Here is a 144,179-nt window from a genome sequence, read left to right as displayed (position 1 = left end):
GTGAATATAAAAATTAGTTCTTAAAAAGAGATTTTAAAAATCCACAAGTCTTTAGCTAGACTGAACAAAAAATGAATTATTAATATTAGGAATTAATTAACATTATTATTTCTAATGTTACTGGAGAGCTTTATAAGAAAACTATGAGCTATTTGCATGCTAAACATTAGATAATTTAGAAAAAATGGACTTTTTTTGAAAGATGTAAACTACTGAAACTGGCTCTAGAAATTCTGGACAGCAGTGTAACAAGTATAGAGATTTAATTAGTAATCATCATCATCATCATCATCATCATCATCATCATAATCATCATCTATCCACAAAGAAAAGCTTAGGTCCAGATAGCTTTACTGGTGACTTCTAGGAAACATTTTAAGAAGATTTTATATCAATTCTTCTCACACTCTTCCAAAAAATAGAAAAGGAGTAACACTGCTTGAATCATCTACTCTTATCCTAATATCAAAACTAGACAAAAAATAAGAAAATAAAAAGCTTCTGACAAATATTCCTCAGGAATATAGAAAAATCATCAACAAAATACTAGCAAACCAAATCTAGTGACATATAAAAAGGGATTATTGACTATGACCAATTAGGATTTATTCCTGAATTGCACAGTTGGTTCAACATGAAAATTAATGAATGTAATATACCATTTTATTATAACAAAGGGAAAAACATCATCTCAATATACACAGTAAAAACAGTTGGCAAAATCCTTTAGTAGTAAACGACGACAACAAAAATCCTCAGCAAACCATGAGCAGAGTGGGATTTCTTCAACCTGATAGCACGTATCAAAACAAACAAACAAACAAACCTAAAGGTAGCATCATATTTAAAAGTCAATGACTGAATGCTTTCCAAATAAGATTAGGAAAAAGTTGTTTGGTTTGTTTGGTATGGTAAAGCATACGGTAATCCCTGCTACTTAAGGAGGCTGAGGCAGGAGGACTGCAAATTCAAGGACAGCCTTACAAATATTTTTCGGCCCTCTCTCAAAAATAAAAATTTTGAGAAATTGCTGGTGATGTAGTTCAATAAATCAAAGCACAGGCCTAGCCTTCATGAGGCCCTGGGTTCAATCCTCAGCACTAAAAAGAAAATAAAGATCAGGAGCAAGGGATGTATATTCTCACTATTTTAATGAATATTGTATTGAAGGGTGTAGCTAGGGCAATTAAGGACACTGAAATGAAAGTAAACTAAGATTGAAACAAACAAGTAAAACTACCTCTATTGGCAAATTAGGTGTTTTTTATATATAAAAGCTCCTAACTATCAAGTAAAACAGTATTTCAGGTTATAAATAATTTTCTCAAGCTTCCTGGATACAAGAACAAATTTAAAAAATCAATTTTATTTGTATATGCTGGCAATGAAAAAATTCCAAAAAAGGAAATTCAGAAAATAATTCCATGTACAATAGTTTCAAAAATAGTCAAATACTTAAAAATACATTTACCAAGGAACATACAAGATATGTTGAGTATAATATGCAAATATGGTAGAAATACGTTAAAGGAGACTTACAAAAATGGAAAAACAATACATGCTCATCAATTGGAAGAATTAATAATGTCAAGATGGTCATACTCCCCTAAGTAAATCTACAAGTTAAATACAATGCCTATTTCAATGCCCAGCTTACTCCCCAACCAGGAAACTCAAAAGTTGATTTTAAAATTCATATGAAAATTCAAGGAAGCCAGAATAGTCAAAAAATCTTGAAAAATAAAATTGGAGTACTCATACTTTCTGTTTTCAAAACTTACTACAAAAGTACAGGAATAAAGATAATGGTCTGCTGGCATAAGAAGAGACATACAGATCAATGGGACAGAACTGAGAGTCCCTATGAACTCATATATTTTTGGTTCGCTGATTTTCAACAAGGACCGTCAAAGAATTAAATGGACAAATGAATAGCCTTTTACCAAATTGTGCTGGGACAAATATTGGTATATGGTACAGTGAAGATGAAACTTGAAAGCTTGTGAAGTAAACATAGTCAAACACAAAAGCAATGCATTTGGGCTAAAATGTCCAGAATAAACAAATCTGTAGAGACCAAAAGTGTTGCCAGATGCTGGGGGTGGTGGTGGGGGTATGTGGCATGACTGCTGTTGGTATCATGTTTCTTTTGGGGATAATGAAAATGTTCTTGAATTAGGTTTAGCAATGATTTACAACACCGTGAATACACTAAAATCAACTGAATTTAACACTTCAAATGGTAGAATTGTATGATATGAGAATTGCATAACCAATGAAGGAAAACATTTTTTACACAATTGATTCTTTTAAGAACACTTGAGGAAATCCTATACTCTGGAGCTCATTTGAACATATGCAAGGAGAACAAGGACACAGATCCCAACTGAACAAATATTTTCTTATATACACATTATACATGCTCATATATGCCAGAAATCCTCTAGGGATATACTTGAGGAATGGGTAATAGTAGTTGTATTTGGAGAGGGGAGCTGGGATAATAAGGGCTAGAAAAATAATAGAAGGTTTAGTAATCATTGTATGCACTTCTGAACTATTTAAATATTTTACCATATTTATGAATTTTTTAAAAGGGTTTCTATCAAATTAGTTTGAGATATTAGTTAATGTGTGTGTGTGTGTGTGTGTGTGTGTGTGTGTGTGTGTGTGTGTATGGAAAGCAGTTTAAAATTCAGTTCTGATGACAGGTCAGGGCTGGGGCCTATAACATTGGCTTTTGAATATGCTTTCAGGTGATTTTGATGCAGGTTGTCCTGAGTCTACACTCGGAGAGTCACTTTTGTAAGGAATGCCCCCCAGATAAGAGAGACTTTGCCCTCAAAGCACAGGGCAGAATGACAAGGCACAAAATGATTCCAAATTAGCTGTTAATTTTAGAGAAATCTCTTTTTGTTTTATTGAGGTGTACATTGTGTTTCCTTCGAATTTTCTTTCTATGTTCACAAAGAACAAAAAAACACTTGGTAAAAGCATCTGAAATGCCAAAAGGTTAACAGTGGCTGTACCAGGGTAATATGGATTAGTTTTCTCTTTTTAGATTCCATAATGCTGTATTATTACTTTCACAATAATAATTCATTTATAAGAAGAAGAATCACACACACACACACACACACACACACACACACACACACTTGAAACAACAAATCTAACTAATTTACCCTGAGCCCCAGAGAGAAAAGATGACTTGAAATTCAGAAATTCAAACTGTTCCAAGAAATGATGTATTTAAAACAGTGGATTGACCTTCTAGCCACCCACACACACCCTCAGTTGCTCTCCTGCTCCACACACTCAGGGCAGCTGATATGTTCATTCAGTTGTAAGAGCATTTTAATTAGCAACAGCAGCAGGCTTGACTCATTCTATTAAGAAATAAATTTATGAGGGGGAAGGCTGAATGAGGGCAGTTTCAGTGTGGCAATAACCAGATAGCTTCCTCGTGATTCTAGAAGTGCTACTTAGCATACAAATAAGACCATCTTACTTTTCGATTCTGCATTATTTTTCAGAGTGCTTTTAAATTCTCATCCATTTTTTCTTGTAGCCTTCCCAGTTACTATGTAAGACGAGAAAACTGAGGCCTGAAGAGACTGAAAGACCTGACTAAAATCATATAACCAGCTCACATCAGACTAATAAATGCTCTGTTGTTTGCATCTATGAAAAGGATGAGACACAGGAGAACTCATGCTTGTTGTGTACACACTATTGCATGCACTTTGTATACATAATGTCATCGGTTTTTAAAAGCAATTCTAGGATGTAGGTATAATTGCTGTCTTCACATTGCAGGTTGGGAGAGGGAAAGCGAATTACCCAAGGCCACAGAGCCAATAAATGACAGAGCTGGAATTCCAATTGTCATCAATGTTTCCAAAGCAGGGTTGTTACTTTTATGTTATTTTCTAGAAGCAAATAGTTTAAAGGATGAAGACTTGTGTCCCAACAATTTGGGAAGGAACAGATTGATTTAATGTGATTGATAGCGTGCCTTTGTGAAGAGACAGTGGTGCCCATGAAACAGTGGTCTACGGTTAGGCCAGTACTCCAATTGGATTGATTTGTTGTCATTTATCCTAAATATTTTTGACAACTGTGGCTTGTTATAGATGTATTTTGCTATTTGTACCCAGGGGATGCATATACTATTAAAAATTCTTCATATCAGTGAAAACATTTGACCTGTGGCTTTTTGGGGACTGGCTTATTTCACTTAGCCTGATATTCTACAGATCCATCCATTTGCTGGCAGATGCCATAATTTCATTCTTCTCAATGGCTCAGCAATGCTCTTTGTGTGTATATGTCAAATTTTCTTTATCCATTCTTTCGTTGAAGGGCATCTAGGTTGGCTCCATAGTTTAGCCATTGTGAATTGAGCTGCTATAAATTGATATAAAAATAACCCACAATAAGGGATAAGGGGAAAATAAAAATTTAGTAGATTAGACTAAGGGGAAAATAAAAAAATAGTAGATTAGACAAAGGGGAATGAAGAGAATGGAGGGGGATAGGAAAATAAAAGAGAGCGGAATGATCTGGCATATTTTTTCTGTGTACATATATGAATACACCACAGTGAATCCTATCATCCTGTACATGCACAATAATGGGATCCTAATTAGAATAAAACATATTCCATGTTTGTATAATTTTATCAAAATGGATTCTACTGTCATGTATAACTAGAAAGAACCAATATTTTTTTAAAGTTACTCAAACTTATTGACATAGTATTAGTAACTATCTGTCTCATAAATGTTATTAACTAGCTCACAAGATAAAATTGTTACACATGAAACACCTTCTTTGCAGATAACTTATTTGTATAGAAATATTCAGCAACCATTAACCAAGAATCCTACAATTAGTTGTATAGGGAAACTGGTCAGTTAGACTTTTATACTAAGAAGTCATTCATGATAGTGCCACAAATACTGCCAAAGAGTAAAATGTTGTGCAGTACTGTCAACTGCATTTTTCTTACTGATTCTGACTTAATATTGAGAAAATTGTGTTCATAGAATGAGGGGGAAACATGACAAAAATGTAATGAATCCAAATTTAAGAAAATAACAAAAAGAGCAAAAATGTTAGGGCTGTGGATACAGCTTTGTGGTACAGTACTGTATTTTAGTCATTTTCATAATAATGTGTGTGGAGTGGATCTATTGTGATTTTTGTGTATTTGGCGTCTTATATGACTCCTCTATTTCAATTTCCATTTCACTCTTAAGGTTTTGAAATTTCTCTGATATCATTTCGTTGAAAAGATTCTATATTCATTTAACTTCTGTTTCAGAGCCTTCATCAGCTCCTGTAATTTTAAAATTTGGCCTCTTGATATTCTCCCAGATTTCTTGAATATTCTGGTCATGATCTCTTAACATCTTTATTTTATGGACAACATTATTTTCTAGAATATATACTTCATCTTTAAGGCCAGAAAATCTATATTCAAAATACTCTGATCTATTAGTGATGCTTTCCATTGAATTTTTAATTTGGTTTATTGAGTCCTTCATTTCTAGAATTTCTGTTCAATTTTTTATTAGAATTACATCTTTATTGACATAATCTTTAACTTCCTATGTTTTCTCTTGGATTTTACTCCTTACATCTTCTTATAGCTCATAGAACATTTTCACTACAAACTTTCTAAATTCCTTCTCTGACATTTCCTTCACTGTGGTGACAATGGAGTCAGTTGTTGAAGTAATATGGACTGTTTGGTTTGGTTTGTTCCCTTGCTTTTTCATATTGTTAGAATGTCTACCTATCTATGGGGGCAGTTATCATTTCTTCTTTTAAGTAATGGATTACTTTTTGAGCTTTGTTCTCTTAAGAACCCTGGGTTCAGCAAATATGCAGGTATTGATACTTTAACTCAATGTGTGACCTCTGCTGATTCCATATTAGCACCAATTTGAGAGATGCCACTGAACCCTATTTCCTATAATCACTTCAGAGCTAATCCTGATCCTATTAAGCCTTATGACAAATGAAAAGAATCTTGATATTATTCTCCACACTTCTTAAAAGCCAGATATAATTGTGTAATAAAGTTTTAGAATAGGTAAAAAACAGATATTACATTTAGTAAAATTGTTATAACATTAAATGGGGAATAAAGAAGGGGAATAGAAAGATTGGGCAAAAAGAAAGGGAGAAAGAAAGGAAGGAAGGAAGGAAGGATGAAAGAAAAAGAAAACAAAAGTTAGAAAAGAATAATATACACCAAGGTTCCAAGGAGGAATGGATGGTGGGTGTTTGAGGTAGTAGATAATAGTGTAAAAATGTGAATAGGGGATAAGAAGAGCAAGTATAAACTAGAGCTAGGAAAACAAGAATTAAAAGATTAATTCCAATTAATGCTTTAAACCATTAGAAGAATTAAATTCAAATAGGTTGAATGCACAACCTATTAGCATAACAAATATGAGTCAAGTTAAAGCGTAGTATATATATTTGAAGTTGATATTAGACTTATTTATAGTAAACATTGCCACAGTGAAGAAAATTCTCATTGCATCTTGGTTTGGTTTTCATTGTCATTTGGATATTTATCAGATGTCTATAAATTTTTGGCTGTGAAACTCTCTAGGGTTGCTTAGGCATCAGAGTTGGTTGCTATGGACCTCCTACCAGCTGGTTCTGGTTTGTAGATTAGGGACCTTCAGATGACTTCTAGGAGGGTCTAGTTTTGTGTCTTGATTGTTTCTATTATCCATAGGAGTTCAGAATGCAGGCTCTGGAGTGTCCCTGTGATTTTTGTGGGTCACTGTGTACCTACTGTCATCTACAAGATCCTTGTCATGGTGGTTTAGAGCCTGTTGGCTGTCTAAAAGCACAGGTCCTCTGGTTGTGAATTTTCTGTGGTGTATAAGTGTTCCTCAGGCAAATAACATACTCTGGAGTACTGTAGTAAAGGAACTCATGTGGCTTACCTGGGTTCCACTTTCTACTGTCCAAGGTTGTAAATGGTGGGTACTGAATTACTCTGTTGACTATGACTGATGAAAGTTCAGTCAGTGTCCAAACAATGCTCTTTCACTCGCCAGTTGTGGCCATGGGTAGATTTGGAGCAGTGACTCCCTGCTATATTGGATCTGGCAATTTTCCACCTTAACTCACCTACCTCTGCCTATGGTTGTAGGTAACTTCTTCTTAAGTTTCCTGGGGTAGTCAGGCAACTTCTAATTGCCTTCTGCTGGTGGGTCCTACCTTCCAGGAACCAGATCTCTATGTCAGTAGATATTCAGGCAGTGTCCCTCCAGCATGCACCCCATGATCATGAGGACAGTCCCTATACTTACCATGGTGCCTCCCCACAATGTCAGTGGTCAGGGCTGGTGTGGTCCTATTGGATCCTTTTCCTCTGTTAGGGGCCAAAACTGATTTACTGCTCCACCTCTGCCCAGTCCCAAGGAGGCTGTGCAGAGCTTTCCACCTCTGCCCAGGACTTAATGAGGCCAAGTAGAGCTCTGGGTTAGGTGCATTTCCCCCCAATCCCCTTGTTTGTGGTGATGGAGAGGGAGTTTCAGCAATTTTTGGCTAGTAGCAACCCCTCTAGAAGTCTTTTCTAGCCAGATTCTCAAGAGAACTCACTTCAGGGGATTTTGCAGTGGTTTAATTTGCAGCTGTCTAAACATGGGAAGATGTTGTGTTGATGTAAGGGGGTGATTAGTGATCTGAGGGCTCCACAAAATGATTGCAGACCTTCAGTACAGTTTTCTTTTCACAGCTTGTTTTTAAGCTGTTTGATCTGCTTCAAGGACACTTCTGGTCCCATCATGTTTTAATTTTTTTCTGCCTTTCCAAATGTCTGAAGTGGGAGAATTTAAGAGTTTTCTGCTCCTTCTTTCTCTGACTGTTGCCCTTCCTCCCTGACCCTGCCCTAGTTCATGTTCTAGGTTAGGAAATTCTGTGCTTATTGTCTACTTTCTGAACCTATGTTAAATTCTCTCCATGTCTCACACTTTTTAATATTGAATCATAGAGCATTGATTTTGCCATCCACCTCTCAATTCTGCTTTTCCTTCACTGCTTCCTTTCTGTGTTGTGAGGAGATTGGGAATTGCTGCCTAGCTCCCTTCTTCTTCAATCTTCTCCTCACTTTCAAAACCTTGTTTTTAACAGATGGTAATTTGAGCCAGAATCATATTCCTCAGCCAGAATTCTGTGGGGGAATAAAGAAATGAAAGGCATACCAAGCACCAAAGGGGTGGGGGAAGAATAGAGTAAATGTGTGAAGAAAATACATTCACAAAACAAGAAGTCCAGGTTGGGGAAGAGCCATTGCTAAAGAGAAGATAGTGAAGATAATTTGGAGTCTGGAATTGAAAAGGTTTAAAATAGTAAGGTATGTTTGGACAATTAAGTAGGAGATGGGGGACAAATGAGATTTTAAAATTTTAGTTTTTATAAAATATTTTTGGTACATAATAATTATACAGAATAATGGGTTTCATAATGGCTTATTTATACATGCACAGAACAATTTGATGAATTCCACTCCCCACTATTTCCTGCTGTCCTATTCCCCTCCCTCCCCCATATGCCCTTCTCCTTCTACCTTACTGCTCTCCCTTCTGTTTTCATGGGATCCCTTTTTATATTCTTCTCTTCCTAGCTTCCACATGTAAGAGTACATATATGCCTTTGGTTCTCCGAGCCTGACTTATTTCACTTAATATGATGTTCTCCAGTTCCATCCATTTCTCTGCAAATTCATTCTTCTTTCTGGCTGAATAAAACTCCATTGTGTATGTATGCCACATTTTCTTTATCCATTCATCTGTTGAAGAGCACCAAGGTTGGTTCCTTTCTCCTCTCCAACTTCTGCATCTGAGAGAAAACATATGACTCTTAACCTTCTGGGTTTGGATTATTTCACTTAACATAATTTTCTCCAGTCCCATCCATATTCCTGCAAATGCCATAATTTTATTTTTCTTTATGGCTGAATAAAATCCCTTTGAGTCAATGTAGTTCAATGTAGTTTTGATTTGCATTTTCTTAATTACAAAAGATGTCAAACATTTTTATACATTTGTATTTCTTATCTTGAAAAGTGTTTATTTAGTTCATTTTCCCATTTATTGATTTGGTTACTTTTTAGGGGGGATGGTATGTTTTTGAGATATTTATATTTTCTGGGTATTATTCCTCTCTTAGAAGAATAGCTAACAAGCTTTCCCCCACCCCTCATTCTGTATGTTCTCTTCACATTCTTAATTGTTTCCTTTGCTGTGCAGAAGTTTTTTTTTTCTTTTCTCTTTTTTTTTTTTGTGCCAGGGATTGAACTCAGGGGCACTCAGCCACTGAGCAACACCCCCAGCCCTATTTTGTATTTTATTTAGAGACAGAGTCTCACTGAGTTGCTCAGCACCTCACTATTGCTGAGACTGGCTTTGAACTCAAGATCCTCCTGTCTCAGCCTCCCCAGCTGCTGGGATTAGTGTCAAAGGTTTTAATTGTATGACATCTGATTCATTAATTCTCAGTATTATTTCTTGAGCTTTAGGAATCCTACTGAGGAAGTGATTGGTTGCATCTATATGTTGGAGTGTGGATTTTCTTTTAACAGTTCCAAAGTTTCTGTTCTAATTCTTATGTCTGATCCATTTTGAGTTGACTTATGTGCATGTGAGAGAGAGGAATCTACTTTCATTTTTCTGCATATAGATAACAGGTTTTCCTAGCACTATTTATCTAAAATGCACCAGTTTTGGTTTGAGTATCTGATTTGGTATCAGGGTGATACTGTCTTTTCTTCAATGTATGTTTATGGCACCATTGTATCAAGTGTGTGTGTGTGTGTGTGTGTGTATGTGTGTGTATTTTAGGTCTGAAGACACTTAAGAGTTTATGTGTGGATAACCTTCTGTTGGTGAAATAGGTATGCTGTAATCACCAAATATCACTGTATTAGGGTCTCTCTGAATCTTTTATCTCCATTTTTATTGGTGCATTATAGTTGTACATAATGATGAGAATTGTTTTTATATATTTGTATGTGCACACAAAATAAATGTATATCTGAGTTTTTAAGTGGAGTATTATCTTTTCTGTAGATGGTTACACTGATATTTGGAACATAAATATTTACTCTTACTATGTCTTCTTATTGGTTTGTTCCCTTTACCAATATAAAGTGATATTTTTCTCTTTTGATTAATTATAGCTTCAATTCTGCTTTTTGGATATGATATTTGCTACTCTGGGATGTTTTGCTCCTCCATTTGGATAGAAGATCACTTTTTTATCTTTTCACTTTCAGTCCGTGGCTATCTTTGCATAAAAGATGAATCTCTTTCAAAGAACATATAGCTAAGTCCTGATTTTTTAAAATTAGTTCTGTTGGTCGATGTTTTTTCCCATTCTGAAAGAAATTTATTGCAAAAAAAATTAAGAGCAAAATTCAGATGCCTCTCCTTGTTTTCCTACTTTAATTATCTACTAGAAAAGTACAGAATTGAAAAGTGTTGTCCCCCAGTTGTGATCAAAACACTGAATATTAAAGAATATCTGGGTTACTTTAAGTTCCTGAAATTTACAGAGGAAGATGAACTTCAAGTTCTAACACTCCTCAAAATAGGTAACAGGAGAGGATTAGATTAAGATAGCTACTAGTCTATGATTTTTAAATATAGAGTTGTGACCCCTTATACTTAGAATTAGTATATAGAGATGATTACTAATACCTGAGTTTTTGATTATTTCTGATGTTTAATTTGTTTCCATCTTATTTGCTTAGCTATACTCCAAGTGAGATTCACCCATTTGTGAGCTCTGGAATATATATATATATATATATAAAATTTACTATGTAGTATTTCTTTAAGTATCTTCTGTAATGCCCACACAGTATTCATGAATTCTTTTAGTCTCTGTTTCTTTTGGAAGGTTTGTTTTTTCTTCTTTAAGTGAGAAATGTAGCTTTGATTGATATAGCAATCTTGGTTGACAGTTATTTTATTTGTTCCAAACCATCCTGTATTTTAGAGATTGAGAAATAAGAAGTAATTCTGATTGGCTTACTTTGAAATTTGACCTGACATTTTTCTCTGAGGCATTTAAAGTTCTATCCTTGATTTGTAGTTTTGGATTTTAATCTTATATGTCATGAAGACGTTCTGTTTTTATGTTGTGTGTTTGGGGTGCTGAATGTCTTCTGTATGTGGATGTCCATCTAACTTCCAAGGTTTGGAATGTTTCTTTTATTACTTTCCTGAAGAGGTTATCTGTGTCATTAACCTATATCTCACAACTGTCTTCTATTTCAATGATTCTCACATTTGCTTTATTGCTGTTGTCCCAGAGTTATATATTCTGATCATATTTACTTCTTTTCTTTACTTTAATGCTATATGAATGTTCATAACTTGCCATTTGGTCTTCCACATTTGAGGTGCTGTCTTCTGCCTTGTTATGCTCTATTAGAGAGATTTTCAACTGAATTTTAAGTTGATTTATTGTGCCTTTCATTTCCAAGATTTCTGTTTGGTTTCTTTTCAAAAACTCTCTCTCTCTTTATTGAATTTCTCATTCATGTCCTGTACTGACTTCCTTAATTTAGTCAGTTATACTTCTGTGTTGTCTTGGAAATCGTTGATGGTCATTTTCATAATCATTATTTTGAATTCTTTAACTGGTATTTCACCCACTTCAACATTCTTGGAATCAATTGCTTATGAGTTATGAACCTTAGGAGATATCATGTTACCTTGTTTTCTTTCATATTTATTGTACACGTGTGTTGCAATTTGTGCATCTATTGGATTGGATTTCTCTCCCACTTTTATGTGTGGTAATTTTTAAGGAAAAGCCTCCCTTTTGTGAAATGTTCTGGGATATCAGATTGCTGTGAGTTTTTCAGTGTATTTCAAAGTGGGTTTTTAGTTGAGTTTTCCTGCTGATACTTTGATGATGATTAGTGTGCTTTGAATACTGTATGTATTGTGTCAGAGCTTGAGGATCCCACTTTTTCTGCAGGTCTCACAAGAGTGAGTTCCTTCCTGTAGATCAGGCAATTGTATTGTATATAACAAGGTATAAATGTTTACTCTCTCTCTTCTAAACTGAATATCTCTCTATGTTCTAAAAGTGTATGGGAATAATCTAGATGAAGAGTGATCATAGGTGTGATGATTAAAGTCTTTGTGTTATTTGTTTTTGCTGTAGGAGAGAATGTAAATGAGTGGGAACTGGTGATTCCACTAGCAGTTCCTACTTGGGACCTGGTTATCAGTTTAGGGTTTTTGTCTTCCCTATTTTTTTGTTAAGGTATTATTAAAGTTTGAATGGGGTTAAGTTGTGTATGGAACAAAATGTGCTGTCTCTTGGCTTTGTTGTGATTATAACTCAGTAGCAGAATCTCTACCCATGAACTTAGAGTAGATTCCCAGAACCTCACACAAAATGGAGAGACAAACAACAGCAATAATAGCAGCAAACCATATACAACATTAAACCTAAGTACCTGGTGCCTACTAAGTCATGTACATAACTAATTACCCACAAAAACAGGAATTGTGGATCCAGCAATTAGTAACAGCACCAACAATAAATAGCCTTAAACTAGATCTAGCATTAAAGTATACAGAAGATGCAAAACTCACCATCTGAAGTACTTCCAAAGTATTAATATTTACAAAAACATGAATGGGGGGGCAGGGATTTTATGTCCTAAATAGTTCTAAGGGAAGGTAAGATATAGTTCATCAAATGAAAATAAGATGGGGAAGGAAGGTGAAAGTTTAGAATATTTAAAATGTGAACAGAGAAAATACTGGAGAACTAGCAAGTTGAGGCTAAAACTAAGGAGGAAAAAAATAAATAGAAGAAACAAAATAAATGGAGTCACTGAATATGTTTTCTATACTTTTTACATGCCTTTTTTCTTCTTATATGCCTATTACACATCCCTGAGATATTGTATATTTTCTTTATTATTATTTTTCTCTATTGTTGGCAGAGGCATTTTCAATCTCCAGTATTGTTCTTTTGTTTCATCTATTATATTTTTGAGACTTTCTACTGGTTTCATTATTTGCTTCAATGAGATTCCCTGCCAAAGATTTCTGTTTGGATTTTTCAAAATCACTATATCTTTATTGAATTGATCATTTATATTATGAATTATATTCTATAATTCATTAAGCTTCTTACTTGTATTCACTTGAATTTCATTGAGTTTTTAAAAATCATTCTTTTGAATTATTTGTTCAGCATTTCATCTGCTTTGATATTTTGGAATCTGTTACTATGGAAGCTTGTACTTTATAATGTGACATATTACCTTGTTTTAAAATTACCTAATGCTTTCTTGTTGAAATTTGTGTATATATTGTGATGGACACCACTTTCACATGTTTGCTTTTATTGCTGTGTCTTTTTTCTGACACTGTGACTTGAAGTATCAGTTTTTTATATAATGTTGGGTTTATTTCTAACTTGGCTCTGTAGTTTAATCTCCCTGCATCTTCTTTGGTTGATATTCCTGGGCTGGAATAGAGTATATCATATCAGGGTTGGCTAGATTCACCCTCAAGACTTTCAAGAGTGGGAACATTCTAGCACTTCAAGCAGAGTATGTGGGATGCAGCCATGGTGGCTACTCCTTTTATGGGAGTGGTAGTCCCTATCAGGAGTCGGGGATTTCCAGTGGCACTATAGATAGTATCTCTGTTATTTGAAAGTAATTCCGATGCTGTTTTTTTTCAGTGATGCTAAATAGCCTTATGTTCTTGTCCTCTGATTGGAGACTGGTGCAGATTTAGGTGCTTCACAGGGAGGGTCAGGGGCTGGAATCACAGCTCACCCTCTGTGACTCACCTTCAGATTTATCAGACCTATGCCATCTGACAAAGTGTGGGTGTGATCAAATCAGAGGACCTATATTGATGTGATATCATCAATTGTGTTTACCTCTTGGGTGATATCAGCCCAGGAGCTAGGCCTAAACACCTTCATCTGTGCCTACTTAGGATTGAGTCAATAGCTGGGATCTTTTCCCCCCTCTTTTTAAGCAGAAGTGTCTCACAGGGTTCAAGCTGGAATGGGTTATTACCAGAGCTAGGATTAATTCCTCCCAGCTGAGCTGAGGGTAGAGCTCAGAGGCAGAGTACTGGCCCCATGTATAGGAGGAGGAGGAGGAGATAATTAATTAAAAAATGAACAAAAATAGACAAAATAATAAAAGGGTACCAAATAGGGATAATATTTAGCCAAATGGGAAAATAGAAAAAGAAAACATATAATATTAAATTTAAAAAAAGCGAGTAGAAAGTTCCTCCTAATTTCTTAGCCTAGATGCTGATAAACACCTCTCTCTGTGTGTTCTAAGGTGGAAATTTTCCAAATTTGGGGATAGGTATTGTGTCTTAACTGTAGTTTGTTGTAATTCCTCTCAGTTCTCACCAAAGCAACTGAAGCAGTATGAAGGCGATGCCCTGTGTTTCTTGCCAAGCCAGTTAAGGTGGAGTGTTAACTGTGCCAAGGGTATATTCTCCCTGGAGGCTTTTTAGTCTGTGCACTTAAGGGTGTGGCAAAAGTTGGAGCAGTAGAAAGCCTGTCTTGCTGATCAACTTTTGGTGGAATGTGGATTGAGGCAGGCATGTATATGCTCTAGATATTTTTATTCTGTGCTCCTGGGGCATGGTGAATGTGGAAGGTCTATGAAATGCCTCCAAGATTTAGGGAAGGAATTGAACCACTGAGTTCTTTTCTGGAGGGGATATGTAGAGACTGCATTGTTTGTTAACATCCAATCCAAGTGCCTTCAGATATGACCCCTAATGAACTCACATATGACTTATGTCACTCCATATCACAGAGGGCAGGATTGCTGAACTGCTGGCCCTCCATTGCCCTCCCTTTTGCATTCCACATTCCCCACAGCATAAACCTCACGGTGGGTTTCTTTCAGAGACATATCCCCAAGTCATGATTACCTCCTGTGGCTGTTGCCTGTTCAGTCAATACACAGAGCGGTCCACAGGGACTCTGAGATGTGACTGTGCTTAGTTTTATAATCTCCAGAGCAATTTATTCTTGACAATAGGACCCTTCTTAAAGTGGTTACTGAGAGTTTTCTGAGAGATGCAGTGAATTTATTCTTTAAAGCTGTCTTGGTGTGCAGACTCTAGGTCACCTATTTATTTCAGCTGTTAGTCTGCAGGGTTCAGCTTTGTGTGCCTCACTGTGACTCTTTCTCTTTCACCTTAATTTCTTTGGAAGAATGACTTCCTTCCCCCTGACCTAGGTGCCTCATGCCAGGTGCTGTGTTTTACTGCTTCTCTGGCTTTCTTGTGATCCCTAGTCTCTGGAATTTGCCAAGTTGTGTTTTCTATGGTTTCAATTTTCAGTGCTTTCCCACAGCCCATTCACTTTCACTAGCAGTTAAACACCTATTACTTTGTTTGCATCTCACAGAGGAGCAAACTACTGCTGGCTATTTCTATTCCACCATCTTGAGTCCCTCTTATATGGATCTTTTAAAAATATTTGGTAAGCATAACTTTTAATCATTACAAAAGCTCTTGAGGTATTCATTCTTTTAATTTTTGTAATATAGATGACATAATAGAGGCACAGAATGTCTAATTAACTCACAAAGTTTGTATGAGAGTTGGAATTCAAATTCAGATTTCACTGACTTCAGAGTGGATGGTTTATTTGTTTGTTTTTTTATTTACATAAATAATTTATACAAGGGGCTGGGGTTATGGCTCAGCGGTAGAGCACTCACACGTGCAAGGCCCTGGATTTGATCCTCAGCACCACATAAAAATAAATACATAAAATAAAGTTTTAAAAAACAAATAAATAAATAATTTATACAAATCATTAAGATAAATGTTAAGGTCTAGAATTTTTTAACAGGTAATAAAGATAAAGGCATAAATAAATTATAAAATATATACTGCAGCATATTTACTTACATACATACATACATGTATACATTTCTATTAACAGATTTATACAAACTATTAATCATTACAACTACCCCATGAAATTGTTTTGTTAGTAGCTTCACTTTTTAAATGAGAAAGTTAAGTCATAAAGAAGTCAAGTAACTTGCCAAAGGTCACCAGCTAGTAATAAATGGAGCAGGAATGCACATATAGGTAGAATCTTTTTTAAGAATACTTTCAGCATTTAAACTACATGATGGAAGAGAGAGGTGATACAACTCCTTTTTCATGAACTGCTTATGAGATTTTATGCATTTATTTATTAAACATGCATACATTAACCACCTAATATATGCCAAGTGCTATATCCTTGTGGTGGAAATATAGTGGTAGAGTAAGACAGATATGATTTATGCCTGCATAACTTTGCAAGCTTACAAAATGATTAAAAACTTATAATAACATATTTGTTAATTTACATTGAGTCTTAAATGTACATACCCTCTAACTTTGTGTTCCACTTTAAAAATCTATGTAAAAAATACTTAGAAATGGAAGATTTGAAATTAATACCAAAGTTGTTTGTTGTAGAATTATTTATAACAGCTTGAGTTTAAGCTTCATGAAGGTCACACATTTACATGGATATATGCATATATGTACTCACAAGTATATATGTGTAAATATATATCTTTTGCATTTGCAGTGGCATATATAGGGACTGGCATATGGTGAGTTGAATAAATGAATTAAGAGCAAAAATGAAGAAAATACTGAATGCTCAGCAAGAAAGCCTAAATATTAGAGGAAGTTTTTATGTTATAAAATTTAAAAAGGAGAACATAAAATTATATTTCTGGTACAATATCAAATATAATAAATCAAAAAGAAGGAAGAAAAATGTAGAGGAGTAAATATAATGTGATCCACTTGTTTTAAAACTTATACTATAAATTTAAGAATGCAAAATAAAATGCTCATAAAGGATACCGAAAGATTTTAAGAGTGTATGGAGAGATTTTACTTCAGTATTCTCAGTAAGAGTACAGTACTGATATTTTAACTTTACAAATTTCATTTTCTGTGACATTTTAAATTTAAGTATAAACATATGTATTCATACTTAAAAAATAAAGTATCTATGAAATGTTTAAAGAACATATGTAAATATTTACAGTTGCTGCCTGTTAGGTGTTTGGGCCCTGATTTTTCCCAAATGTTTTGTTGTCAAATGTACTCATAAAATGATTTACTTGAAAAATAGAAATATAAAATAAAATCACAAGAAATATAAAACAGGTAGAATCTGTCATGATATTACCTGTCATGAAAGAGCTTAAAACATCATTCATTTCCTCACAACAAGCAAAAAGCAGACAAAAATGAAAATCAACAAGTTTTCTTTGAAGCATCATAGAATTGAAGTCAATAGGCAAATCACCACCCCCCAAACTGGGTTTGGGGGTGCGCAGGTGGATGCAGAAAACATCACAATTTTCTGGAAGCAAAAGTTGCTTCTGTATCATGGCGGGAATATTTAAAAAGTAATTGATTGAAATGAAGAAGAATATACTGTATGCATGTATGATTATGTCAAAATGAACCCCACTAATATATACAACTGTAATGCACTAATAAAAAATAATTGGCTGGAAATTAGTCATTGACTAGCTTGAGAAATAAAACTATTGGGAAACCAGACACAGAGGACTCCCACACATTTTGTGTTTGAACATTGAATCAGAGAAGAAGTTTTCATGCTGTTGTCAGTGGAAGGGGAAAGTAGCCATTAAGATATATGACTAGAAAATTCTACTCTTGAAAAACCCTGTCCTAAAGAAATTGTTTTATCAGAGCCTAACTAGTATGGGTTTTGCAAGGGTCTAACCAACAAGGGAGAAGGCAAACACCCAACTCCAGATTCCAAAGCCTTCCTGTCTTACCTAAAGGAAAGCATTGAGAAGCACTTGGTAAGATATCAGACTGGGATCTTAGGGTCATTAAAGTTAGAAAACTAAAAATAAGATTATGGATCACTTTTTTCTCTCCTATACCTTATCATCAATTATATCAATAAGGCTCCTATATGAAAACAGGACATTATAAACGAAAGAACTGCAAGGCACAGATGTTATTTAAGAACAAATTTTCAGTGAAATACACCAATGAAGTGGGAGCAAAAATAAGGATGTTAGATAAAATGTTAGTCTCTACCACATCCAGCTAAAGCAATTGGCAGACTCAATTTACTCTTCATCAAATAATATACGACCTCATGCTAATGACTTATTTACCTCAGTTTTTTTTTACTTAATACATAATGCCTCATTTTCAATAAAAGACTACAAGTCATGCATGAAAATTGGAAAAAGAAAATATATATATTACCACAGACATTGCTGAAAATTGGATGATCATTTGGAATTATATTGAAAATTTATACTCCAATAAGTTGCTAAAGATAGAATACATTGACTACTTTCTAGACATGTATTTCTTCACCAAGTTGAACCAAGAATATATAAAAAATTTAAACAGATTGATAGCAAAGAAAAATATTGAAACATTAATAAAAAGCCTCACAACAACAACAACAAAAAATCCTGGGATCAGATGGATTCTTACCTGAGTTCTATCAGATCTTTAAAGAATAACTAATGCCAACCCTCCTCAAATTATTCCAAGAAATACAAAGAAAGAACACTCCCAAATTCATTTCATGAAGCCAGTACCACCCTGATACAAAAACCAGATAAAGACATATAAAGGAAACAAAACTATAGAATGATATTACTGATGGACATTGACACAAAACTTCGTAATGAAATATAACAATTCACATTCAAAAATACATTAAAAAGATTATAAAATCACGATCAAGTTAGTTTCATACTAGGAATGCAAGGTTGGTTCAACATATGCAAATCAACATATATAATTTGTCACATAATAGAATTAAGCAGAAAAATCACATGATAATCTCAGTAGATGCAGAAAAAGCCTTTGAGAAACAATATACAGAGATCAGAAAGATATGTCTTGCAGGCAGGAAAATTGAACAAGTTCATGATAAAACCCTGAAGAAACTAGGGGTAAAAGAAACTTACCATACCATCAAAAAAGCTATATACATCAAAGTTAAAACCAACATGCTGAATAGAGAAAAACTGAAAGCATTTCTTCTAAAATCAGGGACAATGGAAGGATATCCACTCTCACCATTCCTATTCAATATAATTTTTGGAACTCTAGCCAGAGCAATCAGGGAAGAGGAAGAAATTAGAGGGACAGAAATAGAAAAAGAAGAATTCACATTAGCTGTTTCCTCATAATATAATACTATTTATAGAAGACAAAAACAAAAACAAAAAAAATTCCACCAGGAGACCTCTAGCGCTGATAAACCAATTTAGCAAAGTAGCAGTATAAAAGATCAACAAATAAAAATCAATAGCTTTCCTATATTCCAATAATGAACTTGTTGAGGAATAAATCAAGAAAATAATTCCACTTAAACTAGCCTCAAAAAGCACAGACAAACTTTGGGAATAAATCTAACCAAGGAGATACAAGACATCTACAGTGAAAATTATAGAGCAATGAAGAAAGAAACTGCAAAGGGCTTTAGAAGATGGAAAGATCTACCATGCTCTTGGATAGGCAGAATTAATATTGTCAAAATGGGCTGGGAATATAGATCAGTTAGTAGAGTGCTTGCCCTGAGTTCACAAAGCTCTGGGTTCAATCCCCAGAACCACACACAAAAAAATTACTATATTACCAGGAGCAATGTACAAATTCAATTCAATCCCCATCAAAAGACCAAAGACATTACTCGTGGAACTAAAAAAAAAAAATCCTGAAAATCATACGGAAGAAAAAAAAGACTGAGATTAATCAAAGAAATACTAAGTAATAAGAGCAATGCTAGTGGTTTCACGATACTTGATCTCAAATTATACTACAGAGCTATAGTTACAAAAACAGCATGATATTGGAAAATAACAGCTATGAAGACCAATATAAACAGAATCTAAAACAAAGCCAAAACCACATAGTCAGCTGATATTTGCAAAAGGGGCTGAGCACATATGTTGGAGAAAATGTAACATTTTTTAACAAATGGTGCTGGGAAAACTGTATATCCATATGTAGAATAATGAAACTAGACTTCTACCTCTCACCCCGCACTAAAATCAACTCAAAGTGAATAAAAATTCTAGGTATCAGACCAGAAACACTAAAACTACTAGAAGAAAATATAGGGTCAACATCACAACACATTGGTGCTGGCACAAATTTCCTTAGTAAGTTTCCTAAAGCTCAAGAAATAAAATCAAGAATCACTAAGCAGGAAGGCTGGAAATGAAAAATCCTCTGCCATAGTGAAGGAAACAATTAAGTGCATGAAGAGAGCTACACAATGAGTGAAAATATTTTCCAGTTATTATTATAGCAGTGGTTGATAAATAAATGACTTAAAAATATCTAACACCAAAAAACAAAATAGAACAAAGCAAAACACAAATCAAAACTCAATCATTTAAATAGACATTTCAAAAAAGAATAAATGAAAATGGCCAACAAATATATTAAGAAAATTCAATATACTTAGCAATCAGGGAATGCAAATCAAAACTAGACTGAGATTTCTTGGGACTTCAGTTAGAATGGCAACCATCAAGGATACAAATATCAGTGCTACAAAGATGTAGAGAAAGGTACACGTAGACATTGTTGATGGGACTGCACATTAGTACAACTATTTTGGAAAGCATTATGGAGTTTCCATAGGACCCAGCTATCCCACTCCTTGGTATTTGTCCAAAAGTACTAAAATCAGCCTGCTCTAGTCATACATGCAGAGCAACATTTATAACAGCACAATCCACAATAGCCAAGTTGTTGAACATGCCTTGATGTTCTTCAATAGATTATTCAATATAGAGGGCTGGGGATGTGGCTCAAGCTGTAGCATGCTCACCTGGGATGCGTGCGGCCCGGGTTCGATCCTCAGCACCACATACAAAGATGTTGTGTCCGCCGATAACTAAAAAATAAGATATTAAAAATTCTCTCTCTCTCTCTCCCTCTCTCACTCTCTCTTTAAAAAAAAAAGATTATTCAATATAGGAAATGTGGTGTATATGCAGTGTGGAGATTTGCTCAGCCATAAGGAAACATAAAATTTTGTCCTTTATTAGTAAATGGATTGAATTAGAGAACATAGTTCCATGTGAAATAAGCCACACTCAGAAAATCAAGGTTTAATTTTTTTTCCTCCCATATTCAGAAGCTAGAGGGAAATAAAGAATTTTTAAAAACGGGGATCTCATGAAAATAGAAGGGAGAACAGTGGAGCAGTTGAAGGGGAGGGAAATGTAGGAAAGGCATAAAGGTGTTATCCCTGGGGACTGAAATGGATAAAATTATGTTACATGCATTGGGAATGTGTCAAAATGAATCCCACAATTGTGTATAACTATAATTCATTAATAAAATACACAAATAAAATAACTTTCTATTCCCCAACTTTCTTCAGCTCTTGCAGTGAATCCTTTTAAAAAGTAGAAGGTAATATCAATAATTGTACCCCTAGAGATCCAAACTCCATTTTATATACCCATCCCTTATTAGAAGCAGCTTATTTCCTTGCCTCTGTGTGCATGATTCTTCTGATTGTATCTAGTTTTATTTATTGCTTGTATGCTTCATCCACTCATCTCTCATGTTTTGCTTGCTTGCAAGTCATGTTTTTCTGTTATCTGTAGATTTTTTTTTGAAGTTGGACTTACTCTCAGTATAAAGAGAAAATAAATACAATTTTCTTAAAAGATTATGGTGGCTTCTTGTGCTTATCATGAAGCACCAGACAATCTCACCAATTATGCCTTGACAATGCTTCCACCTTGTGGCCATAAGTGGAAATTCTATAGTGCCTCTCTTAAGCTGCTATTTTAGTTTAATAATGATAGCCTTTTCTTTTTCAAGAATTTCGTGTGTCAGGTGCTTAACTAGGCATATCATATATTGTGACTATTTAATACAATGTTTTGTTTTAAATTTTCTCATGTAATCACAATGTCCTAGGTTTAGGAAGGCTGAGAGTTATTATACTACTATGTAGGGTGGTCAATTGTGATAACAAGAGATGCTGAAGTCCTAGATATATAGCACCTCCAACTTTTTAAATGCATCAGCTATAAATAATCCCAGTGAATTAATTTATGACTTTCTATTAGATTATTGGTCTGTGTGCTTTCAAGCTAACATAAGGCTAGATAAACTTCAAAGAATAGGTAACTTTAAATATATTTGATGGTTCTTATATTAATGAAGGGAAGGTAGTATCTTACTGTAATCACCAGATTTTCCTGTAAAAAGTTATGCCCAAATAAATCTGAGAATTTGGATCTAATACCCATTTCATTGTGTTTGCATCATTTTGGTTGTTATGCTGTTTTCTTAGGACTATCATATCGGAGGTTTATGAAAGGCCATATGTATATGTATACACACACGTGCACGTGTGTATGGTTTAAATATAAAACCATTTCCTAGGCCAAGGAGTCCAAGAGCTATAATTGACTGCAGAGGTTAAGAAGTCTGAGTTAATACTCAAACAAGTATTTTCAAAGTTTGAAGCCAATAATGTACTTAACTTGAAAGGACATCTGAGAAAACAGGCTTTATACAATCTACAGGATGGATAATGGTAAATCAGAACTTATAAAACATCATCATCGATAAGCCATAGTAATTGTGTTAGAGCTTCTATCAGCTGCTTTTTCTTTTACAACAGCATGCAGGGCATCTTAAGGAGCATTTTAAAATGCATATTATTGGCAATGGGTTTTCAGACATACAGGCTATAGTTTCAGGAGTGATTTCCTTACTTGTCTGTAGTCTTGGAGTGGAGGATAGAAGAAATTACCCCATCAATTTTTCTGGGAAACACCTAATTTTACTCTTTAGAAATTACTCATCAAGGATGATTGATAGGTTTTTATATGATGGAGGGGTAAATGGCTGTCTACTCTGTTTAGTGATAGTGATTTTGAGAGCAAACCCCAAGTGAAGAGCACTGTTTGGGGATTTCAAATCATCATGAAAATTGTATACTAAGTTTGATTGAATATAAGACCATGAGCTAACAATGGAAATTGAGATTGTACAAATGGTAGTTTCAAGAAGATCCCCAAACATACTTATAGGGGCCAAAGTAATTATGTTCACATTTTTCCCTCATCAATTCACACCATGTGTTTTATTACCAATAAGATTATTTTATGCTTCTGTTGATTTATTTTCCAATGATATCAGTTTTAATCTATCCTGGCTCTTGATCCAGGCTTGGTATTCTTTGTAATCATATGACTATCATTTGTATTTGTGGATTGCTAATTATTTATGGCTTGACTCCATATGAAAACAGAGTGGATTGATACCCTTCCAGAGTAGCACTTGGCAAAGATCCAGAGGCAGCCATGAGTTCCTAAACGGACTAAATAGAGGTACATACACTAGAAAACACGACCATAGAAACCTACTCACACATCTTATACTACTTTGATAGGTTATTATTACCTATTAAATACATTTTATATGTCCACTTTAGATTTCTGCAGGATGACATTCTGATGTAAGACCTAGCACGCAACTGATTATGAAATGTGCTTCCAGACTAGTGACATTTTATTTAGTACCAACATGTTATTGCAACCACTTTTGAGTCCTGGTGTTTCTTTCCTTCGTTCCTTCCTTCCTTCTTTCCCTCCCCCGCCACCCGCCCCCCCCCAGAATACTGCTATGCAACCCAGGAGGTAGGCCACAAAATGTATTAGTCTACCATGTAGCTGGGATTAGTACACCACCATCTCTAGCTGTCCTCATGCTTGTTGAAAAAATTGCTGTGGATTTTAAAAGGGCCATCACCTTTAAAAGGTCAAGATAGGGATGATACAATGCCATTATAATTTTTTTCTCAGTGCTGTTATTATACTTTGCACTGGACCCCTACTCTGGGTCCAGGTCCCAGGTTTCAAATTCAGTACTGACATATTCAGTTGACTACCCCATGACACGGAGCAATGTAACTGCCCAGACATAAGTATTTAGAACTTAGAAGACTAAGATAAAAGTAGAAATCTTAACCGGACATCCTTAGAACCCCAAAGAGCATAGTAGTCTTGTACCATAGAGGTACAAGCTATTTATTAAAATAAGCTAAGACTAATGTACTGATAATTCAAATATGCTTCCTAGATTCATTCAACTGAATTCATCTTGTTTTTCTGTCACTCTTTATTTCATAAATTTCTACTCTTTATTCTATATGTTCTTGTCCAGTCTTTAAAGCTATCAATTCTTTGCTGAACATATGGTAGAAGAGGTGATAAAGTATCATTAGTGTCACAACTTATCTTAATGCCTGTTGTGGTGAGATGTAGACCAGAAGGTCAGATACAGAAATAATTTGCTTACATTCAAAATGTTTCAGAATGATAATTATAATTATTCAAATCCCTTTATTTTATGGAATTTCAGTTATGCATTACACATATTTCCCATTTAATGTAATAGTATACTATTACAGAATGAAGGACACACATACACATATAAAGAATTATTGCCTAGCTAGTTATAATAAGTGAATTGAGTGAGTAGTCCCAGTGATACCATTAACTGAGATAGGAATCACTGGAGGAAGACAGTAATTCGTTTTGTTTTAGGTGATTAGAAATTAAGAGATCCATTTGAGCATGCTACATTTGACATACTAGACACCCAAGAAGTGTTATTTAGTAATTATTTTGACATTTTAAAGGAATTTTTTATAATTTTGGTTGTTTTGGCGTGTATTTTGAATATAAATTTGATGGTCTTATACCAGAAGCAGGGCTTAGTCACTCTTGAAAGTTTCTAGTTCTTCATTTCTTCCAAGTCTCATAGTGTGATTGATCCAGTTATCTGCCTTCCTGGTGACTACCTCCCTGTGATACAGCTAGATGGAACTTACTTGACTCACACCATTAACCCACACACCCCACATGCAATGTGCAGATATGCTGCAGTGACCACCTCTCAGTCACAGAATAATTCCATGGAACTCATGAATGCTTGCTTTAAATACACCAATTAGAACACCATGAGGGAATCCTGCTTAGTTAACACCCTAGACTCCAGTAATGGTTTTGGCTGGCAGTTCTTGTTCTTTCTTACCACCTGCTGCTTGAACATTTGTAAGCTAGATAGTTTCCCCCTTCCCACTTGTTCTGTGAAATATGTTGCTCTCCTCTTTTTGGAATCTATAAGTAATACAATACTTCTACTCTTTCATGTGTTTTATCATGATGCCGCCACTGTATCTCTCCTCAAAGACACCAAAACTTAACTCTCTTCCCAGTCAGCACTCTCTAAGATGTTAGCTATCTTATTGGGAATAAACTGGATACAGTCCATACAAGAGTCTGAAATGCATCTGTCACTGTAAATAAGTCTCCTGTGAGAGGAATACTTGGCCACAGGCCAGATACTTAGGCAATCAGCTGTCAACCCATATGATAACTATCTCATGAAGGACATACTGTAAACATCCACAATAACTTCACCTGGAGACCCATCAGGACAGTGTAGAGTTTATAGACACTCTCCAGAGAGACATCTCAAAAACCAAATTAGAGGAAAATACAATATAATTTATGTACTTGAAGTCTATGAAATACATTTTAGGAGAAGTGTAAAATACATGGATATGGTAGGTGAAACTATTTTGTAGTTTATAGGATATATATTGAGACTAATAGGGGAGGAGAGATCTTGTGATGATACACAGCAGGAGAGAAGAGGAATATCCCAAGCAAACTTTAATAAGACTATTAAAGAGGGTTGCAGATAATATAAATTTGAAGATGATTACAATATTTGAATAGTAACACAGAAAATTTCTCTTATTTTGTTCATAGTAGCTCTATGAATATGTAGTGTTTCTTTATGTGGGGTGGGCAGATTTCATTATCAGAATATAAAGTTAAAGCTTCAAACAAACAAGCAAATAAAAAACTCATGTTAGGGTCAATATTTAGGAATTGGGAAAACATCCCAGCAAAATTAAAAAAAATTTAAAAATATTAATAAAATTTATTATACAATAGAAGAGATTTGATCTATATACTATGATGTTTTCGTTAATAAAACATGTTTAATATTTCAGTATGGAATATGAGTGTGTAAAGTAGTTACTTAAGTGAAGTGACAAGAGTCTGAGATTTTAGTAACCACTCTAAACATTTTTGAAGTTTTAATAGGATACAAACAATTTGTGTACTCTATTCATATTGGGGGAATCTCAGAACAAGTGTGTGCAGTTTTGAAAATAAAGTGAATTTCCTTTCTGCACTTATGTGTTGATTGTTTAGTATACATGTTAAATTATTATAATTTTCTGTGATTCCCAAGAAACATTTTATAGCTTAAAACTCTACAAAGTAAGTAGCAGTTTGTGTATGAAAATAGTAAGATTACACTGAAACCAGTCCTATAAAAAATTTAGAGCTGTAATGACCCCTAGTGGAGAACATGAAGAATACACCCTAATCCAAAGGCTCCAAACACAAAGTGATGTTAAGGAGACAGAAATATTAGTCACCCGGATTTGATCAGTATATATTGTATATATGTATTGCTGTAGTCCATCAGTACGTGCAATTGTTATGAGTTAGAAATATTTTAAAATAAAAATATTTAAGGAGATGGTAATGTTAACTATCCTGATTTGATTACAACACACTGTATAAGTGTCATTTTTTTTACACTATGCCCCACAGATTTATACAATTAAGATAGTAACTTATTTAAAAAGACTTGAAAGTAACTTAAGGACTTTGAAAGTAACCTTAAGGACTTTGTTCAGTTTTACTACCAGGAGCCTGATCAAGCTCTCATGGTGAACATCAAAGTAAAATGATGTTGTATTTGGGGGCAGGGTGGGGAAATATAACCATTTTACAATATATTCATGGGGAAATAGTCATTTAAAATACTCCCAACATGCCTGTTTTCCACTGCAGGTTTTTTTTTAATGCATGTACTTTTGTTTTATTTTTTGCTTTTTGCATTACAATTCTTATTACACATATATACCACAATTTTTCAATCTCTGATTGTATATAAAGTATGTTGACACCCATACATGTACTTTGGATAATGATATCCATCACATTGCACCATCCTTGCTACTTCCCTGCCTCCTCACTTTCCCTCTCTCCCCTCTTCCCTATCTAGAATTCATGTATTCCTCCCATGTTCCCCCTCCCTACCCACTATGAGTCAGCCTCCTACTATTGGAGAAAACATTCGGCATTTTTTTTTTTTTTTTTTTTTTTTGCGATTGGCTAATTTTAATCTCCTCCTTATTGATTTCTGTGACCCATTGTTTGTTGAGAGCCACAGCCGGGTCAAGATGGTGCCTGACATTTTGCCAGAAGGAGCAGTTCATACTGCCTCTGGTGCCCGCTATTTTTGAGATCTCGCGGAGTTCCTAGAGAGTTCTTGTGGATGGAATTGGAGGGTTGAGTTCCGGTTGAGTGTTCGAAAAGTTCCCCATTCCGGTGAAGCTCTCCGGGAGTTCCTGAAGAGTTCGCGTGGGCTGTGTGCGGTGTGGGTTCTAAAAGTAAAGTCCGTTCCTGCTTGAATCTTCAAGTGGCTTGTGATTTGTGCCCAGCCAGACTGCGGCAATTGTTCATTCGGTAGCATATTGTTTAGTCTCCAGGTGATGGAGAAATTTTTATTTTGTTGTTGATTTCTAATTTCATTCCATTATGATCTGATGAAATGCATGGTAGTATCCCTACTTTTTTGTATTTGCTAAGAGTTGCTTTGTGGCATAGTATATGGTTTATTTTTGAGGATCCATGTGCTGCTGAGAAGAAAGTGTTTCTACTTGATGCAGGTTGAAATATTCTATATATGTCAATTAAGTCTAAGTTATTGATTGTATTATTGAGTTCTATAATTTCTTTATTCAACTTTTGTTTGGAAGATATATCCAGTGCTGAGCGAGGTGTGTTAAAGTCACCCAAGATTATTGTGTTGTGGTCAATTTGACTCTTGAACTTGAGAAGAGTTTGTTTGATGAACATAGCTTCACCATTGTTTGGGGCATATATATTTATGATTGTTATGCATTGTTGGTGTATGGTTCCCTTGAGCAGTATGTAATGTTCATCTTTATCCCTTTTGATTAACCTTGGCTTGAAGTCTACTTTGTTTGATATGAGTATGGAAACCCCTGCTTGCTTCCAAGGTCCATGTGAGTGGTATGATTTTTCCCAACCTTTCACCTTTAGTCTGTGTATGTCTTTTCCTATAAGATAAGTCTCCTGGAGGCAGCATATTGTTGGGTCTTTTTTTAATCCAATCTACTAGCCTATGTCTTTTGATTGGTGAATTTAAGCCATTAACATTTAGGGTTACTTTTGAGACATGGTTTGTATTTCCAGCCATACGTGTTTATTCTTGTTATTTAACTTGTATTGGTTTTCCTCTTTGATTAGATTTTCCTTTAGTGTACTACCTCCCTCTGCTGATTTTCATTGATTTTTTTTTTCATTGTCTCTTCAGGAAATATTTTGCCAAGGATGTTTTGTAGTGACAGTTTTCTAGCTATAAATTCTTTTAACTTTTGTTTATCTTGGAAGGTTTTTATTACATCTTCAAATATAAAGCTTAATTTTGCTGGATACAAAATTCTTGGTTGGCACCCATTATCTTTCAGCATTTGAAATATGTTGTTCCAGGATCTTCTACTTTTCAGGGTCTGTGTTGAAAAATCTGCTGTTAACCTAATTGGTTTTCTCTTATATGTAATATGATTCGTTTCTCTTGTGGCTTTTAAGATTCTCTCATTATTCTGTATGTTGAGCATTTTTATTATAATGTGTCTTGATGTGGATCTGTTGTGATTTTGTACATTCGGTGTCCTGTAGGCTTCTTGGATTTAAATTTCCAATTAATTATTTATGTTTGGAAAGTTTTCTGATATTATTTCATTGAATAGTTTGTTCATTCCTTTGATTTGGCCCTCTATGCCTTGCTCTATCTCACTAACTCTTAAATTTGGTCTTTTTATGCTATCCTGTATATGAATGTTCTGCTCAGGAGTTCTTATTATTTTCACTGTGTGGTCTAAGTTTTTTTTTTTTTTCATATGATTTATTTGATATTCATTGTCTGATGTCCTATCTTCTAAGTGGTCTACTTTGTTGGTGATGCTTTCATTTGAGTTTTTAATTTGGTTTATTATTTCTGTCATTTCAAGGATTTCTGTATTTTGTTTGTTTGTTTGTTTTAGAACCTCTATCTCCTTGTTGAGGTGATCTTTTGCTTCATAGATTTGATTATGAGCTCATTGTTGAAGTGATCTTTCACTGCTTGTATTTGTTCTCTTATGTCTTCTTTGAGATCCCAAAACATTTTACTATGTATATCCTGAAATCTTTCTCTGTTTTTTTTTTTTTTTTTTCTGCTGTAGCTGCCAATGCTTCTAATGATTCGGTGTCTGGATTTGTTTGTGGTGCTTTCTTCCTTGTCATTTTATGTTGCTCATGTGTCTTCCTTTCCAGCTCTGTGCATCTGGTGTGTTATTTTTTTACCCTATAGATTTGAAGTGCTCTTATAGAGTTCCAAGATCTCTCCTTTGTGGGGAAGGACAATGTTCACAGATCCCAATATCAACAATACATTGCCTACGAACAAACTATTGTTATTAGGACATTTGCAGTTTAGTCTCAATGTCCAGAAATGTTGGATTCAATTATTGTTTAAAATATAATCAGTAGTTTCATAAAAACATTTGTAGTTTCTGGTGGTGGACAATGAACTGGGCGTCAGGAGTAGGATGATATGTTGAAGGGAAAATATGTAATGGTATAGAGTTAATATATCTTAGGAAATGTGAAGGAGAAATCTAGTGAAGAGTGTTAGTAGCAGGAGAATGGATAGGAGGTAATTTGGGGTAGACAATTACAGGGGAAGACAGTAGAGTACATAAAACAAACACAAGTGTGTATTTAGAAAAATGCAGAATTTTAAAATAGTATAATTTGGAGGGTGAAGGAAGAAGAAAGATAAAAAAGGGAAAGAAAGAAAAAAAGAGAGACAAAAAAGAAAAAAAAAGTAAAAAAAAAGTTTGTAGTTCCTCTATATTATATTGTTCGGGTGACTCAGTCCTCAAAGTCCTATTTCATGCAAAGTTCTTAGTTTTACATATGTTGGGGATGTGAGGGCCAGAGAATAGATGTGTAGGAGAGAAAGAAGAGGAAAAAAAGAATAGAAAAGAATGCTTTTCATGCTTCTCTTATCATCTAGTAGGTAGAGTTGTCAGTTTTAAGCTGGTGACTCTGCCCTCAGGATGGTGAAGGTAACCAGGGTGAGAAGGCTGGACCTGGTGTGGATTATCTGGAAGCAGGGAGTTCAGCTAACCAGGCCCAGCAGGGAAATAGTGCCTCAGGGGGCTTTTTTTGTGACCACTCATTCAATATGAGCCCCCCCCCCCTATCTTCTCCCTCTCTTGCCTGGGGATTTCCCAAATCCTGATCTTTTATGCCCCAGACTTTAGTCCCCTCCCCTCTCTTACTTATCAGGCTCCAACTGTGGGACCTCTCACCCCCAGGCTCATACCAGGTGGGTGGTGCCCTGTTTGCACTGCACTCCTGTTCAACTGAGAGTTGTTCTTGTGTTGGGTGACCACTGTGCTGAGTTAATGCTGCTAGGGAGGGAGGAGGAATTGGAAATCAGGTACCAGCTCAAATGGTGATCCAATCTGATAGCCACTACCACCACCAAATGATGAGGAAGGTTTTCCAAAATGGTGTTGGTCTGCTTCCAGAGACGCAGTGTCTGGTGTTGTGGGGGGAGCACGTGATGGTCTTGTGCTGTGGATAGGTAGCAGCCGAGTGACCTGCGTGGGAAGAGAGCACAGTCTGGAGTTCTGCAGAGGTGCTGGTAGGTGTTTCTAATAAGCCGCTTGTGAGCCATGCCTGAGCTAGAACTGCGGGGCTTTGAGTCTGGAGTCTGGAGACTCAAGCCCAGAGGCTCTGATTTCTGCATGGGTGGCTGCAACGCTGGTGATTTCTGTGAAAATCCACTATATCTTCAGGGGTCTTAACTAGAGAGAAATCTACTGTTTCTTCTGTCCAAAGGCATAGATAATTGGATGGTATGATAATTTATTTTATGTGTCAAAATTCAATAGCCACAGCAGTTGGATATGTGGATAAAAACTATTCTAGGCATGATTACGAAGGTATTTTTAGATAAGGTTAACAATTGAATCACTAGATTTTAGCAAAACACATTATATTCCATAAAGGGGGTGGTTATTATCCAAAGCCATAAGAGATAAACAACTGTTTTCCCATGAAGTAAAGGGATTTCTGCCAGCAGATTGCCTTTGGACTCAAGCTACAACATCAGCTCTTCTTTGGGTTTCCAGGTATCCTCTTGGTATGGCATGGCTTTTCTGTGAAACCATGACTAATATAAATTTGGTGTCAAGTGTGGTTTTAGAACAGGCTTAAGGATAAGTTTTCTGAATTGCTTCTGTAGTTTTTGGAATTAGTTCACTAATCTGATATTAAGGTCTCTATTTCCAGTAGTAAAGGGAACCCTCATAATCCAGATCATGATATAGCAGTAGTAATATGACAGATATCTTTATTAGATATACCTAATGAAATGCTCAGGAGATGCAACATTCTGAGTGACTGTGTATATGATACTTTCAAACATTTTTTTCTCAAACTCAATCACTATAATGAGATTCATTGGTTTATCCTTATTCTACTAGGCAAACTGGGAAAAGAAAAGGATAAGCTCAGGGATTCAAATTCCCAGCTCAAACACTGCATAAATGAATGGAAAATGTCTACATCTGTTCTTAAAGAGAGCTGTATTTCTTTAGCTACAGAGCTAAATTTGAGGAGAACTGAACTTAGAAGCTCATCCTATGGGTGTCTGAGTACCAAAGAAAATTGAATTTACAGTTTTGTAAGGGTATATACTGTTAAAATGAGTGCATTATTTGAGGACAGATTAGATCCTGATAATTGGAATGTGGTAGATCCTTATGAAGTCAGGGGCACTGAACCCACAAATTGTGATAGTTCTGTGCTAGTTGAAATAGCTCTTCAACCCCTGCCTCACAAGGTTAACACTGTTTGCCTGAGGAAACTGTAATGAATTTCCTTGAGGTGATTACACTGAAAAACACTTCTCACTCTTAGTAACTAATCCCACCATCCTTCTTTGTTTATAGAACTATGCCTAGACTTAAGTACCAGCAGATTCCAACGAGTGAGGAAAAAAAGTATGACTTATGAGGAGCCATTTCACACTTCAAAAATTACATGACTTTTTCAATTTATACAGACATAAATCTGGTAAATATGCATAGGAATTGATACTAAAATGTGGGAAAGTGGGAAAAAGACAAAAATATTGGATCAGGCCTGACTTTATGGACATAGAACCATTAAGCAGAGATTCTGGATTTAATGTTGCTGCTTGGGAGAAAAAAACACACTAGTGATTTATTGGCTAAAACATGGACTAAAAGGTAAATTGCAGATCATAAGGAAGGCAGACGATAGGGAAAGGGAGATTAAGGAGGAAAAATGATCAATATGTGCTATATACATGTTTAAATATACAATAAAACTCAATGTTTTGTATAACTAGAAAACATTGGCTTACAACAAATTAAATTGGAATAACAGACCTGCTTAGATGCATTGTAGAGAAGAAAATGATTCAGAGGCCTAGATAGATTGGAATATTAGAATGAATTATGAATTATGAACTGCTTGCCCACAATGGGGTGTCTAGATGACACACATTTCTCCACAACTATGAAATAAATTGTTAGGGAAGCTCCAACATTCTTGAAGAATCCTTCTTTACATATCATATACCAAATGTGAACTGTTGCTACTGAGTTGCAAAACCAAAGTGTAATGTGAGTAAGTGGGTCCTGGGGTGGCACAGCCATATGGTGGCACTTGATCATCAAAGTAAATGTGTGTAAGATTAATGTGATGGAGAGTGGAATTGAAGCTGGAAATAGAATAGTTTGACTTAAAAGATGTTTGTCATTAGATAGTTGACCATGGTGCCCCTAAAAATAAAATTGATGGGAAATATGCTGAATTCTTACTTGATCTCTGTAAGTAGAATTGTGCCGCAGTCTGGCTGGGCACAATCAGGAGCCACTTGTCAAAAGAAACTAACTTTATTTTTAGAACCACACACGCCAAACAAAACAGCTCCTCAGGAAAAACCCTCAGAGCCCCAACTGCCACCACCGGCTTCCCACAAGCCTCTCCCTCAACCACAAGCCTCACCACCTCCCCCATCCTCCTGCTCTTGAGGCCTATTGGCTGGGTCGTGTGGGCGGAGCCAAAAAAGTCCCCCAATGAGCAGCTCCGTGGTCTGAAAGGGCAGGGAAACAGCCCAATGAGCATCACCGCAGAGGAGCCAATCAGTTAGATGTTGCTGGGGCCGCTGTGAGCCAATCATCAGATGGCAGTCTGAAAGGGTGGGGAAACAGCTCAATGAGCATCTCCAATGAGCATCACAGCAGAGGAGCCAATCAGCTAGATGTTGCTGGGGCCGCTGTGAGTCCGCAGCTGGAAGTTTGCTGGCAGCTGGAAGTTTGCTGGGGCCCCTTCGGCTGTGGCTCTCAACAGAATTGCTCTAGGATGATGCAGCAAAAATCTAACCCAAATCCTACAAACAGTGCATCATAGTTCCTTAATCAAATTCTCAACTTTAGCCAATTTGCAGAGACAAAAATCTCTTGAATCAAGAGCATATCACATCCCATTGAGAAAACCAAGATATGCCAAAATTTACTCTTTTAATTTTGTCCCCAGCCCTCCCCAGACAATTATGACCTTATACCAAGGCGAATTTTCACTGGTAAAATTAGATAACTAAAACTTAGGGGATTACTGGACCCTGACTCTGAGCTGACATTAATTTCAAGTAGCCCAAACGTCTCTCTGGCTCACCATATTGAAGAAAGTGTTTATGCAGTTCAGGTGATCAATGGAATTTTAGCAAAAGGCTGTCTCACAGTTGGGTTTCTGAACTATCCTGTGATTATTTCCCCAGTTCTGGAGTGCATAATTGGAATAGATATACTCAGCAGCTAGCATAATTCTCTCATTGGCACCTTGACTTATGAAGTGAGGATTATTATGGTAGGAAAGGCCAAACGAAAGCCACTAGAAAAGTCTCTATCATAGGAAATAGTAAACCAAAAATAATACTACATTTCTGAAGGAACTGAAGAGATTAGGTATTATCTATCCACTAAACTATAATGTCAGACATGCATAGTACACTCCATCATCAAATGGAAATTATATATATCACTTTGGGTTTGAGGAGACCCTGAGATACAAGTAGGTTACATGACAAATTAGCCCAGAATGTCCAAAGTCCTAGATTCTGATACAGTTCTTTCTCCCAGCCTACACGTTTGGCCTAATGGGGAATTTTCTATATTCTGTTGATAGAGGAAAAGAAAACATGAGCCTAGTTTACATATATTCTGTATGGTTTGCAGATACCACCAGGACATTGAAAACTTCATCACTATAGCCCTTTTCACGACATTTCTTTACAGGAAAGTGGGGAAGAAAAATCCTCCCAGTAGGCAAAACTTTTAGCTGTGCACCTGTTTGTTCACTTTGCTTGGAAGGAGACATGGTCAGATATATAATTATATACTGATTCATGAGTTATGTCTCATGATTTGAGTGGATGGTCAAATATATCAAAATGATTGAAAATTTGGTGATAAAAAAGCTCTGAAGGACTGAGTAATTAGCTCAGAAATGGAGAGATTGCTCATCCCTACCCTCTGGTAATCACTTTTTTTGTCTGTTTGCTTCTATGAGTTGAACTCTGTTGGTTCCACATATAAGTGAGATGATACTATATATGTCTTTCTATGCCTGCCTTATTTCTCTTTGCATAAGGGCCTCTAGCTTCATCTATATTGTTGGAAATTAAAAGGGTTTTCTTCTTTTTAAATGTTAAATAATCTTACACTGTATATACCTACCACACTTTCCTTATCCATTCATTCTTTGAGGGATGCTTATTTTGATTGCATATATTGGCTATTGTGAGTAATGCTGCAATGGATATCATAATACAGATACATATTTGATATACTGATGTCATAACCTACGGATGGATACACACACACACACACACAGTCAGTGGGATTGGGATTGCTGAATCATATGGTAGTTCTATTTGTAAATTTTTTGGGAAACCTCCATACAGTTTTCCACAATGGCTAAACCAACTTATGCTCTCACAATGTACAAGAGTTCCCTTTCTTCGTGTTCTCATCATCACTTGTTACCCTTTATATTTTTGAAAATAACTATTCTAACATATGTTGGATGATGTCTCATTTTGGTGTAGAGTTGCATTTCTCTAATGATTAATGATGTTGAATATGTACATATATATATTTATATATATAAAATATAACATATATATAACATATATAAATTATTAATGATACATAATAATAATACTATTTCAAGTAATGTCTATTCAGTTACTTCACCCAGTTTTAAATGGAGCTATTAGTTTTCTAACTGTTGAGTCAGTTTTCTTACATACATTTGATATTAACTTCTAATCATGTATGGTTTGCAAACATAGTCTCACATTACAAAGGTTGTCTCTTCACTATGATGATTATTTCTTTGCCATGCAGAAGCATTTTAGTATGATATATTTTTGATTGTTTGATTTTATTTCTGTTGTCTGTGCTTTTGGGGGCTTATCTAAGCATTCATTGCCCAGACAAATGCAATGGTGTTTCCACTTACGTTTTCTTCGAGAAGTTTCAACGTTTTCAGTGTTATGTTTAACTAATACATTTGAGTTGATTTTTGCATTTGATATGAGGTTCTAATTTCATTATTTTGCATGTGGCATGAATGTTTTTTTATTAATTGGAATTATTTTATTATCATCAATATTTACAAAGCTTGTGTAACATTATAAAATGTACTGATTTTTTAAAAAATCTATACATTAAGAAAAAATAAAATATCAAATCCAACTAAATAAACATGATAAAATCAGTAATAAAAGTTAATGAATAAGAGTATTTACAGAATCTTGAAATAATTTATGTACATGCAAAGGTGTATTGACACTATGTTATTAAAAATTTTAGGAATATATCAATGAAAAACATGTTTAAGAAAAATTGATGGGAAAAAGTAGTGAAGACAACAATATGTAAAATATTGTTTAATTTTTGTTAATATAAATCATGTAGCATTTCCACATTTTCATGAACATGCTGGCAATATCTTACACCACTTATTTCTCTAACATGTACAAGAAACACATTGCTTAAGGAATCTTTAATATGGCAGGCAGTGATAACAGAATAACTGTAGTTAAAAAAATACAAAAGACTACTCAAATCCAAGATGGGAATAACATTAGAATCAATAGCAACTTAATATCTAAATAACATACATTTTCTTTGTAACTGCATATAAATTATGTAATATAGATACATACAAAATCACCTAAAACACACGTAATTACTCTAAATTATATATACAATATAATATATATTTAACATATATTATATATATTATATACAATATATATAGTTCCCAAAGCCTAGATAAAATTAATATTCCCTTATGAATATTGCCTGAAATTTATTTCAAGCAAAATCATTAAAAAACTTGTTAGTTAAAATTTATTTTGGGGTTGGGTTGTGGCTCAGCAGTAGAGCACTTGTTTAGCACATGCAAGGCCCTGGGTTCAATTCTAAGCACCACATAAAAGTAAATAAATAAAGGTATCGTGTCCAAATACAACTAAAAAATAAATATTTAAAAAATATTTTATTATTAAACTTTTTTTCAGTTTGAAACTATCAAGTTGTTTGTTTGCCTTAGGCCCAGTTATATAAAACTATGTGAATATTTGTAACTATTATTTTCTTTTTTGATCCTATTAATAATTAGAGCTTGATTTCTATTAATTCTGCAAGAACATTTATGCAAACTGTGTATGTCAAGCCAGTATCTTGATATTTATATACAACCACAAGAAAGTAATCCTAATTAGAATAAGTTATACTCCATGCATATATATACATCAAAATACATTCTACTGTCATGTACAGATAAAAAGAACAAACAAATTAAACAATCAAAACTACTAAATTAAACAATCAAAACTATTAAAAATACTACATGTATACATAAAGATTAATTTTTTGTTCATTTGAAGTAAAATATTATATATAAATATCAAAATAGTGCATGTTGTTATGAATTTTTACCAACACAATTTATTATAGAGATGTTCCTTTCTCTATTGTGTGTTTTTAACATATTTGTCAAAAATAGGTTGATCATAAATATGTGGAATTTTTTCCTGGGTTCTCTATTCTGTTTTTTGTTTACATGTTTATGTTTTTTATTAGAGCATTTTATTTATATACAGTATTTATGTTCATTTTGACAAAATTATATATGCATGGAATGTAATTTACTCCATTTTAGTCCCTGTTCCCACTCCCTTTGTCCCTACCCCTATTCTCCTATAAAACTATACATTGCATGAGATAGTGGGATTACAGTTTCTCAAGTGAAGAGAAAATAGGGTATGAAGACAAAAGAAAATTTGAAATATGTAAAAAGTGAACAGAGGAGAGACTGGGACTAGGTAGCAAATGACAGCTATGAAGAATTTGGAGTAAAATATAAAGTAAAAAAAAAAAAAGAGGGAGGAATAAGGAACGGAAATTTGGTCATTAGTAGGAGAAGAGAGAAAAGAAGGGGCAATTACAGGGATATAAAACAAGGTTTAAATACACAAATGTAACCAAAATAACTCAAACCACTTATAATTATATCCCACCTAAGTCAAATCAATCCTAAATATAAACAGGTGATGAAGAAAGCAACTAAACTGAAAATAAAATTATTTTAACAATCCATGAAGTGAGAACATACATACCTTCATGTCTCCCCCACTGTCTCACAGAAGGGAACTGGAAAAATAATAAATATGATTAAATTAAAATTGAAAAAAATAGGAAAATTTAAATTTAAAAGAAGAGGAAAATAATGGGAATGTGGAAATAAAGAAAAATGATTAAAATATTAATGAGAAATAAAGGGCTTGTTTCTGCTGAAGTGGTTGAAGCTATTGGCAAAATTATTATTATTTTTCAAAATTGGGCTCTTTAACCCTTCCATCGACAATTGAGTGCCGTTAATTTCAATGTCTTTGTTCCTTATTTAGTTGCCAGCCATTGTTGCTAGGAGCCCACACTCGTAGTAACTCTCAGTTTCTTGTCTCCAGATATAGGATGGGATAGACTGGTGAATGATTAGAAATTTTGTATTCCTGTAGTGGGGGTGGTGCAAAGTTCTAAGTTGGAAGTTCCAGTAGTTGGGATTTAGACATTTGGATTTCTGTTAATTTGTATTTGAGATTGGATACATACCCCTTATTGCTGAGGGGATGTTTTCTTGCTGGACATTTGGGTGAGTTATCCAAAATCAGCCCTTGACAGCAGACACTCCTATTTGTCCATTATTGATATCTTCCTATTAGCTCTTATGGGGCACCAACAACAAAGGGAACTCTCTTTCCTTGGTATTCAGAGCCTCTAGGCACAATTTTCTCTGCAGTTATATCAGTCACACTGGTCAGGGCACATGCTGGGGCTCATAATATATGACTGCTGGGTAAGTGGGCACCTACTTTATGAGTTGCCAGTTCCCTGCCTCTATTTGCGGATCTGCATTACTTATAAATAGTTCCTGCACTAGTGACCCCAGTTACCATTGTTTTTAATTCAACAACTTTCTCTACTGACTCTGGGTTCATTTATTTCAGCCTCCCTCTCTATTTCACAAGTCCCCAAGTTTATTCTGCTGTGCTTTCCTTTTTGCATGTGCTTCCTCTCCTTTCAGTAGCTGTGGCTACTGACACTGCCACCAGCCAAGCTAGACCATCTAAAATGTATTGTTTCTTTTTTACCTTTGCTTTATTTATTTTACATAGTGCTGAGGATTGAACCCAATGCCTCACATGTGTGAGGCAAGCACTCTACCACTGAGCTATAACCCCTGACCCTATTATTTCTTACATTATTTTCAAATCATACAATTTATATGTCTCTATGGTTTCTTTTACTATCTACTATTGAATTTCAGTGAGTTCCCTTAGTTAACCTTCTTTCAGAGCCGTCTTTCTGCTTTATAAGTCTGGCGCTGAAGAATTGCTGGTATGCATATTCTTCTTTAAATCTACCATCTTCTCTGTGTGTCAGGTTTATGCCAGTATCTTGCTGTTTTGTTAACATCGCTTTGAAGTATGTTTTGAAGTCAGGCATTGTGGTGCCTCCAGCTTTGTTGTTGTTGTTGTTGTTGTTCTTCTTCTTCTTCTTCTTCTTCTTCTTCTTCTTCTTCTTCTTCTTCTTCTTCTTCTTCTTCTTCTTCTTCTAATCAAGAATTGCTTTAGCTATTTGGGAGGTGTGTGTGTGTGTGTGTGTGTGTGTGTGTGTGTGTTTTCACATTTTGCCAGTGTTTTTCTGGTTCTTCGAAGAATACCATCCCAACTGGGATTGAAATTTCATTAAATCTTTATATTGCTATGTGTATTTTGGATATTTTAGCAGTATCAATTTGTCCAATTCATGAACGAAGGATAGCTTTCCTCTTATTTGTGTATTCCTCAATTTCTTTCATCAATATTTTATAGTTTTTGTTATTCAGATCTTTCATTTGCTTGATTACATTTATTTTTAAATATTTTAATTTTGTAGTTATGGTAAATAGGATTGCTTTCTCAATTTATCCTATTCTTTTATTCTTTGTATATAGAACTATAAGTGACTTTTATATGTTGATTTCAAGCCTGGCAACTTTAATGAATTTATTGATTAGTTTTACCAGTTTATTTTTCTGGTGTGTGTGTGTGTGTGTGTGTGTGTGTGTGTGTGTGTTTAGTCTTTAGGATTTTCTATATATAAAATCATGTTTTCTGCAAATATGGACAATTTACCTTCTTTACTAGCATGCCTTTTCTTTCTTTCTTTCTTTCACTTAATTTCTCTAGTTAGGACTATCAATATTTGTTGAACAGAATATGAGAGTGGCTATTCTTTTATTTCTGATCCTAAGGAAAAAGTTTTCAACTTTTCACTGTTAGTTTGGTGTTATCCACAAGATGATTGTAGATAGCCTTTATTGTGCTTACTGATACTGCTAATCTTTGTTCTTTGATCCTTGGCATCTCCTTGCATCTCAAACATACTGATATCAATAGCAATTCTTCCTACATGGATACTGTGTATTTTTTCTTCACCATATTGTTGCAGAATGTTTGAACCCTCTTTAGGCTACTTTGATTTGTGTATAGTTGTGCATCCAGTGATATATATATATATATATATATATATATATATATATATATACAAATTTATTACTAAGACCAATGTCTAGGATTTTTCCCAGTTTCCTTTCTAGGAGTTTTAGTGTATAGTCATTTAAGTTCTTAATCCATCCTGAATTAATTTGTGTGAGTGATATTATTTAGAGTTCCAATTTAGTTGTATTAAATATGGATATCCATTTTTTCCCACCACCATTTGAAATACTATCTTGATAATTGAGCTGCCCATAGCCATTGCAGTAGGGATTGTCTACATCTTGAAACTCTGCAGCTGTCACCATAGCCATCTTGATACAGCAGCCTCTGTCTTGGGACACTGGCCAGGGCCTGGAAGCCCAACATTAAGATTACTTGCTGATCGCCACTGATTGTCTGCTCTTTGCCCATTTGTGCACCTTTTGCCTGCTCACACCAGCCTTTCACCAGCGCATTGCCTGCTGCCCAACATTCACTTGCGAATTGCCTGCCCTTTGCCCATAGACTACCCACTATTTGCCCATGGATTGGCTCACTGATGCCTGTAAGTCCATTGTCAGTGTACCCACAGGTTTGGTTACATGCGATTGCTGCCATCTTGGGACACTGGCCAGGGCTTGGGAGTTCAGGGCCAAGGGGCCTGCAGGTTTTCCAACACCATCCCTGAAATTTGGGGCATGGCTATCTCAGTCCGGAGACACTGGCCAAAGTCTGGTGATATATTGTCAGTGTACCTGCAGGTCTGCTTGCACCTGAGGTCTTCCTGCTGGTTATGCTAGTGGCTGACATCTGGCTGCCACTTTGCAGGGATGCTCCTTTGTGTGAGCACATCCCTTGTTGTCTCTCTGAAAGTTGAAACAGCATTGAGATCTTGGAATTTCAGCAAAGCACAGCCTAGGGAATCTAAAGCCCAAATCTGTCATATTGCAGCTGGGTGTGCTTGGTGGAGGGTGGGCCTGGCAAGCTTGTGAAAAGCCAGAGACTGAGGATAGTTTTCTGGGGGATCCCAGGTTGGAGAAACTGGAGAAAACCAGTCTGTCTCCAGCTCAGTGAGTCCTGAAGTATGTGGGGACAGAAGGAGCCAGCTACAATGGGTGGGAAGACTGGAAAAGGGCGTGAGGGCATCTTGCTATCACCTCTCCCAGCCAACCAGTCTGGCACTCACTGGACTAGAGTTACCATCCAACTTTAGACAACCCCACCTATTGGCACAGAAGGGAAGCTGAGACAATTTTTGGAAACCAAAGAAAACAACTGTTCAATTTTCCATTGAGACTTTCTTTTTTTTTTCTTTTTTTTTAAATCCTCTCTCTCACATCTTGAGCATCTTTGAATCCAAATATTTTTCATGCATCAATTTATTGAGGAATGGGCTGTCTGAATAGTTTATTACAGATTTGTTGTGTATTCTTATATTTTTACTTTAAAAAATCTGTATATATTTTGTCTCTCACTTATCTGTCTCCCTGGATTCTTTTTTTCACTTTTCATGGTAAAAGCCAACCTCTACTAATTCCTTCTTTGCTCTTACTATAAACTTTTACCTATATCTTATATCTGTTTCCCTCATAAACATCATATCCTACACTACTTCTGATCCCTCCTTGTCTATCATTTCAAATGGTAAACACTTTAGCAAATTTATGTTTATATTGTAGACTATAATTGAACATGTCACTTCTGTTTATTGGGAGTGCATTAATAGAAGCTATTTGGTTTAAGGATATATATATTTGATGTTAATACTGGTCTTACCCATAAAGGTGAGGTGGTACTGGAAGCCATCAGGGAAACTGAAAGACTATGGGGTAGAAACTGTATGACCTTGTATCTCTACCGCTAGATGGGAAGACACACAAACAATATGAATAAAAAGGGAACAAAGCACCCCAAAGAAACCAAGATGCCCCAATAATAGAATCCACTGATAACACAGTAGAAAAAATGTCAGAGAAGAACTTTAGAAGGCACATAGTTAAAGCTATCTTTGAAATAAAGGATGGTATCAGGGAGAAAATGCAGGAAGTAAAAGATCACTTCAATAAAGAGGAAGAGATTATAAAAAGGAATCAAGCAGAAGTCGTTGAAATGAAGAAAACAATGAACCAAATTAAAAATTCAATAAAATGTATCACCAAGATACTAGACCACATGGAAGACAGAACCTCAGGCAATAAAGACAAAATATATAATCTTGAATATAAAGTTGACCATGGAGAGAAGATGTTAAGAGACCATAAACAGAGCTTCCAAGAATTATGTGATAAAATGAAAAGATAAAGTTTAAGAATAGACAAAAGGGGTGGAGATAAAAACCAAAGAAATGCACAATTATTGAATCACATAATATCAGAAAATGTCTAAAATCTAAAGAATGAAATGGAAAATCAATTGTGAGAGGATCACAGGATCCCAAATATACAAAATTTCAGAGAATCCACACCAAAGCACATCAAAATGAGAATGACTAACACACAGAGTAAAGAAATAATTTTAAAGGATGAGAAAGAAAAAAATCAAATTACATCTAGGAGGAAACCAATTTGAATCTCTGCTTATTTCTCAACCCAAACCCTCAACACAAGGAGGTCCTGGAATAATATATATCAAGCTGTGAAAGAATAAAAGTCAACAAATAAATGACTTAATATTACATTTCAAAGTCCTAGAAAAATCAGAACAAATCAACACCAAAAGCAGTAGTAGAAAAAATATAATCACAATCAGAGCTGAAATCAATGAAACTGAAGAAAAAGAAACAATTCAAAAATTGACAAAATGAAAAGTTGTTTCTTTGAAAAAATAAATAAAATGGATAAACTTTTAGCTACACTAATGAAGAGAAAGAGAGAAAACTCAAATTACTAAAATTTGTGATGAAAAAGGAAACATCATAATGGACACTACTTAAATTCAGAAGATAGTTAGAAACTATTTTGAAAAGTTATACTCCAATAAAATAAAAAATCTTGAAGACATTGACAAATTTCTAGAGCTATCTGATCTACGAAAATTGAATCAGGAGGACAGACACAATCCAAACAGATCAATTTCAATCAATGAAACAGAAGACACCATAAAAAGTCTACCAACCCAAAATGCCCAGGACCAGATGGATTCTCAGCCTACTTATACAAGACTTTCAAGGACTTAAAGTCAGCATATTATAGTAATGTAGTAACATCAATGTATATAGCAGCTCAATTTACAATAGCTACACTGTGCAACCAACCTAGGTGGCCTTCAATAGATGAATGTATAAAGAAACTGTGGTATATATACACAATGGAATATTACTCAGCATTAAAAGGGAATAAAATTATGGCATTTGCAGTTAAATGGATGGAAGTTGGAGAATATTATGCTAAGTGAAGTAAGCCAATCGCCCCAAACCAAAGGTGGAATGTTCTCTCTGATAAGTGGATGCTGATTCATAATGGGGGGGGCATGGGAAAATGGAGGAACTTTGGGCAAAGAAGAGGGAGAGATGGGGAGGGGGGATGGCGGCAGTAAAGGTGGTGAAATGAGATGGACATCATTATTATAGGTACATGTATGACTGCACATATGGTGTCACACTATTTTGTGTAAAACCAGAAAAATGAAAAGTTGTGTTGCAATTGTGTACAACGAGTCAAAACACATTCTGCTGTCATAGATACCTAATTAAAATGAATATATTCATTAATGAAAAAAGGATAAATACCAATACTCCTCATATTATTCCATGACATAGAAAGGGAAGGAACCTTTCCAACCTCATTCTATGAGGCTAGTATCACCCTGATACCCAAACCAGACAAAGACAAAGGGAGGAAAGAAAACTTCAAACCAATAATCTTGATGAACATAGATGCAAAAATTTTCAATAAAATTCTGGCAAATCATATACAAAACATAGCAAAAATATAGTGCACCAGGATCAAGTGGGGTTCATCCCAGGGATGAAATGTTGATTCAACACACAGAAATCAATAAACATAATTCATCCATGAATAGATTAAAGACAAGAATCATATAATTATCTCAATAGATGCAGAAAAAGCATTTGACAAAATACAGCACCTATTCATGTTCAAAACATTAGAAAAACTAGGTATATTAGGAACATACCTCAACGTTTGAAAATCTATCTATGCTAAGCCCAAGGCTGACCTCATTCTAAATGAAGAAAAATTGAAAGCATTTTCTCTAAAAACTGGAACAAGATAGGGATGTGCTCTTTCACTACTTCTATTCAACATAGTCATTGAAATTCTAGCCAGAGAAGTGAGACAAAAGAAATTAAAGGGATAAAAATAGGAAAGGAAAAATTAAAACTATCACTATTTGCTGATGACATGATTATATATTTAGAAGATCCAAAAAATTCCACCAGAAAACATCTAAAACTAATAAATACATTCAGCAAAATAGAAGGCTATAAAATCAACACTCATAAATCAAAGTCATATCTATACATCAGTGATGAATCCACTGAAGGAGAAATTAGCTAATCTACCCTATTCACAGTAGCCTCAAAAAAAAAAATACTGGGAAATCAATCTAGTAAAAAAAACTGAAAGACCTCTACAATTACAACTACAGAACTCTACATAAAGAAATTAAGAAGACCTTAGAAGATGGAAAGGTCTTCCATGCTGGTGGATAAGCAGAATTAATATTATCAAATAACCATACTACCAAAAGCATTACATAGACTTAATACAATTCATATGAAACTCTCAATTACATTCTTCATAGAACTTGAAAAAGCAATCATGAAATTCATTTGGAAAAATAAGAAACCCAGAATAGCTAAAGCACTCTTTAGCAAGAAAAGTGAAGCTGGAGGCAACACAATACCAGACTTAAACTATACTATAGAGCTATAGTAACAAAAACAGCATGATATTGGTACCAAAAGGGATATGTAGAGCAATGGTATAGAACAGAAGAAACAGACAAACCCACATAAATACAGTAATCTCAAAGGTGCCAAAAGCATACCTATTTAACAAAGGGTGTTGGGAGAACTGAAAATCCATATGTAGCAAGATAAAATTAAACCTCTATTTCTCACCCTGCACAAAAATTAACTCAATGTGGATCAAAGATTGAGGCAGTAGAACAGAGACCCTGCACCTAATAGAAGAAAAAATTGGCCCAAATCTTCATCATGTTGGCTTAGGACCTGACTTCTTTAACAAGTCTCCTAAAGTCCAAGAATTAAAATCAAGAATCAATAAATAGAATGGGTTCAAACTAAAAGATGTCTTCTCAGCAAAGGAAATGACCAACAGCATGAGGAGAGATACTCCAGAATTGGAGAAAATCTTTACCAAACTCATCTCAAATATAGCACTACTCTCCAGGATATGTAAAGAACTCAAATAACTTAACTCTATAAAACATTAAATGGGTTAAGGAACTGAACAGACACTTCACAGAAGAAGAAATACACTTGATCAGCAAACATATGAAAAAATGTTCATCATCTCTAGCAACTAGAGAAATGGAAATCAAAACTACTCTACAATCTCATCTTACTCTAGTCAAAACGTCAATTTTCAAGAATATAAGCAATAATAAGTGTTGGCAAAGATGTGGGGAAAAAGGTACACTCATACATTGCTGGTGGGACTACAAATTGGTGCAATCACTCTGGAAGTAGTATAGAGATTTTTCAGAAAACTTGGAATGGAACCACAGTTTGACTCAGCTAAGCCACTCCCTAGTTTATACCCACAGGACTTAAAATCAGCATGCTACAGAGACACATCCACATCAATGTTAATAGTAGATCAGTTCACAATAGCTAAATTATGTAACTTACCTAGATGCCCTTCAGCAGATGAATGGATAAAGAAAATGTGGTATATATACACAATGGCATATTACTCAGCCTTAAAGAAGAATTTATGGCATTTGCAGGTAATTGGATGGAGCTGAAAAATATCATGCTCAGTGGAGTAAGTCAATCCCATATATGGATGCTGATCCACAATAAGGGAGGGGGAGTTTGGAAAAACAGAGGAAATTTGGATTGGGTAGAGGGGAGTGAGTGGAGGAGAGGTATTGTGGGGGTGGGAAGGCCAGTGGAATCAGACAGACATTATTTCCCTATGTACATGTATGACTACACTACTAATGTGACTGTCCACCATGTACAGTCAGAGGAAGGAGAAGTTGTACTCCATTTGTGTACAGTGTGTCAAAATGCATTCTATTGTCATGTATAACTAATTAGAACAAATATAAAGTTTCTTAGCACTGCATATAAGACCATTTGCTGGCTCTTTCACACCCTTCAATTCCCATTTCTTGCATTGTCTCTTTATTGCACCATAGTGTTTGTGGTTTACTAAGCATGGATGTTTTACTTCTTTCTCGTCTTACACGTGGTCTCTCTTCTTAGAATCTCTTCTTTACCTTGGCTTGACTTTAATAGTACTATTAATCCTTTATGTTCAGCTGAAATGTTATCTCAAAAGAAAAATATTTCTCTTTGCCCATCTCACATTACAAGGTTATTATGATGAACCAAGGTAGTACATATGAAAGTACTGTACAAACTGTGAAGCTGTATTTAAACACGATATTTTATGTAATGGCAATCCATCTAATAATTAACAAGTAAAAGCTTATTTTGTCAAATTTTCATTTCAAAAATCCAAATGTATATGTTTCCTTGTTATAAGAATAAACTCATATTTTGATTAGATTTTAAATTCCTAACTCTGACCTAAAGACACTTTATAACATTTACATTAGATTTTCCCCCCTTGGATTAATTGTGTCATGAAGGTTGAACATCTATAATGTGAATAAACGGGAAATTATCTAACAATATTCATTAACTAATTGATATTCAATTACTTTTATTCTATTATTCTTGTTTTCAGTTCATTAGGGATACAAGTATAACTATAGGAAAATACATTTATTTTATGGCCTTTATTTTACAGTCCTGTTTATTTGATCCTCAAACAGATATCACTAACTTCACTTTAGAGTTTCTTAGAAAGTCCATGTTAGAATGCTTTCTAGAAGTTATATGCCCATAATGTGGTGGAACTAGGTGCAACTCAGTATTTAATCCTTGTTTCCAGTAATTATTTTTGATGCCAACAGAATGTTCCTCTAGTTTCCATTTTTTTCCCAGGTTATTCCTTGGGGTAATAAGAAGTTGCTATAGTAGATTATAAATTTAGGAAGAATGTGAAGTACAATTACACTTTTGGAGGAGAAAACCAAAATATTTGTCTCACTTTGTTTTCCTTCATTAGAAGATCAGAGTACATTAAAAACAAAGACAAAGAACATTGAACATGCTGTTAAAATTTTGTAGTTTCATTCCATGAAAAATTTTGCACTAAAACTGCAAATCACCTTCGTATTAATTCATTTTTAATGTTTATAAATGTTGCCACCAAACTCATAGGTATCAATGAATCTACTTTTATTCAAGTTGCTTAAAATATAAAAGAGGTAAATATTTGTATTGATAAATTCCGTATTGCAATATTTCTGTGTTGAGACATTGATATTTGGCAACACAACTATAACTTAATTTCTCATTTTGCATGATTTGTTACATTTTGTATTTAATGTAACAAAATTAAGATAATATCAGGAAAATATCATTTATAATGAAAAAAGAAAAGACTATCTTTTACTCATTGTGTATTCTTGCTGCCTTTGTCAAATATTGTTTAACTGTATATGCATGAGTGAAAACTGAAACTAGTGCAAACAATTCAGCTAGCTTATTTTAATAAAATTGTACTAAATACTAATTTATAAGTTGCATGAAGTAAAATGAAGCAAAACAGAAGAGCTATTTATTCTTGATTTTTCTGCACTGTGAAATGAAGACTAAAGTAAATCTCTCAATCAAGACGTTTCATTACTTAATATATCCTCCTAATAAATGGAGAAACCTGAGTAGCCTGTTTCTTGCAAACTGAAATAGCCAAACTGATGGAAGGAGGATGTCAAATAATTGGGGCTACAGGCCATTCCACACTTCATCATGGAAACAATTTCATTTTTCCTAATTTACATAATAAGTTTTTTGTAAAATTTAATTTTACAAAAAGTATTCTATTTTAGCCTGCAATTTAAACCATTGAATGGCTGTCCTAGAGGGAATAAATCACATTTGATTCAAATTTTATAACAAGGTATTCCAGCCAATAAACTCTCCAAAAGTAGATAGTTAAGAGATGTCTATTTCTTTTGATTTATCTCTAGTGAACTTGGAAGGAGATCCATGCAAGATGCTGCAGTTATGGAAGCAGTGGTGAAGTATAGACAGTAGGATTCAATATAAGTCTCTGTTCCTTTTCTAATGGAGTATAAATCAGTCAGATACCATCTAGTGAACTATACCTGGGAACAAGTGCTGAGGCATTAGGTTACGAATGAACACTTGTTATTTATTTAACAGGTCACTAAGAAACTGGAATGGTTCTCAAATAGAATGAGTTCATCAGTTTTTATTTGTATCCACTGTATGTGCCCTTGAAACTTGCCAATTTATTATACTCTAGTTTGAACTGGTGCTTTTTACACAGTCTATTCCTTTGTTTGTAATTTAATTCTCATTTCTTTCAACTGGTCTGTGTTCAACAAGGTTCTTTTTGTTGAACTTCCTACTCTTGGCCATAAGATGGTAGTGTTGCTTAATATATTGCAGTGTAGTTCCTCCACTATTGCATTGCCTTTTAGAGTTAAAATAAATAATTCTGCAACTGATGTTTGTTTTTTTCCAAGTTGTTTCTCAGCCCTGTTCTTGTTAAATAAGGAAAGTCAGAGTTCAGAATCTATTTAAACTAGGAGAGCTTCTGAAAACATTCACAATTCTGAATAAAATTGCAAGTCAGGCCTGAGTTTTGCCTCCCCCTCATACTGCTCTCTACTGTACATAGTTAAATATGTGTATTTTAAGGTTCAGAATTCTTTGATAATATATTTCAGATAGTGATTCACTGTATGTGCTTAGTGTGATCAATGCTTCAAAGTATATTAATGTCTAGTTTAAAGACTGTGATTAGAGCAGCTAGTGCAAATTTTCACATAAAATTAAAAACAATTAAATCAATTAATGAATATATTAACTTACTTCATTTTCAAGGAAGGCATGTGATACCATACAAAATTTTAACAATAACTTGTTTTATGGGGAATGACACTTTTCTTTATTGTAATACTAATATTAAAAAACAATGCATTCATATGGTAAAAATAATAGAATATATAAATAAAAAATATTTTCTTCTTAAGTCCCATAATTCAGTAATTCACTATTGATAATATGGTATATATCCTGAGCAATAAAACTGTATCATTTGTATAACATTGAACACATAATGAAGAAAAACACAAAAATACATATCTCTTGTTTATTAAACATGCAGGTCCACATCCTGGCAACCTCCTGTCTTTCAAATTATCTTTTTATTTGGCATATTCAGTATTTTACTCTGTTTTCTCTAAATGAAATCAGTTATCCTAGAATCTCAAAATTTTTCCTTTCACTTGACTAGGTCCTTGGTCATGGTAGTCATAGCAATTCGTGAGAGGCAGAGTTGATACTTTGATGAATCACTTGTTCTGGGGATCCCTGTGGGAAATAGAGGAGAAAGTAGAATTCAAAACACTGAAAGGGAGTGTGCACATCTGCTCAATTAACAAAAGTAATCATGAATTTCATCAACCATTATCTAGAAATGTCCTTGCCCTATTCTTAACTATTAATGAACTTTTAAGTAAATAAAAAATAAACAAAAATGTGTGTATTGCAGCTGCAATTATTTACAGAAATCCAGATTTTCATTTGCCGAATGGCCTGAGCAAGTGAAAATTTCCTTGCTCAGTGTAGGCAAATGGTAAGCCTTAATTCTCAACAACCTAATAGTCACCGACAGGTTATTATGTTTCCCTTTTACCACTGTGTATTTCAGAGGGGCCTTGGAGTTTTTCTGAAACAAAGAATGTTGTGGATTGATTTGTGTTTTATGATGATTGTTTTGGCAGCACTATGGAATATGAACTGGAAGGGAAAGTGTTGGAGTAGTCATCAACTGGAGGCTAGAAGTTATTGTAATAGTCTATGTAGTAGGAGCAGAAATGCCTGTACTAAGGTGGTTAAGGTAAAAATGGAGAGGATCAAATGCATATCTGAGACAACAGAATGTTAAAATCAACAAAGGAAAGGTACTTTCATCTGTACTGCTGTTGAAGAAAATTTCTGGGTATCATCCTTGAATTTTCCTTCTCCTTAATCACATTTTATCAATTATTAATAATAACTTAAATCCACTGATTTCTAATTTTACTGTATGGCTTGCGAATGACTTTTGAAACATGTTAAATAAACACACTTAATTGAGTAGTATGCACTAATTAGTTATTATTTTACCCTACCATATATAGGAACCAGTCTGCTATTAAGTTGTAATTATGATGTGATTTCTTAGTAAATGAAATGATATATCTTAAGTCCTCTATTTAAGGCTATAAACTTCAAAAGCACAAAGATCAGTTTTGTTCCTTCTCATTGTATCCTCAGTAAGTGGTAATTCATAAGTGGTTTTTGAATTAATTGATAGACCTTAGTCTATTCCAGACTATTATAACAAAAGTACTGTAGACTATGTAAATTATAAACAACAATCCATTTCTTGCAGTTCGAGAAGATTGGGAAGTCCAAGATTGAGGAGATAATGTTTCTTTGTCTAGTTAATATGTACCTTATTTTTCAAAGTTAGCTTTTTCTCTTATCAGGAGAAAATACTGAGTCTTTACATGGTAAAAAGGATGGAAGGGCCAGGCAGCTTACTGAAGCCTCTTACTAAGGAAGTTAATCCCATTCACAATGATGGAGCCTTCATAACCTAATAACTTTCTAAGAATATCCAACTCATTTTTATTTTTTTTAATTTATTCTTTTAAGATATATAATGTATTTTGACATATAAATATATGGAGTGTATTTCATTCTTGTGGTTGTACATGATCTGCAGTTACACTGGTTGCATATTCATATATTAACATAGGAAAGTTAAGTTTGATTCATTTTTACTGTCTTTTCCATTGTCATCTCCCCCTCAATTCCCTCACTCCCTCCTGTCCAATCAGTAAATCTCCATTCCTCCCTTACCCCCATCTGCTGGCCTATTCTGAGTCAGCATCCATATACTAGAGAAAACGTTCAGCCTTTCACTTTTAGGGACTGGCTTTTTCACGTAGCATGATAGTCTCCAGTTCTATCCATTTACTTGCAAAAGTCATAATTTTATTCTTATTTATGACCAAGTAATATTCAATTGTGTATATATTCCACATTTTCTTTATCCATTCATTTGTTGAAGGGCACCTAGGTTGGTTCCATAGTTTAGCTATTGTGAATTGATCAGCTATAAACATTGATGTGGCCACATCACTGTAGTATACTGATTTTAAGTCTTGTCGGTATATGCTGTGGAGTGGGATTATTAGTAAAAGTAAAACTTTTAATAATATAATTAATGTTACTTTTAATAAGTAAAACTTCTATTATGAAATTGGGTATAGTGATATTGTTATGATTTGGATGTGAGATGTCCCCCAAAAGCTCACTTGTGAGACAATGTAAGAAGGAGAAATATTTGGATTTATGAGAGTCTTATCCCAATCAGTGAATTAATTCCCTGATAGGGATTAAGTAAGTGGTAATAGAAGTGGTAGGGTGTGGCTGGAGTAGATGGGAATTTGGAGCATAGCTTAGGGGTATATATTTGTATCTAACAAGTGGAGATCTCTCTTTCTGCTTTCTAATCACTATGTAAGCCACATCCCTCTGTTACACTCTCTCTCCACAAAGTTCTGCCTTACCCCAATCTGTGAGAAATGGAGCCAGCCTTCTATGGACTAAGACCTTTGAAATAGTGAGCCCTCAAACTTTTCCTCCTTTAAAACTGTTCAGGTCAGATCTTTTAGTCACAGCCACAATAAAACTGACTAAAACAGACATTTAGGGCATAAATATTAACAATACTTCCTATCTTATTATTTGATTTTTCTCTTTACCAAAAATATTGAACTTTGTCTCTTCTGATTAATTTTGGCTTAAAATATGATTTGTCTAATATGAGAAGAGCTACTCCTGCTTGATTTCAGTTTTCCTTTGCATGGAATTTTATTTTCCATATTCATCTTTTCAGTCTAAGAGTATTTTTGCCCATCAAGTATGTTTCTTTGAGACAGTATAGAATTTGGTAATTTTAAAATCCATTCTTCCAGACAAATATACATATGTACTGAGTATGAAACCAGGGGCTCTTTACCACTTAATTATACCCCCAGCACTTTTATTTTATTTTTATTTTGACACATGGTCACACTACGTTGCTTAGGATTTCACTAAGTTGATATCTTCAGTTCCATTGGTCTTCTTGCCTGTTTTGGTGCCAATGCCTTATTTTTTTTTATTATGTCATCGTCTAGCTTTAGTATCTAGGTAATATTGGCTTTACAGAATAAATGTTTACAGAAAGAAATGTTCAGTCTCCTTCTATTTCTCCCTTTCTATTTCATGATATATTTTATAAAGTTTTTTCATTCATTTATTTATATGCGGTGCTGAGAATCAAACCCAGTGCCTCATACATGCAAAGCAAGTGCTCCACCACTGAGTCACCACCCCAGCCGCTCATGGTATATTTTCAAGAGCATAGAAATTAGTTCTTCTTTAAATGTATTCTTGAATTCACCTATGAGTCTATCTGATCTTAGGTTTTTCCTTTTTGGATGTCTTCTAATTGCTGCTTCAATTTCCTGGCTTGATATTTGTATATTTAGGTATTCAATATAATCATGATTCAATTTAGGAAGGGCATGTGTGTCTAGAGGTTTGTAAATATACTCTAGATTTTCCAGAATATTGGATTATAATTCTCCAAATAGATTCTAATTATCCTCTTCATTTCAGAAATGTTAGTGTTCTTATCTATCATTATTCTTCAATTATGTTGATTTGAGACTTCTCTTTTTCTTTTGATTAGTTTGGATAAGATCACAATCTTATTTATCTTTTCCAATAGTAAAATTTTGCTTCATTGATCCTGTGTATTTTTTTATTCTCAATATTATTATCTTTTTAGCTAATCATAAATACCACTTGTCTTCTACTGGTCTTGTAATAAGTTTTTTTCCCTGATTTTTCTAAGGAATTGAGGTATAGCATTTGATTACTTATTTGAGGTTTTTCTTTTTTAGCAAAGACACTCAATGTTATAAACTTTATTATTAGAACTACCTTCCTGTGTCCAAGAAATTTTGATATATCTCCATTAACTGTTTCTAAGAACATTTTGATTTCATCCCTGATTTCTTCAATGACTCATTCCTCATTTAAAATTTTATCAGTTAATGTTTATGTGATAAATGGTTTTGTCTTGGTACTGATTTCTAGTTTTTATTCCATTATGATATAATAGGATGCAAGAAATATTTCTGTTTTTCCTATTTGCTAAGACTGACTTTGTTTCTTAAAATATAGTCTATTTTAGAGAAGATTCCATGTGCTGCTCAGAAGAAATTTAATTCATTTATTGATAAATAAAATATTCTTTAGATGTCTGTTAAGACTATTTAATAGTTTTTTTTTTTTTTTTTTTTAGTTCTGAAGGTTTTTTACTTAGTTCATGTGTGGATGTCATGTCCAGTGATGAGAGAGGTATGCTGAAATAACAGTATTATTGTATTGGTGCCTATTTGATTCTTTGTATCAACTGGAGTTTGCTTTTTGTTACATAGGTTCAGCAAAGTTTGGGGCATAAATATTTACAACCATTCTACATTGGTGTTGGATGATTCCATTAATCAGTATAAAATGTCCTTTTTTTTCTTTTGTAATGAGAATTTAGACCATAAATATTGTTATTGTAGAGAATGATTGTTATTTCTTGCATTTTTATTTACATCTAATTTTTATTTAAACTTGATTCTCCTTTAATTGACTACACTTCTCATGAGATTTATCCATATGCTAGCTTACATTCATGTTTCATTTCCATGGTGTATAATATTTCATTGAGTATGTTTTGTGGTGCTGGCTTACTGAATATATGTTTTTTAAATTTCTGATTATCATGGAAAGTTTTCATTTCGTGTTCAACTCAGAAGGATAATTTTGCTGTATTTTTTAAACCTGGTTGACACCTGTTATCTTTCAGGATGTGATATACACAGTTCTAACCCTCGCTGGCTTTTAAAGACTGGGTAGAAAAATAATAAGTTCAAGTAATGTTGGTTTACCACTTCATTTGACCTGCTGTTTTTTCTTGTGTTTTTTAAAATTCTGTCCTTATTCCATGTACTAGGGATTTTTAATTATAATGTGCCTTGGAGAAGATCTTTTTTAATCATACCTATTTGGGGTTCTAAATGCATCTTGCGTTTGTGTTTTCCTGAGGGTTTGAAATGTTCTAATATTATTTCATTGAAAAAGTTGTACATTTATTTAATTTGTATATCAGGGGACTTTTCTATGCCAAAGATTCTTATATATGGTTTTTAAAAGTTATCACTGAATTCTTTTTATTTCACTTTATTTTTTGGTACTGGGGATTGAACTCATGGGTGCTTAACCACTGAGCCACATCTCCAGCCCTTTTTTATATTTGATTTAGAGACAGGGTCTTAGTGAGTTCCTTAGGGTCTCGCTATGTTGCTGAGGCTTGCTTTGAACTCATGATGCTCCAGCCTCAGTGTTCTGAGCTGCTGGGATTATAGGCATGTGCCACCATGTGTATTCTACCCATGGTCACTTATCATCTTTTCATTATTGTCAACTTTTTTTTTAAGATTATTCACTATGTCTTTAAGGCCTGAAAAATCTGTCTTCTAAACTATTGGTGATGTTTTCAACTGATATTTTAATTAAATTTACTGAGTATTTCACTATAAGAATTTGTTATTCTTCGTTTTTAGAATCTCTATTTTTTTTATTTAAATGTCTTTTGCTTTTTGTATTTTCACTTGCAGATTATATCTCGTATGTTCTTCAAGTTAATTGAATGTTTTACTATAAATATTCTAAATTCTTTATCTGACATTTTCTTAACTGCAGTGTTAATGAGATCAGTAAATGAAGTGTTTTGGGCTGTTTGGGGTTTATTTCCTTACATTTTTATATTGTTTTTATGGATACCTATTGGTGGTTATGATTATCTCTGATACTTTTTAAAAAAGTATCAGAGTTTAGTTGTAGTTGGACACAATAGCTTTATTTTATTTATTTATTTTTTATGTGGTGACTGAGGATCAAACCCAGCACCTTGCATGGGCTAGGCAAACACTCTACTGCTGAGCCACAACCCCAGCCCCTATCTCTGCTACTTTTATGCAAGGGATTTAGCAAATTTCTTTATTTTAAGTGCCCCAAGCTTGGTGAATATCTAAATATTGATATACCCAGCCTCCATTTATTCTCTGTTCTTCCAGTATCATGTTGATAGAAGAGTAGTAACTTCAATTACTTCAGAAAAAAGCCATGTGCTAATTAACTTTATGTGCAAAACTTATTTAAACATTTTCCATAATTCCCATAATCTAAGTAAATTGTAGTATTGTTCTTGAGTAGAATGAAAAATTAGTTAGTAATTATACTAAAATTATTATTAAACCATATTGTGGTTGAAAAGGGGACAATATAAAATGGAAAGACAAAAAAAAAAAAAAAAAGAAAGAGAAAAAATGATAGAAATAATCCAAAGATCAAAAGAAGCAAAAAGGTTTGGGGGTATTTAGGCAAAATCAGGTAATGCAAAAGGGAAAATAGAGACTCAGAGGAGCAAACATAAAGCCAAGATGGGAAAGCAAAGATGGAAAGAATCATTCCAGTTAATATTTTATAACATTAGAAGAAGTACAATCAATTGTATAGAGAGAGCAATATAAAATAATAAAAGAATATCTATTAATTCAATATGAAAAGTAATATCTTTATGTTCAAAACTGACATTATACCTATTCATGATATTTCATGCTGTGGCAGGGAGATTTCTCATTAAGTCTTTCTTACTTGGGTTTCATCAGTGGGGGACCTTTAGAAGGTTCCCACCACACCTCAGCTTTATGTGAAAGTTTCACAGGATGTGGAGGTGGTGATTATACCAGCTCACATCTAATACAATTCTAGGAGGGCCCTTTGATCTTGTTGTGTCCAGATCCTTATTAGCTTTCTGGTGGGTCAGAGAAGATAGTCCTTAGGTGTCTGTGATTTAGTAGCCAGTTTTATGTACCTTCCTGTAAGGGGATGTAGTTTTATGTGCCTTCCTGAAGAAAACCTTCATGCATTCAGTGCTGTCAAATCCAGTTTGGGCTTCCTACTGTATTTCAGGGTGTCCAGATTGTGGTTATCTTAAGATATGGGTATTGCAGTCTTCTAGGATTAGTGCTAGGTGGCCCATAGGGAGGTGTAGGGTTTCAGTTCTTGTCTATGGAAGAGTTGAGGGTGCTGCCTACACCCACAATATTATTTCCTGCCTTTGCTTTTCTTCTAATGTTTGAAAGATTCCTAATTACTATTCGCTTTTGTATTTGTAATGTGGGCTATTCATTCCTGTGCTCTCTTGTTTATTGTTCTTCCTCATCTCTGTTTTTGTTTTCTTTAATTATCTTCCACAATAATGGCTTAGGTAGCACGAATTCCTTTATTCTATGTTTATTTTTGAAGGTGTTTTTTATCCTTCAATTCTGAATAATTGCTTTATTAGATGTAGTAATCTAGATTGCTAGTCCATTTTGTTTCATCATTTGAAATGCTTTTTTCCATGCCATTGTTGCTTTTAAAGTTTCTGCTGTGAAATTTGTTGTTATTCTTAGACTTTTCTTTATGTAACTTGCTACTTTTTTTCTTGCAGGTTTTAAAAGCCTTTCTCAGTTTTGAATTTTACAATTTTAATCTTTACTTCTTCACTTTCCTTAAGGCCTTGGTTCTTATGTTTGTCTAGTTAGTAATGTGTCAGAGCTCTCTTGTCTTGTTTTGGCTTAATTTCTGCAGCTTTCCTACAGAGATGTTCCACAATCCTGCCATCTCTTAATATTATGGTATCCACTTCAGTTTCAGCTTTCTTTTTCTTTCTTCTTGCATCATCCATTCATATGCTACCTGCAGAAATTTGGACCCTGATACAGTTTTCCTGGCCTTCCATTCCCTCATTTGATATCAGTGTAAGCCTTCACAACATCCTGAGTCAAACATCCTGCATTCCTGCAGAACTAGCACCATCGAAATATGTCAAAGTCTGTTGCCATCTTGAACAGTAGCCATTCTTTATGGGACCATGGCTGGAGTGGCCTCTGCGTATGTGGATACCTGAGCATGGTGACAAAACATCATAGGCATGCCTGTGCAAGTTGGTTCTACCCATTTTTCTTCTGAAAGAATTCTTATTTTTACAAACTTCTAACAGAGATAGGTGTGGTCTTGCCAATTCCTAAGAGACCATCAAGCCATCTTTTCTACTGTTTTTTTTTTTTTTTTTTTTGCAAAGTACATGATATAACATTAGTGACTGTAATGTCTTTAACAATCACAACTTCCTTCCTTAGTTTTACTCACAATTTTCTGGTCAAACTGCATTTTTTTTTCAAATCTTTATGCTCTACTTTCTTCTCCTGATTATCAGAGTAAATTTGATTAAAAGCTGCTAAAATATCTATGTGACACCCAGAACACTGGACTGTACTGAAATTTCCTCCATCAGATTAATTTGTTCATCATCTTTAAATTCAGCCTCAAAGAAAATCTCAGGATATGAAAAATTGTATTCAACATCTTAGACAGAATGTACCATGAATTAACTCTAATCCAGTTTTCTTTTTTATTTATTTATTTTTTATTGATTGTTCAAAACATTACAAAGCTCTTGACATATCATATTTCATACATTAGATTCAAGTGGGTTATGAACTCCCATTTTTACCAGTTTTCAATAGAATCTTCCTTCTCCTTTGAAACCTCATGAACTCAGTCTTAATCTCCATAGTTCTAACAGTATTCTAGATTTCTGAGTTCCCACCATAATCATCCATTAAGATCTTCTTACAAAATTCTAAGTCTTCTTCAGTCTAAATTTCCAAACTTTTCCAAACTCTTACTAAAATCCATTTCCAAATGCCTTTGAATAACTTGGTCAGATTAATAAAAACCATGGCCCCTCCCTGCTATCAGTTCTGTATTAGTCAGATTTTTTTTTTTGCTATGACCAAAGAATCTGATAAGAAAACCATAGTGTATGAAATGTTTAATTTTTGATGATCTTGGAGAAATAATATATTACTTTAATTTTACTCATATTAAAGAGGGAAATGTGTGTATAAAAATATTTAAGAGAAATTATGCATATTAGATATTCTTGGACAGAATTATTAAAATACTCCACAATATATCCTACTACAAATCCCATAGATATTGTAGCAGCTTTTAATCCCTACATCTGGCAGTTAATATGAATTGTAGTGTGTAAATAAATTATATGCCTGATTGTTCTGATGATACATATGAAGCTATGTCAATCTTAAATAATTAAAATCTAATCTAGGAGTCGTGGGTGTGGCTCAGTGGTAGAGCACATGCATAGTATGCATAAACCCCTGGATTTAATTTGTAATCTATTTGAAATGCCTTAAGGTTTGGTATTACATGATATTTCATAGCAATATTTCTTCACTTATGGCAATGAGTTTTTTTTCAAAATTTGTTTTTTTTAGATATACATGACAGTAGAGTGTGTTTTGACATAATGTACATACATGCAGTATAATTTATTCTAATTAGGCTCCCATTTTTATGGTTGTACAAGATGTGGAGTTTCACTGGTCGTCTACCTATATATGAACATAGGAATGTAATGTCTGAATCATTCTATTGTCTATCCAATTCCCATCCCCCTTCTCTTCCCTTCATTCCCCTTTATCTAATCCAATAAATTTCTATTCCTGCACACTTCCCTTACTGTGTGCTGCATCTACATGTAAGAAAACATTTGGCCTTTGGTTTTTTGGGGTTTGGTTTATTTCACTTAGTATGATAATCTCCAGTTCCATCCATTTGGCAAACACCATAATTTCATTCTTCTTTATGGATGAGTAATATTATATTGTGCATATTTTTTACAACTTTTTTTTACCCACCTATCTGTTGAAGGGCATCTAGGTTGATTTCATAGTTTAGCTATTGTGAATTAAATGACTATAAATATTGACATGGCTGTGTCACTGTAGTATGCAGATTTTAAGTCCTTTGGGTATAAACTGAGGAGTGAATTACCTGGGTCAAATGGTGGTTTCACTCCAAGTTTCTGAGGAATCTCCATACTGCTTTCCAGAGTGGTTGCACCAATTTGTAGTCCCACCAGCAATGTACTAGTGTACCTTCTCTCGCACATCCTCACCAATATTTAATATTACTTATATTCTTTTTTAAATTTATTATTTATTTATTTTTATTTTTTAGTTGTACACAATATCTTTGTTTTGTTTATTTATTTATTTTTATGTGGTGCCTGAGGATCAAATCCAGGGCCTTGCATGTGCTAGGTGAGCACTCTACCGCTGAGCCGCAACCCCAGCCCACTTGCATTCTTGATAATTGCCATTCTGACTGGAGTGATAAAAAATCTTAGAGTAGATTTGAATTGCATTTCTCTCATTGCTAATAACATTGAACATTTTTTCATATATTTGTTGATTGATTGTACTTCTTCTATGAAGTGTTTGTACACTTCCTATGCCCAGTTACTGATTGGGTTATTTGTTTATTTGGTGTTAAGCTTTTTGAGTTATTTGTATATCCTGGGTAATAATGCTCTATTTGATATACAGTTGGTAAAGATTCTCTTCCATTCTATAGCTCTTTGTTTACATTCTTGATGTTTCCTTTGCTATGAAGCTTTTTAGCATCCCGTTTATTGACTCTTGAATTTACTTCTTGTGCTTTAGGAGGCTTATTTAGGAGGTTGGTTCTTAACCTGACATGATAGAGAGTTGGGCATAATTTTTCTTATTATAAGTGCAGGGTCTCTGGTCTAATGCCTAGGTTCTTGATCCACTTGAGTTGAATTTTGTGCAGGGTTAGAGATAGGGGTCAAATTTCACTTTGTTACATATGAATTTCTAGTTTTCCTAGCACCATTTGTTGAAGAGCTTTTGTTTTCTTGAATGTATGTTTATGGTGCCTTTTTTTATTATGATATAACTGTATTCATGCTGGTTTGTCTCTGTGTCTTCAATTCTGTAACATTAGCCTTCATGTCTGTTTTGGTGCCAATACCGTGCTGTTTTTGTTACTATATCTCTGTGGTGTAATTTAAAGTCTGGTATTGTGATGCTTCCTGTTTCTCTTTTCTTGCTAAGGATTTCTTTTGGTATTCTGGATCTCGTATTCTTTCAAATGAATTTCATGACTGCTGTTTTTATTTATATTATATAATTGGAATTTTAATAGAAATTTCATTAAAAATATATATATATTATATATAATATGTATAAATATATATATTGTATATATAAAATATATAAATATATTATATAATATATTATATATATATATATAGTGTTATTTGTACTATGGCGACTTTGACAATATTAATTCCTCCTATCCAGATTCTTATACTTAAGGATTGTTAGTTTTGCAGTTTCAAATGGTTTTGCAATATCTATTTAGGTGATTTTATGATTTTTATCCTTCATTTTTTATGTGATGTATATGTTTATTGATTGGTATATGTTAAGATATCTTTGCATTCCTGATTTGAAACAAAGTTGATCTTGTTGAATACTATTTCTGATGTACTGTTTAATTCAGTTTTCTAGTTTTTTGTTGAGAACTCTTGTATAAATCTTTATCAAAGATATTGATACAAAGTTTTGTTATTGTTGTTGTTGCATCTTTTTCAGAATCTGGTATCAAGGTAATGCTGGCTCTTCAAATGTGTTTGGATGGGTTCTGAACTATCAGTTCTATGGTATAGTTTAAGAATTTGGGTTTGGTAAACTTCAGCAGTGAATTCATCTGGTCCTGGGGTTTTCTTTTTCATTAGATATTATTACTGGCTCTGCCTCATTACTTTTTATTTGTCTATTCCAGTTTTGATGTTCTTATGGTTCAACTTTTATGTTACAGATATTTGTCCATTTCTTCTAGATATTCCAACTTTAGCATATGATTTTCAAAATAATCCTTAATGACCTTTGAATTTCTGTGGTATCAGTTGTGATGCCTCCTTATTCATGTCTAGTTTGATTTATTTATGCCTTCTCTCTTTTCCTTGGTTAATCTAGCTAAAGGTTTGTTTATTTTGTTTATATTTTCTAAAACCAAATATTTAATTATATTCTATATTTTATAGGCTATTTCATTTATTCTTATTTCTTTCTGTTTGTTTAATTTTGAATTAGTTTAATTCTTGCTTTGCTAAATTTTTGAGATGTATCATGGGTTCTTATTTGAAAATGATCTCCTTTTGATGTATGCACTTATTGCTATAAACCTGCTTCTTAGAATTGTTCTGCTGCATTCCAGAGATTTTTATATATTGTATTTATATTTTCACATATTGCAAGACTTTTAGTAAATTCCTTCTGACTTCCTAGATGACCTACTCTTTTCAAAAGTTTTTAGTTATCATGTTTTTGTATAATTTCTAATTTTCTACTTTTATTGTTGTGCAGTTTCACTTCATTGTAATTCAGAAAGAGAAAGCCTATGATTCAAGCATTATTTGAAATGTTTATGACTTTATTGAGAAAAAAGTTCTATGCGCTAAGGATTTTTGGTGGTGGGGTTTTAACTCAGAGGTTTTCTTCTACAGAGGTACATCTCCATCCCTTTTTATTTATTTTGAAACAGGGTCTCATTATGTTGCCATGGCTGGCCTGGAAGTTGTGATTCTCCTGATATAACCTCCCAAGTTATTGTGATGGCAGCCATGTACCACCACACTCAGCTAAGCTGAGGACATTTCTGTGTTGAGGAGAAGAGTGTACATTCTTCATCTCTTGGGTAGAATTTTTGGTAAATATCTATTAAGTCCAACTGATGTATAGTACTGTTTAACTCTGATATTACTCTGCTAATTTTTTTTTGTACCAAGAGGTGCTATCCAACTGAGCCACATGCCAAGGCCTTAAAAATGTTTTTTTTTTTTTTTTTTTTTTAGACAAAGTCTAACTAAGTTGCTTAGGGTCTCACTAAATTGCTGATACTGGCTTTGAACCTGAGATCCTCCTACCTTAGTCTCACAAGTTGCTGGGATTATAGATATGTTCCACCACACTTGCCTTTCTGCTGATTTTTTTTTTTTTTGCCTAGATTATCTATCCATCAACGAGAGTGAAATATCGAAATCCTCCACTCTCATTGTACTGCAGTCTATTTCTTCTTTTATGTTTAACATTTTTTCTTGTATTGTTTTAGGTGCTCTGATATTAAGTGCATATATATTTATGATTTTTATAGTTTCTTGTTGGTTGATCCCTTGGTAATTCTACTGTGACTTTTGTCTCTTCTTACAGATGTTTCTTTAATTATTTTCTCATATATAATTATAACTATTCCTAGTAGCTTTAGGATTCCATTTTCTTGGATTATTATTTTCTATTCTTTCACTTTCATTTTGCCTGTGTCTTTCACTGAAATGTAAATTTATTTTAAGCATCATAATGTTGAAGTTTTTTGTTTTTGTTTTTAAATATGGTCAACTAGCTTGTGTCTTTTAATTGGATAATTCTGTGCAATTTTATTCAAGTTTTTTTCCCCCTTTGGTTTTTGACAAGTACAGACTTTCCTGGGGTTTTGTAGATTTTCCTCTTTTTTTTTTTTTGAATGTTCTTTGTTCTTTCTTTCTTATTTATCTTTTAGTTTTGGTCATTTATTATATTTATAGGGCTTAATTCTTTACTATTTGTCTCTTGTGTATCTACTCATGGTATTTTATTTATACGTTCACATACTCATGATAGTTGTCTTTCATTGACTTTTGAATGTAGGACAACCTTAATGTCTTTTGTAAGGGTGCTCTGGTGGTCATGAATTTCCTCATTTTTTGTTTATTTTGTATGATATTTAATTCTCCTTCATTTCTGAAGGATACCTTTGGTGGGCATAATAATCTTTTCCTGGCAATAAATATATTCCTGGGGGGCTGGGGATGTGGCTCAAGCGGTAGCATGCTTGCCTGGCATGCGTGTGGCCCGGGCTCGATCCTCAGCACCACATACAAACAAAGATGTTGTGTCTGCCAAAAACTAAAAAAATAAATATTAAAATTCTCTCTCTCTCACTCTCTCTTTATATATATATATATATATATATATATATATATATATATATATATATATATATATTCCTGGACTTGGAATATATCTTTATATTTCCTGTTAACCTGTAGTGTTTCTTTCTTTCTTTTTTAAAATTTTTTTATAGTTGTAGATGGACAGAATACCTTTATTTTATTTGTTCATTTATATGTGATACTAAGGATCAAACCCATTGCCTCACGCATGCTATGCAAGTGCTCTGCCACTGAGCTATAGCCCCAGCCCAGCCTGTAGTGCTTCTGATGAGAAATATGTTTTAGTTTAATCAGGTTGCCTTTAAATGTGTTTTGGCACTTTTTGTTGCAAATTTTATTTTTTTTCCTGTACTTTCAAAAAATTTGCTATAATATGTTGTAATGATTATCTTTTTCTGGTCAAGATTATTTAGGGTTCTATAAGTCTTTGTACATGGATGTCCATTATTTTTTTTCCAACAAATTGGGAAGGTTTTCAGCTATTATTTAAATGAGTAGTTTTTCTATGCTCCTAACTTTTCATTCTTCAAGTTTGCATATTTCAATGATGCAAATTTTTTTAAAAATATTTAGTTTTTAGATTTTGGTGGACACAATATCTTTATTTTACTTTTATGTGGTGCTGAGGATGGAACCCAGTGCCTCATGTATGCCAGGCAAGCACGCTACCACTTGAGCCACATCCCCAGCCCAGACGATGCATATTTTTTAAAAAATGATTTTAGTTGTAGATGAACACAATTTATTTATTTATTTTTATGTGTTGCTGAGGATCCAAACCAATGCCTTACATGTGCTGGGAAAGCACTCTACCACTGAGCTACAACACTGGCCCTAGTTTTTTTTTTTTTTTCATTGTGCCCAAAGATCTTGAATGTACTCTTCGTTATTTTCCATTGTTTTTCTTTTTCTTTTTTCTTCTTCCTGGATATTTTTTTTTATTTCAAAAGACCTGTCTTAAAGCTCTACTATTTCTTCTCACACTTGATCTACTCTGTTGTTGAGACTATTGCCTGATTTTTTAAATTGAATTATTCAGCTCTTAACTTTCAAGATTTTTTGTTTTTCTCAAAATATTTCTTTGCTGATTTTCTCATAGATATTCTCCTTTGCCATCTTAATTTCATTTAACTGTTTGTCTAAATTATTTCAGATTTCATTGCACTTTTCAAAACTCATTTCTTTGAATTCTTTATAAGATATACCATCCTTTTAGATTTTGTTGGCATCTATTGTCATAGGTTTAGGCTCTTTTGGATGTATCATATTACCTTCTTTTCATATTTCCTATTTTTTACATTGAGATTTGAGCTTCTAGTGGATCAGATATCTTGACTACTTTTATGGGATGACCTTTCTTAGTAAGAAGTTTTTTTCCTAATGGTATGTGTTAGATTATTGGTTTCTTATGCAATGTTGATTTTATTTATAGCTGAATATAATAGTGTAATGTCCCTGTAGCTTCTTTGGCTGTGATTAGTAAATTTGGACACAATGTATTTCATATGAGGATCAGAAAGATACAATGTTTCTGTGTGTTGCACAATATGGTGAACAGTCTTGCATTTAGCTTTGTTTTTTGTACAGAAAAGCGGGTTTGGTGTGCCTGTGTAGTTATACCTAAAATGAGAGTGGTAGCCCTTATCAGGTTGTGTGGGTTTTCCTCGGCAGTGATAATGATGGCTCTGATACTTTTGGAGTTCTCTTGTACAGCCTGCATAGATAGTGTCCAGGGGCCAAAAGCACTTGTTCTCTAACCAGACAGTTTGGGCCCAAATGCTTCTCAAAGAGGAGATAGCAGAAACCATAGTACCACTCTGTAACATGTCAGGAACAGCAAATAAATTATTGCTTTGAACTCCATAGCCTTGGACAACTTGACTGCAATCATCTAGGAATCTTTCCATGAGGAGGTGTACAAAAACATGCACATTTGCAGGCATCTGCTATAATGGGACCAATTCCATGCCTGGAAAGACATTTATGTATTTGATAGCTTTGCATTTAGATGCCTGCTACCCTGGGGTAAAAGAGATGTCATTACACCAAATTAGCCTTGTGGTGCCCGCTGCCTGGAGGAGGAAAAATTACTGTGAAAGTTATAATTCTCCATCCAGGCCAATTTACCACAGTTTCTCACTTCTTTTTTACCGTGAAGAACCCCTCCTCACCATAAATTCATTTGGTGTGTTTTCCTATAAATAAAACATTCATGAACTTTTTCCTTTGTTAGGATCAGACCCATCAGATCTCTTCCACCCGTCAAGCTCCGCCCACCCTACACCAGTTTAAAAACTTTTCCTTTCTCTTTAACTTGATTTCTTGATATTATTTTTTCAGACATTTTATTTACATTGGGCTCACACATTCAAAGATCACTTATTCCATCTCCACACAGGCCCTGGGTGACAGTAACATTTAATCCATTCATGTTGTAAGTACTTGATCAGAAAATATGTAAGTGTGGCCAGTGTCGTGGATCACATAGTTGCTGTGGCAGCAGTTGTTGTGTTCCTATATACTGCTATGTGGGCATGCCCATGCAAGAGAGGGATCTCAGGCAATGTGGGCCTTGGAAACGGGTAATAGCTGGGACTTTCTCCATTTGACACTTTTATCTGTAGTGCTTATCAGAGAGGGAACAGGATGGCTGTTGAGAGCTACAGCCGAAGGGGCCCCAGCAAACTTCCAGCTGCCAGCTGATGATTGGCTCACAGTGGCCCCAGCAAACTTCTCTGAGGGTTTTCTTGAAGAGCTGTGTGGTGCGGTGTGTGTGTGTGTGTTCTAAAAATAAAGTTCGTTTCTTTTGACAAGTGGCTCCTGAATTGTGCCCAGCCAGACTGCGGTATTTGGTGGCCTGCATGGGGAACGACTAAGGGTAAGTGATAAGGTAAACTGCTTGCCTCTGAGGGCAGGGCGAGAGGATGGGTAGCCATTTTAAGATTCTTCTTTTGTTTTGCTTCACTTTTGTTTTAAGTTGCCTGTCCCTAGAGATGTGTAAGATGGAAGAAAAACCACTCACATCTGAGGAACAGATAGGGAGAAAGGACAGATGGACATTTCAGGAGGATAGAAAGGCTGATATAATGATTTTTTGTTGTTCCAATTTTGTTTCACTCTGTTTCAGTTTGGCGTTATCTTGTTGGGTTGTATTATAGTTATAGTAGAAAAATTCAAGTAAAAGAGAAGGTCTCTCGAGCTAGTCAGACAGAGGAAGAAAGTTTAGAGCAAAAAAAAACATCAGGGGAAAAGTTACAACAGGAGACTGCTACTAACACCTTTTCTATCACCAGAGGACGTAAGTATCCAACCAACAACGCAACCTCCATATGCTGGCAGGCCCCCAACTCCCGCAGTTGATAGATGGGATCCTGAGACAGGATCTCAAATATTAACATGCCCTGTATTTGAGCAGGCAGGAGGGCAGCGACTTGTGGTAATGTTGGGGTATTTTTGCTGATGGTGTCATCGGTGGTACAATTTTTCCAAAAGGAGCCATCACTGAACTGCTTGCAGAACTTACCTGGACTATGTATAACTTGTATGCATTGTGAACTCACTTGTATGCATTGTGAACTATCTGTTGGTGCAGCGACTTGTGGTAGTGTTGGGGTATTTTTGTTGATGGTGTCATCGGTGGTACAATTTTTCCAAAAGGAGCCGTCAATTGGCTTGGTGTATCGTCCTCCCTTCTGCTTGTGATGGTTGTTCAGCTAAAATTTGGGGGCCAACAGAGGTGAGGCAAAGAACCTCACCCCCTCGCTGGTACAAAGACCTATCCACAGGTGTGTCTGTATGCTGGACCGGTAGTCAATGACGGGTAAGATCCAATTGCAATGGTACCAACCTAAGACAGGAGGCTGACACCTTGAGGTCAGCTCATCCAATGATGGGTAAGGACCATATGTAGTATTGGACAACCTAAGGCAGACACGGTCCCTAAGCCACATGCTTGTTGTTTAAACAGAGAGGGAGAGATGTTGAGAGCCACAGCTGAAGGGGCCCCAGCAAACTTCCAGCTGCCAACTGATTGGCTCCTCTGCGGTGATGCTCATTGGGCTGTTTCCCCACCCTTTCAGACCACGGAGCGGCTCATTGGGGGACTTTTTTGGCTCCGCCCACGTGACCCAGCCAATCAGCCTCAAGAGCAGGAGGGGTGGGAGAGGTTGAGAGGCTTGTGGGAAGCCGGTGGTGGCAGTTGGGCTCTGAGGGTTTTCCTGAAGAGCTGTGTGGTGCGGTGTGTGTGTTCTAAAAATAAAATTCGTTTCTTTTGACAAGTGGCTCCTGAATTGTGCCCAGCCAGACTGCGGCAGATGGCAACAGCTAATTCTGGTGAAATTACTCTCATGACCTTCCTTGAATATGCATGTCCTGTAGTCAGATAATGATCGAGATTTTCTTTCCCTTACTCCACAGGCAAGGTGTCCTTCGGGGTGAATGAGAATAGAATGCATCCATTGCTGTGCAAATTTTCCCTTCACACTCCTTTAGGTCATGTGTCCCAGGGGGCAGAACAACAGCTCAAGTACAACTCTGGTGAAGACTTTCCCAGCAATCTTTCTTGGTGAGGCAGCAGGAGAACAATTTATTTCTCTCTCTACCCTGATAGTGACAGGTGTTCATGAGTGTCATTGGTATGAGGGGTGGCAGGAACCATATAGATGACAGCCTTTAATCCTGACATTGTCATAAATCCACATGGCATATCTCTGTGGTCCTTGGGCAGTCTCCCAGATCTACAGATCACTAAAAGTAGCAACCTATGTTCACTGCCATGTCCTTCCCCCTACAGTGACAAGCATGCAAATGTTTGAATCAGTCATTCTACAGAACCATGTTTAGTTCATGGGACAGTTACCCATTGAGCCAATAAAATGGAATACCTGTGGAGCCCCAGAGATTGGAATATGCAGGGTTTTCTGAACCACAGTGTTGTCCAAATCACATGATAGGTTGTTCATCAAGATGGCTCCTGACTACAGCATATTGGGGGTTATCTGGGAGATGATGAGAGAAATAATTCTTTTGAATTCTTTATCACACATATCATCATTTTAGACTTTATTGGACTCCATTATGAAATGTTTATGCTCTTTTGGATGTGTCATATTACAGTCCTTTCCCAAAGCATGGCTATTGTATTGATTTCAGGTTTCTTATCTAGGTAGGCTGCAAGCCTTTAAGGGCTGTGAGGCTTTATGATAGGTGGGATTGCCAATATCTACACTGATAGATTTTGCTTGGACTCTTACCTTTTATACCTAACCCTGCAGATAGAAAACCCACTTGTCCTGGCTGTCGAGATAAGGCAGCAGTTACTGGGATTTTTTTTCTCTTACTAGGTTATTTTTCCAAGTCTATGATCTTACAAGTTTTACCTTTTTTTCAAGCTGATTTTCAGTTTTCTCCCATAATATTTCACCTCAAAATGCAGATATACACTTGTTGTTTTGGATCTTTGTAGAGGAACAGGTGACTTTTGCTACCTCAATTCTGTCACCTTGAACACAATCTTAAAAATATTTCCAATTAACTATTGAATGGACAGATTAAGAACCTGCAGGTTTAGAAGACCAACTACATTTTCATATGATATGGAGTCAGTGGTTTAATTCTTTAAAAAAATTTAGTTGTAGATAGACACAATACCTTTATTTTATTTATATGTTTTTACATGGTGCTGAGGATCAAACCCATTGCCTCACACATGCAAGGCAAACACTCTACTTCCTGAGCTACAACCCCAGTCCCAGTGGTTTAATTCTTTATGTTTCAAGGAAAATATATGATTACTTCAGTATCCTCTAAGTAAAAAGGACATTCTTTTGGGGCTTTGGTTACAGTAAAAATGTTTGTAGAATATTAGACTACACACCCTTTCCATTACTGTGTTTTATTGTTATTCCTAGTCTTTTGTTTCTATTATCTCCAGATTTGAGAGACTTAGGTATGAGGGCTGTGGCTCACTTCTTACTACTATTGCCCTGGTCTAGACTTTCCTGTAACCAGCCTCAATTTAATACTATATCATACTCATAGTCACTAGAGTCACTTGTGAATTTTACCAGGAATTGAAATTAATGTAAGATTTTTTTACATTAAACTCCTGACTCTCTTTTGGCAATGTCACTACAAGTTTTGTCTTCATTAATAAGTCCACTATTGAAAGCCATAGATTACACTGGAAACAACTAGAAATGGTGTGCACTAAAGAGAATATACTGGTTATTTCAAACCATTAGATTTATAGTTGTAATTTCCTCAAATGATGCCAGACACAAGATGAATTTTATTTCAAATTAATGAAAGCAAATAAATATATTTTCTGCTATAGGCTAAATGGAAAATTCTGAATATTCTAACATTACTACTAAGCTTAATTTTCTAACAGAAACACATTGTAAACCTTAGGGAGAGGAAGTAATTGAGTTTTTAAAGGTAATTTAATGAATTATAAAATGTGTTTTAAGCAGTCAATAAGTGTCATAAGTGATTCATTTTCTAAAATATACAGGTTTTTGGGCCTATTTTGTTCCAAACACGGTCCTAAATCATTTTGGATGTAATAACAAAGTGACTCAACTAAAGATTTAATTAAGTATTATTAAATCATTAATGGGTTTATGACTTCATTAAAGTCAACGGACTAGCAACAGGTGAACAAGGAACTCCTCCTTGTTCTGAAGAGGAAATATCTATCCTAAAGAAACAGACTTCTATTAATTTCAAGGCATATACTCCTTAGTTCTCACTCCCTCCCTTTATCCATCCATACCTCCCTCTTTCTCCCTCCCTCCCTCCCTTCCTTCCTCCCTCCTTTCCTATGTTCCATTTCTCTACTTCCACCCATCCTTGTTCTTCCATTTATTTATTTTTCTTTTCCCTCTCTCTATCTTCATTCCTCTTTCTGTTTCCCCTACCCCTGTAATCTCTCCCTTTTACCCTTACAGGCTGCCTGTCTTATCTCCTTCTTTCCTACCTTTCCTTCACATTTTCTCTTTTAAGATTTTACCTTGGCTCAAATCATAAACATCCTCTGATACAGAGGAAAAAAAAATTGCTCACAAAATTGTGAGCATCTAACTAAAGTGAGAAGGGAGACATGACTAATATTTTCCCCCACATATTCAAAAAGATGAGAACAAATTCTCCAAAAACTTTATTTCAGAGGTTACTATCCCTAGTAGTTTCTTCCTTCCTCCAAATATGTCCTTTTAACAAGAGACTATGTTATGCTAATTCAATTGACTCATGATTTGCTCTTTCCATTTAAGCATCCCACAACTACCTATTTTGCTTTTCTCCCTTACACTAACTTTGTTTCACTTATCATACCATATTGTAAATATTTTTTCCTTTGTTTCTTCAACAATCTTGTCAATTCCTTGAAGGTGTAGATTGTGTATTATTACCTCTGTGTCTATAGTATCTAGCACAGTTCTTCCCACATTTTGGGAACATGATAAATATTTGTTGAAAGGATGAATCCAGAAAATGTGTGTAAATGTGTTTTTTAAAAATTTATCGATTATTGACACATTCATTCATTTCTTTTAAGCAGTAAAATAACCAAGCAACCCCTAAGTATTGATTAAATACATAATACATACTGGGCACTGATTATATGGTGGCAAAATAGGGATTAGTAAGTTTTTTATCTTTTTACTATAAGTTCCTGAGTGTGTATGGGAGAAATGATACAGATATTGATTATTAAAGAATAATAGTGAAATTGTATAAAATGTGTCAGATGAATCACATGAATATTATATTCTGGTTTCTTCTAAAACTCAAATAGAGAGAAGAGCATATATTGCTATTCACAGATAATTTTATGAAGGAGTTCAGACTTTGTTAGTGTCTTGAAGTATTATCTGGGAAAATTTTCCAGGTATCAGAGCAATATTGGGAGCAAAGGTTAGGAAAAGGGGATGAATACTAAGTGGAGATTAGAGGGAAGAGAATGACTGTGGCCAAGAAGGAAAACAGGCCCAAGAAATACCTATATCTTAGTATGCAGATTTTGTGAATGCTACCTTATATGGAAAAGGGGACTTTGCAGAAGTCATTCACGATCTTTAAATTGGGAAATGATAATTGTTTATCTCTGTGGGCCTGATAAAATCACAAATGCCCTTATAAAGAGATACAAAAGGAGTCCAAGCAAGCAAAGGCAATATAGCAAAGGAAGCAGAGGAGAAATAATATTCTGCTGGCCTTGAAGGTGGGGTATGAGAACCACAAATAAATGAACACTGGGAGTCACTAGAAGGTGAAAAAATGAAGTAAATATATTCTTCCATGAAGCATACAAAAGGAATGCTATCCTCTTGATATTACTGTTAAACCAGTAAAACTTATTTTGCATTTCTGAAAATGAGATTAAAAAGGTTCATTTGATTCAGAACGTGAAGTAGTTAACTGATAAATTAAGAATCTTAGATCAGTCTCCAAACAATTTTGACTTTTTAAATGCATTCACTATTCTTTTCTATATACTGACAAATCAACTTATATTTCCACTTTAACTACAAATGCAAATATTTTTAAACAATACTTCATCAAGGAAAAAACGGATTTTGGCTTCTTGTTAAAGTGGAAAAACAAGGACTGGCATGGCTCAAAACACTGAATCTCGACATTACAGAAAAATGATTGCTTACTACTATAATAGATTTTCCAGGCTCAAGTGGAGTCTAGCAGTTTTCCTTTTTTGAAGACATGTTGGAGGGAGTCTCATCATAACAAACAAAGCAAAACAAAACAGAATTCATGGGAAAACATCCTTCCAAAGAGACAACTGTCTCAAGAGAGGACACCAAAGATGACAGAGGAGTTTTCTTTGAAAACTCAGATAAATTCTAATAAAACTGTGCAAGAAAATTATCTGAGGTTGGGCAAAGAATTATTTATGAGGATTATAAGGATTAAGAATAATGCCTGTTTTCACCAGAAGGAGTAGAAAACATCATACATTATGGGACATGAGAGAGAATGCAGAGTTTTGGCCTTAGTCATGAGAAAAATGATATCTAGTTTGAATGTTGCTCTGATCATGACTGAAATCATTAAAAGAAAAATGCAAAATGAACAAACTATTTCAAGTGTCTTTGTATTCCAGAACAAAGTTCAAGAATGTTTATATAAATACAGAAATGTCCAACATGGAAAAATGTGAAATTCATCATAATTGGTATCCAGTAAAAAAATATCAGACATGCAAAGGAGCAAAAGTATGTGTAGACAGCTTTCCACCACAGTGACTGAATACCTGACAAGAACAATTTTAAGGAGAAAAAATATACTTCATAGTTTCAAGGGTTTTGGATGGTCCATGGCCATTCAGCAGAGTCTATTGCTATAAGTCACAAATGAGGCAGAATATCATGGTGGAAAGTTGTGAAGGAAAGAATCTCAGTTTATGGAGTGCCAGAATGGAGAGAGAGAGAGAGAGAGAGAGAGAGAGAGAGAGAGAGAGAGAGAGAGAGAGAAAGAAGAAGAAGAAGAAGAAGAAGAAGAAGAAGAAGAAGAAGAAGAAGAAGAAGAAGAAGAAAAAGAAGAAGGAGAAGGAGAAGGAGAAGGAGAAGGAGAAGGAGAAGGAAAAGGAGAAGAGAAGGAGAAGGAGAAGGAGAAGAGAAGGAGAAGGAGAAGGAGAAGGAGAAGAGGAGGAGGAGGAGGAGGAGGAGGAGGAGAGAGAAGAAAGAAGGAAACATTCAGAGAAGAGATAGACATATTCTCAAAGACCAAAACCTAGTGACCTATTTCCTCCAACTAGAATCCACTTACCACCAGTTTATTCAGCCACCAATTTATTAATCCACTAATGAGGTCAGAGCCCTCATGATTCAATGACTTTCCAAAAGCCTCTCCTCTGGACATTGCTGCACTGGGAACACATGATCAATTGAAGCATTTTCCAGATCCAATTGAGGGGAAAATGAACTTGATAAACAACTAATACAAATGTAGAACCTGACAAAGAACCAATGATACAATTAGTTGTTAAGGTTACTTAAACCATTATTATAATGATATTACACACATTCATGAAACTAAAGGACAGCTATAGTGAATTTAGTAGGGACATGGAAAGGGAGGCAGAAACATATTTGAAGAAATTATAGTCAAATATGTTCTAAAGTTGATGAAAAATATATAAACCAACAGATAGAGCAATATCAGCAAAACCAAGGAAAGAAAGCATGCAAAAATTATTCCAAGGCACAAGATAATAAAACCATCTAATAAGGAGATAGAGAATGTTTTTAAATGCCAGAAATAAGGGATATAACATAAGGAGGAAAAACTCAGCATAAGATCAGGTTTATCATCATAAACAATGCTATCTAAAATACATTTGAGCAACATATTTAATGTTTTCAAAGGAAAAATAAACATGTTAACATAAAAGCTTCCCTAATCACCAACTCTCTTGAGATATAATTGCAAGTAAAAATTGCATATATTTAAGATAAACTACACTGTTAAATGATTACTATAATCAATACAATTAACACATAGTTATTATTTTGTAGTTTTTGGCAAAAGCACCGTATCTTTTCTGAGTACACAAATCAGTGTTATCAAACAATAGTCACAATGTGGTATATTACATAGGCACAAGTTACTCATCATATGACTGAAAGTTTGAATTTACTCTTTGATCAATATATTTCTATATCTTATTCACCCTGCTATACCTCTGGAAGCTGTCCTTCTGTAATCTGCTTGTATGAGTTCAACAGTTTTAGATTACACAAATAGTTGAAAACATTGTTCACTCAGTATGATCTCCTCCTCCCTATGCATGCCTTATCCAATCACTTGCATATGCCACTGTGGACCTCTGGACTGCTCTGATGATGAATACCCTTAACTGTTCATGCCCCTCTTGATAGAGAACAAGGACTTTGGGTTACTTCCCCTAACCTCACCCCATTTCAGCAGGAAGCAACTTGAAGATGTCATTTCCCATTTTTCCATAGAAATGGAATGTACATATTGACAGTGGGGAAATGTAACAGTGTTCTACTTCATGCTTTGAATTTAGCCCTTGCTGCTCTGTCACTGCAACTTATTTTTAAAATGAACATATTTCTTTCTCTTCCTCTCTCATGCTCCTCCCTAAACTCTACCCCTCCATAATTTCAGGGGGAATGGGACTACCTTTCTTCACCATTCTAGGCAGAGTTATCTGTCCTTGAGTACACACCACCATAGGAAGACAGTCATCTATGCTTTGGGGACGGTATCCGAAGACCTCAGAAATGATTCTCTTCCAAAATAACAAATGAAGTACAATTCCAGTGCAGAAAATGTGGAATGTACCTTTGGATAACCTCCTTAAAATCTTTCTGCTGCTGGGCAGGATCATATCCTCTAGGACAGGAGTCCCCTGTGTTTCTCCTTTGCTAAAATAAAAATAATTTTAACCAAAAATACTATAAACAGAGAAGTTTTGTTTTTTAATGGTGCTGGGGATTGATTCCAGAGCTTTGTGCATGTGAAGTAAGCGCTCTACTAATTGAGCTATATCCCCAGTGCAGAGAAGCTATAAAAAATTATGGGAAATCTTAGTACAGTTTTGATTTGCATTTCTCTAATTGCTAGAGATGGTGAACCCTTTTCCATATATTTGTTGGCCAATTGTATTTTTTCTTCTGTGAAGTGTCTGTTCAGTTCCTTAGCCCATTTATTGATTGGGTTATTATTTTTTGGAGTGTTAAGATTTTTGATTTCTTTATATATTCTAGGTATTAATGCTTTATTGGAGGAGCATGATGTAAATTTTTTTCCCAATCTGGAGGCTCTCCCCTCTCATTATTGATTGTCTCCTTTGCTGAGAAGAAGCTATTTAATTTGAATCCATCATATTTATTAATTCTTGATTTTACTTCTTGTGCTTTAGGAGTCTTGTTAAGGAAGTCAGATTCTAGGCTGACATTGTGAAGATTTGGGCCTACTTTTTCTTCTAGTAATTTCAAGGTCTCTGTCCTAGTGCCTAAGTCTTTGACCAATTTGAGTTAATTTTTGTGCAGGGTGAGAGATAGAGGTTTGATTTCATTTTGCTGCATATGGATTTCCAGTTTGGCCAGCACAATTTGTTGAATAGGCTATCTTTTCTCCAGTGAATGTTTTTGTCTCCTTTGTCTAATATGACATAACCATAATTATGAGAGTTTGTCTTTGTGTCCTCTATTCTGTACAATTGGTCTACAAGTCTATTTTGGTGCCAATACCATGCTGTTTTTGTTACTATAACTCTGTATTAGGTTTAAAGTCTGATATTGTGATGCTTCTTGTTTCACTTTTCTTGCTAAGGACTGCTTTAGATATTCTGGGTCTGTTATTTTTCCAAATACATTTTATGATTGCTTTTTATATTTCTATGAAGAATGTCATTGGTATTTTCATAGGAATTGCATTAAATCTGTATAACATTTTTTATACTATGGCCATTTTGACCACATTAATTCTGCTTATCCAGGAGCATGGGAGATATTTCCGTCTTCTGAGGTTTCCTTCAATTTCTTTCTTTAGTGTTCTGTTTTCATTTTAGAGGTCTTTCACCTCTTTTGTTAGATTGATTCCCATATATTTTATTTTATTTTTTGAGGCTAGCATGAATGAGGTAGTTTTCCTAATCTTTCTTTCAGTGGATTCATCGCTGATGCATTGGAATGTGTTTGGTTTATGGGTGTCGATTTTATATCCTGCTACTTTGCTGAATTCGTTTATTAGTTCCAGAAGTTTTCTGGTAGAATGTTTTTTGGATCTTCTAGATATAAAATCATGTCATAAGCAAATAGTGATACCTTGAGTTCTTCTTTACCTATTTGTATCCCTTTAATTTCTATCTTCTGTATAATTGCTTTGACTAGAGTTTCAGGGATGATGTTGAATAGAAGTGGTGAAAGAGGACATCCTTGTCTTGTTCCAGTTTTTAGAGGGAATACTTTCAATTTTTTACCATTTAGAATGATGCTGCCCTTGGATTTATCATATATAGCTTTTATAAAATTGAGGTATGTTCCTACTCTCCCTAGTTTTTCTAGTGTTTTGAACATGAAGGATGCTGTATTTTGTTAAATGCTTTTTATGCATCTCTTGAGATGATCATGTGATTCTTGGTTTTAAGTCTATTAATATGATGAATTACATTTATTGATTTCTGTATGTTGAACCAACCCTGCATCCCTGGGATGAACCCCACTTGATATGGTGCACTATCTTTTTAATGTTTTTGTGTGCAATTTGCCAGAATTTTACTGAGAATTTTTGCATCTATGTTCACCACAGATATTGGTTTGAAGTTTTCTTTCCTTGATGTGTCTTTGACTGGGTTTGGTATCAGGGTGACATTATTCTCATACGATGAGTTTGGAAAGGTTTCTTCCTTTTCTATTTCATGGAATACTTTGAGAAATATTAATGTCAATTCTTCTTTTAAAGTCTTTTATAGCATTCCTTTCAGAATGGCAATCATCAAGAATACAGACAACAATAAATGTTGGTAAGGATGTGGGGAAAAAGGTACATTTATACATTGCTGGTGGAGATTCCTCAGAAAACTTGGAATGGAATCACCATTCATCCCAGCTCTCTCATTCCTCAGTTTATACTCAAAGTACTTAAAATCAGCATATTATAGTAATGCAGCTACCTCAATGTTTTTAGCTGATCAATTCACAATAGTTAAACGATTTTAGCTATTTAGGAACAAACCTAGGTTCTTTCAATAAATGAATGGATGAAGAAAATGTTGTACATATTCAAAGGAATATTGCTCAGCTTTAAAGAAGAATGAAATTATGACATTTGCTAGTAAATGGATGAAGTTGGCGAATATCGTGTAAAGTGAAATAAACCAATCTTCAAAAACTAAAGGCTGAATCTTTTCTCTAATATGCAGTTGATAATTCACAATAAGGCAGGGGGGACTAGAGAGGAATAGTGTTATCTGAGATTAGGTAGACATAAATGAAGGAGGGGATGCGGGGATAGGAAGCATAGTAGAATGAAACAGACATTATTACTATATGTGTTTATGTGAGTGCATGACCAATATGATTCTACAACATGTACATTCAAAAAATTAGAAATTATATCCCATCTATACATGATATATCAAAGTGCATAAATGCATCTTACTGTCATGTACAACTAATTAAAAAATTTAAAAATTAAAAATGATGGGAAAATAAGAATTACTGGATATATAAATGTTTATTTATCACTTCTAGAGCTTTCTTATAAGAATTGCTAAAAGGAATCCTTTAAATAGAAATAAAATGATTATAGATAACAAGACATGAAAAATAGCAAATCTACCAGGTAAAGTTAAATATATAGTAATATAGAAGTTTTAGTATTGTAATTTTGGTGTGTAAATGACTTTTAATTATAGAACATAATTTAAATACATATGAACTCAAATTGTAAATTTATATTAGTGGATACAGAATATAAAAAGATAAAACTGTAACATCAATTACATCAAGTGGGAGGGAAGAAATGTAAAATATTATTGTTCTTATGTGTGATTACCATAAAGGCAATATCAATTAAAATTAGATTATAAAATTTGATAATGACTCATGTTATCTTCACCATAACCACAAAGAAAAATGACTCTGGAAGATGAATACAAAGATATGTGAAAGCAGTCAATTAATGTCATGACAAATCAAAGCAATATGACACAAATTAAAGCAGTCAGAAAAGCAGAGGGTCAAAGTAAGGTTAAGACATTCCAGAAACAATTGACAGTGTAACATTAGTGCTTCCACCTCAGTAACACTTTAAGTACAAATTAGTTCAACTTTACAATCAAAAGACAGATTGGTTAATATAGTTAATTAAATGAAAATCTAGTTGTTGTCTATAAGAAATTAATTTTGTATCTGAGGACACACTGAGAATGAAGGTAAAATATTGAAAAAGATACTACATGCATAAGGTAACAGACATGGCTATGCTGAGAAAAAAAGACTTTTGAGTTTAATCTTCATGTTTGCAGGATTTATTGAACTTGTTTAGAGATGTTAGAATCTTTCAAGTCTAAGAAAATATACTTTCAGACAATTCTTGATTTGTCAGTAAAGCATTCTGAGGAACAAAATCCATCCACATATCAAAACACTTAGCAAAAATTTCTTATTCACTCATAGTTTCCTGAATCAATTCTAGTCATTGATAGTCAAAACAACAGCTCTGAAGATAACCAAGAAAGAACAGAGAGTCTATCAACAGGTTTGGGGTTTCTCATTAAATGAGTTGTCATCTGGAACCAACATGGTTTCTTAATCCTGAAAAGCCATTAAGTACTGATTGTAGGCCAGGTGCTGTGCTAGATTTTGTTGCCCAGGGAGCTTATTGTTGTGTCAAATGAATTTGTGTGGAACAATTCTTGTGTGAACAGGTGTCATGGAAACCTAAAATGAGGTCATGTATGGCCTAAAAGTTCCTGACACAACTTCCCTGGGTTACTGTAAAGTACATAATGGCGTTTTCTTTTCTTTTTCTTGGGAGAGGGGTGTTAAAATTTTGGTTATATATGACAGTAGCGTGTATTTTGGCAGAATATACACATAGAGTATAACTTATTCTATTTAGTTTCCCGCTCTTTTGGTCATTCATGATGTAGAGTTACCCTGATCATGTATATAAATATGAGTATAGGAAATGTATGGCCAGTTAATTCTACTGTCTTTCCTATTTCCCTCCCCACTCTCATCAATTTGTTTCCCTTTGTCTAATTCCACTCCACCCTCACTTGCTATGGATTAGTGTCCACAAATCAGAGAGAACATTTGGCCTTTGTTTTTTTTTTTTTGGATTGACTTATATCACTTAGCAGGATATTTTTCTGTTCCATCCATTTACTAGCAAATGCCATAATTTCATTCTTTTGTATGGTTGAGTAATATTCCATTGTGTATATATACCACCTTTCTTTATTCATTCATCTATTGAAGAACCCCAAAAGTGTTTCCATACCTTCACTTTTGTGGGTTGAGCTGTGATAAACATGAATGTGGCTGTGTCACTGTAGTATGCTGATTTTAATTCCTTTGGGTATAAACTAAGGAGTGGGAAACCTGGGTCAAATCAAATGGTTGTTCCATTCCAAGTTTTCTAAGGAATCTCCATACTTCTTTTCATAGTGCTTGCACCAATTTGCAGTCCCACCAACAATGTATAAGAGTGCCTTTCTCCCCACATCTTCACCAACATTTATTGTTTTTTGTATTCTTTATAACTGCCATTCTGACTGGACGGAGATGGAATCTCAGTGTAGTTTTTATTTTTATTTTTCTACTTGCTACAGTCATTGAATGTTATATATATATATATATATATATATATATATATATATATATATATATATATATATTGATCAATCATATTTCTTCTTCCATAAAGTGTTTGTTATGTTTCTTTGCCTATTTATTAATTGGATTACTTAATTTTTTGGTGTTAAATTTTTGAAGTTCTTTGAATATCATGGAATTAATGACTTCTCTGAGGTATTGGTGTTGAAGATTTTCTCCCAATCTGTAGGATCTTTGTACATTTTCTTGATTGTTCTTTTTGCTGTGAAGAAGCTTTTCAGTTTGATACCCCTCCCATTTATTGATTCTTGATTTTACTTTTTGCCCTTTAGGACTCTTGTTGAGGAATTCAGTATTCAGTTCCCATGCCAACATGTTGGAGAGTTAGGCCTACTTTCTCTTCTTGCAAGTGCAGGGTCTGTGGTCTAATGCCTAAAGCCTTGATCCATTTTGAGTTAAGTTTCGTGCAGGGTGAGCTATAGGAGTTCAATTTTGTTCTCTTACATATGGAGTTCCAGTTTTCCCAGCACCATTTGTCAAAAAAAGGCTATTTTTCTCCAATGTATGTTTATGGTGCTTTTATCTAGGTTTAGATGACTGTATTTATGTAGGTGTGTCTCTGTATCCTCTATTCTGTTTCATTGGTCTTCCTGTTTTGGTGCCAATATACCATGCTGTTTTTGTTACTATAGTACTGTAGTATAATTTAACATCTGGTATTGTGATGCTTCCTGCATCACTTTTTGCACTAAGGAATGCTTTATCTATTCTGGGACACTTTTGTTTCCAAATGAATTTCATGATTGCCTTTTCTATTTCTGAAATGACATTTTTGGGATCTTTATAGGAATTCTATTGATTTGTATAGTGCTTTTGGTAGTATGGCCATTTTGATAATATTTATTCCTCCAATTCAGGTATATGTGACATCTTTTCTGTCTTCTGAGTTCTTCAAATTCTTTTTTTAGTGTTTTGTAGTTTTATTATAGAGGTCTTTAACCTCTTTTGTTATGTTGGTTCCCAAATATTTTATTTTTTGAGGCTATTGTAATGTGGATAGTTTCCCTGATTTATCTTTCAGCTGATATATCCTTGGTGTAAAGAAATGCAATTGATTTATTGGTATTGATTTTTAAACACTGCTACTTTTCTGAATTCATTTATGAGTCCTACAAGCTTTTTAGTAGAATTTTTGGGTCTTCTAAATATAGAATCATGTCCTTGGCAAATAGGGGTAGTTGAACTCTTATTTTCCTATTCATATCCCTTTAATTCCTTTATTTGTCTAATTGCTATGGATAGGGTTTTGAGGACTATGTTGAATAGGAGTGGTTAAAGAGGGCGTCACTGTCTTGTTTCAGTTTTGAGAGGGAATGCTTTTTTCCCCCATGTGTAATGATGTTGGCTTTGGGATTAGCATATATAGCTTTTAAAATGTTGAGATATGTTCCTAGTATCCTTACTTTTTCTATTGTTTTGGACATGAAGCAGTGCTGTATTTTGTCAAGTGTTTTATCTGCATCTATTAAGATGATCATTTGTCTCTTATATTTAAGTCTATTGCTTTGATGAATTACATTTTTTGATATCCATGTTGACCACCCTTGCATCTCTGGGATGAACTGCACTTGATTATGGTGCACTATCTTTTTAATGTATTTTAGTATGTGATGTGCCATTATTTTATTGAGAACTTTTATCAATATTCATCTGGGATATTGATCTGAAATTTTCCTTCCTTGGTGAGTCTTTGTTTTTGGTATCAGTGTGATACTAATTTCATAGAATCCATAAAATTCCATTTTATGGAATAATTTGAGGAGTATTAGTGTAAGTTCTTACTTGAAGGTCTTATAGAACTTGGGTGAGAATCAAGCTGGTCTTGGGCTTTACTTTGTTGGTAGGCTTCTGATGGTGTCTTCAATTTCATTGCTTGAAACTTATTTATTTAAATTTTCTATGTCTTTTAATAAAATTTGGGTATTCATATGTCTCTAGAAATTTGTCAATATCTTCAAGATTGCCTATTTTTTATAGTATAGATTTTGAAAGTAGCTTCTGATTATTGTCTGTATTTCAGTGGTGTCCATGATGATATTTCCTTTTTCATCAAGAATTTTAATTATTTGGGTTTTCTCTCTCTTTCTTTAGTTTGGCTAAGGGTTTATCAATTTTGTTCAAAGAACCAATTTTTTGTTTTGTCAATTTTTTTTGGTTTCAATTTTATTAATTTCTGCTCTGATTTCAATTATTTCCTGTTTTTCTATTACTTTTATTGCTGCTTTGTTCTTCTTTTTCTAAGTATTTGAGATGTAAAGTTAGGTAATTTATTTTGTTATTTTCTGTTCTTTAAATTAATAAGATTAATGCATTAAACTTTCCCCTTAGAATTGGATTCATGGTGTTCCAGAGATTTTTTGCATTTTTTTATTTTAATTTGTTATATATGACAGCAGATTGCATTACAATTCATATTATACACATAGAGCACAATTTTTCATATCTCTGGTTGTACACAATGTAGTGTCACACCATTCCTGTGTTCATACATGTACTTAGGGTAATGATGTCCATCTCTTTTCACGGTCTTTCTACCCCCATACTCACTCCTTTCCTTCCCTCCCCTTTTATCCTTTGCCCTATCTAGAGTTCATCTAATCCTCCCATGCCCCCTCCCCACCACATTATGAATCAGCATCCTTAAATAAGAGAAAACATTCAGCATTTTTTTTGAATTGGCTCTTTCACTTAGCATTACATTCTCCAACTCATCCATTTATCTGCAAATTTATTTTCTTTTAATGCTGAATAATATTCCATTGTGTATATGTACTATATTTTCTTTATCCATTCATCTTCTGAAAGGCATCTAGTTTGGTTCCATAGTTTAGATATTTGATGGTGATGCTATAAACACTGATGTGGCTGTGTCCCTATATTATGCTTTTTATTACAGTTATCTTATATTAGACACATAGACTAATCTACATAATTACAGTTATCTTATATTTGACAAAGGCACCAAAAATGTACATTGGAGAAAAGATAGCCTCTTCAACAAATGGTGCTGGGAAAACTGGAAAACCATATGCAACAAAATGAAATAAAACCTCTGTCTCTCACCATGCACAAAACTCAACTCAAAGTGGATCAAGGACCTAAGAATTAAACCAGAGACACTGCATCTATTAGAAGAAAAAAGTGGGCTCCAATTTCTATCATGTTGAATTAGACCCCAAATTCCTTAATAAGACTCTTAGAGTGCAAGAATTAATATAGAGAATCAATAAATGGGATGGATTCAAAGTAAAAAGCTTCCTATAAGCAAAAGAAACAATCAGTGAGATGAATAGATAGTCTACAATTTGGGAACAAATTGTTACTACATGCACATCTGATAGAGCACTAATTTCTAGGATATATAAAGAACTCAAAAATTTTATCACTAAAAAAAACAAATAACCCAATCAATAAATCGGCCAAGGAACTAAACAGACATTTCTCAGAAGTAGATATACAATCAGTCAAGAAATATATGAAAAAATGTTCAACATCTCTAGCAATTACAGAAATGCAAATCAAAACTACTCTAAGATTTTATCTCACTCCAGTCATAATGGCAGCTATTAAGAATACAAACAACAAAAAGTGTTGATGAGGATGTGGGGAAAAAGGCACACTCATACATTGCTGATGGGACTTGAAAATGAGGCAGCCAATATGGAAAGCAGTATGGAGATTCCTTGGAAAACTGAGAATGGAACCACCATTTGACCCAGCTATCCCACTACTTGGTCTATACCCAAAGTACTTAAAAACAGTATTCCAGAGATTTTAATATGTTATTTCACCATTCTCATTTACTTCTAAGAGTTTTTTTTAAATTTCATCCCTAATTTTTTCAGCTATCGATTATTCATTCAATAGTGTGTTATTTTTTTCTTCAGGTGTTGGAGTAGCTTCTATTTTTTATTTTATTATTGATTTATAATTTTATCCCATCATGATGTGATAGAATGCAAACTATTAGTTCTATTTTTTTTTTTGTATTTGCCAAGAGTTGCTTTGTGGGTTATGAAGTGATTTATTTTAGAGAATGTTCAATGTGCTGCTTCAAAGAAAATATATTCATTCATAGATGGATAAAATATTATATATATATATATATATATATATATCTTAAGTCTAAATTATTAATTGTATTTTTAAATTCTGTTGCTTCTTTATTCAATTTTTCATTAGAAGAGCTATCAATTGGTGAGAGAGGTGTGTTGAAGTCACCCAGTATTATTGTTTTGTGATCTATTTGACATGAAGTGTTTGTTTTATGTATGTAGGTGCTCCATCATTTGGGGTATAAATGTTTAAGATTATTATGTCTTGTTGATGTATAATCCCCTTTAGTATTATAAAATGTCCTTCTTTGTACCTTCTAATTAATTTTGACTTGAAATCAACTTTACTAGATATGAGTTTAGAAACCCCTGCTTGTTTGCAAGGTGAATGTGCATGGTACTATTTTTTGCCATCATTTTACCTTCAGTTTGTGGATGTCTTTGCCTATGAGGTGAGTTTCTTGAAGACAACATATTAATGTGTCTTATTTTTAAATGCAGTTTGCCATTCTGTTTTTTGATTGATGAGTTTAGGCAGTTTACATTCAACATTTTTATTGAGAAATGATTCTTATTTCCTATCAATTTTTTAAATGTATGTTTTTTTATTTAATTATACTCGTAGCATATTTCCTTCCTTGCTGGATTTCATTTTTATATTTGATTTCTTCTTCATGAAATATTTTTTGAGAATATTTTGTAGTGCAGGCTTTTTGGTTGTAAATTATTTTGATTTTTTTTTCATTATGGAAGGTTTTATTTTATCATCAAATCTGCAGCTTAGTTTTGTATGGTATAGTATTCTTGGCTGACCCCCATTTTCTTTCAAGAGCTTGGTAATTACTGTTTCATGACCTCCTAGATTTAAGGGTCTGTGTTGACAAAGCAGCTGAGTTCCAATTTGGTTTCTCTCTTAATTTTAGTTAATTTTTTCTCTGGCCACATTTATAATTCTACCCTTATTCTTTATGTTAAGAATCTTCATAATAATTTGCCTTTGTGTGGATCTGTTGTAATTTTGTATATTTGAAGTCCTGTAAGTCTCCAGTATTTGATTTTCCATTTTGTTCTTAAAATTTGGGAAATTTTCAGGCATTATTTTATTGAAAACATTATGCATTCCTTTGGGTTGTATCTCTGAGCCTTCATCTATCCTGATAAATCTTAGGTTTGTTCTTTCCATATCATCCCATATTTCTTAGAAGTTCTGTTCATGATCTATTAACATTTTTTCTGCATGCTTGCCTTTACTTTTAAGATTATATAATTTATCTTCATTGCCTGAGACACTGTCTTTCAGTTGGTATATTCTGCTGATATTTGATTTATTGATATATTTGATTTATTGATTCCTTCATTTCATGGATTTCTGGGTTTTTTTTCAGAATATCTGTCTCTTTTTTAAAATGGGCTTGTAATATCTGTATTTGCTCTCTTGCATCATCAGATCAATTTAACTATGTACATTCATGATATTTCTTTTCTGACATTTCTTCCACTGTGGTATTGATGCATTCTATTTCTGACATATTTTTGGTTTGTTGGAGGTGATTTGTTCCCTTATTTTTTTCCTGTTGTTTGTATGTCTACCCATTGTCAGGAAATTGACAGTTGATTTTGAGGCAATAGCTTTTCAACATTGTGGATTTATAGTGTTCCTGAAGGTTACTTGTATCTCACAGTTTAAGGGGAGACACATAATAAAAACAACTAATACAAACAATTTACAGTACTAAATCAAATAACTCTTGCAATAAAATCTACAATTTTGTTGTTACAGTACTAAGAAATTATATGATCACTTATTGCCCATGAGGAAAACAGCAAGTTTTCATAAGGGATTATAGTTCCATGTGGTAATGAGATATAATAGAGGTGATGTGGTATGTGATAATTGTGAGGAAGAAGGAGCAAAAATTGAGGAAAAAAGGTAAAGAAAGTGTGGTAGAGAGAATATTATAGAGGAGAAGAGAGTCAAAGGAAATAGAGAAATCAGAGAAAAAATTAATAAAAATAAGAGAAAATAGAAATTTAAAAAAAAATTTAAAAACATAAAAAATAAAATTTATGGAAAAGAAACAAAAGTTTACAAGAACAAAATTAATCAAACATCTTAATATTCAAAATATTGATCTATTAATAATAATAACCTTCAAATAAAAGATAGATATAAAAAACAAAACAAAACAATAACATAAAAGGAAATACAGAGCATTCAAATGAAAACAAAAGTAAATATTCTCTATTAACATATGATAGTATATAAATATGCACACATTATATGTATATATCCCTAAACCTCACAAGGAATAAACTACATCCAATAGAAAATTTTAAAACGAGGTATGTTAAAAGATGTTACACAAATCAAAAACTACAACCCACTAAGTAAATAAAATTAAGGACAAGATTCATTTAATCATATCAGTAGACACAGAAAAGGGTTTTGATAAAATGCAGCACCCATTTATCTTTAAAACACTGGAGAACCTAGGGTTAAAAGGCTAACATTTAAAGGATTATATATGAGAAATACAAAGTCAATGTCATATCGAGTGGAGAAAAACTGAAATAATTTCCTCTAAAAACAGAAAAAAAGACAAGGATATTCACTCTCACCACTTCTATTCAATATATTTCTTGAAACTCTAGCCAAAGGAACCAGGCAAGAGAAGGAAACAAAATGGTTACAAATAGGAAAAAAAGCCAAATTACCTCAGTTTGCTGGAGACATGATCATAAATCTAGAAGACTCAAAAATCTTCACCAGAAAACTTCTAGAGCTGAAAAATGTATTCAGCAAAGTAACAGGATACAAGATCAACATTTGTAAATCTATAGCTTTTCTCTACTTCAATATTAAGATAGTCTTACACTTCCTTGGTTGGGTTAATTCCCATGTATTGTATTTTTAGAGAACATTGTGAATGGGATGGTGTTCCTGATTTCTTTCTCAGCAGAATCACTATTGGAAAAGTCCCCCAAAATGTCATTTCTTGAAATCTTGGTCCCAAAAGGAGCAGTGTTCTCAGGTTGGGTTTTTGAGAAATGATTGGATCTTGAAACTCTGACCTCATCAATGGATGAATTCATTTATAGATCAATAATATAATGGGTTTGGGGGGAGCGGATTAGTTATAAAAGAAATTCACTATGTTTTGGCCCCCTTGAGGTGAATAGCCTTGCCCCCATGCACTTCTGACCATGATGATCTACCTTTTCACAGACTGATATCAGTGTGACCAATCAATCTATACTGAAACATTTGCACCTTTTAAGTTGTTTTTATTGTCACAAAGATGGAAAGCTTACTAGTACAATCAAGAGGTAACATTCAGGTGTGAACAATGCAAAAAATAAGTTACAACATCAATTAAAATATCTTATATAAAAATTAAACATCTAGGGATAGACTTCACCAAATAGGTGGTTGATTTATACACAGAAAACTATAAAGCACTGCTGAAATACTTTAATAAAGATGTAAATAGTGAAAATACTACCCAAAGAGATTTACATATTCATCATAAAATTTATCAAAATTCTAGCAAACTTTTGGATATTAGGTGAAGAATGTTATGGTTTGGATATGAAGTGTTCCACAAAAGCTCAAATGTCAGTGCAGGAATATTTTGAAGGGATATTATTAGGTTGAGAGACATAACCTAATCAGCCCATCCAAGTTTGAATGGATTGACTGAGTGTTAACTTTGGGCAGATGAGACATGGCTATGGATCAATGGGTGTCTGCCTTTAAAGGGTTCATCTTCCCTTTCTCTTCCACTCTTCTTCACAGCTACTATGAGATGAGCATTGCTTCTCCACCATACTTTTCTGCTATGATGTCCTATCTCACCTTGGACCCAGAGCAATGGACTAAACCAACTATGAAATAAAACTTTTGAACCCTGAGTGAAAATATACTTTTTTTTCCTCTAAGTTTTTTTTTTCAAGTACTTTGGTCACAGCAATGAAAATATAACACAGTATACTGTTTCTCTGATAGTAAATATTTATGGATACAACGATCAAGGGATGGAAAAGGGAGTGGCACCATTCATCATTTGCCCCTAATAAATTACTAAAACAAGTTTACTTTTGGTTACTGCAATTTTAAGTTGTGCTGACATACTGGTCTTAATCTCAGAAAGAAAAAATTCTTCTAGCAGAATACACAGCAGTGATTCCTTTGAAATGGAAACTATGACAGTCAACTTTTCAATTTGAGTTCCTTATATTTCTAAATCAATAGGCAAAGAAAGAAGTTTTAGTGTTGAGTGAGATGATGATAATAACTGCTGAAGGCAAGGAAGTTTTTGTCAGTAACATAAGAGAATCCTTAAGTCAGATCTTAGTGCTACCATGCCCTATGACTGAGGTCAGTGCAAAACACAATTACCCAAAACAGATTGGACTTTAAATGGCCAAGACCATTCAGCAATGGTGTTTTGTGTCACCTCAATAGACATATAACAATGACCAAGTGAAATGTTTGCTGAAGGCAAAAGAAATGCAGGAGGGATAGTGGAAGAAGGTAATTATAAATACCAGTGATGACCATGTGACTAGTTTCATAAATGAGAAACTGATTGTCATAAGTATTTTCTCATTTTGTGATGAATACATCTATGTTTTTGTGTGTGTCTCTGTTTTCTATTGCCTTTTATTCCTATATCATGTAACACAATGTGTATTGATTTTATGCCATTTTATTTAAGTATTATTAATTTTATATGATCACACTTATTTCATGGGATACAAAGAATGGTAAGCACCATTTAGATTAATAATTCATAACTCAGATTAGTTTATTCTAATTATTTTTTCTCAAGAATTCTGGCTAATATGATATGATATATTAATATAAGAAAATCATATTTTTAGAGTTTTATTTACAGATATAGGAACATCTGAGTCCATATACTTTATTCACTTGTTCTTTAATACAAAACTTTCAAATTTTGTAGATTGTTCTTCACCTCAATTTTTTTGACATTAAGAGAGTTTCTTTACTATTCATAAATACTGATGAGACATATTTCTCCATAGGACTGTGTGCTATGCACACAATTCTTAACTCAGCCAAACTGAAAATATTAGGATAACAATTTAGATCAAATGTTCTAGCTGTATTGTATATGAAAAGTAATCTGCAATAAATATATAAAAATAACAAAATAGCCATATTGTTAGTTAAACTGGCAATACTTGGTGGAGAGAGAGAGAAAAAAAATATTTCTCTTCAAATAGTTAATCCTATTCCAATACTAGGTTAGTCCAAAATACATAGATGCTTTATAATGCACCAATACATATTAACTTTAATCTAGAAGGAGTAACAGTAATAAAAGTATTTTTTATTAAAAAGGACAGTTTCTTTATTCTTGCTTATAGCTACAAAGTATTCCACTCATTTTAAATATCATTTTCTGGGATTAAAATATATGTATTTTATTTCTATTTAATTCATAGTAATTACACATATTTATGAGGTATAGTATTTTTCAACATACTATGCAGTGTATTCTGATCAGATCAGATTGTCATATTTATTTGGAAAATAAGAAAAGTATAGTTTTTTTTTGGGGGGGTGGGATAATTCAAAATCCTCTCTTCTATCTGTTTTGAAAAATTCAATTAGTTCTTCTTAACCATAGTTATCCTACTGTGTTATAGAACATTAAATGTTATTTCTCCAATATATTTGGGCACCTGTATCCATTAGCTATTCATTCTCTCTTTCCTTCTTATGGCCACTGGTGACCACTATTCTACTATACTCTATAATTCTTTGAGATAGATATTTTAGATTCCACATATAAGTGAGAACATGCAATATTTGTCTTTCTGTGCTGACTTCTTTCACTCAATGTAATGCCCTCCAATTCCATGGATGCTGCCACTAATGAAATAATTTCTTTTTTCCTGTGCCTGAAAAATATTCCATTGTGTGTGTGTGTGTGTGTGTATGTGTGTGTATACATACATACCACATTTTCTTCATCTGTCCATCCATTTGTGAAGACCTAGGTTGACTGAACATCTTGGCTACTATGAAGAGTGCTGCAATAAAACATGTGATGTCTATATATCTTCAACATATGGATTTTTTCCATTGGATAAGTGCTTAGTAATGAGATTGCTTGATCATATAGCAGTGCCATTTCTTGATTTTTGAAGACACTTCCTACTGTTTTAAATAATTAAAGTATTGATTTACATTCCCAACAAAAATGTATGAGAAGTGATCTTTCCTCATATCCTCACCAGCACTTATTATTTATTGTATATTTGATAATAGCCATTGAAATTTAATTGAAATGTTATCTCATTGGGATTTGATTTCAATTTTACTGATTATTTGATTATTAGCACTGTTGCGCTTTTTTTTGTTCCTGTACTTGTGGACCAGATGTATTTTATCTTTGAAAACTGTCTAATCATGTAATTTCCTGATTTAATAATTGAATTATTTGTTCTTTTTCTCTTGAGCAGTTTGTGTGCCTTATATATTCTGCAAGTTAAGCCCTTGTCAGAGAAGTAAATTACAAATATTTTCTCTCAATTTATGGGTTTCCACTTAATTCTGTTAATTGTTTCCTTTGGTTTAATGAAACTTTATAGTTTGAGAGGATTCCATTCATCACATTTTTTTGCTTTTGTAGAGTGTACTTTTGTGTTCATATGTAAAAAATATAAGCCTATGCCTATGTTCCAAAGCACTTCCTCTATGTTTTCTTCTACTGATGTCATAGTTTGAGGCTTTATACTTACGTGTTTGATCCATTTGGAGATTATTTTTGTTTATGATGGAAGATGGGATCCTAATTGGATTCTTCTGAATACCCAGTTTTCCCCAAATCATTATGTGAAGACACTGTCCTCTTTCTCTTGTGTATGCTCCTGTAATACATAGATTTGACTGTAATACATAGATTTATTTTGGGGATCTATATTTTATGAGAAAAAATTGTCTATTTTTATGCCAGAACCATGCTTTTTAAAAAATATATCTTTATAATATATTTTAATATTAGGTACTGTATGACTTCCGGCATGTTCTTTTTCCTCAGTATCACTTTGGATATGTGGGGTCTTCTGTGGTTCCATACAAATATTTAGTGCCTTTTAGATTACTGTGAATTTTGTCTTTGGGATTTTTATATGACTCATATTAAAACTGTACATTTTTTTGTTTTGTTTTTCAGTTGTAAATGGACACAATACCTTTATTTTGTTTATTTATTTTTATGTGGTGCTGAGGATTGAACCCTGAGCCTCACACATGCAAGGCAAGTGCTCTACCAGTGAGTCACAACTCCAGCCCCAAATCTGTATATTTTCTGGTAGTCTGAACATTTTAATAATATTAATTCTCCAATCACTGAAAATGTGATCTTTCCATTTTTTAGAAATATTTTGGTTTTTTAGTTGTAGTTGGACACAATACCTTTATCTTATTTATATGTGGTGTTCAGGATGTGCTAGGCGAGTGCTCTCTGCTGAGCCAAAATCCCAGCCCCAGATCTTTCCATTTTGTGTCCTTCTTAGTTTCTCTAATCAGTCTTTCAAATGATTATTACAGAGAACACTTACTTTCTTATTTAATTTTATTCTCAGGTATTGTATCTTTTTGTAGATATTGTGATTTTTTTGTAGATATTGTGAATTCTTAAAACATTTCATTATTGTTAGAAAAAAATACTAATTTTTATATGTTGTTTTTTTTGGTTGCCTTTCCTACAATACTCAATTTGCTTATCAATAGTCTTAAGATTTTTTCTATGTGTAAAACTGTGTTTCTTATTTGGATTTTTTTTCTTTTAGCTGATTGCTTTTGCTAGTACTTCCAGCACTGTATTGAATAAAAGTGATGAAAATGGGGATCCTTGTTTTATTCCATATCTTAGCAAGAGCTTTTAGACTGTCCATATTGGGGTCATGTTAAGTATTATTTTGTAATGTCATTTATTATACTGAGATAGCTTCTTTGTATACCTAAATTGTTTCATGCTTTCATAATAAAGGGATGTTGGATTTGTCTGATGCTTTTTCTGCTTCTATTAAGATTATCACATTGTTTTCATGATTCATTGTGTTCATTTATTATATCACATTGATTGATTTGCATTGTGAATAAAAAGAAATATTTGGATCCATTTTTTCATGAGTGCTCATCATATATGATATATGGACATACGTACATACAAACATACAACATAAAACACAAGTGTGCACACATAATATAATACATAAAACACATAACATAATAGTAAAGGCCTTATAACTTTTTACAGGTGAAATCTCCATTGCAATGTTTAAAAACTCTATAGTCAAAAAATAGAACTGATCAGCAAAACATTAACCTAGGTCTGTATGAGCTCAAAAAACAAAATAGAACTTCATGATGTGGGAAAGGGTAATAATAAAATAGATATTGAAAAAAGCATCCTGGTTCTGTCGCAGATGTAAGGATAGCCAAACTGGAGTTTTGGTTATCAGCTGTTATGAATTTGAGCCAAATCTTCTTCTTTTTGGTCTGTAGAAATCACTTTAGTTAATCTCTCTGGAATCCAAATCGGCTGCTGTTCTCCCTGTGGAAACACACAAACAGACCCCTGACTCCAGACAATAACTGGGTCAGGACCTTAGTTAATCTCTCTGGAATCCAAATCGGCTGCTGTTCTCCCTGTGGAAACACACAAACAGACCCCTGACTCCAGACAATTACTGGGTCAGGACCTTTCCATTGTCCTGTTAGAATATCCTTCCAAAGTACCTTAGGCTTATGTACATTTTTTGGACACATATGCCTTTCTGCAGCACTAAGTCCTGATGAATCCAAATTTAAAAAGTTTAGAGGAAAAAGAGTTATTTGAAGTTTATCTTTGGGGAATATATACCTCTTCCCAATTCGCTCTTTTCTTTTTTTTATTTTGATTATTGATTTTTAATGGCTGCCATAAGTCATAGATTTAAATGGAAGAAATGTTTCATTGGCTGCAGGAAAAAACATGAAATTGTGTTTTATTTATTTTTTTTTAATTTTTTATTGTTGGCTGTTCAAAACATTACATAGTACTTGATATATCATATTTCACAATTTGATTCAAGTGGGTTATGAGCTCCCATTTTTACCCCATATACAGATTGCAGAATCACATCAGTTACACATCCATTGATTTACATATTGCCATACTAGTGTCTGTTGTATTCTGCTGCCTTTCCTATCCTCTACTATCCCCCCTCCCCTCCCCTCCCCTCCCCTCTTCTCTCTCTGCCCCCTCTACTGATATTCGCCACTTCTGTTCTTTTTGTTTTAATAAGTACATTTTAAGAGTTTGATGAGCTCTTTCAACTATGCCTTGTCCCTGTGGATTGTATGGGATTCCTTTTATATGAGTAATGCCAAATGATGAGCAAAATTGTTTAAAAGAGGTAGAAGTCTAACCAGGGGCATTATCTGTTTTTAACTGTTTTGGAACGCCCACAGTGGCAAACTTTTGTAAGCAATGAGCTATAATATCTTTAGTTTTTTCTCCGGCATGAAGGGAGCCCATCAAAAATCCAGAAGAAGTATCAACTGTAACATGAAAATATTTTATTTTTCCAAATTCTGGCAAGTGTGTGATGTCCATCTGCCAAATATGGTTAGGTATCAGTCCTCTAGGATTGACTCCAAGATTAACTTGTGGTAAAAAGGTCACACAATTTTAACATTGTTTTATTATTTGTCTAGCTTGTTCCTTAGTTATTTTAAAATGCTTTTGTAAAGTATTAGCATTGACATGGAACTTTTTATGAGAATTTGTAGCTTCTTCTAGTGTAGAGAAAATATGTATGTCATGTGTAGTTTTATCTGCTAAATCATTGCCCAAACTAAGGGCTCCAGGCAATCTTGTATGTGCCCTGATATGTCCTATAAAGAATGGATCTTTTCTGTCCCAGATTAGACTTTGTATAGTGGAAAGCAAAGAGAAAACAGTAGAGGAAGGGGTAATTCCACCAGCACCTTCAAGGGATACTATAGCATTAACTATATACTGACTATGGGAAAATAAATAAAATACAGAATCTTTAAACATCACAAAAGCTTGTAATACTGCATTAAGCTCTACCTTTTGAGCTAATTGTTTGGGTATTAAAAATGTAAAAGTTTGATCAGGTGTAACTATTGCTGCTGTGCCATTATTTGACCCATCAGTGAATATATTTGGAGCATTCATGATAGGTGTTTTTCTTGTCATTTTTGAAAAATTACAGGATGCAATGACCAAAAAGAAAATAAAGGATTAGATGGTAAGTGGTTATCAAATGAAACATTAGATTTGCACATGATTATTGCCCAAGGATTTAACTCATTAGCTAACTCATCAATTTGATCCATAGTATATGGAGTAATAATTTTATTGGGAGAAATTCCAAACACTCCCTTTGCTGCTTTTATTCCTTTGAGTATTAATTGTCCTACAGCCTCAGGATACCTAGTAAGAATAGTGCTAGGAGAATAAGATAAATGTATCCATAATAATGGACCTTCTTGCCAAAGTACTACTGTAGGAATATTTTTTGTTGGTAGTACAATAAATAATAAAGGCAAACTTATATCAATTCTATCCAAATGCATATTTTCCATATATGTTTCAATGAATTTTAATACCTTTCTTGCTTCAGGTGTTAACATTTGGGGTGAATTTGGATCTGATGGACCTTTTGGGATATCAAATAAAGGTCACAACTCTCCTGTTGGTATACCTAGATAAGGCCTTATTCAATTTATGTCTCCTAATAACTTTTGAAAGTCGTTAAGTGATTTGAGTTGATCTATTCATATTTGAATTTTTGGTGGACGTACCATGGTTGAGGATAATAGAACTCCTAAATAATTGATTGGAAAATTTAATTGTACTTTATCTATTGCTATCTCTAGATTATAATTTTTTAATAAGTTTGTAAGTGTGGCATAACATTCTAGCAATGTGTTTTTATCTTTGTGTGCTAATAATACATCATCCATATAGTGAAATATTTGTAGTTCAGGATTTTGATTTCTAAGTGGCTGGATTACTTTGTTAACATAAATTTGACACATAGTTGGGCTGTTAGCCATCCCTTGAGGGAGTACTTTCCATTCATATCTCTGATCAGGACCTTCATGATTCAGTGCAGGGATAGTAAATGAATAATGTGGACTATCCTCAGAATGAATTGGAGTTGAAAAAAAAAAAACAATCTTTAATATCTATAACTAAAACATACCAGGTTTTTGGCAAAGCAGACAATTGAGGAATCCCCAATTGAGCAGGTCCCATAATAACCATCTCATTATTAATGGTTCTTAAATCTTGCAATAATCTCCATTTACAAGATTTCTTTTTGGTGACAAAAATGGGAGTATTATGGGGAGATACAGAAGGTTGTATATGTCCTTCCGCTAATTGTTTGACCAGGTCATGGGCTGCTTGTATCTTTTCTTTAGTCAGTGGCCACTTAGGAATCCATACTGGTCTTTCTGATTTCCAAGTAATTTTTATTGTCTTAGTGACCCCTCCTGAAAATCCAATCCATGTCTGTCTGTTCCTTGATCTATTTGTATTGGTGATGATATACCTTGTTCTTGTTCTCCTAATCTTTTTCCTTTCCTAAAACCTTGTCTAGCCATAATAGTGGGTGCATTTGGATTGATGTTATTTGATAATGTTAGTCCTAATTGATGTAGGACATCTCGTCCCCATAAATTTACGGGAAGATGATCCAATACATATGGCTGTATAGTTCCTTCATATCCTTCAGGATCCTTCCAATCTAATACCATTGCACTTCTATGGGGTTTAGGCTTCGAAGCGTTTGAATGCTTTGTTGTAATGGCCAATATTTTGGCCATTCTGGATGAGAGATAATACTAAGGTCTGCATCTGTATCCAGTAGCCCATTAAATTCATCTCCTTGAATATTTAGTTTTAGCATGGGGCGAGAATCTAAATTTAAAGAAAGCATAGCCCAATCTACACCTGTGGAGCCTAATCCCTTGGAACCTCTTTCTACAGTACAACTGGAAAATTTATCATGTAGGCTGGGTATTATTAGTAACTGTGCTATTCTATCTCCTGGTGAAATTACTGATATACCCTTTGGAGAACTGGCTATAATTTTTATTTCACCTTCATAATCGGGATCAATTACCCCAGGAGCAGTTTACCTTAACATTTACCCTCATTCGTTCCCCTTGTGGGCCACCAAATGCCGCAGTCTGGCTGGGCACAATTCAGGAGCCACTTGTCAAGTAGAAACGAACTTTATTTTTATTTTTAGAACACACACGCCACACCACACGAGCTCTTCAGGAATTCCCTCAAAGCCCAACTGCCACCACGAGCTTCCCACAAGACTCTTCACCTCCCCCACTCCTCCTGCTCTTGAGGCCGATTGGCTGGGTCGCATGGGCGGAGCCAAAAAAAGTCCCCCAATGAGCAGCTCCGTGGTCTGAAAGGGCGGGGAAACAGCCCAATGAGCATCACCGCAGAGGAGACAATCAGTTGGCAGCTAGAAGTTTGCTGGGGCCACTGTGAGCCAATCATCAGCTGGCAGCTGGAAGTTTGCTGGGGCCCCTTCGGCTGTGGCTCTCAACAATTGTGTTCATTTAATATATCACATTGATTGATTTGCATGTGCTAAATAATACTTTTGTACCTGGGAAGAATTTCACTTTATCATGGTAAATAATCTTTCTAATGTGCTGTTGTATTTGATTTACTAGTATTTTACTGAGGAATTTTTCATCTATTTGGATAATAATCTTTGTTTATCATTTTTTTCTTTGTTGTGTCCCTATCTTTTTTTGGAATTAGAGCAATGCTGGTCTTATAGTATGTATTTGTAAGAAGTCCTTATTCTCATATTTTTTGGAATAAATTATATGGCTTAGTAATGTAACCTCCCAATCCTCACTTTTTAAAAAATATTTTTTTCAGTTGTAGATGGACACAATACCTTTATTTCTCTTTTTAAAATTTTATAACTTTGTTATATATGTCAGCAGAATGTGTTACAATTCTTATTACACATACAGAGCACAATTTTTCATATCTCTGGTTCTACACAAAGTAGAGTCACACCATTCTTGTCTTCATACAAGTACTTATGGTAATGATGACCATCTTATTCCACCATCTTTTGTATCCCCATTTCCCCTTATTTCCCCTCCCTCACCTTTTCCCCTTTGCCCTATCTAGAGTTTAATTAATCCTCCCATGCTTCCCTCCCCACATTATGAATCGGAATTTTTAAATAAGAGAAAAAATTCAGCATTTTTTTGGATTGGCTATTTCACTTAACATTATATTCTCCAACTAATCCATTTACCTGCAAATTCCATGATTTTATTCTCTTTTAATGCTGAATAATATTCCATTGTGTATATATACCCACGTTTTCTTATCCATTAAGCTACTGAATGGCATCTAGGTTGGTTCCACAGTTTAGCATTGTAAATTGTATTCTAAAAACATTGATGTGGCTGTGTCCCTGTAGTATGCTGTTTTAAAGTCTTTTGGATATAGACTGAGTAGTAGGATAGCTGGGTCAAATGGTGGTTCATTTTGTTGCATATGGATTTCCAGTTTTCCCATCAACATTTGTTGAATAGGTTATCTTTTCTTCAATTTTTGTTTTTGGTGCCTAGTCTAATATAAGACAACTGCAATTATGTGGGTTGAAGCAGGTAGCATCACTATACCTGAACTTATACTACAGAGCAATAGTAACAAAATCAACATGGCATTGACACAAAAATATACTTATATACCAATGGTACAGAATATTTATTATTATGTGTTGCTGAAGATTGAACCTAGGGCTTCACACATCCTAGGTGGGAACTCTACTACTGTACCACAGCCCAGGCCCCCTAACCCTAACTTTTTTGACTACTTCTATAAATCCTCAATGTTTCTGTCAGTCCCTTGAAGATAGATCTTTGGTAATGTTACCCCTTAAACTACTTTTCTTGTCATAGCCTTGAGATTAAAGCTCATTTCTTGCCCTTCACCACTACTCATTTTTTTTAGCATATTGGTATTGGTTGGCAAGCCTGAACTTTTGGCACCACAGACACCAAGATCAAAGATGCCAATGTTCTCTAGGATACAATTTAACTCAGTTGTCAGTTTTCTGCATGAATGATCTGCTGAAAGTGGGATGTTAAAGTGTTTAAATATTATTGTATTGGAGCCAATTTCCATCTTTAGGCCTACTAATATTTGTAAAATGTATTCAGTTGCTTTGATTTTGCATACACTTGTATTTAGAATTTATTATTTCTTCTCACTGTACTGACCTTTTATCATTATATAATTGTTGTGGGGCAGGTCATTCAGAAAACACACAAGTCACAGTTTTGTCAAAATTAAAGTGTCTTTATTTAGCAGGAAAGCCAGTGACTGTTCCCCAGAGGACCCATAATTGTCTCTGCAAGGAACAGCCCCAAGCCTGAACATTTTAGGATATATAAAGGCAAAAACCACATCTGGGTTGATGTAGCTGCCAGCAAGTAGGCACAGAAGCTGAACTGGGCATAAAAACACAAGGAAGGAATGGGCCCCTCAAAACCCAGGATACTAAAATAACAGAACCCATGGACAGCAAAGTTGATGAAATGTCAGAGAAGGAGTTCAGAAGGTTCATAATTAAAATGATCTGTGAGTTAAAGGATGACGTAAATGAGCAATTACAGGCAAAAATTGACTACTGCAACAAAGAGATAAGAGAGCAAATACAGGTAGCAAAAGATTACTTCAAGAAAGAGATTGAGACTCTGAAAAAAAAAAGTCACAAATCCTTGAAATGAAGGATATAATAAATCAAATAAAAAACTAAATAGAAAGCATAACCAGTAGACTAGATCACTTAGAAGAAAGGTAATAAAGATAAAGTATACAATCTGGAAAATAAAATTGATCACACAGTGAAGATACTAAGAAACCATGAACAGAATAGCCAAGAATTATGGGGCAGCATCAAAAGACTGAATAGAAGAGTTATTGGGATAGAGGAAGGCACTATTTTAAACCAAAGGAATGCACAATCTCTTCAATGAGATAATATCAGCAAATTTCCAAAGCATAAAGAATGAATTGCAAAACCAAATACAAGAGGCTTACAGGACACCAAGTGTACAAAATTACAACAGATCTAGACCAAGGCATATTATAATGAAAATGCCTAGCATACAGAATGAGTATAAAATCTTAAAAGCTGCAAGAGAGAAGAATCAGATCACATAAGGGGGAGACCAATTCGTATCTCAGCAGATTTTTCAACCCCAGACCCTCAAAGCCAGATCATGAAACAACATATAAGAAGCTCTGAAAGAAAATGGATGTCAGCCAATAATCTAATATCCAGCAAAACTAAGCTTTATATTTGATGATGAAACAAAAACTTCCCATGATAAATAAAAGTTAAAAGAATTTACAACTAGAAAGCCTGCAGTACCAAGCATCCACAGCAAAATATTCCACAAAGAGGAAATGGAAAACTGATGAAAATCAGCAGAGGGAGGTATTACACTAAAGGAAAATCTAATTAGACAAGAAACCAAGTCACATTTGTTGAGAGCCACAGCCGAAGGGGCCCCAGCAAACTTCCAGCTGCCAGCAAACTTCCAGCTGCCGGCTCATGATTGGCTCACAGCGGCCCCAGCAACATCTAGCTGATTGGCTCCTCTGCGGTGATGCTCATTGGGCCTGCCCTTTCAGACTACGGAGCTGCTCATTGGGGGACTTTTTTGGCTCCGCCCATGTGACCCAGCCAATCGGCCTCAAGAGCAGGAGGATTGTGGGAGGTGGAGAGAAGCTTGTGTGGGAGAGAGAGGCTTGTGGAAAGCCGGTGGTGGCAGTTGAGGCTCTGAGGGTTTTTCCTGAGAGGCTATTTGTTTGGCGTGTGTGGTTCTAAAAATAAAGTTAGTTTCTTTTGACAAGTGGCCCCTGATTGTGCCCAGCCAGACTGCGGCATTTGGTGGCTCGCACGGGGAGCGACTGAGGGTAAGTGAAACTGCTCGCCCCTGAGGGCAGGGCGAGAGGATGGGTAGCCATTTTAAGATTCCTCTTTTATTTTGCTTCACTTTTGTTTTAAGTTGCCTGTCCCTGGAGATGAGTGAGACGGAAGAAAAACCGCTCACATCTGAGGAAAAACTATTTACGTCTGAGGAACAGATAGGGAGAAAGGACGGATGCACATGTCAAGAGGATAGAAAGGCTATAATGACTTTTTGTTGTTGCCTTTTTATTTCATTCTGTCTCGGTTTTGTTTGGCGTCATCTTGTTGGGTTGTATTATAGTAGAAATACGGGATCAGAAATTAGTAAAAAACAAACTGAAAGAGTGTTAACTAAATTGTTAGAGGAAGGAGGCATCTCAGTAAAATCAAGAACAATCAGGGCATACGTTGATACAATACAAAAATGTAGCCCATGGCTTTTTAAGGAGGAGTTGTTAAATATATCACAATGGAACCATCATGGTGAAGATTTAAAAAGAATAGAAAAGAAAAGCCCAGGGACTCTGCCAGTTGGCACATTGCCATTGTGGACGTTCATATCTTGTTTGCTTAGTCCAAAGCCTTCAGTTCAGACAATGGTAGAGGAAGGAGAAGACATAATGATTCAAGTAAAAGAGAAGGTCTCTCAAGTTAGTCAGACAGAGGAAAAGATTCAAGTAAAAGAGAAGGCCTCTCAAGTTAGTCAGACAGAGAAAGAAAGTGTAAAACAGAAAAAGCCATCAGGGGGAAAGTTACAACAGGAGACTGCTATTAACACCTTTCTATCACCAGAGGGTGTAAGTGTCCAACCAACAGCACCACCTCTACAGGAGACTGCTACTAACACCTTTCTATCACCAGAGGACGTAAGTGTCCAACTAACAAGGCCACCTCCATATGCTGGGAGGTCCCCAACCCCCGCAGTTGATAGTTGGGATCCTGAGACAAGATCTCAAATATTAACATGCCCTGTATTTGAGGCAGGAGGGCAGCGATTTTACCAAGTTTTAAATTTCAAAACAGTGAAGCAGCTAAAAGAGGCTGTAACAACCTATGGTCCTCAAGCACCCTTCACTGTAAGCATGGTCGAATCCATTAACAACTTGAACATGACGCCAGCAGATTGGGCTAATATGTGTAAAGCTGTGCTAAATGGAGGACAATACCTGTTATGGAAGGTTGCCAATGAGGAATTTTGCAAGGAGACGGCTAGGCGAAATGCAGCAGCTGGTTATCCTCAGAGAAATCTAGATATGTTGTTAGGAAAGGGACCTTATGAGGATCAGCAGCAACAAATTGCATATGATCCTGGTGTATATGCACAAATTGCTGTAGATGCAATTAAGGCATGGAAGACTTTACAAGGACATGGAGGTTTACAAGGTCAATTATCTAAGGTAATACAAGGAGCTAATGAACCTTACACTGAATTTGTAGATAGGCTTATTCAAACAGCTACCAGAGTTTTTGGGAATACAGAACAAGCAATGCCATTACTAAAACACCTGGCTTATGAGCAAGCGAATCGTTGGTGCAGAGATATCATTAGACCATGGAAACATGAAGATTTAAACACATATATTAAATTATGTAGAGACATTAATGAACAAGAGCAAGTTGTGGCAGCTGCAGTAAAACAGGCTTTAGATGCCAGGCCAAGAACATGCTACAATTGTGAACAAACAGGACATTTTAAAAGGAATTGCCCCATTGGAGGAGGGTTTAACAAAACTAGGTATCAAAGGAGTAGAATACCAGGTATTTGCCCACGATGCCGTAGAGGGAGACATTGGGCTAATGAATGCCGTTCTCAAACCACCATAGAGGGTACTCCATTATCAAAAAACGAACAAGGACCAGGTGTTTATCCACGATATCATGGAGAAAGGCATCGGGCTCCATTGCCAAAAAATGGACAGGGGGGCCCAATGCTCCGGGGCCCAAAACCACAAATATACGGAGCACTGGAGGAACCCAGCAACCTCATCAGGGTAGTGCCCAGGACACATTGTCCATCAGATCCCTCATCAGACAAACCAGAGGGAGCACAAGGTTGCACATCTGCGCCTCCGCCAGAGCAGTACTAACTCCAGAGATGGGAGTTCAAATCATTCCCACAGGGGTGAAAGGACCTCTTCCCAAAGGAACAGTAGGCTTATTATTGGGACGCAGCTCTTCTACTCTAAAAGGACTTATGATAAGTCCTGGGGTAATTGATCCCGATTATGAAGGTGAAATAAAAATTATAGCCAGTTCTCCAAAGGGTATATCAGTAATTTCACCAGGAGATAGAATAGCACAGTTACAAATAATACCCAGCCTACATGATAAATTTTCCAGTCATACTGTAGAAAGAGGTTCCAAGGGATTAGGCTCCACAGGTGTAGACTGGGCTATGCTTTCTTTAAATTTAGATTCTCGCCCCATGCTAAAACTAAATATTCAAGGACATGAATTTAATGGGCTACTGGATACAGGTGCAGACCTTAGCATCATCTCTCGTCAAGAATGGCCAAAACATTGGCCATTACAACAAGCCACTCAAACGCTTCGAGGCCTAGGAGTGGCAACTAATCCCCATAGAAGTGCAATGGTATTAGATTGGAAGGATCCTGAAGGATGTGAAGGAACTATACAGCCATATGTATTGGATCATGTTCCCGTAAATTTATGGGGACGAGATGTCCTAGATCAATTAGGTTTGACATTAACAAATAACATCAACCAAAATGCACCCACTATTATGACTAGACAAGGTTTTAGGAAAGGAAAAAGATTAGAAAAACAAGAACAAGGTATAGCAGCACCAATACAAATAGATCAAGGAACAGACAGACATGGGTTGGATTTTCAGAAAGGGCCACTGAGACAATAAAAATTACTTGGAAATCAGAAAGATCAGTATGGGTTCCTCAGTGGCCCCTGACTAAAGAAAAGATACAAGCAGCCCATGACCTGGTCAAACAACAATTAGCAGAAGGACATATACAACCTTCTGTATCTCCCCATAATACTCCCATTTTTGTCATCAAAAAGAAATCTGGTAAATGGAGATTATTGCAAGATTTAAGAGCCATTAATCATGAGATGGTTATTATGGGACCTGCTCAATCAGGGATTCCTCAGTTGTCTGCTTTGCCAAAAACCTGGTATGTTTTAGTTATAGATATTAAAGATTGTTTTTTTTCAATTCCAATTCATCCTGAGGATAGTCCACGTTTTGCATTTACTATCCCTGCACTGAAACATGAAGGTCCTGATCAGAGATATGAATGGAAAATACTCCCTCAAGGGATGGCTAACAGCCCAACTATGTGTCAAATTTATGTTAACAAAGTAATCCAGCCACTTAGAAATCAAAATCCTGAACTACAAATATTTCACTATATGGATGATGTATTATTAGCACACAAAGATAAAAACACATTGCTAGAATGTTATGCCACACTTACAAACTTATTAAAAAATTATAACCTAGAGATAGCAATAGATAAAGTACAATTAAATTTTCCAATTAATTATTTAGGAGTTCTATTATCCTCAACCATGGTCCGTCCACCAAAAATTCAAATACGAGTAGATCAACTCAAATCACTTAATGACTTTCAAAAGTTATTAGGAGACATAAATTGGATAAGGCCTTATTTAGGTATACCAACAGGAGAGTTGGGACCTTTATTTGATATCCTAAAAGGTCCATCAGAAGCAAATTCACCCCGAATGTTAACGCCTGAAGCAAGAAAGGCATTAAAAATCATTGAAACATATATGGAAAATATGAATTTGGATAGAATTGATATAAGTTTGCCTTTATTATTTATTGTACTACCAACAAAAAATATTCCTACAGTAGTACTTTGGCAAGAAGGTCCATTATTATGGATACATTTATCTTATTCTCCTAGCACTATTCTTACTAGGTATCCTGAGGCTGTAGGACAATTAATACTCAAAGGAATAAAAGCAGCAAAGGGAGTGTTTGGAATTTCTCCCAATAAAATTATTACTCCATATACTATGGATCAAATTGATGAGTTAGCTAATGAGTTAAATCCTTGGGCAATAATCATGTGCAAATCTAATGTTTCATTTGATAACCACTTACCATCTAATCCTTTATTGTCTTTTTGGTCATTGCATCCTGTAATTTTTCCAAAAATGACAAGAAAAACACCTATCATGAATGCTCCAAATATATTCACTGATGGGTCAAATAATGGCATAGCAGCAGTAGTTACCCCTGATCAAACTTTTACATTTTTAGTACCCAAACAATCATCTCAAAAGGTAGAGCTTAATGCAGTTTTACAAGCTTTTGTGATGTTTAAAGATTCTGTATTTAATTTATTTTGTGATAGTCAGTATGTAGTTAATGCTATAGTATCTCTTGAAGATGCTGGTAGGATTTCCCCTTCTTCTACTGTTTTCTCTTTGCTTTCCACTATACAAAGTCTAATCTGGGACAGAAAAGATCCATTCTTTATAGGACATATCAGGGCACATACAGGATTGCCTGGAGCCCTTAGTTTGGGCAATGATTTAGCAGATAAAACTACACATGACATACATATTTTCTCTACACTAGAAGAAGCTATAAATTTTCATAAAAAGTTCCATGTCAATGCTAATACTTTACAAAAGCGTTTTAAAATAACTAAGGAACAAGCTAGACAAATAATAAAACAATGTCAAAATTGTGTGACCTTTTTACCACAAGTTAATCTTGGAGTCAATCCTAGAGGATTGATACCTAACCATATTTGGCAGATGGACGTCACACACTTGCCAGAATTTGGAAAATTAAAATATTTGCATGTTACAGTTGATACTTCTTCTGGATTTTGATGGGCTCCCTTCATGCCAGAGAAAAAACTAAAGATGTTATAGCTCATTGCTTACAAAATTTTGCCACTGTGGGTGTTCCAAAACAGTTAAAAACAGATAATGCCCCTGGTTATACTTCTACCTCTTTTAAACAATTTTGCTCATCATTTGGCATTACTCATATAACAGGAATCCCATACAATCCACAGGGACAAGGCATAGTTGAAAGAGCTCATCAAACTATTAAAATGTACTTATTAAAGCAAAAAGAAGGAATTGGGAAGGGGTATATATTCCCCAAAGATAAACTTAAAATAACCCTTTTTACTCTAAACTTTTTAAATTTGGATTCATCTGGACTTAGTGCTGCGGAAAGGCATATGTGTCCAAAAAATGTATATAAGCCCAAGGTACTTTGGAAGGATATTCTAACAGGACAATGGAAAGGTCCTGACCCAGTAATTGTCTGGAGTCGGGGGTCTGTTTGTGTGTTTCCACAGGGAGAACAGCAGCCGATATGGATTCCAGAGAGATTAACCAAGGTCCTGACCCAGTGATTGTCTGGAGTTGGGGGTCTGTTTATGTGTTTCCACAGGGAGAACAGCAGCCGATTTGGATTCCAGAAAGATTAACTAAAGCGATTTCTACAGACCAAAAAGAAGATGATTTGGCTCAAATCCATAACAACTGATATCCAAAACTCCAGTTTGGCTATTCTTACATCTGCAACAGAACCAGGATGCTTTTTTCAATATCTGTTTTATTATTGCCCTTTGCCATATCATGAAGTTCTATTTTGTTTTTTGAGCTCATACAGACCTAGGTTAATGTTTTGCTGATCAGTTCTATTTTTTGACTATAGAGTTTTTAAACATTGCAATGGAGATTTCACCTGTAAAAAGTTATAAGGCCTTTACTATAATGTTATGTGTTGTATGTATTATATTATGTGTGCATACTTGTGTTTTGTGTTATATGTTTGAATGTACGTATGTCCATATATCATATATGATGAGCGCTCATGATAAAATTGATCCAAATATTTTTTTTCACGTGATTTATATGGTTTAATTTAAATTGGGATTTGTTGAGAATTGTTTTAATATGTAAACAAAAAAGAAGTTTAACAGATCTGTTTGTTTACTTTCACCATTCCTTTTCATTATATTTAATAATTCTCTTAAAGATAATGTAAATTGTTAAGAAAATTGTTTTCTTTTAGTGCCTTCTGTAATGTTACAAAATTTTTTCTTTAGCCATTATTGCCAGAATTCCTATCTTCATCCCAGTGCCGGTGAAGACAATGTAAATTGTTAAGAAAATTGTTTTCTTTTAGTGCCTTCTGTAATGTTACATAATTTTTTCTTTAGCCATTATTGCCAGAATTCCTATCTTCATCCCAGTGCTGGTGAAGTCAAAGATAAAACCAATCTACAGCTTCTATAATAGCCATCACTGAACTGCTTGCAGAACTTGCCTGGACACATTGTGAGCTCACCTGTATGCATTGTGAACTATCTGTTGGTGCAGCGACTTGTGGTAGTGTTGGGGTATTTTTGCTGATGATGTCATTGGTGGTACAATTTTTCCAAAAGGAGCCGTCAATTGGCTTGGTGTATCTTCCTCCCTTCTGCTTGTCATGATCGTCCAGCTAAAATTTGGGGGCCAACAGAGGTGAGGCAAAGAACCTCACCCCCCCGCTGGTACAAAGACCTCTCCACAGGTGTGGCTGTATACTGGACCGGTAGTCAGTGACGGGTAAGATCCAATTGCAATGGTACCAACCTAAGGACCATATGTACTATTGGACAACCTAAGGCAGGCACGGTCCCTAAGCCACATGCTTGTTGTTTAAACAGAGAGGGGGAGATGTTGAGAGCCACAGCCGAAGGGGCCCCAGCAAACTTCCAGCTGCCAGCAAACTTCCAGCTGCTGGCTGATGATTGGCTCACAGCGGCCCCAGCAACATCTAGCTGATTGGCTCCTCTGCGGTGATGCTCATTGGGCTGTTTCCCTGCCCTTTCAGACCAAGGAGCTGCTCATTGGGGGACTTTTTTGGCTCCGCCCACGTGACCCAGCCAATCGGCCTCAAGAGCAGGAGGATTGTGGGAGGTGGAGAGAAGCTTGTGTGGGAGAGAGAGGCTTGTGGAAAGCCGGTGGTGGCAGTTGAGGCTCTGAGGGTTTTTCCTGAGAGGCTGTTTTGTTTGGCGTGTGTGGTTCTAAAAATAAAGTTAGTTTCTTTTGACAAGTGGCTCCTGATTGTGCCCAGCCAGACTGCGGCAACATTAAATACCAAAAATAAACCAAAAAGCCTGGGAATAAAAATAATAATAACCTATCTCAATAATAACCCTGATTGTTAATGGCCTAAACTCACAAGTCAAGAGACATAAATTACCAAAATGGATCAAAAAAAAAAAAAAAAAGACTCTCCAATATGCTGCCTCTAAGAGACTCACCTCATAGGAAAAGACATCTACAGACTGAAGGTGAAGGGTTGGGAAAAATCACACCACTCACTGGACTGCAGAAGCAAGCAGCAGTTTCCATCCTTATATCAAGTAAAGTAGACTTCAAACTAAAGTCAATCAAAAATTATAAAGAAGGACACTGCATCCTGTTCAAGGGAACCATATGCTAACAAGACTTAACAATTATAAATATATATGCCCCAAACAATGGAGCATCTATGTTCATCAAACAAATTCTTCTCAAATTCAAGAGTCAAATAGACCACAATGTAATAATTTTTGGGTAATAACACACATGTTTCATCACTAGATAGATATTCCAGACAATAGCTGAACAAAGAAACTATAGAACTCAATAACACAATCAGTAACTTAGACTTAACTGACATATATAGAATATTCCAACCTTCAATGAGAGAATACACTTTCTTCTCAGCAGCACATGAATTCTTCTCTAGAATAGACCATATCCTATGCCACAAAAAAACTCTTAGCAAATATAGAAAAGTAGAAATACTACCCTACATTCTATCAGATCATAATAAAATGAAATTTTAAATCAATGATAAAATAAGAAATAAAATCCATACTCCAATACCTGGAGACTAAATAATATGCTAATGAATGAACAATGGGTTGGCAAAAGATACCAAGGAGGAGATTAAAATATTTTATAGGTGAATGAGAACACAGATATAACATTGAAATCTCTGGGACACTATGAAAGCATTTCCAAGAGGAAAACTCATTGCATGGAGTTCATTCCTTAAAAGAAGAAAAGTCAACAAATAAATGACTTTACATTACATTTCAAAGCCCTAGAAAAAGAAGAACAAGTCAACATCAAAAGCAGTAGAAGACAGGAAATAATTAAAATCAGAGGGGAAATCAATGAAATTGAAATAAAAGAAACAATTGAAGAAATTGATAGAACAAAAAGTTGGTTCTTTGAAAAAATACATAAAATTGACTGATCCTTAGCCATGCTAATGAAGAGAAGGAGAGAGAAAACTCAAATTACTAACATACATGGTGAAACGGAAATATGACAGACACTACATAAATACAGAAGATAATTAGAAATTATTTTGAAAACTTGTACTCCAATAAAGTAGAAAATATCGAAGGCATTGATTCCTAGAGTCATATAATTTGCCCAAATTGAATCAGGATGATATACACAATTTAAACAGATCAATCAAGTGATGTAATAGAAGACACCATCAAAAGTCTAGCAACCAAGAAAAGCCCAGGACCAGATGGAGACATAGCCAAGTTCTACAAGACCTTTAAAAAAGAGCTAATACCAATACTCTTCAATTTATTTCAGGAAATAGAAAGAGGAAGCACTTCCAAACTCATTCTATGAGGCCAATATCACCCTGATTCCAAATCCAGAAAAAGACACATCAAAAAAAGAAGACTTCAGACAAATATCTCTAATGAACATACATGCAAAAATTCTAAAAGTTCTGGCAAATAGAATACAAAACATATTAAAAATATCATGCTCCATGATCAAGTATCCCAGGGATGCAAGGTTGGTTTAATAAATGTAATTCATTACATCAATAGACTTAAAGATAATAATCATATGATCATCTCAATAGATGCAGGAAAAAACATTGACCAAATAAAGCACCCCTTCATGTTCAAAACACTAGAAAAACTGGAAATTACAGGAATATACCTCAACATCTTAAAAACTTTCTATGCTAAACCCCAGGCCAACATCATTCTAAATGGAGAAAAATTGAGGGCATTCCCTCTAAAACCTGGAATGAGACAGGGATGCTCCCTTTCACCAATTTTATTTAACATACTTCTTGAAACACTGGCCAGAGCAATTAGACAGAAATTAAAGGGATACACATAGGAAAAGGAGAAGTCAAATTGGCACTATTTCCTGATGACATGATTCTATACCTAGAAAACCCTAAAAGTTCCAACCAGAAATTTTCTATAACTAGTAAATGAATTCAGCAAAGTAGCAGGATATAAAACCAACACCCATAAATCAAAGGCATTTCTGTATATCAGTGACAAATCCTCAGAAAGGGAAATGAGGAAAACTACCCCATTTTCAATCGCCTCAAAAAAAAAAAACAAAAAAAACAAAAAAAACAAAAACAAAAACACAAAAGACAAAAAAACACCTTGGGAATCAACTTAATGAAAGAGGTGAAAGATCTACATAATGAAAATTACAGAACCCTAAAGAAAGAAGTCAAATAAGACCTTAGAATATGGAAAGATCTACCTTGCTCCTGGATAGGCAGAATTAATATTATCTAAATGATTGTACTTCCAAAAGCACTATACAGATTTAATGCAATTTGTATCAAAATCCCAATGTCATTTCTCATAGAAAAATAAAAGCAATTGTGAAATTCATCTGGAAAAATAAGAGACCCAGAATAGCTAAATAAATCCTTAGTGGGAAGAATGAAGTGTGTGGCATCACTATACCAGACCTTAAACTATACTACAAAGCAACAGTAACAAAACCAGCAGGTATTGGCACCAAAACAGACTGATAGACCAATGGTACAGAATAGAGGACACAGAGACTAACCCATAAAATTACAATTATCTTATATTAGACAAAGGTGCCAAAAACATTCATTGAAGAAAAGATAGCCTCTTCACAAATGGTGCTGTGAAAACTGGAAATCCATATGCCACAAAATGAAATTAAACTCCTATCTCTCACCATGCACAAAACTCAACTCAAAGTGGATTAAGGACTTAGGAATAAATCCAGAGACTCTGAATCTAATAGACAAAAAAACAGGCCCTCATCTCCATCATGTGGGTTTAGGCCCCAACTTCCTTAATAAGACTCCTTTGGCAATCAAGAATCAATAAATGGGATGGACTCAAAAAAGTTTCTTCTCAGGAAAAGAAACAATCTGTGAGGTGAACAGAGAGCCTACATCTTTGGAGCAAAATTTTACCCCTCACAATCAGATAGTATACTAATCTCTAGGGTATATAAAGAACTCAAAAAGTTTTATATAAATGAAAACAACAAACAAATAACCCAATCAATAAATGGGTCAAGGACCTGAACAGACACTTCTCAGAAGAGGATATACAATCAATCAACAAATACATGAAAAAATGCTCACCATCTCTAGCAAGCAGAGAAATTTAAATTAAACTTCTCTAAGATACCATCTAACTCCAGTCAGAATGGTAGCCATTATGAAGTCAAACAACAACAAGTGTTGGCAAGGATGTGGGGGAAAAGGTACACTCATACATTGTTGATGGGACTGCAAATTGGTGCAGCCAGTATGGAAAGCAGTATGGAGATTTCTTGGAAAATTGGGAATGGAACCAACATTTGACCCAGCTATCCCTCTCCTCTTCCTGTACCCAAAGGACTTAAAAACACCATAGTACAGGGACAACAGCCACATCAATGTTTTATGGCAGCAAATTTACAATATCTAAACTGTGGAAACAACTTAGATGCCCTTCAATATATGAATGGATAAAAATAATGTGATATATATATATATATATATATATATATATATATATATATATACACACACACACACACACACACACACACACACACACACAATGGAATATTACTCATCAATACAAGAGAATAAAATCATGACATTTTCAGGTAAAAAGATGAAGTTAGAGAAGATAATGCTAAGTGAAGTTAGCCAATCCCCCACAAAACAAATACTGAATATTTCTCTGATATAAGGAGGCTGATTCATAGTGGGTTAGGGAGAGGGGGAATGGGAGGAATAGACTAACTCTAGATAGGGTGGAGGGTTTGGAGGGTAAGGGAGGGGGCATGTGTTTAGAAATGATGGGGGAATGTGATGGTCATTATTAACCAAAGTACATGTATGAAGTCAAAAATTGGTGTGAATATACTTTGTATACAACCAGAGATATGAAAAATTGTGTTCTATATGTTTAATAAAAATCATAATGCGTTCTGCTGTCATGTAAATTTTTAAAAGTTCAGGAAAAAGAAAGAAAAAATGGTATAACCTAAAGAGTAAAATGTTCAATGTTTAAGCTTAGATCTCTCTGTAGAGCTGTGTGGGGTATAGGAATTAAAGAAAACAATATCCAATGACTTTTATTGAGGATGGTAAGCAGACTTTATTCAAGAGTGGAATGTTATGATAATTACAGTGACAATAGTAATTGGATCTAGCAGTGTATGATGAAAGATTGGTGTCAACTCTTCATATACCATGGATAGGTGGGAATTTATAGCCAAGGAAGAGGTAATCAGTAGATGGAAAATTCTAAACAGTTACATTTAGTGTTAAGGAAAATCTCTGGGTAAACTCTCCTAACAGGATACTTTGGATATCAGATATCACTTCAAGGATGGTAGAATATGAGGAAACTAATTCTATCTAAAAGATGATCAGATAATTAGGATAGGGGTTCTTACTAAACTGATTTAGCAGAATTCTTGCTACAACTGAATTTTATAAGGAAATTACTAGAATAGTCTTAGGATAAGTTTCAAGAAATAGTCAAATATTTGGTCAAAGAATCTTGCCAGGTTTATCTGCATATAACTTACTTTTTCTTTTAAGGGTACAGAAGTTATGCTTTATTGTTGAGAGCCACAGCTGAAGGGGCCCCAGCAAACTTCCAGCTGCCAGCAAACTTCCAGCTGCCAGCTGATGATTGGCTCACAGCAGCCCCAGCAAACTTCTAGCTGCCAACTGATTGGCTCCTCTGCGGTGATGCTCATTGGGCTGTTTCCCCGCCCTTTCAGACCACGGAGCTGCTCATTGGGGGACTTTTTTGGCTCCGCCCACACAACCCAGCCAATCGGCCTCAAGAGTAGGAGGAGTGGGGGAGATTGACAGGCTTGTGGGAAGCCGGTGGTGGCAGTTGGGCTCTGAAGGTTTTTCCTGAGGAGCTGTGTGGTTTGGTGTGTGTGTTCTAAAAATAAAGTTCGTTTCTTTTGACAAGTGGCTCCTGAATTGTGCCCAGCCAGACTGTGGCACTTTATTTCATTATTTGTATAGTTGCTGGAATTCTAAGTAAAAGAGAAATTTAATGAATCAGACACAATTTTCCTATGTCCATATATGAATACACAACCCGTGAAACTAACTCCACATCATGTACAACATAAAGAATGGGTTTCTAATTAGAATATGTTGTGCTACATGTGTGTATAATATGTCAAAACATACTCTACTTTCATGTATATCTAAAAAGAACAAATAAAAATTTAAAAAATAAGTTTAACAAAACATGATACAGTCATATAAATTAAGACTGCTACTTTTTAACCCAAACTCAGAAATTGTTTCTAAAGTGAAGCTGCAGCTTCACTTTAGAAACAGAGGTAAAATGCTATATTATTTTGGTCTCAGTAGTTGAGGCATGTAATAAAAACAAAACTCTCTAAAGTACCTTAATAAATTATATGCAAAAAATAAGTCCCTGGTTCCCGTGAAAGAATTGTTTTTATTTATTACAGTTCCCCAGAAGTAGTAATGCTCTTTGGAGAGTAGTAGTTGGTGCTTATTCTAAGGCCATTCTGTGAAACCAACTGCTTAGTTGTTCTTTAAAGCAGCTTATGAATCCACTTTGCTTCAGGCTGAGGAATAAAGCAGAAAGATGAAAGTAAAACAGAAAACATTATTAAATATAGAAAACCCCTGATGTGTTGCAGACCATACCAAAGCATATAATTAATACATGGAAGGATACTTGGATATCATTTTTATTATTTATTCTTAAAAATGCAGGTTCCTGGACTCCAGATCTACCAAATCAAATCTCTGAACATTGAGTCTAGCAATGTGCATGCTGATCAAGCTTCCTGAGTGATGATAATGTCCAGTGAAGGGTGAGAATTAATGAATGCTAGACTAGTCACCATTATTTGTACATGAATCAAAGTACATCATTACCACTTCATCAGTATAATCTCTCACTTTTTAACTACTAACTATTTTAGTGGACTAGAATGTCTAAAGATGAAAATATAACATAAAATGGATTTAAAAATAACTGATAGTAACTGCAAATTTTACCAGGATGATACAAATATTTTTAGTTGTAAATGTGTCTACTATAGAGATGTGTCATTCACATATAGATTTTTCTCTAGCTGGAATATGATAGTATTCTCTGCTGCCTCTATTAATATTATGGTTTTATCTTTTCCTTCTAATTCTTTATGTTTCATAATTATCATTTCCATGAAAGTATATTATTCTGTTTCATGTTGTACTATAGCATTTCCTTAATTTTATATATTTAATTTAATTCCAAAGTCTTTCTCTTATAGATTGCATTGCAGTCACCATTTATGATTCTTTCTACATATTCCCACATACACCCAGAAGAAGGTAGAAAAGTTTGCATAGGTCTCCTTCTGTAATCATCAGTGAATAAATGCACCACTGTCTTTGAAGCTTCAACAGCTGCAATATATCTATTACATAAATAATAAATACAAAATTATATTTGCTGTATTTATGATATATGTGTGTGTGTTTTGTTAAATTATTAGAAGTGAAATTACCCCATAGAGTTGATTAGATTGATAGCTACCCATAGTCAACACATTTTCATGATTATATCTCATATTTATTTCTTCCTGCACAAATTATCTCTTATTTTTGTTTAACTTTTCCCCTATACTAAGGATTGAACTCAGAGCCTCATGCAAGCTAGGCAAACATTTCACCACTGAACTATATCCTTAGCCCTTTTCTGATTTAATCTTATAAGGATTTTGATTTTATTCTCAGAAATGTGCCTCTTCAGCACTATTGATTAATAGTTCAATATTCTTTCACACATTGCTATGCTTCCCAAATAATTGAGGTAAAGTGTTGATTAGATCTAGCTTTAAATACATGTGAAATTACTTCTATCTAGATATTGTGATTTGGGAGATGCACTACAGATGCCTTGCATTCTAAAGCATTCCACATTATTCCAAATCCAAATGCATTTTTTAGATCTGTAGCTTTAGCATTTTTAAACTCCTTTGTTAAACTATAATTATTGGTGGAAGAATAACAAAAAACAAACTTAATGCCTTCTTGGTAAGTTAACTTTATAGCTCTGAAAATGAAAAATTTTTGAAAATGTCCAAATAATGGGACATTGTACAAGGAAGTGATATTGTGGAATTAGAATTTATTATTGACAGCTGGGGTCCAACAATAGGACATGAAGCCTCATGGTAGGTGAGGAGGAAAGGGTAGATTAATTGGATACATTCTTAGAGTGTCAGAAAGTAGCAGAAAATCAATAGTTACAACACAAGCAAAACATTATTTGGAAAGTATATAGATTAAAAATGCATTTAAGAAGTTATCCTCATATAAATCAGAACTTAATTTCCCTTCCTCCTGTTAGAGGTTTTACTTATTTCTTATAATAAAATTTGGAGTGGTGTCAAAATATCCTGTTGCTGCTTTTATGGGCTTTAGCCTTTTATTCTGACTACTATGACAGTTATTACTCAGTTAACATACTCTTTCAGAATCATCTTTTAATGTTCCATCTCTTAAAACAATTTTACAGTTGTGTTAGTTGAGTAGTTTTGGACAGAAACTTTTCTATTGTCTGTCTGTCAAAATTTTCCTCATCCTTCATGATCCAGCTTAAATATCAGTTTCTTCACCATTATTCAACTAATGAATAGATTAGTTCATAGACTGAGCACACCAAAAATTCATAATAACTCCATCCTGTGTTCATATAACTGTCCAATAATTATTTCATTCATTTCTCCCTACTTATCTAAGAAATATCATCTACTTATTCAACAAATATTGAGTGCCAGACACTTTTTAGGTCATTTCAGATATATTAGTAAGCAAAGCAAGGAGTTTAGCTTCAAGGAGTTTGCTTTTCTAGCAAAGGGTATGTACAATCCACAACCAACATAATAAATAATTAAATTAAATATTGGAAGGTAGCAAATTAATGAACATGTAGATGAGATAAGGGTGAGAGTGTGAAGGGGAAGAATTGCATTTTTTTTTGGTACCAGGTATTGAACCCAGGGGCACTTAACTGCTGAGCCATATCCCCAGCCTTTTTTTTTGTATTTTATTATAGACAGGGTCTTATTGGGTTGCTTAGGGCCTCCGTAAGTTGCTGAGGCTGGAGTTGAATTTTCCGTCCTCCTGCCTCAGCTTTCTGATGCTGGGGTTACAGGTAAGCACCACCATGCCCAACAGTTGCACTTTTAAATAATGAGGTCATAGTTGCCTCATTGGGAATTTGACAGGTGAGCAAATTTTTGAAGAAGTAAGGGAGTTAACCATGCAGAAATCTATGGAAAGAATACTCTAGGTAGAGGAAATGACAACTATATACCCCTAAATAATATTCCTGGGTTATTCAAGGAATAGTGGAGGAGCCAATGTGGTTAAATCAGGTTGGCAAAGTAGAAAAAAAAAATGAAATAAGAGGTAAAAGTGAGTCATATTATCTAGGGCTTTGTTGAAAATTGTAAACATTTTGTCATTTATTCTGGCATTATAGAGTTTTTTCAGGTTAGTTTGTTTCTTTCAGTTTTAATTTAATTCTGCTGATTCTAAGTATCATATATTTTCACCAACTTTGTTTTAAACAGCTTTGTTGATTAAATGGATATAAAACAAACTACATCAATTTACAGGTTGATGGGTTTCTACAGACATACAGTTGTCAAAACACTCCTGCAGTCAAGACATTGAACACTTCACTCACTCCCCAAAAGTTTCATATGCCCCTTCCCTTTGTTACAGGAGTTGTAAGCATAGGGTGACATAATCTGATATTCAAGGGGACATATTTAATTCTTCTTTTTAAACTTATTTATTGGTGCATAATAACTATGCACAACAGTAGGATTTGTTGTCAGATATTCATTCATGCACAGGATAGAACAGCATAATTTGGTAATAATACAATGAGGAAAGATTAAAAGCATAAATATCTCTTATACAGTTACTGCAGTAATTCAGGAGAGTGATAACAATTGCATAGACTTGCAGCATCACAACACAGTTAATGGGTACCAATTAAATTCTAGGTATATTTTCAAGATAGGGTCAACAGAATCCAGCAAAGTTTGCAAAAGATTATTCAGATAAAATGGAGAAAGTTAAATTGATGAGTCAAGTGAATATTACAAAAAATCCAAATAAAAATGTAATGTTCAAGTTAAAAATAAAGCCATGGCTTCTGCTGGCAAAATCTCCATGTTAATCAACAGATATTTATTAATCATATTCAGCATGCAGAACAACATTCTGGTGCTATGGTGAATATAAGAATTTAGTCAATGCCAATGGGGGATTTTCAGTTTGTTTGGAAGATAATATTAATGTCAACCAAAAAATAGAAAAAAATGTGTTATTTTTTGGAGGGAAAGTTGTGTTTTGAAGTAAATAACAAAAGAAGGGGGTACTGAAGAAAAATGGGAGTAATATAAAGAAGGCAAAAGGCAGTAATAACTATAATAAATCATTGTATTTATATAATAATTTGTCATTTACAAAACTCTTTTAACTTCTTTCTCATTTGAACATAAGAATACTTTATTATAATGAGTAGGTTAGATACTATTATTTATAGAGGATTTATTTCAAATCACTCATGCACAAAAATACAATTTAAAGATAAATTTAAATCTCAAATCCTTTTTTCCCCTCTGCAACTATAAATTGATTAAATATAAGAAACAACAGGTGAGCTTTTGGATAAGAGAACAGTCTAGAGATATATTTTATTCCTTCAGAGGTACGAAAAAATAAAAATAGAAATGCAAAATGGAAGAAATAATAATATAAAAATGCTTCCAAATAGAATATGTAGAGAAGAATGAACGTCTAAGAACTGAGCCATAAAAAAACAATATTGAATTGCACATGGAAAAAAGTGTAAGTATCAGAAACTGAGATAGAGAAATAGTGATATGAGAAGAGGAGGAAACAAATATGAGAGTAAACATTCAGGGATATTACAGGAAGAGATATATTTCTGATAAAGACAAAAGGTGACAAGGAAATGTCAATAGAGACAAAGCCATAAAATTTGGTGAGGACGGAATTTCGATCCTCAGCACCACTATAGGAAATCATGTATACTATGGAGGCTTACTCAGCCATAAAAAATAAAATGAAATTATGTCATTTACTGTTAAATGGAGGAACAACAGGAGGTACATCATACTAAATGAAATAATCCTGACTCAGAAATTGACTGTTCAAACGTTTTTTTCTCATATTTGGAATCTAGTGAGAGGGAAAATAATGTATAAAAAAGGGATCTCATGAAAATAGAAGGGAGAATAACAGAACAGACAAGGGGATTGAGAGGGAGGGAATAGTGTAGTGCATCAGGTGGTACTGGAGAAGGAAAACTACCAAATTATGCTATATTCATGTACAAATACACCACAACAAATACAGTTTTTACATATAACTACAATGAAATGATTAAATTAATAATAATAAAAAGAAAATGGATATTAGAATAGAGAAAGTGAATCATGCAGAAGGTGGAGGGGAGGGAAAGGAAAGTTTCAGGGGAATGAATCTGATCAAATTATGTGCATGTATAAATATGACATAATAATCTGAAGAATTATAATATGCTAATTAAAATGAGCAATTTTAAATGAAGAACTAGTAGCAACAGGAAAGAAATTAAGAGTAAGTAAACTAGGCAAAAATTTCAAAATATAATATTTAAAGTCATAAATGGAGTTAATAAAAGAAATAAAAATAAAGGTTGAACCATACTAGAAGAAGGAATGTGAGGTCATTAGAACATATTACATAAACATGGTAGAAAATCAATAGAAAATGTTAAGAAGCATATATGTAAAGATATTATTTATAGATATGGAAGTAAGCAGCAAAAAATTAAAATCTGGAACGTATATATGAGTCTTTCTGTCTAGGCTATTAAATTACAATCATGTAATTCCATATAATCTTTTTTTTGCTCAGTAAATGATAATACTTGATGGAAAACAAAATGCATTATCAATTAATCAATTTTCTAGAGAAAACAACAACAGTTGAGAATATTGGTTGGTTTACTTATTGACTTGAACATTTTCCACAGAATCTTTTTCTTTTTAATTTTATTTATATAATCTGAATAAAATTAAAATCCACCTATATATTTTTGGGAAATATAATAGGAGGAGAGCTTCAGGGTTATGCAAAATACAATGCCATACACTACACTAAGCAATGTACATGCTTAATTTTCCTATGAAAAAGGTCTTTTTAATACCCCATTTTGCAATTCTGAAATGTGGTGTTCTAAATGATTAAGAAAGTACTCAACAGTATTGGTAGTAAGATGTAGACCAAGGATTCAAGTCAAAGCTATCTTAATAGAAGAGTGTTAACAGAGCTAACTCTGAAATGTGACAGTAACTTTGTTTATGTTCTGCTGTGAAGCTCAGTAGAACTCGAATGGGGATGGAAAGAGAAAATGACGTGATTCTTTGAATCCCTACTAAAGGAGACCTAAGACTTATTAACACAATCTGTTCATATATTCTTCAACACTAAATGAAAAGTATAAATATAAATATTTATCCATACACTTAGAATGCACAATGCACTTAAAAAATCCCACTTCAAATACCTTGTCTATTATGGCTAGCACAGATATTGGAGAGATAATGATAATGATGATGATGAGGAGGAGGAGGAGGAAGAGGAGGAAGTGGTGAAGAAGGAGGATGATTGGTACTATTAGTTATGAAAATGTAGAAAAATTGACTGATTCAGGGTATATTTTGGTGGTAGGATAATCATGTCTTACTAAATGTAGAACAATGGATTTCAGAAATTCAATTATCATGATGTGAACTTGTTAGCTCTTTGGAGAGACCAAATTCTCCACACAATAAATATAGTTCAGGATCTGCTGTTGAAATTGTGCATATAGCAATAAAGAAAAAAATTACTTCCTTCAGGGAACTTGAATTCTAACAATGATTATAATTTTAAAAATATTGGGCTAGGGTTGTGGCTTAGCGGTAGAGCGCTTGCCTAGCATGTGCAAGGCCCTGGGTTCGATCCTCAGCACCACATAAAAGTAAGTAAATAAAGATATTTTTAAAAAATATTAATCAGCAATTAATTTGAAAATAAAGATAAATTCAGTGAAGAGAAATAAAGTAGGATTCAGGGTTTAGAGATCTAATGGACAGTGGGTAAGCGGGGTAATTAAGGAAGGCTTCTCTAAAGACCACATTTAAGCTGAAAAACTAAGTAATGAGTTTTCTATTCAGAGAGAACAATATAAATCAAAGACTTGGTGAGTAAATGGCTTTGATATGTATGAGAAAGAAAAAGAATGCTAATTCAGCTAGATAGCTAAATAAAAGGCAAAAAGTGATACAATTTAAGGGTGAAAAAAAGGGTAGCAGCTGGATAATGTAGGGACTGAAAACAAGAGTAAGGAATTTGACTCTATCCTGATTGCAATGGGAATCCACCAAAATCTTTTAAGCATTATATTGGTACACTAGTTGGAAACTTTCATAGTATTCCAGAAAGACAATGTTGATGATTTGGGTCATTAAAGTGGTAGTTTTGGAGATGAAGAAAACTGTGCTGCTTCAGGTTATAAGGTAGCTATATCTTACTAGTTGATTACATGTTAGGGGTGAGGAAAAGAGAACTTCATATTGTATTCGGGATTTAAAATCTCAAATAGTTGGATAGTGGTGCCATTTGATAAGACAGAGGCTAGAGTAGGAACAGATTTTAGGAGAGGTTAAGAGTGTTACTGAGTTGCTATGCTTAGTGGCACACTCCTGAATTTCAATTACTTGGGTGGCTGAGGTAGAAAAATCACAAGTTCAAGGTGAGCCTTGACAACTTAGCCAGACCCTACCTCAAAAAAGAGGTGTGGCCTTGGAATGTAGTTTAGTGGTAAAGTACCCCTGAGTTCCATACTCTGTGCAAATAAAACTCCATCTACTGCTGGGCATGATGGTGCAGACCTGTAATCCCTGTAGCCCAGGAGGCTGAGACAGTTTTGCAAATTTGAGGCCAGCCTCTTAGAAATTAGTAAGTCCCTATCTCAAAAACTATATGTAAAATAAAATGGGCTGGGGATGTACAAATCCCCTGGGCTCAATTCCCAGTCCCAAAACAAACAAACAAACAAATAAATAAATAAATAAAAGTAAAAGAAAGATTGTTGAGACATATTGTGTTGAGGCGCCTAGTAGATAATATAGTGGAGATTTCATGCAGGCACTTGGAGTAAGAATTTAGATCTCAATGGGAAAAGCAAGGCTAAAGATTGCCATCTGGGGCTGCCCAGGACACTACAGCCAGCAAAAGACACTACTGGTGTCCCTGATGTTTGGTCATTTTCAATGCCAATAACTAAGCTACAATGGTTCTCCCACACCTGGAAGCTAATGAGTAATAACACTATTAATGCTTATTTCAAATGTAAAAAACCTTGAGATAATGTACTAAATTGTTCAGAAGGTTGTTTTCTTAGTTGAATGCTACAGGATTTTCTTTAGCCATCTGGAGTTCCTGCCTTCGTCCCAGTGCCGGTAAAGACCAAGGTGGAAGAATTTTCAGTGTTGCTGAAAACCGGACGAGACTTCGGCTGAGAAATGGACAAGACTTTGGATCAAGCTAGTTGCCTGCAGAACTTGCCTGGACTGTGATTTAAGCTAGCTGCCTGCAGAACTTACCCGGACTGTGATTTACCTGGACTGTGAGTTAATCTATTTGAGACACTGCTTTACCTGGACTGAGACAACAAACTGTAATCTACAACAAATTGTAACTAGGTATCTTTGCAAACGGTGTCATTGCTGATATAATTTTTCCAAGGGCTTCTTGCATGGAGCCATCAATTGGCTTGGTATTGTGGCATTTTGTATCCTCCCTATCTGTTTGTAGCAGGTTATTTATGGTGTTTCTGTAAAAACCACTATGGTCGTTATTTAAATTAAACAAAAGGGGGAAATGTTGGAGTCTGTAAACAAGTCAAAATAACACCTGGCTGCCGCACCCACTGGTGCAAAGGCCTATCCACAAGTATAGCTGTATGCTGGACCGGTAGTCAGTGACGGGTATGATCCAATTGCAGTGGTACCAACCTAAGACAGGAGGCTGACGCCTAGAGGTCAGTTCATCCGATGACGGGTAAGGACCATATGTTGAATTGGACTGCCTAACAGGCACGGTCCCTAAGCCACATGCTTGTTGTTTAAACAGAGAGGGGGAGATGTTGAGAGCCACAGCCGAAGGGGCCCCAGCAAACTTCCAGCTGCCAGCAATCCAGCTGCCGGCTGATGATTGGCTCACAGCGGCCCCAGCAACATCTAGCTGATTGGCTCCTCGGCCCCAGCAACATCTAGCTGATTGGCTCCTCTGCGGTGATGCTCATTGGACTGTTTCCCTGCCCTTTCAGACCACGGAGCTGCTCATTGGGGGACTTTTTGGCTCTGCCCACGTGACCCAGCCAATCGGCCTCAAGAGCAGGAGGATTGTGGGAGGTGGAGAGAAGCTTGTGGGGGGAGAGACAGGCTTGTGAAAAGCCGGTGGTGGCAGTTGAGGCTCTGAGGGGTTTTTCCTGAGAGGCTGTTTGTTTGGCGTGTTTGGTTCTAAAAATAAAGTTAGTTTCTTTTGACAAGTGGCTCCTGATTGTGCCCAGCCAGACTGCGGCATTTGGTGGCTCGCACGGGGAGCGACTGAGGGTAAGTGAAACAGCTCGCCCCTGAGGGCAGGGCGAGAGGATGGGTAGCCATTTTAAGATTCTTCTTTTGTTATTTTGTTTCACTTTTGTTTTAAGTTGCCTGTCCCTGGAGATGAGTGAGACGGAAGAAAAACCACTCACATCTGAGGAAAAACTATTTACGTCTGAGGAACAGATAGGGAGAAAGGACGGATGCACATGTCAGGAGGATAGAAAGGCTATAATGACTTTTTGTTGTTCCCTTTTTATCTCATTCTGTCTCGGTTTTGTTTGGCGTCATCTTGTTGGGTTGTATTATAGTAGAAATACGGGATCAGAAATTAGTAAAAAACAAACTGAAAGAGTGTTAAGTAAATTGTTAGAGGAAGGAGGCATCTCAGTAAAATCAAGAACAATCAGGGCATACGTTGATACAATACAAAAATGTAGCCCATGGCTTTTTAAGGAGGAGTTGTTAAATATATCACAATGGAACCATCATGGTGAAGATTTAAAAAGAATAGAAAAGAAAAGCCCAGGGACTCTGCCAGTTGGCACATTGCCATTGTGGACGTTCGTATCTTGTTTGCTTAGTCCAAAGCCTTCAGTTCAGACAATGGTAGAGGAAGGAGAAGACATAATGATTCAAGTAAAAGAGAAGGTCTCTCAAGTTAGTCAGACAGAGGAAAAGATTCAAGTAAAAAAGAAGGTCTCTCAAGTTAGTCAGACAGAGGAAAAGATTCAAGTAAAAGAGAAGGCCTCTCAAGTTAGTCAGACAGAGAAAGAAAGTGTAAAACAGAAAAAGCCATCAGGGGGAAAGTTACAACAGGAGATTGCTACTAACACCTTTCTATCACCAGAGGGTGTAAGTGTCCAACCAACAGCACCACCTCTACAGGAGACTGCTACTAACACCTTTCTATCACCAGAGGACGTAAGTGTCCAACTAACAAGGCCACCTCCATATGCTGGGAGGTCCCCAACCCCCGCAGTTGATAGTTGGGATCCTGAGACAAGATCTCAAATATTAACATGCCCTGTATTTGAAGCAGGAGGGCAGCGATTTTACCAAGTTTTAAATTTCAAAACAGTGAAGCAGCTAAAAGAGGCTGTAACAACCTATGGTCCTCAAGCACCCTTCACTGTAAGCTTGGTCGAATCCATTAACAACTTGAACATGACGCCAACAGATTGGGCTAATATGTGTAAAGCTGTGCTAAATGGAGGACAATACCTGTTATGGAAGGTTGCCAATGAGGAATTTTGCAAGGAGACGGCTAGGCGAAATGCAGCAGCTGGTTATCCTCAGAGAAATCTAGATATGTTGTTAGGAAAGGGACCTTATGAGGATCAGCAGCAACAAATTGCATATGATCCTGGCGTATACGCACAAATTGCTGCAGATGCAATTAAGGCATGGAAGACTTTACAAGGACATGGAGGTTTACAAGGTCAATTATCTAAGGTAATACAAGGAGCTAATGAACCTTATGCTGAATTTGTAGATAGGCTTATTCAAACAGCTACCAGAGTTTTTGGGAATACAGAACAAGCAATGCCATTACTAAAACACCTGGCTTATGAGCAAGCGAATCGTTGGTGCAGAGATATCATTAGACCATGGAAACATGAAGATTTAAACACATATATTAAATTATGTAGAGACATTAATGAACAAGAGCAAGTCGTGGCAGCTGCAGTAAAACAGGCTTTAGATGCCAGAGACATTAATGAACAAGGGCAAATTGTGGCAGCTGCAGTAAAACAGGCTTTAGATGCCAGGCCAAGAACATGCTACAATTGTGAACAAACAGGACATTTTAAAAGGAATTGCCCCATTGGAGGAGGGTTTAACAAAACTAGGTATCAAAGGAGTAGAATACCAGGTATTTGCCCACGATGCCGTAGAGGGAGACATTGGGCTAATGAATGCCGTTCTCAAACCACCATAGAGGGTACTCCATTATCAAAAAACGAACAAGGACCAGGTGTTTATCCACGATATCGTGGAGAAAGGCATCAGGCTCCATTGCCAAAAAATGGACAAGGGGGCCCAATGCTCCGGGGCCCAAAACCACAAATATACGGAGCACTGGAGGAACCCAGCAACCCCATCAGGGTAGTGCCCAGGACACATTGTCCATCAGATCCCTCATCAGACAAACCAGAGGGAGCACAGGGTTGGAAATCTGCGCCTCCGCCAGAGCAGTACTAACTCCAGAGATGGGAGTTCAAATCATTCCCACAGGGGTGAAAGGACCTCTTCCCAAAGGAACAGTAGGCTTATTATTGGGACGCAGCTCTTCTACTCTAAAAGGACTTATGATAAGTCCTGGGGTAATTGATCCCGATTATGAAGGTGAAATAAAAATTATAGCCAGTTCTCCAAAGGGTATATCAGTAATTTCACCAGGAGATAGAATAGCACAGTTACTAATAATACCCAGCCTACATGATAAATTTTCCAGTCGTACTGTAGAAAGAGGTTCCAAGGGATTAGGTTCCACAGGTGTAGATTGGGCTATGCTTTCTTTAAATTTAGATTCTCGCCCCATGCTAAAACTAAATATTCAAGGACATGAATTTAATGGGCTACTGGATACAGGTGCAGACATTAGCATCATCTCTCGTCAAGAATGGCCAAAACATTGGCCATTACAACAAGCCACTCAAACGCTTCGAGGCTTAGGAGTGGCGACTAATCCCCATAGAAGTGCAATGGTATTAGATTGGAAGGATCCTGAAGGATGTGAAGGAACTATACAGCCATATGTATTGGATCATGTTCCCGTAAATTTATGGGGACGAGATGTCCTAGATCAATTAGGTTTGACATTAACAAATAACATCAACCAAAATGCACCCACTATTATGACTAGACAAGGTTTTAGGAAAGGAAAAAGATTAGAAAAACAAGAACAAGGTATAGCAGCACCAATACAAATAGATCAAGGAACAGACAGACATGGGTTGGATTTTCAGAAAGGGCCACTGAGACAATAAAAATTACTTGGAAATCAGAAAGACCAGTATGGGTTCCTCAGTAGCCCCTGACTAAAGAAAAGATACAAGCAGCCCATGACCTGGTCAAACAACAATTAGCAGAAGGACATATACAACCTTCTGTATCTCCCCCCACATTTTTGCCAGGGGAATGTTAGAGTTCCTAAACAAGTCTGGATGGTGCCTGGCAAAATGCCAGAGGGAGTGGTTTGAGAAGTAACAAAAGCGAGCCATTAAGTGTGGAGATTCCTTATTGGTTGACTGATGTATCTAGTTTATGCTAATTAGATAAGCTGTGTGGAATGTATAAATACTTCTCCTGTCCTGCAATAAACGGTTCCTATTCCTGCTGTATCAACGTACACAAGTTGTTCGTCACCCCCCAGTTATTTTGCTGCAGCCCGACTCCGGCAAAAGATGTTAAGTTTAGAATCATTAGTACATAGATGGCACTTAAAGCCATTGGATTTGGTTAATTCAGCAATGTGGATGGCATATATTAAAAGTCAAGAGCAAGACTTGTGTCATTACAATATTTAATGGTGAAGCAGAAGATAGAATGGAGGTGATTATAAGCTACCACCAAACAGAAATGAAAATAGGAGAGCACAGTGTCACAAATATTAAGTATAGAAAGTGTTTCTAGAAGGAAAGAATGGTTAGTTTAAAAGTTTTTTGATGGCAGAATAACATGGAGAGAGAGAGGAGAAACCAGTGTATGTGGCCACAAAAATGGTATTTGGTAACCTTTAGAAGAGCAGTTTCAGTAGAATGATAAAGGTGGAAAAGCCTACCTGGACTGGGAATATGTAAAGGAATTTTATTAAGGAGAATAGGTATTATTTCTTATTTTCTTAATTAAATGTAATCATTGGCTATAATTTTTCTCATTATTTACTTATTTTTATCAAAACTGCTTTTTGTAATAAATGTAGATATTTGAGGGTAATTTTTCACAATTACCTTAAAATTATTCTCCAGTGTATTTTAATTCCTTGTAAGTTTTGTCGACCTGGTGGCTACCCATCCATTGACTCAGTCCATAAGGTTCAGAGAAAAGATATCATGTAAAACAAGGGGTCGTTAATCACATTTGAGTTGCAAAGCAGGCTTTATGAAAATACTGGGAGAAAAATGGGCTTCAGAAGTAGGTCTTGTGAGAAATATAAAAAAGTTTCTAATTTTTAAACTGTTATTAATATATGGAATGCAAGTGGAAGTCTGTACATAGTTTTATTATAAACCAAAAATAGAAACTTGGGATATAGGGTAAAATGAATTGCCTACCAGAGTAGAATAGAAACTGAAGCTCCTTGAAAGAGTCAAAGAAGAGGAGGAGAGCAGAGAGCAGAAAGAGGAGGAAAGAAAGGTAGAGTGATAGGAAAAGGCAATAAAAGAAAATGAGAAGCTTAAGATTAAGACCTCACCATAACTACAGATGATCTGTATTTTGCATGACAGAGGGTATTAGTCCCACTATACTGAGAATAGGCAATAAATACTGTGAGAGCAAAGAAACGCATTGATGTTCAGAAACCATACATATGAGTTAAACCTCAACCAAAAACTAAAGAGAACCAGAAAGTGAGGCATGTGGAACCAGAAACCATCCTTCCAAAGTGATACATTTTTAAATATTTCCCCTAAAATAAGACTATTTGAGGGGCTGTGATTGTGGCTCAGTGATAGAGCACTTGCCTCGCACATGTGAGACCCTGGGTTCGATCTTCAGCACAACATAAAAATAAATAAGTGAAATAAAGGTACTGTGTCCAACTACAACTAAAAAAATAAACATTAAAAAAAGACTATTTGAGGAATGGAGAAGGAAGACATAATCTGTTGAATGAGAAAAAAATAGAAGCTAAATATACATGGTATTTACCTCCAAAGAAATGGAGTTAACCTGAAAGTGACTGTTAGAAATCAAAGGAGATCGGGTTGCTTGTGGACAGTTAATATTCATTTTCTGGTATCAGTAAAGATGATAACTCACAAAAAATGTTTAGTCCAGACTCAGATTAAATAACAATTTTTGCACATCTGAATTTTGGGATATTACCAACTGCTATGAGTAGATATTACTTAATTGAGCTTTTACTATATTCAGCAACTTCCCAGGAAATGACTTCATATATCAATTAAATCTGCCAATGTAGAAGTTTTAGTCAGTTTTCAATTTTGATTTAGCTAAGTATAGAGCAGTTAATCATTTTTGTTAAATGACCTTACTTAAAATTAATTTGTTTTCTTAAACTAAGATCCACTTCCCTGTGCTATAGTCCAAATAATTCTTATTCTCTAAAATGTAAACATTTGTTTTGCTACTCTTTTAAGACATTTCACAGTACTTATAATCTCTCCTGCCTCTGAGAACAAATTTGTACAATATTACAATTAAAAGAGGGCTATTCTTTAGAAAATATGAAAATTCAAACTTCTAAAAGTCTTAAATTTAAAAATATATTTTCCCTGAAAAATAAAACAGGAGTAAACATACCAAAGGAGCATATCTTTGTTTTGTAGGTGGAGGAGGCATCTTGCACCGACAGACACGTTTCACTTTAGGTGATGGTAAAAAAGGCTCACAAGGAGGGAGTGGTGGTCTTTCTCTTGTTGGAGGAACTCTACCTGTAATTGTTTGCTTCTCTGTTTCTTGGAAAGTAGTCTTTTTGGATGACATTCTGGATCCACCTCTCTTCAGGTCTGTTGGTGCCTTCCTCGAATCTGTGGAAGTGGCATCTGAGTCCTCAGTTATCTTTTTAGAATCCTGTTTACTTAGTGATTTATCAGAGTCATCCGTAGTAGACTCTATTTCCTTCTTTGCATCCTTGGACTCTTTCTTTGAACCTTTCTTACCATCTATTGCCTCTGCATCAGTCTCTCTTTCAGTAGACTCTTCACCCTTCTTCTTTTTGGCATCTTTCTTGCCCTTCTTTTCACCTTTTTTACCTTTTTTGGTATCCCCTTCAGACTCAGAATTAGCATCAGTAGATCCTGCATCCTTCTTCTTTTTGGCATCTTTCCTGCCCTTCTTTTTACCTTTATTGGTATCCCCTTCAGATTCAGACTCCTCAGTAGAGGCTGCATCTTTTTTTGAATCCTTCTTCTTGTCACCTTTCTTTGATTTCTTATCCTTCTTATCATCTTTCTTTGTATCTTTTGACTCTTCAGATTCAGCATCAGTGGACTCTGTGTCCTTCTTTGAATTCTTCTTCTTGTCACCTTTCTTTGATTTCTTATCCTTCTTATCATCTTTCTTTGCATCTTTTGACTCTTCAGATTCAGCATCAGTAGACTCTGTGTCCTTCTTTGAATCCTTCTTCTTATCCTTCTTTCCACCTTTCTTATCCTTCTTCTTTGCATCTTTTGAGTCTTCAGATTCTGCATCAGAGCCTTTCTTTCCACCCTTCTTTTTCCCCTCCTTTTTTTCCTTCTTTGCATCTTTCTTTGAATTGTTCTGTGAATAATTCTTTGACCATGTATCGACATCCATGAATTTAGTATCAATCTCCTCCAAATACATAATTAAATCTACATTTGAAATATTTATTGAGCAAGTCTCTGATTTGCCATCAGAATTCTTCTTTAAGATCACCTTAGAGTCTTTCTTTGGATTGTTTCTTGAGTATGTGGATTCAGTATCTCTCTTCTTGGAATTCATTTTATTTTTCATATCTTTATTTGAATATGTTTTAGAGCCTAACTTAGAATATTTGAATTCTGGATTTTTTTCTGATTTGGATTTTGATTTCTTAAATATTTCACTTTCAAATAATGTTTTTGATGGAGTTTTATCTCCTTTACTTATTCTTTTAGGCTTATCATCTTTTACTATTTTCTTGGATTCTGGATTTAGTACATATGAGCCTGTTTCTTTCTTGGAATAATTCTCTAAAATTGTTCTATTTTTAACATCTTTTGACGTTTTAATTTCTGCCCTTATATCACGGGTTTTGGGATTATAATGATGTCTGAATGGAGCCTGTATCCCGATAGCTAGGTAAATGGATGGCCTTTGAAAAATTTTTCTAAAAGAATGCCTTATCCATATATGAGCTGGCTTCTGACCTTCCTCTAGTTTTCTTTGGTCTTGCCTCTGAAAAGTTAAGTTAGAATAACGAAAATTTGTGAATGTTCTATATTTTCATATTGCCATATTGAAATAGTTTATCTTTTCATTAAAAATCTATTCAAAATTGAATATAATATTTTTTTCTATTTCAAGGTTGTGTGTGTGTGTGTGTGTGTATGTGTATGTGTCATAATTCTGCTTTGAAAATTAGATGACTTTAAGGGAAATGTTAGGATACTCTTAATGATTCGTATTAGGATTAGAACAAGTTCTTAATGATCTATGATATCTATGATCTGTCCTGACAATCAAAAGTGTGGTCCTTTTGGAACATTATCTCTGACATGTTGAATGCCTCCCCCCACCCCGAGTTAGCCAGGAAAAACTGATGACTTTGAAATTTATCAGGGATATTCTTGTGATAGGTGTATTATTCAGAACAAACTTTCTATTTCTGCTTTTCAAGTCTCTGGTCAAAATTAAAACCTGAGATCATGACTGTGGAGTATTGTTGAAAATGGGGACAAAAAAAATGAAACAAACATTTCATTTGATCTACATAAACTTGGGTAGCAATGATGTAATTGGTTTTCAACTCATATCCAAAGATTTGTCAAATGTGGTTTTAATAAGTTGCCACAAAAACTGATTTTATATTTACTTATTATACTCTTTGAATATTCCAGTAGAGACACCAACAATCCAATGTTCATATGATATTAAAAGAGAAACACGAAGAGAAGTATGCTTCTTGGATCACTACCAGTATAATTAATGGCCTTTGAATGAATGCATTAGCTGTAACTTTGGGAGATGCTTTAAAAATATTGTGATAGCAAAATAGGTGTCCCATGCATACCAGTTTTATGCTTTGCTAATTAATAGGATAACTCATTTTATAGAAGGAATAGTAAACTTCAATCTTCTAGTATCACGTAGCCTCAATTGCAAATCAAAGAATATAGGAAGCTGCAAAACCATAAAATCACTTCTGCTATAATATTCAAATTTTAGGTTATTTTTGTGTGTAGCTGGTGAACATTTTCTGACAGTAACCACCAGATATAGCATTAGACTTCAAGATTGATTAATTCATTAGCTATGTAATGACTTTGATGTAAAGTAACATGTACAAATAAGAGTTTAATCTGAAACAAGTTTGAGGCAATCTGTTCAACAGAGAAAAAAAATTCAAAATCTGCTTCCAGGTATTAGATTATTTTTATATGACTTATTTACATAGGTTGTACCAATTTAGACTAAGTTTAAAATAATCTTTTCCCTACTTACAGAAACTGTGATTTGTAATTCTGAAGGTCTTGATTTCTCTTTTCTACTTGGCATGGATGGTCTGGGAAATGTCCAAGCAAAGTGTTCTTGATTCCATGATTTTCCACCAGTTTCACTGACTAAAATGAGAGAAAGCAATAAATAATTTGAAATTAATAGCAAGACTTGCATCAACACTGAAACATTCTTCAGCAATATATATATATATATATATATATATATATATATATATATATATATTTAGGATAACTCAAAATATAGCTTCTTTCTGGAGACTTGTAATTTATTTGTATAGTAATCAGGGAAAATAAAAATCAATTACTCTGTTTAATATTGAATTCTGCTTAATGTAACATTTATAATTTTATTTCCTGGATTTAAAAATTTCATAAATATTTACCTAAATCATCTTGGTAAAATAAAATAGTAGGAATGGAAAACAGATAAAGATTAACTATTTCATTCCAAATGCCTACATCATCTCCTTTGTTTTCCTTATGCCATTTTGGTTATATTGCAGATAATATTATGATTCCTTCTATAGTTCCCACAATAATTAGTGCAATGCTCACCATAAATTATTCAGTACGATGTTTGATTGATTAATTTTGAGTGCTTGTTTTAGCACCACTGTCACTTCAATATTATCCCAAATAATAGAACTTAGGGCTATTGACCAAGTAGTGAGTATGACAAAACTTCTTAAAGAATGGCGTATATACACTTGAGGGCATCCAGAATAGAATAATTAGGAAAATCAAATTACTCATAAGCTATTTCAAAAGAGCAATGGTATTCAAAACTCAGGATAGTTCTCCTGGAGATAAAGAGTCTACTGAGAGATGTGATCAATTTATTCATATATTTAAAGAGCTACTATATGAGAGAGTAGTAGTAGTAGTGATAACATAACTTCAATTGTTAACATTTATGTAGTGTTTAATATTGTCTAACTATGGTCCAAGTGCTTAATATATAAACCCACTTATTCATTACAAAACTCTTTGAAATAGAAAAGACAATTACCTCCATTTCTTATGAATGAAGAAAAATAAAGCACTGATAGAAGTTAAATTCTTCCCTCAAATCATAAAGCTATTAAATAGTAAAGGTTCACATATAGACAAGTTGACCCCTGAGTTCATGTTCTTAATCACAATGTTACAGTTTTCTTTCTATATTTCCAGAGGGAAGAACTATTGGAAAAAATTGTAGCATAATGAATTATTTCAGCTCAATATATTAATGAGAATTTCCAAAGTTGCAGCTCTTCAACAAATGGGATGTTCACTAATTACATTCACCTCTCTAACTATATTTGTTCTCCTTAATTTGGGTTTTGTAAGTTTGATTTTTGGACACAAGATGAAGTTAAATAAGTAAGCAGATTTTATACTATGAGGAGAAAGGAAAAGCTAAACAAGTCTTTCATTTTAAGTTAGCTGATACAGACCCATATTAAGGTCAGAACACAAACATGCATTCATTATGTTTTATCACAAGTTCAAGGAAGTTTTTGATTTGTCATATTTAACAGAAGATTCTAGTCATTATTTGCTAAAATTATTTTAAACTGTAAAAAATAATTGAACTTCAAAGACTAAGTTCTTACTTGGAATGGGATTAGCATATGTTCTGATGTTCACGTCTTGTCTGTCAAAAAAAAGAAAAATGTTTTAATTGAATTTATATTATCAATAATAATAGCCATAAATATAATCATCCAATAACTACACTTTGTAAATCCATGCAATCTCTCATCATCAATTCTTAAACACAAAATAAAGTAAATCAAAATAGTGAAATCTATTTATATTTGAGTCAAAACTATTTTCACTTCCAAAATAAAGCTCTAATTACCCAGCATAAAACACAGTCCTTATGTATCATTAAATAACAACTAACTTAAAAAAGTCTATAAAAGACACTGAGTAAAACAGTTTCTAAGCTAGTGGTTGTAAACTAGATGTAAAAAGAGAATTTGGAAATTAAAAAAAATGAAAATATCAGAAAACTATCACTAGATTGTGTTACAATCTCTAGATTAGGTTGATCAAGTATATATTTTTAAAAATCTCAAGGTGATTTTGATACTGATCTCTGGTTAAGAACCACTGCTCTAAATAGTGTTGAAAATGAAAACATTTTAGATTTCTGAAATTTGTACTTTTTCAAAAACATTAATCAATGACCTACTAGTGTTTTTTTTTGACTAGAAACTTTATTTCATGAGTTCATATATGTCACATATAATATAAAGTATATCACTAACAATTCTGAGACTTGATGAGCAGAACTATATTTTAATATTTGGTGTGTTCTAATTAGTTATACAAAACAGTAGAATGGGGGAGAGGGGAAGATGGCGGCGAAGGGAGTGCATCACCCCCGTGTACCGCGTCACTGTGTGGGAGAATGACGAGTTAGAATGGCTAAAAGCTATCTTGTTAGGAATTTCCAGCAAAATTGGGGTGCTCCAAAACCTAAAGGAAGGATTTCTATCACACGAGGATCAGCTACGGGGGCTCAAACGCAAGCGATTTGTCCGCACGGAGGGTCAAGCTGCTTATTCAGCAAATCGCCCCGTGGCTAGAGTCTGCAGTGCGCGCTGGGAAACGACGAGATAGCAATGCAAAGATACAGTGCTGTGGATTCTGCGGGCTCCTGTCGGCTGTGCAATCACTGTACTCAGTGCTGAATTCTGGGTTTGAGACAGGGAAGGAAGCGGTCCAATTTGGTTCTCCACACCAGTCAGACCACAGAGGAAGCCAGCGGCCACCATCTTGGAGAGCTGATGTCACCATCCCTGTTTTCGACTGATCGCAGCTCATTCAGCTATAGAACAGGTAATTTCAGGCTGCCATTCGCCTGCGTCTCACAGACAAATTACTCAGGCTCAGTACTAAAGAACCCCCGGAAACTGCTTCTTGGAGCCTGCTCCTATCAGAACATACACCGATCCCGGAGTGGCCGAATTCCGGCTCCCGGAAATGCTCTGGCCCAGGGCTAAAGAACCCGCGGAAACTGCTTCTTGGTCCGGGTCCTGCTGAATACTGTGGAGGTAAATACCAACCGAGCCTTCATAGGCAGTGGCAACAGGATTGAGACGGGGCTTGTGAGGGCCGGTCAGGACCCACCCGTTGCTTTGGTCACCTGGCAAAGGGAACGAAATGCTGCCATTCGCATGGGATACCAACCTGGAAGAGATCTGATGTCATCAGAAAGCAGCGGAGGAGATAACTTCATCGATAACAGTGGCGACAGAAACAGTTGGTCTCCTGGTAAAGAAAGTGAGTCACAAACACCCGAGTCTCTCTCACTTTGTCATCAAGCCAGGGAGGCAGAGCAGAGTCGCCGCCCGTGCCTGGAACAGGCCCAGTGACCCGCTGGCGTGGTAGTCACGTCACCCCAATTGGAGTAGGGGCAGAGCAGAGTCTTCGCCCGTGCCCGCAAGGTAGGCAGACCTGCGACCGACCGGCAGAACAGGCCCAGGGGCCCGTCAGTGTGGTAGACAGATTACCCCAATTGGAGGAGGAGCACAGCCGCCGCCCGCCCCTGCAAGGGAGACTTTTCAACTATACAAGAGCAATATAAATATATAGGAGAAAAAAACATTTCAAAAACACAACAATTTCACCAAGCAGAAAGAAACGCAAGCAGTATGAAAAGACAAGGAAAGAAAGGACCACAAGCAATTCAGGTCAACTCAACTTTAGAAGAGGTAACAGCTGCAGCAGATGGAATGTCAGATAAAGAATTCAGGATATACATGCTTCAGATGATCTGGAGTTTCAAGGAAGACATTAGACAGCAAAATCAGACAATGAAAGATCACTTCAACAATGAATTACACAAACAAATACAGGAAGCAAAGGATCAACTATACAGGGAGATAGAGGTTATAAAAAACAAACAAACAAAAATCCTAGAAATGCAGGAAGCAATAAACCAACTTAAAAACTCAATGGAGAATACTACCAGCAGAGTAGAACACTTAGAAGATAGAACATCAGACAATGAAGACAAAGTATTTCAACTTGAAAAGAACATAGACAGCCCAGCAAGACTGTTAAGAAACCATGAGCAGAACATCCAAGAAATATGGGATAACATTAAGAGACCAAACTTAAGTCATTGGGATACAGGAAGGTACAGAACTCCAAACCAAAGGAATGAGCAATCTATTCAATGAAATAATATGAGAAAACTTCCCAGACTTGAAGAATGAGACAGAATCCCAAATCCTAGAAGCCTACAGGACGCCAAATGTGCAAAATCATAAGAGATCCACACCTAGACATATTATAATGAAGATGCCCAACATACAGAATAAGGAGAGAATTTTAAAAACTAAAAGAGAAAGGAAGCAGATTACATTTAGGGGTAAGCCAATCAGGATAACAGCTGAACTTTCAACACAGACTGAAAGCTAGAAGATCCTGGAATAACATATTTCAAACACTGAAAGAAAATGGGTTCCAACCAAGAATTGTGTATCCAGCGAAATTAAGCTTCAGGATGGAAGATGAAATTAAAACCTTCCACAATAAACAAAAGTTTAAAGAATTTGCAGCTAGAAAACCATCTCTTCAAAACATCCTCGGCAAAACATTACAGGAAGAGGAAATGGAAAATAACAATGAAAACCAACAGTGGGAGGTAGGACACTAAAGGGGGGGGGAATAATCAAAGAGGAAAACAAACCATGTTTAGTAACAGAAATAAACAAATAAGGCTGGAAGAACAACCCATATCTCAATAATAACCCTAAATGTTAATGGCTTAAACTCACCAATTAAGAGACACAGGCTAGTAGAATGGATCACAAAACAAGGCCCAACAATATGCTGCCTACAGGAGACGCATTTGATAGGAAAAGACATACATAGGCTGAAGGTGAAAGGTTGGGAAAAATCATATCACTCATATGGACTTCGGAATCAAGCAGGAGTGTCCATACTCATATCAAATAAAATAGATTTTAAGCCAAAGTTAATCAAAAGGGATAAAGAGGGACACTACATACTGCTTAAGGGAACCATACACCAACAAGACATAACAATCATAAATATATATGCCCCAAACCATGGTGCAGCTATGTTCATCAAACAAACTCTTCTCAAGTTCAAGAGTCTAATAGACCACCATACAATAATCATGGGAGACTTCAACACACCTCTCTCGCCACTGGATAGATCTTCCAAACAAAAGTTGAATAAGGAAACTATAGAACTCAATAACACAATTAATAACCTAGACTTAATTGACATATATAGAATATACCACCCAACATCAAGAAGTTACACTTTTTTCTCAGCAGCACATGGATCCTTCTCAAAAATAGATCATATATTATGTCACAGGGCAACTCTTAGACAATATAAAGGAGTAGAGATAATACCATGCATCTTATCTGATCATAATGGAATGAAACTGAAAGTCAACGATAAAAGAAGGAAGGAAAAAGCATACATCACTTGGAGAATGAACAATAGGTTACTGAATGATCAATGGGTTATAGAAGACATCAAGGAGGAAATTAAAAAAATATTAGAGATTAATGAAAACACAGACACAACATATCGGAATATATGGGACACATTGAAAGCAGTTCTAAGAGGAAAATTCATTGCTTGGAGTTCATTCCTTAAAAAAAGAAAAAACCAACAAATAAATGATCTCATACTTCATCTCAAAATCCTAGAAAAAGAAGAGCAAAACAACAGCAAAAGAAGTAGAAGGCAAGAAATAATTAAAATCAGAGCTGAAATTAATGAAATCGAAACAAAAGAAACAATTGAAAAAATTGACAAAACTAAAAGTTGGTTCTTTGAAAAAATAAACAAAATCGACAGACCCTTAGCCATGCTAGCAAAGAGAAGAAGAGAGAGAACTCAAATTACTAGCATACGGGATGAAAAAGGCAATATCACAACAGACACTTCAGAAATACAGAAGATAATCAAAAATTATTTTGAATCCTTATACTCCAATAAATTAGAAGATAGTGAAGGCATTGATAAATTTCTTAAATCATATGATCTGCCCAGATTGAGTCAGGAGGATATAGACAACCTAAAGAGACCAATATCAATTGAGGAAATAGAAGAAACCATCAAAAGACTACCAACTAAGAAAAGCCCAGGACCAGATGGGTATACAGCAGAGTTTTACAAAACCTTTAAGAGGAACTAATACCAATACTTTTCAAGCTACTTCAGGAAATAGAAAAGGAGGGAGAACTTCCAAATTCATTCTATGAGGCCAACATCACCCTGATACCTAAACCAGACAAAGACACTTCAAAGAAAGAAAACTACAGACCAATATCTCTAATGAACCTAGATGCAAAAATCCTCAATAAAATTCTGGCGAATCGGATACAAAAACATATCAAAAAAATTGTGCACCATGATCAAGTAGGATTCATCCCTGGGATGCAAGGCTGGTTCAATATACGGAAATCAATAAATGTTATTCACCACATCAATAGACGTAAAAATAAGAACCATATGATCATCTCGATAGATGCGAAAAAAGCATTCGACAAAGTACAGCATCCCTTTATGTTCAAAACTCTAGAAAAACTAGGGATAACAGGAACATACCTCAATATTGTAAAAGCAATCTATGCTAAGCCTCAGGCTAGCATCATTCTGAATGGAGAAAAATTGAAGACATTCCCTCTAAAATCTGGAACAAGACAGGGATGCCCTCTCTCTCCACTTCTGTTCAACATAGTTCTCGAAACACTGGCCAGAGCAATTAGACAGACAAAAGAAATTAAAGGCATAAAAATAGGAAACGAAGAACTTAAATTATCACTATTTGCAGTTGACATGATTCTATACCTAGCAGACTCAAAAGGGTCTACAAAGAAACTATTAGAGCGAATAAATGAATTCAGCAAAGTGGCAGGATATAAAATCAACACGCATATATCAAAGGCATTCCAGTATATCAGTGACAAACCCTCTGAAATGGAAATGAGGACAACCACTCCATTCACAATATCTTCAAAAAAAATAAAATACTTGGGAATCAACCTAACAAAAGAGGTGAAAGATTTATACAATGAAAACTACAGAACCCTAAAGAGAGAAATAGAAGAAGATCTTAGAAGATGGAAAAATATACCGTGTTCATGGATAGGCAGAACTAACATCATCAAAATGACGATATTACCAAAAGTTCTCTATAGGTTTAATGCAATGTCAATCAAAATCCCAAAGGCATTTCTTGTAGAAATAGAGAAAGCAATCATGAAATTCATATGGAAAAATAAAAGACCCAGAATAGCAAAAGCAATGTTAAGCAGGAAGTGTGAATCAGGCGGTATAACGATACCAGATTTCAAACTATATTACAGAGCAATAGTAACAAAAACAGCATGGTACTGGTACCAAAACAGGCGGTGGACCAATGGTACAGAATAGAGGACACAGAAACCAATCCACAAAACTAAAACTATCTTATATTTGATAAAGGGGCTAAAAGCATGCAATGGAGGAAGGATAGCATCTTCAACAAATGGTGCTGGGAAAACTGGAAATCCATATGCAACAAAATGAAACTGAATCCCTTTCTCTCACCATGCACAAAAGTTAACTCAAAATGGATCAAGGAGCTTGATATCAAATCAGAGACATGGCATCTGATAGAAGAAAAAGTTGGCTACAATCTATATACGGTGGGGTCGGGCTCCAAATTCCTCAATAGGACACCCATAGCACTAAAGTTAATAACTAGAATCAACAAATGGGACTTACTCAAAAAGTTTTTTCTCAGCAAAGGAACAATAAGATAGGTAAATAGGGAGCCTACATCCTGGGAACAAATCTTTACTCCTCACACTTCAGATAGAGCCCTAATATCCAGAGTATACAAAGAACTCAAAAAATTAGACAACAAGATAACAAACAACCCAATCAACAAATAGGCCAAGGACCTGAACAGACACTTCTCAGAGGAGGACATACAATCAATCAACAAGTACATGAAAAAATGCTCACCATCTCTAGCAGTCAGAGAAATGCAAATCAAAACCACCCTAAGATACCATCTCACTCCAGTAAGATTGGCAGACATCATGAAGTCAAACAACAACAAGTGCTGGAGAGGATGTGGGAAAAAGGGTACACTTTTACATTGCTGGTGGGACTGCAAATTGGTGCAGCCAATTTGGAAAGCAGTATGGAGATTTCTTGGAAAGCTGGGAATGGAACCACCATTTGACCCAGCTATTCCCCTTCTCGGTCTATTCCCTAAAGACCTAAAAGGAGCATGCTACAGGGACACTGCTACATCGATGTTCATAGCAGCACAATTCACAATAGCAAGACTGTGGAACCAACCTAGATGCCCTTCAATAGACGAATGGATAAAAAAAAAATGTGGCATTTATACACAATGGAGTATTACTCTGCATTAAAAAATGGCAAAATCATGGAATTTGCAGGGAAATGGATGGCATTAGAGCAGATTATGCTAAGTGAAGCTAGCCAACCCCTAAAGAACAAATGCCAAATGTCTTCTTTGATATAATGAGAGCAACTAAGAACAAAGTAGGGACGGAGAGCATGAGAAGAAGATTAACATTAAACAGGGATGAGAGGTGGGAGGGAAAGGGAGAGAGAAGGGAAATTGCATGGAAATGGAAGGAGACCCTCAGGGTTATACAAAATTACATACAAGAGGAAGTGAGGGGAAAGGGAAAAAAATACAAGCGGGAGAAATGAATTACAGTAGAGGGGGTAGAGAGAGAAGTGGGGAGGGGAGGGGAGGGGAGGGGGGATAGTAGATGATAGGAAAGGCAGCAGAATACAACAGACACTAGTATGGCAATATGTAAATCAATGGATGTGTAACTGATGTGATTCTGCAATCTGTATACGGGGTAAAAATCGGAGTTCATAACCCACTTGAATCAAAGTGAGAAATATGATGTATCAAGAACTATGTAATGTTTTGAATAACCAACAATAAAAATTTAAAAACAAAAAACAGTAGAATGAACTTTGACACATCATAAATAAATATAGCATAACTTCATTCTTGTTGTTGTGTATGATTGCAAAATCACACTGGTCATGTAGTCATATGTGCATATAGGGTAATAATGTTTGATTTATTCTACTATTCTTCCTATCTCCATACTTCACTTCCCTATGCCTAATCCAAAGTAACTCTTCTCCTTAGCCCCCTCTCCATTGTGAATTAAAATCTGAATATCAGATAAAACATTTGGCCTTTGGTGTTTTGGGATAGGCTCATTTTGTTTAGTATGATATTCTGCAGCTCCATCCACTTACCTGCAACTTCCATAATTTTATTCTTCTTTAAAGCTGAGTAATATTCAATTGTGTATATATACCACAATTTCTGTATTCATTAATCTGTTGAAAGGCACCTATGTTTGTTCCATAGTTTAGCTATTGTGAGTTGAGCTGCTACAAACTTTGATATGGCTGTGTCACTGTAGTATGCTGATTTTAACTCCTTTGGGTATAAACCAAGGAGTGGAATGAGTTGGGTCCTAGATCAGTGATACAGAATAGACTACATAGAGACAAGCCCACATAAATACAGTTATCTCATACTAGACAAAGCTGCCAAAAACATTGACTGAGGAAAAGATAACCTATTCAACAAATGGTACTGGGAAAATTAAAAATCTATATGTAACAAAATCAAATTAAACCCCTATCTTGCACCATGTGCAAAACTCAATTCAAAATGGACCAAAAACTTATGTACTATAACAGAGACCTTGTGCCTAACAGAAGAAAAAGTAGGCCCAAATCTTTACCATGTTGGCTTAGGATCTGACTTCCTTAACAAGACCCCTAAAGTGCAAGAAGTAAAATTAAGAACCGATAAATGTTATGAATTTCCACTAAAAATCTTCTTTTCAGCAATGGGAAAAAATCAATAATGTGAAGAGAGAGCCTACAGATTGGGAGAAAATCCTTACCACATGCACCTACAATAGATCATTAATCTCCAGAATACATAAATAATTCAAAATATTAACACTAAAAAATCAAATAAATGAATCAATAAATGGGCAAAGAACTGAACCATTACTTCACAGTTGAATAAATATAATCGACTAACAAATATATGAAATAATGTCCCACATGTCTAGCAATTAGAGAAATGCAAATCAAAACTACTCTAGGATCTCATCTCACTGTGGTCAGAATAGCAATTATCAAGAATATAAGCAACAGTCAATGTTAGTGAGGATGTGGGGGAAAAGGTACACTCATACATTGCTGGTGGGACTGTAAATTGGTGCAATCACTCTGGAAAGCAGTATGGAAAGTCTTTGATGAGTATGCATTACTTCAATTCAGTATATAGATGGTATCATGAGCTGCATCCCTGAAAATTTAACAGTGTTGAAATCTGCCAAGATTTCTGTATTTCTACCCTTTTATTGGGGGGGAGAAAGATTTTATACTGGCATTGATTTTGTCTTCCTTCTCACAGTCTGAAGTTTTATTTTCTAAATTTTATTTTTGGAAAAATTTTATCAATAAACCATTTTGAGTACAACTCAATATGTTGTACATATAGTTCTTTGTCTACTACATGCACTATTAATCATAAATCAAGGTAAAAAGTTTCAAAGATGAAGTGAAATATATAAATTGACATTCTAATATCTTATCCTTACACTTCAGTGAATTGATTTTCACGTGAATCTCACCTGTGTTGGCTCCTATAGTTCCAGATTCCAGTTTGACTCTCATAGACCCAGTTCTAGCTATGCCCCTGTGCCTCCAAACACCAGGAAAGCGCCTGAAGACTCAGTCTTCAGAAACGTCCCCATGAATACAGGCTCTAAGTCCAGCCAGTGCAAAGCCAGCTTTGGAAGACCTGGGCAAGATGTATTATTACCAGGCCAGCCCACATGACCCCAGCATTCAGAGTCATACCAGTGCCAGGCAAGCTGCCATAGTCTCAAGTTTCAAGTCAGCATCCTTGAACCAAAATTCTATATCCACAATATGCCTAGGTTGGCAAACATGTACACTATCTCTGTGCCAGTACTTATGACACCAGTCTCCAGAGTAGAACCTGTACATCCAGCAGTCTCCAGACTGGTTCCCCCAGACACAGACTCAAAGCCAATCTAGAGCCAGGCAGGTTTCTGAAGCCCCAGGGAAGAAGCCAGATCCTGAAATTCCACACTTCAGCTTTTGCAAAATCCAGGCTTACTTTAATGAACCTAGGGTTGAGATCCACCTATGGGGCCCAATGCCAGACTGTCCCAAATGAACTCCCACAGACTCAGGTTTTAGACTAGCTTCCCTGAATGCAAGCTATAGGCTTTGCCATTACCAGGCTTGCCCAAGAATCTAGTAAACTCAGGGTACACGTGTTGAGAGCCACAGCCGAAGGGGCCCCAGCAAACTTCCAGCTGCCAGCAAACTTCCAGCTGCCGGCTGATGATTGGCTCACAGCGGCCCCAGCAACATCTAGCTGATTGGCTCCTCTGCGGTGATGCTCATTGGGCTGTTTCCCTGCCCTTTCAGACCACGGAGCTGCTCATTGGGGGACTTTTTTGGCTCCGCCCACGTGACCCAGCCAATTGGCCTCAAGAGCAGGAGGATTGTGGGAGGTGGAGAGAAGCTTGTGTGGGAGAGAGAGGCTTGTGGAAAGCCGGTGGTGGCAGTTGGGGCTCTGAGGGTTTTTCCTGAGAGGCTGTTTTGTTTGGCGTGTGTGGTTCTAAAAATAAAGTTAGTTTCTTTTGACAAGTGGCTCCTGATTGTGCCCAGCCAGACTGCGGCATTGGTACACGTCTGTTCCAGACTCACCTAAGTAGACCCTGGCATACAGTCCAGGCCAGGCAAATTGAGGCTCCAGAATCCTCTTTACAGACCCAGACTACAGGGTAATCCCCAGGAACCCAGTCCCACAGACTAAGGGTCCAGGACTGTCCCAGTGAGTGCCAGTTTCTATGAACTCAGGCTCTAGGATTATCTCCAAGAACCCAAGTTGTAGAGACATTACGGGATCTGACAAGCTTCTGAAAACTCAGGCTCAATGGTCATTCATGCTAACTCAGTCCCTGTGGATCCAGACTTCAGACCATCTCAGAGAGCTCAGGCACCAGGCAAGCCCGCCTAAGGACTTCAGTCACAAACACACCTCTGGACTATGTCAGAAGATCTGTCAAGAGTTTCTTGATGGGTTAAAGAGTGGAAGGCTTTACCTACCAAAATCAGTCTATGAAGAGTAGAATATGCATCTACACAAATACAAAGCCATGGGGACCCTGAACAACCATGGAAATATGATATAATCAAAGGAACAATGTAAAATACCAATAACCCACCCCCAAAGAAATGGAGTTTTAGAAATTATCTAAAACTGAATTCGAAACAATCATCTTAAAGAAACTCAGTGTGAGTTGCAAGAAAAATACTGATAGAAAACTGGATGAAATCAGGAAAACAATACCCAAAGAAAATGAAAAAGAGTTCAACAAAGAGATGAAAACCATAAAGAAGAACCAAACAAATTTTGGTGCTAAAGAACATAATGACTAAACTGAAAAACAAATTCCATAGAGAGATTTGACAGCAGATTTGATCAATTAGAAAAGAGAAAAATAACAAACTACTTGGCAAAATTAGGAGAAACGCAAAAAGAAAAAATAACTGAATAAGAGTGAAAAAGCCTATGAGAATTATGGGACACTGTCAAGCAAATGAATGCATACATTTTTTCCCTTTCCTGAGTGGCAGAGAAAGATAAAGGGACTGGAGCATTTTAAAAGAAACACTGAGAAAAATTTTCTCATATCCAAAGAGGGAAATGAATGTCAAGGTCCCTGAAGCCCAAGTAATTTCAAATACATTAAATATACTGAGATCTTCACCAAGTGTAAATTTTGAAAACATCAAAATGAAAACAGTTCATCTTAAGGCATATAAATGGATTTTACAGTAATATTAAAGAATGAGTCACAATAAAAATTAAAAAAAATATATTTGACAATATCAATTCTGCCTATCCAAGAGGAAGGAAGATCTTTCCATCTTCTAAGATCTTCTTTAATTTCTTTTTTTAGTGTTCTGTAGTTTTCATTGTAGATGTCTTTCACCTCTTTCATTAAGTTGATTCCCAAGTATTTTATCTTTTTTGAGGCTATCATAAATGGGATAGTTTTCCTAGTTTCTATTTCAGAGGATTTCTTACTGATGTACATAAATACTTTTGATTTATGGGTATTGATTTTATATCCTGTTACTTTGCTGAATTCATTTATTAGTTGTGGAAGTTTTGTGGTGAAATTTTTATGATCCTCTAAGTATAGAATCATGTTGGTGGTAAATAGTGATAGTTTGAGTTCCTTTTCTATCCGTATCCCTTTAATTTCATCTGTGTAATTTCTCTAATGTTTCAAGAACTATGTTAAATAGAAGTGGTGACAGAGGGAATCCCTGTCTTGTTACAGTTTTTATTTATTTTTTTAAATTTTATTTATTTATTTCTTCATGGTGATAGTTTTTAATTGAGCTGCTGAGAAAT

The 144,179-nt window shown here is 35.0% G+C and overlaps 1 protein-coding gene across 1 annotated transcript; it reads right to left on the bottom strand.

Annotated features, from left to right (window-relative positions):
• Positions 1–27,486: 27,486 nt before the first annotated feature.
• On the bottom strand, positions 27,487–132,815 carry Cylc1 (cylicin 1). The gene is made up of 6 exons (XM_071606072.1): positions 132,802–132,815; positions 132,247–132,287; positions 130,635–130,753; positions 127,770–129,368; positions 30,748–30,906; positions 27,487–27,612 (listed from the first exon to the last, which is right to left on the bottom strand). Exons 1-6 carry the CDS (start codon positions 132,813–132,815, stop codon positions 27,487–27,489), a joined length of 2,058 nt encoding a protein of 685 aa, XP_071462173.1.
• Between the last annotated feature and the right edge of the window lie 11,364 nt (positions 132,816–144,179).

This window comes from Marmota flaviventris, chromosome X (assembly GCF_047511675.1).
Source record: "Marmota flaviventris isolate mMarFla1 chromosome X, mMarFla1.hap1, whole genome shotgun sequence".
NCBI classification, from domain to species: Eukaryota; Metazoa; Chordata; class Mammalia; order Rodentia; family Sciuridae; genus Marmota; species Marmota flaviventris.
Note: the sequence above shows the minus strand (reverse complement) of the source record. Positions and strands in the feature narration are given on the sequence as shown.

Bases quoted from the DNA above. Each gene is read 5' to 3' on its own strand.
- Cylc1 (XM_071606072.1), bottom strand. The intron at 130,754-132,246 runs GTAAGAACTTAG...CTCTCATTTTAG, and splicing joins ATATGCTAATCCCATTCCAA to TCAGTGAAACTGGTGGAAAA. The intron at 30,907-127,769 runs GTATGTTTACTC...CTTCCCACGCAG, and splicing joins AACAAAGATATGCTCCTTTG to GTCACTCGGCTGCTACCTAT.